The 107863-nt window shown below is 37.1% G+C and overlaps 1 protein-coding gene across 1 annotated transcript; it reads right to left on the bottom strand.

The window, feature by feature from the left end:
• Positions 1 to 244: 244 nt before the first annotated feature.
• On the bottom strand, positions 245 to 85574 carry LOC149777195 (A-kinase anchor protein 10, mitochondrial-like). Its single transcript, XM_089941897.1, has 15 exons — positions 85443 to 85574; positions 79598 to 79711; positions 61386 to 61469; positions 55918 to 56640; positions 49872 to 49970; positions 48501 to 48585; positions 43853 to 43976; positions 31950 to 32089; positions 30276 to 30420; positions 26843 to 26957; positions 22361 to 22538; positions 14362 to 14450; positions 12839 to 12870; positions 9715 to 9866; positions 245 to 8685 (listed from the first exon to the last, which is right to left on the bottom strand). The coding sequence occupies exons 1-14, from the start codon at positions 85465 to 85467 to the stop codon at positions 9753 to 9755; spliced, it is 2067 nt and encodes a 688-aa protein (XP_089798023.1). The 5' UTR covers positions 85468 to 85574; the 3' UTR covers positions 245 to 8685; positions 9715 to 9752.
• Positions 85575 to 107863: the final 22289 nt, after the last annotated feature.

The following is a 107863-nucleotide window of genomic DNA, read 5'->3' as shown; positions in this document are numbered from 1 at the left end:
TCCCTTTTCATGATTGTGCAAAATAACCCTTCAAATAATGATAAATCCTTTGTAAAGTTACTTATAAAGTTTGACCACCATACAATAAATGTTATACTGCCAACATCAAATGACATAAAGGAATGGGCAGACAGACATACAAGTTTGTATTTCCCCCAATATTTGTGATTGGTACATGCAAATAATTCTCAAACTATGTATGTTAAATTTTTATAAATATTGAAATAAAGTAATAAAATGGAACTTCTGATCAGTATTTTGTTTATTTGTCATCTATTTTGATTTTTTAAATTTGCATAACAAACTTTGCTTCAAAATGTTTCCAGCACTTTACCATAGCCAGACCAAAGTCAAGGAAAATCCTTATCTATGGATGAATGTAACAAAATATATATGTAAAATTTATAATAACACCAAAAACAGTACAAATTTCAACCAACAATCTTTTAGTTTATATGGCATGTAATATTTCCAACTACTACCTGTGTAACACAACAATAATCAACATCCAAGGCAAGAATTAATGATATTGTGCAAATTATGTCATCAATTAATCACACTATATATTTCTCGGAAATTTACAGGTTTTTTTCTCCATAAATTTGTCTTCTGGTGAGGTCAACTGGTCAACAATTTCTGCCAATATATAACATGCAAATTTATCATGATACACTGTTTTGACACAGTTAGGAGAGACTTGTGTATCATGAATAGATAGTGTCTGTTTATACACAATACAAATATTGTATATACTTCTGTATAAGTTTAATCCAACCACAAAAAGTATAGACCCTGATCTGCCATCTAAAACACTTGTACATTTTGTCTGTTCCATTGATTACTCCTAACAAATTGCCAAGACCATGATCTGCAAGAGCATTATTCAACAACAGCTGGGTCTGTGCAGTTTGCAGATGGGTCAGACTTATAAGCAAGTATATATGGTACTGGCTTATTTTGCCCGGTTCTATCCCACATACAGTTTTTTTTTAACTTCATAAGAATATTTACATGGTTTATTAAAAACAACAGATGCTTCAAAAAGATGAGTAATTACCCTTTGTTAAAAATATGACTTGAATGGTTCTTGATAAAACAAAGTGCCCACAAACACTGCAATAACTGGAATGTAACATCTCATTTGTTATCAAATTATAATCAATTAAGATGACACTCCAAATATAATTCTCTTCATGGACAATAAACAGTAATTTAAGTATATTTTGGAGGGGAAAAAAGCAACCTATTTGGTGGTTCCATAAAATCTACTATAAACAATGTAATGAGTCAAACTCAAAATATCTCCATTTATAAAATCTCTGGCTAATAACTTGTATCGTTTTAAACACTAAAATGTTCACTGTCAGTTCCAGTAACTCTTATAGTGAAACAAAGAGGTCTGCAGTCTTATCGTATTATAACACTGTGCTTTCCACAAATTTACCTAACTGATATAAACAAGTTTTCCCCAATGAGAAACTGCACACGTTTTTTTTCATGGTTAACTGTGAAATTATATTAGTGGTCACACCCTCTGTAAGGTTTATGTGCTATTTTTGGTAATTAGAGCATGTATTTTGGCCAAATGACTTCAACCGAGCAAAGCAGAAACTATAAACTGTAGTTAATTTTAACTGATAGAAGTATCTAAATTACAAAACTGTAATTAAAAATAGGTTAAAATATTGACTCAACTGCCACTTAAGACATTTTTTTTAAATTCTAAAACTTCACCAGAAATGTACAAAGTCAAAAACATTTCAACACTATTTTGAAATAAACTCTAATAAAAGTATATGACAGCACATTCACAAGTGTGTACATACTACAGAGGTCATCAATTCAAAGCATAGTGGTCTACGATGTTAACGATGAGTAACCTCAACTTTACAAATAAATATTTAGGGAGTAAATTCAAAATTAAATAAAAATGTTTTAGAATTTTTAAATTTTTAGTAAAGTTTTCAAAAAATTATAAAATTAAATTGCTTGTCTTAAAGGCAGATGATTAATTATTTATACGTTTATGTAGTTATGATAACCTAGTATGTTATCAGTGATAGTTAATTACAATGCATAGTTTTCTGCAGTGCTTGTGTAAAGTCACACAGCCAAAATACATAGCTCATAAACCTGAATGCTTTTGTTTGCTTTGGAGTCTGGCTCATACACACAAGAAACTAGCCCCAAGTTCCATGACAAACATCTTACTTCATCTTTCAAACTTTCACTGATAGGATGAAATCTTACTTCCAAAACAAGTGCTAGATTCTTTATGTGTACCTAGGATCCAAACAACTGAGGACATAGTGCTAGATTCCCAGTGTTACACTCAAGTTCCCATGGGCTGGGGACATAGTGTCCCCATCATCTAAAGATAGGGAATGCATAAAATTTCAATGGAACAAAGAAAAATATTTTATAGCACTTAATGTACAAGTAGTGGTACAAAAGACAAGTTCTGATTTGACAGTTCAGCAACTTTATTATTGTTGTCCACACTGCACTATCATCTTCTCCTTGAACAATTTAATTTTGTTATAAAGGTTTTATCAAAATACAAAAAAAACATGCTGGAACATCTTCACCTGACATGAGCTCCATTATGCAATTTTCCATTTTGGATCTTGCTTTCATTTAACTTTAATTTTCACTCATCAAATAGATATTTGTTATAATAATTCCCATGTTTTCTGAAATATTTTTTTCTTTTCAAAACCAAAACTTTATTGATTAAATGCCTAATTATGTATCTCTGCAAGTGTTTCACTCCATAAATTTAGTCTCTTGTGTCATTAATCCAGCCTCAAAATATGCTATAATAGTAGCTATTAGTGACTTTGGCCATTCCTAGAGGGAACATATACATGTTCACTAAAGAAAAATAGTAGGTGGATTTATTTTCTTTCCAAGATGAAAAAGCATGTACAGGAGTCAAGACTTGGGTGTCACATACAAAATATTGTGAAAAACTTGCAATCTTGTCTTCAAGGTGCAACAGTGATTATGGGTTTAAATTTACAGATGCACTTTGGATAATAAAAGCCAAATCAAATGAACAAAACATGATAGCAGAAACAAAAAGGATGATAAATCTTCCACCACTTGATGGAATAGTACAGTACTAGAGATTTACTGATGAAAACCGTTTGAAGTTTCACTTAAAAAATCCTTCTTTGAGATCATTTATGACACAAACAATAAGAATTATAAACTAAAATCAGCATGTTCATATGAATTATTTTGCACAAAGTTAACAAAAATATAATTTCTTAACTAAAATAATAAGTTACCCTTTTCGGAACTATTATACACACATGTAAACACATTTACACAAGTACCAGCTTTAATAAGCTGGCAAGCCAGTACAGAAGTTGTCAGTACTTCATTCGGACCTGTCGGACTTACCTGTAAAATTCCTTTCTATTGCATCAATTTTTGTTGTTTTACTAGAAATGACATATCTATTAGTAAACAAATTTGTGGATTTGGGAAATAGTCCCACTGTTTTCACAGTCGATTTACTGCCTGTAAGGTCTTTAAATGCGTGGTTTGTAACTATCACCAAATTCACAAAATATGGTATTCCATAAACAATAATAAATTCACAATAGTTGACATACGTATCATGAATCAATCTTTCAAAATTGTACAGCTTTTTCCTGTTATAATGTGGTAATCAGGGTGCAGAACTGCTGATCACCTAATATGCCAAACAGTGGTATAGCAAAAATGATCAAAATTATATTATGAAGTGTACTTGTATGTATGTATGTATGTGTGTGGGGGGGGGGTAAATACAACACCAGCACAACGTACAGTAATACTGTTAGTTCATGTCAATTAGGATTTTTTTCTTTCTCTGTATGATAGTTATACATTTAATTGATACTAATAATAATGTTTTGAGAAGTAAATCTATACTACCATGCTTCAGGTTGTTTTCTTTAAACCCATATTGTTGTACATATGATAAATCTGATCAAAGAAGTAAAAATAAAACAATGATGTAAACTCCTTATTTTCATAAATATTCTTTCCAATTAAAATTTCTATCAACAGCTGCATTTGTCATCAAGTTTAAAGTGATTTTAATTGATGAAAAAACAGAACAACCTGCAAACAAATAAAACCAATGATTAAATTCAGGTTGCACTCGAGACCAATGCACCCTGATGTTAAATGCTTACAATTATTTTTTCATTAAGACCTCACAAATACATATTTATCACTTCTGCACATATTTTGCAATTAAATCAATGATCATCTAGACAGTGCCCAGAATAATGTCAAGTCATTTTTGTCAATAAAATATTTAATCAGTTCAAAACACCAGTTAAACGTGATGAAGATCAACAGAACGATGTCACAACATGTGCAGCATTTTCTTAACAATCCTAAAACAAAGAACATCAGAAACAACAAAAATACATGGGTGTAAATCTGTTTAAAATCGAATGATGTCTGAAGAAGAAAATGCATCTGTTCGCAGTAAGTACTAATCCAAATAGAATAAGCAATATTCACTCAGAATATGTGTACTGCCTACTTTAAGTATTTCGTGACTGTCATTTGAGACTTAATCATTCTTTTTTTTTTTTTTTTACAAAGTCGATATCTTTCAGCTCCATAATCTTCAAGGGCTTTGAAGGGTTTCTGGCTTTCTAACAGCCCTTTCTTGAATGCAAATACGGCTTCAGAAACATCAGGGGGTGCTACCAGTGGGTCCTTCTCATTACTCAAATGTAGATCCTACTTCCTGTTGATTGTTGTCTGTTTTCTCTTTAATTTGCACCTTGGAAAAACTGGTAGAACCAGTAAGTAACATGCAAGTGACAAGGCATAAACTGTCTCCTTTAGCTGGTAATAAGAATAGCAAAAAATATACTTGTAGTTTTAAAGCCTGAATGTCCTTAAAATGTACTTTCTTAGTTCTGCAAATCTGAATTACATGAGCCATGCCATGGGTTCTCAAGCTTGATTACACATTATTAAATTGTACTTTTATTTCAACTATATTCCAAATGCGATTACATCCTCCTTACTGCACTCAAAATGAAATAAGCATTATATTCCATAGCATCTTTTTGATAATTGCAATTGAAAGACTTCATATTTTCCCACATTATGATTCTAAACATTCAATGACAGAACAAAAACACACTTGCAGATTTCAACACACTACTGAAATCTGATGTACTTCATGTAGAATTGGCACAGATAAATCCCGTCCATAATCACAAAATTTCATAGAATCAACAAAAATACCAAAATCTATTCATTCCAGATCAAATGGAAAAGTTGTTGCTATGTGCATTCATTCACAATATGACTCTAAATTTCAAGTAGACCAAAATGCCATTTTCTTTCAAAAGTTATGTCAAGCATGTGACTAAGTTCAAATTTATCTGGGCGGAGTTATGTGCGCATTAATAATGTTGATGTGTAATGATGAATCTGCACTTGTGCATTTATTTTGGAATACAGCATACATTCAGTTACTTTGTTTCTTGTAGTGTATTTTTGTTTATATAATTAAGCCTTAGGTGGATAAAGAAAATGAGCATATAACAAAAAGGTTACTGCATTTGTATGGGAACATATGAATTTGTTTTGTAGGAAGGATATACTGCACTCCTAAGGTTGTGCAGTATTTCCATCCACAAAAATTGTTTATATTTTCCCATACAAATGTAGTAACCTATAAATACTGCACAGTCCCAACTGCATACAATCAACATAGACCCAGATCTGTTCTGTATAAGGCTGACCCTAATCAGGTGGTGCATTATTTGCCAGGCTCCTCCTGTCCCCTTTGGCTTTCATCATTATGCAATGGGAAATCAAACCAGTACATGGGGGAAAAATGAAGCAAAATGAAAATGATGCCCCAAGACAGTGCTCTGAGTACAAACAAAGGCCAATAGATTATGAATGAAAAACAAGCACGCCATATCACATTTAAAATAAACAAAAGTAACAATGGTATGAGTCAGGAAGAATACTGTACGACAATTTCTTATTATGTTTGTGTAGTGTCATTTTTGATACCATACACATTATGACCTCATAATCTCGATGTGAACAAATGCTCATGGGATGGAATCGAAATGTATTCACTTGATAAACAATCTGCAAGCAGGCACAGTTTTTACTGTATCTTCCCCCAGACTGACTTCTCCAAGATCTATATGCAGATACGGTCTGAGCAGGCCAAGACATTATGGGTTTACAAGGTTTCTTATTTGATGAGCAGGGAGAGTTGAAGGGTTTACACTGTTCCTTATTTCATGATCAGACCAAGATTTGTGCATTATAGGTTTACACTGCTCCTTATTTGATGAGCAGGCAGAGACTAGTGCAATAAGGCTTTACACTGTTCCTTATTTGATTAGATGGCCAAGACTAGACTGCATTATGGGCTTACATTATTCCTTATTTGATGATCAGGCAGAGACTAGTACATTATGGGTTTACACTGCTCCTTACTTGATGAACAGGCCAAGACTAGTGTGGTTTACACTGTTCCTTACTTGATGAGCAGGCCAAGGATAGTGCATTATGGGTTTACACTGTTCCTTACTTGATGAGCAGGCCAAGGATAGTGCATTATGGGTTTACACTGTTCCTTACTTGATGAGTAGGCCAAGATTACTGTATTATGGGTTTACACTGTTCCTTAGTTGACGATCAGACAGAGACTAGTGCATTATGGGTTTACACTGCTCCTTACTTGATGAGCAGGCCAAGGATAGTGTGGTTTACTCTGTTCCTTACTTGATGAGTAGGCCATGATTAGTGCATTATGGGTTTACACTGTTCCTTACTCGATGAGGAAGATACATATGTAATTTTTTAACTGCTGACAAACTTCAATTAGCAAAATTTAATCATATTATGGGATGTATTTCATTTGAAAAGTTATCCCATTTTGATTACAAGCACACTGAAACAACACAATAAGGATTCAATTCACAATTATTTACTCTTGTCAAACAATAATGTGAGGCTAAGTGAACTATAGTTGATATGTTTTTAAATTACACCAGTGGATTTAAATTTTAAACTGCCAATTATGCTTCATTTTCCCAATTTAGTTTCAGATTTTACCTATCAAGCAATGTTTTACTTTGGTAAAACAAGTCATTAACGCAATGGATTTTTTTCTTATATGTATGTCTTGGACTATATTAAAGCTTTTGGAATTAAGATAAAGTTATGACCTCTCAAGGGTTTATATGTACATAATATGTACTTGAAATTACTGATATGCGCCATAAATGTTAATTTCCAAACAAATGTCATTAAAATGTTGTATAATTTGATCTTGTTACCACTTTTCTTGTCAGACTTAATCTCCCGTTAATTGTTGGTAATTTGACAATGCCAGTCAACTGTAAATTTAAATCATAGTCTATGGCCCTAACCATGACCTTTTTTGTAAATTTCTACTATTGTTTCCATTACAACCTATTTTAATTTTAGGAATTTTTTTTACAGATCCATACATTAATAACTGTGAATAGGAAACGACCATTAGTACTGTATATACTCACTTATAAAACAAACTGCAAAGATGCACATGTGCCAGTGCCAAGTGCAGTTTGTCTGGAGTAATTAGAAGAACAAACAACAGAGCTTGATCTGCAGAGGCATTATGCTATGGCAGATCAGGATCTGTGTTTGTGTTGTTAGCAGTTTGACATGACTTATAAGCGAGTAATCTTAACAGATCTGGAGTTATGCTCCGATGCAAAAAGTGTGAATCAGGATGTTTGAATGGAAAGATGGATGGATAGATGGAAAAAAGACATTAAAACACCAGGATAACATGTGTACCAAGTTTCATAGAGGTATCATTGGGTTTGAGTTCTGCCCTGGAGAGACAAAAATAAAAGTAAATATTCAAACTGAAGAATTGTGAATAGCACAAGACACATCTTTACCACTATTCTATTATGTGAACCAAGTTTAAGACACCTGGACCACTATTCTAATATCTGTACCAAGTTATAAACATATCCGGACCACTAGTCTAATATGTGTACCAAGTTTCAGACACATCTGGACCACTATTCTATTATGTGTACAAAGTTTTAGACACATCTAGACCACTATTTTATTAATGTGTAACCAGTTTCAAACACATCTGGAATCATTTTGGAATTCCTCCAGAAAAGGCAGTGTGACTGAAGGACTGACAGACAGACTAATGGAAAGACTGACAGATGGACTAATGGAAGGACTGATGGAAGGACTGACAAAAGGACTGATGGAAGGACTGACAAAAGGACTGATGGAAGGACTGACGAAAGGACTGATGGAAAAAATGACAAAAGGACTGACAGAACCCAATTCTACATCCTCCTCCAACTTCATTCAGTTGCTGATAATAAGTACATCAAATTTAGAAATAAAATTAAAATATTTTTAAATGCCATGAAAGTTTACTTTCCCATAACAATGGCAAAGCTCTGGATGACTGATTACAATGATGTACAGTCATATACAATTACGGCCTAAGTAGGTTGATGACTGATTACAATGATGTACAGTCATATACAATTACGGCCTAAGTAAGTTGCACAGTTTTTTTTCTCCTCCTCATAGACAAGATAAAAGCAATACCAGGGCAACTTGAAGGCAAAATGCTGCACTAACTTCTCTCGTGCAATAAAAGTTCTCCTGAAAAAAAAAGAATAAGCAGTTGTTTAAAAAGTTTAATAAAACCAAAAACAAAGCTAGAGATGGATCCGGAGGCTTTCTTGTAAAAATATGATTAGTTAAAGTGGACTATAGGGCTTTCCATTTCAAATGTTGCAGATAGCTGATCCATGCACATTCATAATTACGAGTCTGATAAATCATACAAAACTTATAATCATCTGTTAATAGAAACAAGAATAATGAGTCCCTTGAAGGGAATGGAGCTCTACTGGCAGAAAAAAATTTCTATGAAACCATGATAACATTATTTCTTCTTTTTACCTTCTGAATGCTGAAACCAATTCTGATATTGTTGAGAAAGTACAACATGCTAAATTTGGTAGCAAACAATTATTTTCTTATGTTTAAGTTAGCAGCATGTTCTAAATACACTTTTCATGCAGTGTTAAATTCTTTGTCATGGCCTTTGTTCTTGTACCTGAACCACAGGATAGAAGATCACTGGACTTTGTCTGAGACAATGTCAGGAAATAACTCCAAGATCTGGATAAATGTACCATACATCCATGCTTATAATTCAGGTCAAACTGCCAACAACACAGTCTGAAAGCTGGCTCATTATGCAATGGCAGATCTGGGTCTATACAGTTTTTATATTAGTTCTAAAATTTACTTACAACCAAACCCTTTCCAAGACACCGGTTGAAAAATGTGTATTCAAATATTTTTCAGTCCAACGATTCCAATTTCATGATTTCAGAAGACTTCACAAATTTATGTTTGATGTATGGACTTTTTGAGTCTTTTCAACAAGAAATGTATTCATGGGACAAGGATGTCCCACCACAGTGCCTAAAATGAGCTGAACACAAAATGTAATGAAGGTATAATGGACAGAAAGACAAACCGTGGTAACACTATATACCCTACCACTGTCACAGCTGTATATGAAAATACAAAATTAAGGTTAACATTACTACCACTAATACACTACTATTTCAAAGTTATACTCACTATTTACTATTGAGGTAAGATAATAACACTTACCATATAAATCAAGAATACATAACAAATGCCAATGTGTATCACAGCTTAGCTGAATCATTCTGGCCTTTCTTCATTGACCCTATTGCCTGAGTGACTGATGTCACATCCTTGATAATCATCTCTGCCACTTTACGTGCCATCTCTTCCTCTTCCTGTTGGAAAAAAAAAAACACTAGATCTATGCAAGGACAATAATGTGTAGACACATACATAAATACATTACAGGTACTTGTTGATATCGTTCCAGGAAAATATACTGGATCCAATCAATAATAAAATAAATCAATTATGTGTCTTCGTTAACAGATTAATATATACATTAAGCAAATCATACCTGATTAACTTTTTAAAAAAACAATAACTTTGCTGAATTTTTAATGACAATGATCAGTGTAGCATCAAAATTTAACCAGATGTAATTTTTTGTCTTCAGAAACTTCCAAAGTAACATAATTAAAAAAGTCAAATGAATCCAAACGTTTGCTAGAAGTAACAGCAGGACTGTAAACATCATATCCCTGCCCTGTAATTAATACTTCTGTATGCAGGACATGCCAGACACTGGAAACATCAAGCACTGACAGTGACTTTGTTCGTTTAACACAGAACAGGTTCCTTCCTTACTCAGAAAGCACACCATTTATGGAGCTTGCTGAAAGAAGCTGGTGCTAAACATGTGAAAAAGTAGACATCTTTTCTTTTTGAGGGGTCACTGTGACCTTGATCTCTTAGCTAACTATACTATCATCTACAGCTTATATCCATCCCATAACTGCAAGAGAACCTAAAAGTTTGGTTCCAATAAATGGTTTGTGATGACAGTTATTTTACAAATGCTTCTTCTCTTCGTGTATGTGACCTTGACCTTGGACCTTTTGAAACCAAATTTATTAAATTCCTTTCTTGCTCAAAGTGCAACAATCCACAAAGTTTGGTCAGAGTATGCAGTCCAATGTTTAATGTGCATAAACCATTTTTTCTAATGTGAGTCAATGACTTTGGCATCTGACATTTAAATACTAAAATCAATGATTTTTCTCCTCAAAAGTTTGGTACATTTCACAGGTTTTCTTCACTGGCTATTATGGTTATTTAAAAATGTTAGGTATTGTTAACAAAACTTTTCATTCCCTTTACTTTGGTATATGATTCTTGGGTGTAAATTGGGTCAGAGAGTAAATAGATTGAGAGCTCAACTTGCTCATTATCACTTCCTGGACTTCAGAGGTAAATTAAACAAAACTTACTGGTTCTTTTTTTTCTTTTCTTCATATTTTATTATAATTCATTTATTGTACTTTCAGAAGTTAGTATTATCTACTCAGGCAAAATTCATTTTAATAGCTGTTCAAGTTAGTGTACATAGAACTATTTTAAGTTCATTCCTTAAATACAAAGGAGCAGCCATTTGGTGGGCCCCAAGTAGTCGAGTGGTCTAAAGCACTCTCCATTACAGATCACTGCCATCTCACCTCTGTCTGTGTGGGTTTGAGTCTCAGATTCGGCTAATTTGGGTAAGTGAGAAAACTTGCCAGTAGCTTCTTGTGGGTCAGTGGTTCCTTCCAGGGTTTTCCCTGGTTCTTCCTCCACCATTAATACTGGCCGCCATGTATAGCCTATTGTGTGCTGAAAAATGGCATTAAACCCTAAAACAACAACAACAAAAACAACAGCAGCCATTTAGATCAGCTGTCTGCTTTTGGCCATGTGTTGTTTCATAAAAAGAAATGTCAGTCACAGGTACATGAAAGTAGTGTAGAGGTAATTCAACAATGCCTCCAATATGCTTGTCACAAATGCAAACAACTTTAGCTTATACGATTTTCATACGTAAGTAATAATTTAAGAGTGGAACCTCACCTCAAAAGCAAGCCACCCACAAAGTCAGATCAGCAATATAGGGGTCTATAACCAAAGTTATTTTGTGGAAACTATTTTTTTTATCTCTGACTCACTGTGACCGTGACATTTTATCTCTGATTCCCAAATCGAAATGTTACTTCCCTTATCCCAAGTGTAAGTCATCTATTAAGTTTGGTACACATGGTGTAGAACAAGTTATTTTGCTGAAATCAAAATGTTGTTGTTGTTGTTGTGGGCTTAATGCCATTTTCAGTGCATGTGAAGCTATACATGGTGGCCAGTATATCTTGTGAAATAAGAACCCAGGAAACCCTGGGAAGAACCATTGACCCACGTGAAGCTGATGGTAAGCCTTCTTTGTGGGATAAGCCCAGTATTTGAACCCACACAGACTAAGGTGAAATATGAGTGATCTGTAAAAGTGAAAGCCTTATACCACACACAGACCTGGGGCCTTATACCACAGAGACCCAGGGCCTTATACCACAGAGACACCCAGGGCCTTATGCTACACAGAGACCCAGGGCCTTATACCACAGAGACCCAGGGCCTTATACCACACAGAGACCCAGGGCCTTGTACTACAAAGAGACCCAGGGCCTTGTACCACACAGACACCCAGGGTATTATACCACACAGACACCCAGGGTCTTATACCACACAGACATGCAGGGCCTTATACCACAGACACCCAGGGCATTATACCACAGAGACCCAGGGCTTTATACCACACAGACACCCAGGGCCTTATACCACACAGAGACCCATGGCCTTATACCACAGAGACCCAGGGCCTTATATCCCACAGAGACCCAGGGCCCCGAAATAAAAAAGCAGCAGATGGATGAACACACCAATAGATGGACAGACAATTGGACATCATAGCATGGCATGCCCTATGTTAATGCAGGCATATAAAAACCTAATTTGAAAGGAGGCAAATACCATTTTCAGCCCTTAGCTAGAATACATGCTTTTGTCCTTAGAAAAGATGTATGATGCAGAAACCTCTCTCTTTAAACAAACATCTAACAAGAAAGGCACAATGCCTTAAATAAAAAACATGCAATACTGTCAAGCAATGAGTGAGTGTCACTGAAGTTTCTGGCAGGATGTGGAATATGTTCACTGCAGTTTGTGTCACATCACTCCCACTTCCAAAGAAATACATGTAATCGAAATAAAAAAGTTTAAAGAATGAAATATTATTAAATGTGCATTATTTTCCAATTGAATCAAAAGATACAGTATTAGCACTTACTTTTTCCTTATTTTTGCCTTTCTTAAAAAAACCTGAAATAAATAAGCAATGAAATAAAGAAAGGAAAGACTATTTCCTGTTACTAATAACTGCTAAAAATCACAACTCAAAGGAGCGGCAAAGTTTACTTTTGATGAAATTTATGCAAAGATAAAATCTCATGAATAAAATCTTCTGAGCAATATATACAAAGTTTCTTCCAAACTGCTTTGATGGCCCTTTGTTGGTTTTCCTATACAAATGCATTGTACAGCAAAAACTGTATTAACTGCAACACATCACTGTCTCTGAAGTCAATATTTCAAAAGAAGCGATTAATACATTTCAATGTCCATGCATGTGCTGAAAAAGTCTACAACATATAATAACAAGCCCAGGAATTTCTGATGTTGCTCATCTGCCAAACTTAGCAATCTCAAAAAGGCCATCAGATGCGACAGTTGTTTACTGAAATGAAGTATCTGTTGAGGAATGTTAAATTTAGTGTCCAGTCTAGTACATTTCTAAAGTTAAATGTGTCCCTGCTTTTGCCCAGAATTTAGTGTCCAGTCTAGTACATTTCTACAGTTAAATGTGTCCTTATTTTTGCCTAAAATTTAGTGTTCAGTCTTGTACATTTCTAACGTTAAATGTGTCCCTATTTTTGCCCAGAATTTAGTGTCCAGTCTAGTACATTTCTAAAGTTAGTTGCACTCATAGGATGATAAGCAACATTTCTAGGTAATCTTTCCTTTGCAGTAGGGGCCTAAAGAGTTGATTACAAAAAGGCCATCTGAATTTATTTTCTGTCGGTTTCTGGATGCTTCTTTTCATGTTTTGTCCAAACTGGAAGGTAGTTTACAAGGTGAAGCAATTCAACGGTTTTTCTAATTTATTTACATGTAGTCCTTTGGATGTCACATCACCAATTAGTTTTTATGCCTGGTTGTTATACAAGCCTCAACGCTGCACAAGACGCCAACTTAAACACAATTTTGGTTAAGCATTTCCTGAGAAACATTCCTATTAAGTCTGATCACAACAGACTTGACAGTTTTGTGGGGAAGAAATAAAAACTAGATTTTTACACCTGGTTGCTATGGAAACCACCCTGGACAAAACTTCCGTTAAACAAGTCTTTGGGAACATTCCTATAATTTTTTTAACAAAATCAGTTCAGCCATTTTGAAAAGAAATAGAAAATAGATTTTACATCTAACTACTTTGAAAACCACACAATTACTATTGTGACAACCCTTACTAAGGTAATAATGTCAGCTTTCCAATAATATTCACAGATAAATTAAAGTTTTATCACAAAGTATATACTTTTCATATAAAAGTTAACTGGAATTTTATTATTTGTTACCTAATTTTCAACCAAAATGTAGGGCAACCTTTTTTGTAAATATTTTCCCATGTTACCTTACAAATTGGAATTATATGGCAAGCATTCCCTTTATAATGTATGGATGATTACAAACCAGAAACTGGTATTTGATATAAAAATGAGTAAAACAAACCAAAAAAAATCAATGCCTTACCACTGCTTTTCTTTTTATCTAGATCTGGTCCTGGGTCAAATTCAGACATAAACTGTCCCAGTGAATCAACTTTTCCAACAGACATTAATCTGAAATTGAACAGAAATACCCACTTATTAGAAAATTATGATATTTCACATTTTTGTGTGAACTAAAAACCTGTTTCAAATACTCATTTGTGACACCAACACTTGTACAGAAATGTAACACATTAGATCCTTCTTACTGTATATATTTAATAACAAAAGCCTAGATGTGAAACAATTCATCGATACTTTAGCTGAAACGATACACATACTGACACAAGAGATGGAAAATCAATACAAAATGATACTTACCGCATGCATGTTATTTTAGTCTTTAGCAGTCATTAATAATTATTATTAGTTGCCTTGTTATTCTGTAAAATTATAATCCATGTGAAACAGCACTTTCTGTCACAGGCACTCATGTTTATTAGTAAAAACGAAAAAGAATATTATTTTAGAATACCCACTCGCCAACTCGCCATCTACAAGTTAACAGAGTGACAATCTTCATAATCTGGCCCCCACCATCATTCCATGCTAGTTATCTTTACCCAGAAGTATGATCAGCTTATACTATACATTCCAAACGTGTTCCACATGTTTAATGACGTACTTCACTCATCATTTAATGACCACTTTCATGCAAAGTTTCTACTTTGAATTCTATATTGACTCCTTTGGTCGATTTGAAAGCTATGCTACCAGTGTGTTGCACATTGAAATATGTTACACTGAAATCTCACTGGTGGTTATTACTTGTTCTTCTCCAGGTTAAAAAATAACCAACAATCGGAAATCAGCATAGCTTATTCTCTGCATGATAAAGAGGAAGTATTGGCAGAGTAACAGAGAGACTTCGCAGGAAAGTCATTAGATATGTCAAGTACTTAAGCGGAGATGCTGTCAGGGAATGCCATTGTGCAAATTGTATGAATTCACGTACTTGGAGAACAGTAAAACACAAGAACTCATGCAAATTCGTTGACAGTCCCACATATGAAAATGTGCTTGGTGAAGTATAAAATTTGTATTTAACTGTTCTTATCATGACATCTGTTTTTCAGGTAGTAACTATTCCACATCTGAGTTCTTCAAGCACGACATGAATGGTTGTGAAACTAAATTTGATTAGAACAACGTGCCTAGGAATAAAAATTATGGTTCATTACTATTTTGTTCGGCAAATACTTGCTGATGATAGTGATGATGACAATAATTTTTAAAGTTATGAAGTATATCAGATAACTGGAGCTGGGAAAGTGTTAATGGAGATACCAGTAAGTGATTTTTAGCCTGAAATGGTGTTAAATACCAGTCAGATGTACATGCTGGATGAACAAAAAATAGACGGCATGACCCTTTCAGTGGTATGTCGAAATTAAATATACAAAGGGCAGAATACTGAGCCTAATTAAAATAAAGTCAATTTAAAAGTATAATGCAATTTTCATTTTATTAATTAATCAACTTTACCCTGCAGATCATATGCTACAAAACTATATGCATGTATCCATATCAGGATTCAGATAAACTGAATAAAATAAGGGTTAAGAAAATGCAATTAAGAAGTAAAGATATTTATTTTAATACCTCTATATGCACAAGCATTGATGGACTTAATAACCTTATACAGCATTATGGAACAGATAAGAATCTGGCATAGTAGCCAGTAAAATACAGATTTAACAAAGGAAGTTTATGTTAGTGAAAAATCCTATTTTGGAGCAATGTATCTAAAAGATAATACATGTGCTCTCTGGAAAATTGCACATAACAGTCACAAAGATCAGTTTCCCAACATATTCCGGCTGACAACGCTAGTCATATGCCCCTTCGGAAAGAAGCACATAACAATACTGAAACAAAGAAAAGGAGCCAAGTATGCTCAGAATTGTTGTTGTTGTTGGTGTTTAACGCCATTTTTCAGCACAGGATAGGCTATACACGGCAGCCAGTATTAATGGTGGAGGAAGAACCTGGGAAATCCCCAGAAAGAACCACCGACCCTCGAGAAGCTACTGGCAAGCTTTCTCCCACACCCACATTGGCCGAATCCGAGACTCGAACCCACGCAGACAGAGGTGAGATGGCAGTGATCCGTAACGGAGAGCGCTTTAGACCACTCAGCCACTCGGGGCCCCCATGCTCAGAATTATTTAACAGATTAATGCTTATACAACTAGAGGTGACATCTGTCAAAGATGTTGATTTGAATAGAGCTTTAAGAAAGTGGAGCAGGAAGAAAGAGAGACAGATATTGAAGTTTAGATAAATACTGACCTATGACCATTTCTTAATCCCCTCCTTATTTCTTTGATAAAAAGGAAGGTCTCCCTTAAGATTAAATCCTGTCATAGTCTCTCCTTAAATTGTACATGGGAAATAAATTTGGAATTTATCTTTTTATGCAGAGATATTTAACCAGTTAATGAAGGTAACTCTGACCTAGATGTATGTGACCTTGACTTGCGACTAGGACATGACTGTGATCTGTGACAGTGCATATTGTCATGATATATAAATGACAATAATTTCTATGAAAAATATACTTATTGGTTCAAAAGTTATGCCCTGAACAATAATGTTCATCATTAATATACATTTCTTCACCCTGTGACCTTGAATAACTGGGCACAGCTTGGTATTCAACATACTATCTTGTCAAAATATATATATGGCTACATTTGTACTGAAATATTCTCAGTCATTAAAATCTTATACCCAATCAACGATGAATGTTATTAATTTACTAAGTAGTCATATATATATAAATATCTTCAGTTTCATTGAAATATCCTCATCATTTCAAAATCAAAAGTTAAGCAGCAACAATAATTCATGCCATTAAACTTGACCTGGAATAGGCACAACTACTGACCAGAAGAAAAACAAAAAATAACTCCAGATACTAATCACTTGGTCCCACTCAAATGAAACTCATGACAAGTAACTCAAAAACAATAATGTCTGGATTCAATGCTCTTCATGGCAAGCAACTCAAGTTCAATGCTGGTTACCTTGGCATGTGACCCAGGACCAGGTATTACAGTCTCATTACCTTGGTATGTGACCCAGGACCAGATATTACAGTCTCATTACCTTGGCATGTGACCCAGGACTAGATATTACAGTCTCATTACCTTGGCATGTGACCCAGGACCAGGCATTACAGTCTCATTAACTTGGTATGTGACCCAGGACCAGGCATTACAGTCTCATTACCTTGGCATGTGACCCAGGACTAGGCATTACAGTCTCATTACCTTGGCATGTGACACAGGACAAAGCATTACAGTCTCATTACCTTGGCATGTGACCCAGGACCAAGCATTACAGTCTCATTACCTTGGCATGTGACCCAGGACCAGGCATTACAGTCTCATTACCTTTTGCATGTGACCCAGGACTAGGCATTACAGTCTCATTACCTTGGCATGTGACACAGGACCAGGCATTACAGTCTCATTACCTTGGCATGTGACCCAGGACTAGGCATTACAGTCTCATTACCTTGGCATGTGACCCAGGACCATATATTACTTTTTCATTACCTAGGTATGTGACACAGGACCAGGCAATACAGTCTCATTACCTTAGCATGTGACCCAGGACCAGGCAATACAGTCTCATTACCTTGGCATGTGACCCAGGACCATATATTACTTTTTCATTACCTAGGTATGTGACACAGGACCAGGCAATACAGTCTCATTACCTTAGCATGTGACCCAGGACCAGGCAATACAGTCTCATTACCTTGGCATGTGACCCAGGACCAGGTAATAAAGTCCATTACCTTGGCATGTGACCCAAGACCAGACATTACATTCTCATTACCTTGGTATGTGACCCAGGACCAAGCATTACAGTCTCATTACCTTGGCATGTGACCCAGGACCAGGCATTACAGACTCATTACCTTGGTATGTGACCCAGGACCAGGCATTACAGTCTCATTACCTTGGCATGTGACACAGGACCAGGCATTACAGTCTCATTACCTTGGCATGTGACCCAGGACTAGGCATTACAGTCTCATTACCTTGGCATGTGACCCAGGACCATATATTACTTTTTCATTACCTAGGTATGTGACACAGGACCAGGCAATACAGTCTCATTACATTAGCATGTGACCCAGGACCAGGCAATACAGTCTCATTACCTTGGCATGTGACCCAGGACCATATATTACTTTTTCATTACCTAGGTATGTGACACAGGACCAGGCAATACAGTCTCATTACCTTAGCATGTGACCCAGGACCAGGCAATACAGTCTCATTACCTTGGCATGTGACCCAGGACCAGGTAATACAGTCCATTACCTTGGCATGTGACCCAAGACCAGACATTACAGTCTCATTACCTTGGTATGTGAGACAGGACCAGGCAATAGTCTCATTACCTTGGTATGTAACCCAGGACCAGGCAATACAGTCTCATTACCTTGGCATGTGACCCAGGAACAGGCAATAAAGTCTCATCACCCTGGCATGTGACCCAGGACCAGGCATTACAGTCTCATTACCTTTTCTATGTGCTGATTCGTCAATTTCTTATTCAACACAAAACAACCTAATGAGTATAATTAGTCCTAACTGATTAGGTCAGAATGCATGTTTAAAGATTTGTTAAAGAACATTTCCCTTTGCTGTTTTGAATATATACATACAAACTGGTGGTAATTTTCACTGACTAGTGATGTTTAGCTTCATGGGGATAATAACCACAAGTTTTGACCCACCTTGAGTGCTGAGCATGGGGATAAGAACGACAAGTTTTGACCCACCATGAGTGCTGAGCATGGGAATAATAACCACAAGTTTTGACCCACCTCGAGTGCTGAGCATGGGAATAATAACCACAAGTTTTGACCCACCTTGAGTGCTTATGCAAAGTTTGTGGGGATTTGGGGAATGGAATAACTTCACACTATCAACAAGTCTGGATATCTGCTGCCTGAATTACAAAAACTCCAGAAATACCTTCACTGAATCAACCAAAGAAATCCACCATTGTCAAAAACTGCTTTGAAATGATAGATGGTGAAAAATTGTGGCAGGCAGTAGACTATGCAGTTGGAGGTATGTTGCTTAAATTTGTACTGACTGATCAAGCGTAACCGGCAGTTTTCATCCGGTCAACCGTATGCAACACCATCAAGTCATCATATTTATACCTGAGCAAAGTTTCGTAAAAGTTTTAATAGATGGATTAATAAACAGACAGGCAATGTTAATCAATGATTGGATGAACAGAAAACAGGTAATATAAATGGATGGATTAATGAACATGCAGATAGACAATGTTAATGGATAGATTGATGAACACAGAGATAGACAATGTTAATGGACGGATTGATGAACACAGAGATAGACAATGTTAATGGATAGATTGCTGAACACAGAGACAGACAATGTTAATGGATGGATTGATGAACACAGAGACAGACAATGTAAATGGATGGACTGAAGAACACAGAAATAGACAATGTTAATAGACGGATTGATGAACACAGAGATAGACAATGTTAATGGATGGATTGATGAACACAGAGATAGACAGTGTTAATGGATGGACTGATGAACTGAGATAGACAATGCCTTAACATAATGTGCTTGATTTAAGATGGGTGAAAAAAGTACAGAGTGAAACTGAATGAATGGATTTAACACAATAACAATGAGATCTAATCAATATTATCTGCAGACAATGACAGAATTACAGACCAAAAAAAGGCAAAGAAATGGACAAGACTGGTGGGTGGGAGTCTATTTAAAACCAAAGAAGACAATCTATACATGCATTTGAATTTACAAAGTGTCACAAGACATGTGTCCAGTTTGCCACTTTAAGGCACGAAACTAGAAGTATTTTTAAAATTCAAAAATCTGTGTTCCACCCATCATGATTACAATTACAGTTGTCCCCTTCTTGAATGACTCCCTTGACTAGTGGCCACCTGCTTCTTATGACCATAATTCAGTGGTACTGACGAGTTTGTATTTAAAAGCACCCTTCTATGACCTCACCTCTAATGCTACCAGCTGGTATATTAGTATAAAAAATGTCAACTTTACACCTCACAAATACTGGGGTTTAGAGATGGAAATCTCACAAATATTGGTTGATTTCTAAATTCAACACAATATCAATTGTTCCAACATGCCAATAAAGTACCTAACTTTAATCCAAACAAAGAGATAAGTAATCCAATTATCATTACTGGTTTCTGTTCTGTAGGTTTTGTCACTTTAATAATTACAGGCTATTACTGCCAATGATAATTATCAAGATGACATGATACAGGCTATTACTGCCAATGATAATTATCAAGATGACATGATACAGGCTATTACTGCCAATGATAATTGTCAAGATGACATGATACAGGCTATTACTGCCAATGATAATTATCAAGATGACATGATATAGGCTATTACTGCCAATGATAATTATCAAGATGACATGATACAGGCTATTACTGCCAATGATAATAATCAAAATGACATGATACAGGCTATTACTGCCAATGATAATTGTCAAGATGACATGATACAGGCTATTACTGCCAATGATAATTGTCAAGATGACATGATATAGGCTATTACTGCCAATGATAATTATCAAGATGACATGAGCTTACCACAAAGTAGCCAGTATTGTTCAGCTCAAGTCTATATGATATCCAGTTGCCATAAAGTAAGAATGGTATGTAAGTCATCATCATATTTTTCTTTTAAATTATGAAATATACATGAATGGGTACCAGACTATAACCATTTTAAATATGTGAGAAACTCACTTCCTTTTAAAAGCACTGAGTATTTGTGTCATAGCTTGGCAGACACTAGAGTTTACCATAATATCTACAATTTAGTTTGAAAGTGGTATGGTTGCCAATGAAGGAATAGTTTGCTGTAAACAATTGCAAATTGTCATCACACATTCTCAGTTTTAAAGCGAAAAGTGAAAGCAATAGAACTAAATGAAAAGAGAGAGAGTCCTAAGATCCTTGATAAGAAATCTGACATCAGAAAGATTCAAACAGTCAAACCTATCTACAGCCACAACCAATGGGAAAAGGCCCAAGTGGACTTTGTAGACAGTTGACCTCTGAAGACAGGATCAGCTCTCAAACTTAATTCATGACAAATGCACGTACTATGCACATAATAGCATTAGTGTTATTATTAGTAGTGGTATCATTATTATTATTTTGCATGTACTATTATTAGAAGTATTAGCATGCTATCAAGATACATGTATTTAGTGTAGCTATTTAGCAAAAACAAAAATAATAACTAATTAAAAAAAAGTTCCAAACAAGATTACTGTATCCTCACCACCCACCATGATGTTAAAACACCCATTGCATACAGAATGTCATCTTATAGCCTTGACACTCTGCTCAAAGTCATGAAAAGTTAATAAGGTCTTGTAACCACCCTAAGCATCTGAATTCAAATTTGATCCTGTCTGGACAATGTCCTCCACACGCTTACAAGCTAGTTCATTCACTAAACACAAGATATTTACCTGTGCCCTTGAAAATCAGGTCAATGTCATAACAATATAATGAGGTCTTGTGACCTTCCCAAGACATTAAATATTCCATCAGGTCTGGATTGGTAAAACAAGTATTGTAAATATCTTTCAAATCATTAATCTTTTGTATTAAATCATAAACAAAAACTCATATTTTTGGTCCTGCACAGATTCTCAAATGGTGGCACTTAGTGGCAAAGTGGAATTTAGTTGTTTTTTCCCTAACATGGCCTTGTCTCGAGTTTCTGGCTTGTTATTTAACTGTTCCATTTTTATTCACTTCTCATGCATAAATGAATGTAAATATACCCCTAAGTTGTCAAATTAGACATATTTTTCTTATCAAACTGAAGCAATGAATAGCTTAGCCTCATAAAATAAATCAATATAGAGTAGGAAGAAAAGACAGGAAATTTTACCCTGGTTGTGATCTCTTCCAGAGAGAATCAGGATCAATGGAAAACTCATCATCTAGTTTATTAATGACTGTGTTGCGTAATGTGTTGGAGTTGAAGGCTAAAAGTGTGTTCCTGGAACTGACACTCTCTGCTCCTGTGCTGTGACTCCCCATGCTGTGGTCCGAGGATGATCCACTACCTACAATATTGATGTTAAATATAGTCAGAAAAATGTTGTGTACCAAAGTGGCTAACTGCTGCAACCAACCTTGCTATATAAATTAAGAAGAACTGCTTTTGATCCAATATTCCATACATATATGTATTAAAGACTTGTTTCTATAAAAATTTTGCACTCAAGCAGTACTAATATGTGTCATACGACTTATAAAAACCAATTTTTGGAAGGAAACAAATATTTCTTTCCTGATCATATAATGTTATGAATTTGTCTACAATCTCATAAATCCAGCCTTACCAAGTCAGAAATGATATCATGACTGCCTTGGCTTGGTTTAGTGACACTGGTGCTAAAAAAATGCTTGCTAAAAGGAAGCTAGATTAGAGTAGACTCCCTTCTAACACCCTATAGTCATTAATTACCTCATCATAATATTGACATGCCCTTCCAAGCCCTCCCTGCAATTTTATCCCTGTAGAAAATGTATTTCCACTCCCATAATTGTTTGCACATGCTCACAAAGTATTTTTTTCCATACAAAGAGGTAAGTAATCTGATTATCCTTACTGCTGTGTGTTCCTCAAATGTTAGGTTTTGTCACTTTAACAATTACCGGCTATTATTATTACCAATAATTATCAAAATGACAATGCAAACCACTGAGAAGCACACTATTGTTCAGCTAAAGTCAGCATGACAACCAGTAACCTGATAGTAAAATGGTAGGTTAGCCTTTGTGACTTCTTTCTCATTGGTTATAAAATGTACTCGAAAGGTTACCAGACTTTTAAAAAAAAACCAGTAAATCGATGACAAGCTTTGTAAAGACTTGGGGTGAAACAAGCAACTATTTTTCTATATCGATACTCATACCAAGAAGAGGTGAAGAATCTATACATAATGATATTTACCCATATACAAGACATTTTAATCTTCCACAGTCATGAATAGTAGTTGGGGTTTTTTTTGTATTCTTTACATTGAGAATTCATCTGAGATGCATTTATTTATGTTAGTAACAAAGGAAAATTATTGACAACACCCATTCACCTTCTACATATTAGCAAGCACAAGAAGACTGTGTGTGATTTAAGTACTTTAATGATCATTTAATAATCACTTTTGCAGCAATTTTCATTGTTGCTTAAAATCTTGTCTACTTGTTTTGAATATAAGGGCTATACTTCCAGTGTGTCATGCAGTGAAATATGTTACATTCAATTCCAAGTGGTAGTTATTGTTTGCTCAGGTCCAAATGAAAACAATAAACACCACTCAGAACTGTAGACTATTCAATGCGTGATGCACCATAAGTATTGGCAGCCAAACCCAACAGAAATATATACAAAGCAAAAGAGAAACTTTGTGCAAAGTGGCTATTAGATAATCTGTAAAGTACATCTATCGTACATGAGTAACAAGTTTAGAATGTCTCCTTTTACGTTGATTTATGTAATCAGTGACTGAACGTGCCAATGGGATAAAAGAAAATGAACACAGATTCAACAAAGGGGCAGATTAAAAAATGCAAGAGTTATAGTCACAAATGTTAATTTATAGAAATGGTGTGAGTGTTTCTAATAATTTCCTTTTTCGCTCAAAGAAATGAGTGTTTGTGCCTGCATCAGTTGTTTTGCACTGCAGGAGGTACATGTGAAATGATTTTCGTCATCTCCATTCCACACTCAAACTTGTTCTAGATAAGATTTTCATAACATTTGGAATATGAACTACTTCTGTTTTGAAGATAACACTGTAATACCTTCCAAATTTAAGTGAAAACATGAAATTGATAATAAAATGTTTCACAAGAATTCATGCAGTACAAAACAATGGGCATGGTGGCCACAATGATCCTTGCACCTGATCAAATGGAGCAGCCTAAAATGGCCTGAACAGTCGAATAAAAATCACCGACACCTAACAGATTGTCTGTTTGGAAGTATTTTGTTTAAATCTTGTCAAGGACAATAATGGCTTATGAACAGATGATAAATCTCTGTCTGTAATATGTCTAAAATAAAAAAATTAAACCAAAATATAAACACATATAAAAGGGCACCACCCTATTACTGAGAGACCTTCTAAAGATGAAATGTGTCTTGATAACATATCATATTGTAGGCTGTGTATCATGAATCATATCAATACATGGCAGAGATATATCATTTCACCCCTAGTAAACATTAAGCATCTTGCTTAGAACATATAATTACCAAGTGTCAGTGAATATATTGTTGTATACTGTCATCAGACATTCTCAGTTTAGAATGTTGTTGCTGTTGTTGTGGGGTTTAACGCCATTTCTCAGCACACGATAGGCTAAGTTTAGAATGTAGAGTGATGGCAATTCAACTAAATGAAAAGGGGAAGTGTCCTTTAAATACTACTTGGAAATCTGATAACAGACAGATTCAATTAAACATTGTTTGTAGCTAGTGGAAAAGCAGAATTGATGAACAAGGCCACTCAGTTAAAAGGCCAAATTTCTCCTCAAGAATGGGTGGCCTTATAAGAGGGGACCAATATATATGCATATATTCCAAGCCTAACCTAAATCTGAACAGAAATATGGCAGCAGAGTCTGGTAATCAGCTGTAAGATCTTGCTCATTACTGAATACCTCTGAAATCATAATGCTAATAGCAAATATTCCTAGTTTGATCAAAACTGTATCCAAAATAGGACCTTTACATCGGTACAAATGTCTGCCAACTGGCTGCAAGATTACATCATTACAATGCTTGCATCTCACTAATTACTGAACCCATCCAAGGTCTAAAAGATTTAACCCCATATTTCACATCTGATAAAAATCAGTTAAGAAATATGGTTTCCAGAAGTCAATCAGATGCAACATCGCCTCATTATTATGCACAAATCTATCTCATCATCGAACTCTGTCTGAATGATTTTAGCATAAATTCCAAGTTTGATCAAAACGGATCAGAAATTCGGCCTCTAGGGCAGTAACAAGTTCAGCCAATCAGCTGCAAGATCACTTCATCACACGCTTGGATTTCACCCATTATCAAAACTGTTTGAGATTTTAAAGTTATAAGCATATATTCCACGTCTGAGTCATAATCAGATCAGAAATACAGCACCCAGTGTGGTGAAAAGATTAAAGGTAAAGTGTTTCATATGATGGAATCTCACTTATTATCAAATTAATCTGAGATTTTAATTGAAATCAGATCAGAAATATGGCCTTCTGACTGGTAACAAGCAGTTGTTGACCGATGGATGGCACTCAATTGACAATAAACACAGCCATACCTTAACTTCTCTTAAGACTTGTAGGTAGATGAGCCGACAACATGTGAAGCACTGGATTAGATTGTAATTTCTAACAACCACCATGCAAGCAATTAAAAAATCAACTGAACCACTACATGGTGAAGTGAACAAATGAAGTGATAAATAAATATTTCTTAAAAATGAAAGAGGAGCAAGAGAAAGGAAGAAAATAAATATTCCTCAGAAACAGAAGTGGAGCAAGAGAAAGATAGAAAACACATAGAGTATGCTTCTTTGATGTGAGGTAACACCATGACATCACTCCAACAGAATTGAGAATTGGAATTTGTTGGTCTTCATAAGAAGCAAAGCATGCATTTGGGTATCGACAGAAACAATAAGTGGCAATAATTGTGCATGTCAATCCTGAAATTATCTTTCTTTTAATGTAAGCGAACAACCTTTCAGCACCACTGCTACTAATGAACCAAGATGGTTATACCATCTATCTTCTGGTTTGAAAGGGCTGGATAAGAGAGGTAGTGAATGTATTCTTAACATATTATGATTGGGTAATGAATTAGAAGAAACTGTAACTAAAGCGCTCTCCGTTACGGACCACTGCCATCTCACCTCTGTCTACGTGGGTTCAAGTCTAGGATGCGGCTAATGTGGGTATGTGAGAAAGCTTGCCAGTAGCTTCTCGTGGGTCGGTGGTTCTTTCCGGGGTTTTCCCGGGTTCTTCCTCCACCATTAATACTGGCCGCCATGTATAGCCTATCGTGCGCTGAAAAATGGCGTTAAACCCTACAACAAACAACAACAAAGAAACTGTAAAGCAAAACTATATACAACAACTTAATGTAGTAAATGATGACAGTATGATCATCACCAATGAAACATTTTACATGTACTAATGCTGTGAAACAATCACTCTTGACTAAAATGTTAAACTGAAAATGATACCCGTAAGCTTGTTTTATAACAAATATGACAAGAAGTCCATTCAAATGAGATAATAAATAGTGCTCATGTGCCATTGTGCCAAAAAAATGGAATGAAAGCAAAACAAAAATGCTCACCTGCCCTCTTACGGCACTGATGAAGTGGAAAATCTTGTGCTGTTTGGACGGAAGACACCAACTCCGATAAATACTTGTAGAATATTTCACTATGCAGATAGCGTGTAAAGTAAGTCTGGAAAATTAAATGATACATTTTTGGTGTTGAAACTAATTATACATTCACAAAGAATACCATGCCAAACACTGGAAAAATCTATAACCTACCTCTATCTTTCTCTCTCTCTCATAATATTTATCATGCATCTTAAACTGCAAAATGATATGAGAAAGCAAGTCCAACCTTCAAGCCAAATTGTATTCTAAATGCAATTTGAAGGGAAACAAAAGTTTTTAAAATACTGATGTTAAGAGATAGGTGTATTAACCATCTTCTTTGTAGATTAATGAGAAATTGATCTCTTTAAAAAAATCAGTTAAAATAGCTTATCTCAGTGACCAGTCTCACTTTAATCAAGATTTTCCGACATTTAAATCACAAAACCATCTTTTATTACATTCAATCTTTTTAACATATAAAACTTACTGTTTTGTTTGACTTGGATTTGTCAGTTTGAAACGATTCAACAGTATTAATTACTGTTTTTAAATTAATTAACATTTTCATTAACATGCAAACTTTCAACAAGTGTTGTAACAGTCCAACTCATGCATGACACTCTGGAATGAAGTCTCATTTCTAAAATCTGTAGTTGTCTAGATGCAAGCAAGAAAAAAAACTACTCTTTTGCCCCATGACCGCTCCGGTGGCCTAGTGGTTACAGCATCCGCCTCGGAAGCGGGAGGTCATGGGTTTGAACCCCAGCTGAGTCATACCAAAGACTTACAAAAATGGTACTAACAGCTGACTTGCTAGGCACTCAGCATTAAGAGATTAATGTTAGGACTGGTCGGCCTGGTGTCAGGATAATGCGACTGGGTGGGACATCATGCTACATGTCTGCGGCATGATGCCCCAGTGCTAGATATCACTATAAACTGCCACACTGCAGACATCGTAGCGATATGACTGAAAAATTGTTAAAGCTACGTTAAAAATCCTAATCACACACACACACACTTTTGCCCCATGTTATCATCCTCAAAAAAGGGACAGGATGCATCTAAGATAAGGTAAATATAGCACTTGCTTCCACCAAATCTGATTTTCTGGTGGCCTGTAGATGGCAATGTGTTCTTGAAGACAAACCAAGGTGACATCATCGAGATGAATAAACCATCAGATTAGAACTGGAGGTAATCTAAGTCACTGGACAGTACACGAGTTTCTCATCCTCCATAAAGAAACTAGAACTTTCAGGTAGAAAGTTTTATAAGAAAAATTCAAACTGGGGTGAACTTGGTGGAAAGTAAGAAGGCAGCCAACAGAGGAATCAAAGGGGGTTGGGTTATGTCATTGTCCTGACGTAATTTGATGCAAATGCACCACTTTCCCTCACCATTAAAGTTGAGGGGTTTCTAGCTGTCATGGTCTTCTCCAAAACTGAAGTGCTGTACTCATTTTCAAGTAAGGTTTTACTGTCAAAAGCCAGGTGTAAAGAAGACAGTGGTGACCGCAGCCACTAAATTAATGTGGCAGTTGTCATGATCTTCCTGGGAATGTCCTGTAGATTCCTGCCCCAGGACTTGTCTCATCAGATCTAAACTACAAGTCTGCCCCTCACATTAAAAGCTAAATTCTGAATCATGACCAATAAGAGAAGATGGGGATGCATAATTGCTCATATTCTGAACTAAATTCCAGATAAGGACCACTGAGGAAAGACATGACTGCAGAGGAAGAGGTGGTGTTCAAGTCCTTAATTAGAATGAAACTTGAAAAACATTTCTGCAGAATATCATAAAGCATGTTCATGTTAGTGTGAAGGAAGATGTGGAAGATTCAAGCAATCCAATGTTTTGGAGGAGGCCCAAGGTCTAATGCTCAACAGATGGGTGTGGAGATGGTACAGTTACCCAGGGAAGCTGATATGAAGAAATATTGATGATACTGGTTGAATGGAAATGTGAAAATATGCATCAGTCAAATCAAGGTAATTCCATATTTATAGCAACATTTCCATCTTCATTTTAAACTTTGAAGTAGCAATAAACTGGTGGAGTCAGCTCAGGTCTATAGCCAGTCTCTGCTTCTTGTTGCTTTTGGGGAACGAAAAGAGGAAGGGGAAAGGCCAGAGAGTCACGGTTATAATATCTGTTTAATAAGTCCTCAATACAACCCCCACACAAAAAGGTTCAACCCAAAGACTCACAGCACTATCAACATTTTCAACAACCCTGGCTACCTGGCATGCTGGATTCTATGCATGATTACTGCCTCCTTTATCTGGCATGCTGGTTTCCATGCATGATCTCTTCCTAGTTTATCAGGCATGCTGGTTTCCATGCATTATCTCTGCCTGCTTTATCTGACATGCTGGTTCTCATGCATGATCTCTTTCTACTTTATCAGGCATGCTGGTTTCCATGCATTATCTCTACCTGCTTTATCTGGCATGAAGGTTCTCATGCATGACCAATGCCTACTTTATCTGCTGGACAGAAAAGGACCAAGGATAGCAATTATAGCAGTGAGGAAGTTGCTACAATGTTTCTCATGTCCAGTAGATTCCAAAGGATCAATGAACTTTAGCTGCCAATCTCAAAGTGAAAGTTTAAAACTGTAAATATCTGGTACATGAGTGACCACCCATCAGAGGCAAGTGGAAGTAATATGTAAGAGTTATTTCCTTTGTCCGAATGATATACACACAGAAAGACAACGCTTTTAGTCTTTTGGGGAGGGCTAGATTATGGATGTAACAAAGTTGATTTTCTAACGCTAATGTGATTAGGTAATGTATTTAAACTGAGAATTCACCTCTGCCTATATACATGTTATGTTGTATGCCTTAAGACTCCCCCTTTTCTTTTAGAAAACTTTTTTATGTACATTTTTGCAAGATGCTATTAACTATTCAGTGTTTGGACAGCCACAAAACTATCTCCCAATAAATGTAAAATTATTGCTGTAGTGTAATTGACAGCTAATTTTATATTTATTCATTCAATTTCATTCAAAGAAAAGTTTTACAAATAAAATAAAAAGTGATGATGACATCACATCAACGGCAGTTAGAATAATTTCATGGCTTGTAAAGTAGTGAAAAGAATGTAATTTCAGATTAACACACGAGAGCTTTTGAATGTGGACATTCTATGACAACCTAAAATAATGGTCAGTAAATTTTCAAATCCATTAATGAAATGCAGTTGCTTTCATTTTCATTTATCATTATTATTCTGTCTTCTGTAACTGTCATCCCAGTTTCCTTCAAATTGCATTCATCATTGTGTATGCATTTCTTCTGCATTCTGCTTTTTGTTGTAGGTAAAATTACCCATTCATGGGTCTATACTTGAGCAAACACAGTACTATTGCAACTGGACATACCTTCTCTATCTCCCTGAGAACTATGTCCCTGGGTTTGGAAAAGCAATCTGGAAGTGGACCTGATTCCTGGCAGATGTTACTCTCCACCTCAAACCGAACTGAGTCTGGAAATCCAAGAGGCTGTGAAGCCTGCAGGGAAAAATATCTGAGAAAAAAAGAAAATTACTGTAAAAGATCCATTCTATGGTCCAGTGAAACTAGGAAATATGCCAGTCTATCTGCAAGCTTATTGGAACATATTCAACAGAAGAGAAAAGCTTCGACAATCAGGTTGCATCTTCCCTGATCCTATACACACCTGTGCAAAATAAAGGTCCAATGAGAACAACTTCAATTCAAGAAGCTTGTGTACCTTCAACAATTTTTTAGGCAAAACAATAGCCAAAAACATTACTATTTCTTCAATAATTATCTTCCTCTTCCTGTCCCCATTTTGTCCTATCCACACTATCAGTGAATTGCTGCATTCAATAAGGCCTGGCTTAGGTGGAATTATGCTATAGTAATGGCTGATAATCCCACAGTACTGTAGAGCTGTCAATGAATGGTGACACAAGCTAATAGTAGAGACAGGTTTGTTTTTGTTTTTTATTTCAATAGCACTTTTAACGCATTACTGGCTATATTATGTCATGTAAATTGAAGTTAATTACTCTCACAGGGACACAATAAGGTAGCCAACTTGGGCCAGCTTCAGCCGCTATTGAATCTGCAAGCCTTGGATTATGAATCCAATGTTCTACCAACTAAGCTGGCTTCCACAAGGCAGGCTACATGAAATGTATGCAAAATATAGTTTTACTAAGAGAAGAACATGCCAAGTGATATATGTAACCAGAGGCTAAAAGAACACTGACGCACTCCTTCACTATAATGTTCATGGGTAATGTAAGGACCCACTTGTAATGCAGAGGCAGGTTTGAATCCCGTTTTTCTTGTAGAAAATAGCAAAACAATAGGTCTATGTTCGTTGACTGTGAAAAATATTTCAATCAAAACTGGTAAATGAAACCTTGGTATACTGCTCATTATATAGTTTTAAAAAAAGCAGTTCCCAGAAATCTGAATCAACTTTATGAAATTCACAACTTTTAATAAATCATATATTTTCATCAATTTTTTTTATTTAAAAAATTCTCATTGTCATCATTGACCCTGAAATCAAAAGGTTTCTTCCTTACCCCAAGTGCAAGTTATCCACAAAGTCTGCTGTTGATGGTGGTAAACTCAAGTGATTTCGTGGAAACCATCTTCTGTCTTTTAGCAACAGTGACCTTGACCTTTAAGCTAGTCAGCCTGAAGACAATAGGTTTCTTCTTTACCCCGAGTCAAGCCATCAATAAATTTGGCAACTTTAGATGGTGAGAAACTCAAGCTATAGTGCAAACACAACTTTTCTTATTTTCTGTTAAAGTCACAACCAATTTTGACCCTGAAATCACTAAACTTCTTCTTTACCCCAAGTGCATACAACTAGCCCATTTCAATATGTTCTTTAGTCGAGTCAAGTGAATTATGTTGATATAAGTAACGCACGAAATTATCAAACCTAGCTATTTGATTTAACCAAGGGTCAACTCAGGATAACACTGTCTTCTGGGCTAGAAATGTGTAGTCAAATCAGATACAAAACAAAAACAAAAGTTTTCATAGCATAAAACAATTTTAGCTTACTTGTCATACAGCACCATTGCATCAGCTTGGGCCTGCATACCATCATACCCCGTCGTACCCTGGGCCAATAAATGCCGCTGAAAATTCTCTGCTGCCAGAAAAAACTGCAGCAAGTAACTGGCTTGTTCTTGCTCCATATGCTGAAACAAAAGCCCAAGGGAAATAGACTTAACCCAATTTCTCCAAGAACACTTTTATCTGTACCTAATAACAGATTATCATATTTACCCTTTTATCTGTGCCTAATAACATGTTATCATATTTACCCTTTTATCTGTACCTAATAACAGGTTATCATATTTACCCTTTTGTCTGTACCTAATAACAGTTTATTATATTTACCCTTTTATCTGTGCCTAATAACATGTTATCATATTTACCCTTTTATCTGTACCTAATAACAGGTTATCATATTTACCAGTGTACAAAGCTCACTCTGCTGTAAACAATAAACCCAGATATGACATGATATAATTTGCCAGCAGCTTAGGTCTGTAAATCGGACTCAGAATGAACAAAAATTCTATCTGTCAATACAGTATGTGACATCAGATCTGGGTCTATCCTACATGTCAGCACATTATGTGGTGGCAGATTTGGGTCTATGTAATACATGGTAATCCTATCTGTCAACACATTATGTGATGTTAAATATGGTCTAATCTATCTGTGTCAACACATTAGGTGAAGGCAGGTCTGGGTCTATAAACAGTTAGGAGCATGAAATAAACAAGTTACATTTGAGGGTCTGCATCATTTACTGCACGGAAACAATTACCACACAACTGCAACAATTTTGTTAGTTGCAGAGACAGTACAATCACAATGTGTGTTGTTTCTTCTGCCAGTTCAAAATGTACTGCCCTGATTCAAGTAGCAATTACATGATAACCGGTTCTTTGCAGCGATTGGTGCAGACCCTTTAAAGGATAGCAAGATTATTATGTGTAAAATGTGTACAATATCTGCTATTTACAGAAAGTTTGATAGTTAGCACTATTTTTTATGAAATTGCAAACAAGTAATTTAATTTCATGCATATAAACGTATGTACCTAAAAAATTGTATTGGTCTATCTAAAGTGGTCTATGTACAATCAGGATAAATTAGTTTTTATCATAGAAAATATATAAGTATAAAAGTTCAAAATGTTTGGAAATAAAAGAAAACTTACTTCTCTGGTATGGTAATTTAATCAGATTATCTACATGCATATTCAAATATGCCATATAAATTTCTGTTGTCTATATTAAAAACAATTTTCCAATTTTTATATAAATTTTGTACAAAAATCATTTTTTTATGTTAAATGATTTTTGTGCAAGTGTGCTAAACGGTTTTTACCAAAAAGGTATAAAAAAATCAAAAAATTTATCAAAAGATTGGAAAACTGCTTTAACTACTATTAAAAATCACATCCAGTCACCTAAATAATATGCATAAAAACATGAATAAACATTTTATTGTCTACATCAAGTACTGCCAACAACAGGACAGACAAATGTATTGTTGTACAAACTGGATAAAATCAAGATTCTCCCTCTGCAAGCAGTGAATTTTGATTTTTTCATGATGACTCAGTGCTGCCACCTACAAAGCTGTTCATGGAACCACAAGAATGACCTGCCTTATTGCAAGGGAGCCTTCAAGTGAAGAATGTTCTAACAAGGATGTATCATATTAGTACAATAAAATAAAAAATAGAAAATGTATGCTTTGAAATTACATTATAATTATTCTCTTTAGCCATGAAGTAAATGAACTAAATCTAAAGTGAAATAATTCCATTACCAATGATAAAACACAATCAATTAAATGGTATAAAGTAACCATGACCATGTTATGAGAGGGACTGGGGTATAACGAAATGCCACCATATTATTTAGCATACATTAGTAAAAAGTCTTAGATTATACAAACCCGACAGCTCCACCTTTCCACTGTGACTAGATCTTTGCTTATATTCATGATTTTCACCTAAGTCTGGCTAAAATTTTATAAAATACATATACTATCTAATGTACCCAATTTTCTTTAAACGTTAAAAAAAAATTGTCAGTTATTTCAAAACAAACTTAGCTGCCGGATAAGAGATCAAATAATATTTTGGGAGGAAAAAAAAGAACTACATGACAATCAAAACAAGCAAATATGACCATTATAATCAATAAACCTTTGCAAATCCAAGTCAACAGATGTGGTCTCTGGAGACCTATGGTTAGAGAAGTATTGTATCCAAGCAGAAACACTCTTCATATAACTATCACTTTGTCATAACAAACATTACAGTGTTACATCCAGATCTGTCAAGTGGCCATGACCTTTCAAAAAGTGGGACAATATAAGCTGTATGTCATTTACTCAAATATGAAACACCAAGACGGATCAAAGCAGAAACAAAGATGTGTGTGTGTGTGTGTGTGTGTGTGATTTCAGTCATATTGCTAAGATGTCTGCAGTGTGGCAGTTAATAGTGATGTCTAGCACTGGGGCATCATTATGCAGACACATAGCATCATGTCCCACCCAATTACATTATCCTGACACCAGGCCAACCAGTCCTAACACTAACCTCTTAAAGCTAAGCACCAAGCGTGGCAGCTGTTAGTACCATTTTTGTAAGTCTTTGGTATGACTCAGCCGGGGATTGAACCCAGAAACAAACAAAGATATATATATATATATATATATATATATATATATATATATATATATATATATATATATGTGATAGAAGTCACTTCACCAAAAGTATATCCATCCTTTTTGGATGTGTTCTAAGGTACATTACATTATTAAATATATCCTTTTGCACTACCCTATTCCTGAAGAAAAGTAAAATTTCGGAGTTAAATGGATTTCTTCCATATTACTTAATCAATTGTAATACCTTAGGAGTATGACTACTACATCCAAATCCAGCCCTCCCAAGCTAAAATTTGAGCTATAAAAGCTAAAAATTGACTGCCAACATAGGTGACAGTAATTCAGAGTGATCTCCCCTTGACAGAGGTTGGGGCCAAATCTTGCTTGTACCTGTTACAACATGACAGGAATGCATGCTTTCCTTGTCAAATGTAACTAGGGGAGGCTGTATCCATTTTATGATCAGGTAAGTCGTATCAAATAAACATATTTTACTCCAAAAATTAGCTTCTTCTTCAAATACGTTACTCAATCATATTCTCGAAAGAAAATAGGTAAGAGGTGGAGGGAATTAAATCCCCTCACCCTGGAGAGAAACTTTCTCCAGTCCTCTAAGGTATGTGACACAGCTTCTAAATCATGCAATACCTGGCTTGAGCATTGACTCCATAAGCTGAGGCACAGTTTTTGTGAGAAATAGAAGAAATAAAATTATCCCACACATAAAGCTTAAGTCATATTGTCACATCAATGAGAAGCTGTCAAAAGACTCTGGAAGGTAGCCCTCTGTACTGTGGGAATAGGTCCCACCTCTAATTGAGCTTTTTTGGATGAAAGATCTCGAAGAGAAAAACTAGAGTAAGTCTATTCGGACCTCAATCCCACAAACTGTATATTGGCTAAGTAACAGTTATGCTCAAATGCAATGCATGTTGCAACTGCCTTAAGCTCATGAGCCAAAATGCATTGAACTTGATTCTTTGTATGCAGAATGAGTAACATCCAGCATGACTGAGGTTAAGCTGAGATATTAATATTTCCCCTTTTACAAAGGTAAAAATTGCTGTGATCTCCATCTTCACACCGGCTCATTCTGTTTGGTACCAGTTCGAAGGCCCCACTAGATGAGTTTGAGATGAAGGATCCAGGCTGGAATGAGGTTTCACCACAAAATAATCACTGCCCATGAGTAAGAGTCTGTGCTTGGCAATGAAAGCAGGTATTTTCATGAGTGAGACTGACACATGAGTGAGACTGACACATCCAGTTGGAACTGTAGTTAGTTTAGACTGACCAACAAAAGTATTTTGCTGATCCTGCATGCTGTAACTAGGATGAGGTAGCAGGTCTTGTACAAGAGGTGAACCAACAATGCTCTCAATAACCAATTCAAACAGCGCCTTATCCTACCAAATCAGAACCCATGATAGATTTTACTTTGAGAATAGATCCGATGCCTTAGGCCATGACAAATCAAAATTTGCCATATGATCAGAAGGTCTTTGATTTGGCCTATATTGTCTCTTCCATGATGATGCGGCATATCTGAGATAGTGGAACAGTAACCTTTTATCATGATGGTAACCAAAGTAGAAAGTTGCCTTAAGCAGAGGAACGTGTCTTCAACCAAACTACTGTGAGGATTTCTCCACTTCCAATTATATGCTTTTAAACTGTTAGGCTTTCTCACCAAGTAATTCTCTCCATCGCATGTTTTGAAAACTGTATATTTCTGATAGCTTGTTTAATATGTTCCTAATGTTCATGTTCAACAGATCTTGGTTTGGAAGAAATTCTGGCCATTGAGGTTGTTTACATAAATTCCTTGTTCTTTCCACTGCCAGATTTATCAAGCCATTTATCCAAGAATTTTCCCACCTAAGAGAAGAAAACAGGAAGAGGCTGAACACTAATTCTCTGACCTCTGTGGAATCTTTGGAATCAGAGGTGTTGTAGGATAAGCATATGCATCCAAACCATTCCAATCCAAGGAAAAAGCCTTGACTGCCAAGGCCTGCAGATCCAGAACTCTGAGGACAAAAGTTTGGAGTTTTGCATTCCAACTTGTCACAAATAGATCCACCAATGGTTGATACTAGTGGGTACAGATATGACTGCAAACCGATGGAGGAAGCAACCAATCTGTTTTCATTAGTTGATTCTGTAGGGGCAGTGAGTCTGCTAATTCATCTGGTGCATTCAGAATATGAAAAAGCTGCCTGTGGATTTGTTACTCTTGACACTGCCTTAGAAAATCCCAAAGAAGCATGCACAGGTCTGGGGAATTGCTTCCTCCCTGACCTTCTGAGGTAATACACTACAGTGGGGTTGCTGCATAGAATGAGTATGCCCTTTTTCATAAATTAACCTGTGCCACCAATGAATGCTTTCAGTGGAACCTATATCTCTAAAATATGAACATGCAATAGATGATCCTGCTGGCCTCCTGAAATGATGTAAGATGGGCACGTAAGCCCAATGTGATTGCATCAATACAAATTGTTATCTTTGGAGGCCAGATCTGCAAGGAAATATATGACATAAGCAAGGTGAAGATCCTCCATTTGCTGGCATGGAACAATATATGATTGGAGACTGGTATTGTTTGTTTGTTCCAATGGGCAAAATTTCAGACTCCTTATGGATAACAGTATCATTTGTAATGGTCTCATAAATAGGTGACCCAGAAGAAAGAGGCCCACCACCAGAAGGCAAAGTCTCTCTCTCTCCTGAATAACATTAAAAAGCCACCTTGGTATTTTCATTTTGAACCATGGTACCCATATGAATCTATTGAATGAGCTGAGGTCTATAACTGGTGAACAATTGCCATTGACTTTTGGCACTAAGAACAGTATTTGGTAAATACCTAGTGTTCTTATTCTGTGAACAATCTCTCCTGCCCACTTCATCTCCTGCCCACTTCAATAATCTCTCCTGCCCACTTCAACAACCTCTCCTGCCCACTTCATCTGGAGATGGTTTATTTCTGGCCAAAGTACATCTTTTGGGACATTTGAATCTGAATTTGTTGTCCACATTTGTTGTCGAAAACTGTGGCCTTACAAGTGTAAAGCATCTGTCACACTGATTTCCTGTTCCTTTGATTTCTCTCCTGAAAAAATCTGTCTCTGACACTGTGCTTGAGGTATAAAAAAAAAGGTTGGCAACCTGCTTATGTACTTCCCAAACATTCCCAATAAAGAAGAGGCTGGAAGAAAATGTTGTGATCTCAACATGACTTTTTGGTGGTCTTTAAAAAGGTGAAAGTGATAAGTACTGCAATTCTTTATGCGAGCTGTAAATTAACTGTTGCTGTCAGGGCATTGGCCATGGTATGCTGCAGTACTTGCTCCATTTGTGAGACAGACCCTCATGCATGTCTGGTGGGTGTCACGGTGGGAGAGAATAAGCTGTTTTCTGTAAGGCCAACACAGAGGGTATAGTGATGACATTCTAGACTAACTGTTGTGTGCCACATTTAAGTATGTCTGGTCCATCCTTACTGAAGAGGGTTTGACATTCCCAGGCCTGCACTGTTTCTGCCTACTGCTGGGATGTCTGTATGAAACAATGAGGTGTGTGTCTAATAGAATGCTCTAATGATATTGGATAGTAATCATTGCTGTGTCTATTGACCCTAGGAGCCGGTAATTGCAGCTCTAAACAACCCAAGAAGCTGGCGACTAAACAATACTGTGGTGACAGGGTGAGGCATGTGATCAAGCTGATTCCATATCATGTGGGTGCTGAAGCACAAAACTAGCTCTCTAGTGCACAGGGTGTCTTGTGGCATTATAATGTATAGGCTGATCCATGAGATTGCTAGTGTTCTCATGTTGGGACAGCATACTTAGCAAAAAGATTCCCTCTTTTGACATTAACAGTAAGATCAACTTTGGTGTTGATCTTGTACAATCAGATTCAGATGACAAAGTCTGAGTGTGATGGAACGGTGCCATCTTATTCTCCATAAGGATATCAAGCTTGGACAGATTAGGGAAAATGTGATCCACAAAACCAGTCCCTACTTGCATCATGCAAGACAGTATCTGAGTTAGTCTGGTATGTTCTGATCTGGCTTGTATCTAGTTGGGAGAGAAGACAGGCCTTTGTATACCTGAGGTATTGTGCCAATTAGTGCCTAAAATTGCATGTCTTGTAGCCCAAGGGAATTCCAAATTTGCTTATTGACTGTTGAGTCCTCAGCTTTGTGATACTTGTCCATCATGAATTTACTGACCCAGGTGGCATCAGCACTGATGCTAATAAGATCCTCATCTTCTCCTTTCTGTTTAGATGTATTTGCCCAGCACTGTAACACACTGTCCCTACAATACATATTAGACATGTATTTCCAAGGTGGCAAGTCACAAAATAATCATCCACATACTTCAAGCATTTACACAGCTTGTATTTAGTCCTTTCCATATTCTAGACTCTGTAAAAAGACACAGCGCAGACAATATTATACAGGTGTAGCAGCCAAGTATTGTTTTATTTTTATACATTCATGCAATGGGCATTACACCATATTATCAAAAATTACATGTAAAGCAAGGGCTCAAGTGGTGCCCTATACAAATAAAGTCATTGAAGAATTGCCTTATAACTATTGAAGTGAACACTATTGACCATATACCATCTACATAAAAGTTACCTGTAAGTATCGAACATAAGCAGAATGTTATTTAAACTTACCAAGTTGAACACAACAAAACAAAGTTTTCTGCAGAGCGAAATTAACTCCATGACTTAAAATCTGTATTGCAGAAAACAAAAGTCAAGTACACCACACAGACTAGTGACTTGTACAGGTATCTACAAAAGGACACCTAACATAATAATTACAACAAAGTTTTAATTATACAACAAACAGAAAAACTTTACCTCTGATAAATACGAGCAAGAAATAGATGGAAATATGGATGTAGTATACTTCCCTGAGATGAGAAAATCCTCCAACTTGCTCAATAATTGAGTACAAGAAACTCTTGTCAGTGTGTGATGATTCTAAAGTGAGCATGCTACCTAGCTTGAGTGGAAGTAGAAACTGAAGTAAAGACTGGATTTTGGTACCAAATGGTATATCAAGGGGAGATCACTCTGCTAACTAGGTGGGCAGAAAACATTAACTTTTTTAGCTAACAAATTTCAGCCTGGGAGGGTTCAATTTGTATGGTAGTGGTTGTACTATTTGGGTATTAAGATTAGGTAACATATTTAATGAAGAAACACAGCATTATGTGATATATTTGAATGAATGGTTCAAGTATTTTTTTATATAAATTTCAAACTGTTGCTCATGCACTAGCTGCAAGTTAGTCTTCCATGAAATAATGAGGTTGACACATGACATTAATCTTTGCTTGATAATAAATACCACCACATGACTGTGATCACAAATCCAAAACATGACAGCATTTCAATGGACACTGACCAATCAAAATGAAGTCCAGTAAGTTTTGACTTCTGGGAAATGCTAGCTTTTAGCTTGGGAATTTACAAGATAAACTGCATTATTAATTAATCTTAGCACCAACTATGAATATTTCACATCACAAATGGCCCATAAGACAAAACATTTTGCACCAGGCTGTCACAAACATGAATATTTCACATCACAAATGGCCCATAAGACAAAATATTTTGCACCAGGCTGTCACAAACATGAATAAATTAAACAAAAACACACTCTAGATGTAACAGTGCATCAAGAAAAACAGGTCCCTTTTATACCAAAACAGAATTACCTGTATATAAAGCCCACCAGCTCATTATGATTACTTCCAGCTAGGAGTCTTGTTGAGACTGCAGATATTTACTGATTATAAAATGTCATCAACTATCCTCACTTTTCTAAATACAACTGTTTTACATACAATCCATCAAATTAGATAATTAATTAAATTTCATGTCAAATGGGCTTATACCAAACAAAAGTATAAATTTTTTGCAAAAAAATGTCCTGTAAGCCACATGCTGCTCATCACCTGAGAATGTCAGAAAATTAAGCATGATGTCCTAATGCCTGTCCAAATCATAAATCTCAAAAATAGGAATTAACATTTTAGATTTTAACTAGGGGAGCATAACTTTATCCCAAAATACTACTGCCATTCCACCAGTTCTCATCAACTAATAGTTTATTATGGTTCTCAAAATGATCCGTTTGGAACCAAGAGGACTAGGTGAGCCTGAGATCACTCACCTGGCTGACATATACCTCAAAGTCAAATGCCTGGGTATTGGACCAAAAATTCTGGGATTATATGATGCTTTCTGGATTTTATATTTTTTATCAAATTCAATTGCAGATCTGTATCATTTGTAAAAACTTAAAGGTTTTTTTTATCAAGGATGCTTTCTGATAAATTTTGGTTGAATTCCATTTCATATATTTGTAAGAAAAGTTACTCTTATTTATTGAAATAGTAGCCATCTGGTGATGAACTATTATCATTTATAAAACCTTGGAAGATCTTTACACAAGGATGCATTCTGAAAAGTTCAGTTAAATTCTGTTCAACAGTTTTTGTGAAGAAGTCATTTAAAGTTTCAAGTTTTGCTATTTTTGGTAAAAGTGGCCATATTTCCATGGTGGATTTGCATCACTTGTACAAACTTTAAAAGCCTTCATACCAGAATGCTTTCTGTAACATTCAGCAGTTCTCGGGAAGAAGTCATTTGAAGGTTTGACTTTTGCTAATGGTAGTTGTATCTGATGGTGGTTGAAAGTCCTTAATGCAAAGATGCTCTGCATGAAATCTGGTCAAATTCTGTTAAATTTTTGAGTCATTTAAAGGTTCTTTTTTTGGCTTATATGATAATATATCAGAATTTGTTTGCACACACTAGAAAGGCCTTCATACCATGATGCTTTCCGTGAAGCAGTTTTGAGAAAATTTTTTTTGAAGGTTTTACTATTTTCAGTAACTGTGGCCAATATTTGATAATGCATCACCATTGTGACTTGAAATGCCTTCATGCCTAAATATTTTCTAATGAATCTGATCTCCTTCTGTTCAAAGATTTTAAAAAACGTCATTTAGATTCTTTCAATTTTTAATAATGGTGACCATATCTGATGGTGGCATGGCACCATTTGTACAAAACTTAGAGACCTTCATGCCAGGATGCTGTTAACAAGCTGGTCTGTTCAGTAGTCCCCGTGAAGAAGTTGTTTAAAAGTCTTTGTTTAGTCTCATTCAATCCATGTAGTTTGGATTGATAAAATTTTGGAAGAAATGATCAAAGAGCAACAGTCCTCATCAACAGGTAATCTAATGTTATGAAACAACCTCATGCATCCTAATAAAACCTGATTCATTTACATACATGAATCACCGGAAAATATGAAAATAATGAAAAACTCTGAATGAGTTATATATATTTCAATTAGTTTTAAAGTTTTGTATTTTAACAGATCAATTAACAATTAACAACATTTGAGGAAGAAGACAAGGAGTTTTTCAACAAATTCAAAGAGCTTTCAAAGACAGAATGAAAATTTTCACAATTAAGGAGTTTTCAAGGCAACCCCTCTGATCGATGGATTTTTCAAGATTGTATGAACCATGTACATATAATAGCATAGGAGAAGCACTTATGCATAAGTAAAGGGTAAAACAGAATCATTTATACAAAATGTTTGGTCATTAACAAAATTACTGTTCTCTTATTTGTGTGAAATGAATGTCATCAGCTTTGCAAAAGTAATAGTAAATATACTTTGTTGTTGTTGTTGTTGTTGTTGTTGTAGGGTTTAATGCCATTTTTCAGCACACGATAGGCTATACATGGCGGCCAGTATTAATGGTTGAGGAAGAACCCAGGAAAACCCTGGAAAGAACCACCGACCCACGAGAAGCTACTGGCAAGCTTTCTCACATACCCACAGTGGCTGAATCCAAGACTCGAACCCACGCAGACAGGTGAGATGGCAGTGATCCCTAACAGAGAGCGCTTTAGACCACTTGGCCACTTGGGGCCCCAAATATACTTTGTACTGATGCATCCATTAAGTCAAATGTCAATCAGAAGTAGGCATGGCAAACTAGGTTGCATTATATCCTTGTCTGCCTATGAAGAACAGCTATAACATTTCAGTTATAACATTTCAGTTATAAAATTTCAGTGCATAAGCAAACCCACCCCTATTTCTGACATTTATCATCCGTTTGCATATTTTCTACACATTATTAATCATTCAAAATTTCTGGTAAAAAACTTTCTTTTGGGTAGATTTGGGTACTGTTTCCACCATGTACTTTATATCAGTCATTTATAGTGGAAATACTGTTTCCACCATGTAATTTGTATCAGTCATTTATAGTGGAAATATTGTTTCAGATGCGGAAGGTCGTGGGTTCGATCCCCAGCCAAGTCACACCAAAGGTTTACAAAATTAGTACTAACAGCTGCCTCGCTTGGCACTCAGCATTAAGAGGTTTGTGTTAGGACTGGTCAGCCTGGTGTCAGGATAATGTGACTGGGTGGGACATCATGCTACATGTCTGCAACATGATGCCCCAGTGCAAGGCATCACTATAAATTGCCACACTGCAGACATCGTAGCGATATGACTAAAAAATGGTTAAAGCTACATTAAAAATCCAAATCACACACACACACACACCATGTACTTTGTATCAGTAATTTATAAAGGAAATACTGTAGCCACCATGTACTTTGTATCAGTCATTTATAGTGGAAATACTATTTCCACCATGTACTCATTTATAGTGGAAATACTGTTTTCACCATGTGCTTTGTATCAGTCATTTATACTAGAAATACTGTTTCCACCATGTACTAGATATCAGATGTGTATAGCAAACACCATGTAAAATATAAAATGGGCTGAAAAGAGTGCTAATATCAGTCTGATTCTTTATAATGACAAGAATTAATAGGATGAAGCAGTATCCAAGCTCAACTAAATCATATATTTTTCATGATCTCAAGAAAAATGTTATCTGGAAATGGAAACAGGAGATAAACAAATGATCTGAGGAACACAATGTAACACCTGCATTTGTGCAACAATGTTTCCTCTACCCTCATGTCTGACTTGTAATGTTTCCTCTCCCCACATATCTGACTTGTGAAAAGTTCATCACAAAAGTTTAACATTGATGCTGATGCTGACTCCAGTGTAAAAGCCATACCTATGTACAGGTGAGGCAAATACTTTGATCATTAATTTTGTTGATACTATTAGTCAATTAACTAAATGCATGAATTTATCTTCTTACTTCCATAAAGTAGAAAAAGGCTGTTTCATTGTACAGGATATCAGCTAGAAAGACTCTGCCACTTGTGAGTATTTCCATCTGGTGGCGATAATGGTGTTCACTGTTCTGAAATTGCTCATAGTACCTGCCAAAAAATAAGCAAACAAGAAACAGTTAGCAGCAAAATGTCATTTATATTAAGTGCAGATGGTCAGTGCACTGACCGATTGATTGAGTGCATTTAACAGTGCATAAACACATGAAAGGTTATGTTGTGCCCGAGCAATTAGAGTTAAGTGTCTTGCCTAGAGAAAAAAAAAAAAAAGGTGGCCTGGGCAGGATTCAAAATCTGCACCTGTCTGGTAACAAATCTGACACTCAGTCCACTGCAGCTCTTGGTTACATATTGTAAGAATCAACTGAAACACTGCACATACTCCAGCTTTAAAAAAGAAGTTTATTTTACTTGTATTTCATGTGTACCCACCTGCAAATTGAGTAGACCAAAATATGCCATCACATAACATCACAGGAAATCAGGGTATACCATTTTCAATTTAACTCATAAGCCAAATGGACATATGAACTCTCACCCTGTATTCTTTGAACATTTTGCACAAGAAACTCAAACCCCAAATTAGACATCGTAATTATGCTTTATCAAGCAAAAATGGCAGTAGAGTAAAGAGAAATTTGTAAAGAAAATTCAGAAAATTCTAATTCAAATTATAGATTATTAAAGTTTTGGGACTCTTATCCTGAGCTTCTCAAAAGTTTTGGGAATGTGGAACCTGATCTGTCAAAGTATCATCTAGGAGCAGATTAATATCTACACTGTTAGCCACTGGACATGCATAATACACGGTAACAACTTTGTCTTCCATCTTCTTTTGAGGTACAATTGTCAACTGCAAACAACACAGATCTTGATCTTCTGTCAAATAATGCAATGTGCCACCAGATCTGGGTCTACATTGTTTGTTCTACTGATTACTCCTACCAAACTGCATAGACCAGATCTGCTAGTGCATTATGTGATGGCAGATCTGAGTGTGTGCAGTTTGAACCAACTTATAAGCAAACAGATATGGTAAATTCAAAGTGTGCTGCTTTAGTAACATTTTCTCCCAACAACTTCCCCAAATTATACTCTAAAATTAATGAAGTCACTGTTCAAAGTTACAATCCACATTACCTCCCTTGCCATATACCTACCTGGTTTGGAACAATATGTGACATCCTTCTAGAATGAGGTGAAAAACCATTGAAAATAATGGTTTTGTGGTTACAACTTGTCAAAAAAAATGTAATGGGTCAATCAGTTTCTTTTTGGGAAAATTCCTAAAGGTCAAGAAAATACTAATTGAGCATTTTAACAACTGTGTCCAGTTGAGAACTGTCATTAAAAGTTTTGCAAGTACTGCTTGTTCAAAAATTTAATTCCAAGCATATCTAAAGTTATCAAGTCTTCATTAAACCTTCTATATTCTGAAAAAGGATTTTGACAGATTTCAGCAATAACTTCAGCATCACCTATGCAATGAAATGATAAGAGGAAACATGGAGAGAGGAAGGACAGTTTATACTAATTAGTTTCTCAGAGAATGCCCACCTGAGCACATTAACATTAGGAAATAAACATTGCTAACTCTTAAATCCAGCCCACTCTGAAAGATGAACAAATTTTCATTTGTATACTGGATATTATTCAGCTAACGCTTGAGCAAAACAAAAGGATGCTCACATCTAAAGGAACATGTCGAAGACTTAAATTAATGTGAGTGGGTAAGTATTATTGGAGAAACTTAATTAACTATAAAATTTCCATTTTTCATTGAATACATTAATCTGATCACAATAACATTAGGAGAATAATACAGAAGAACCTGTCTTAAAAGATCACCCCTTCTGCCTCTCAAGACAGGTTGTCTCTCATTACAGGTCATAACATTATATAATAATCAATCAATCTGTGCATAGAGGACTGAGTCTCTCAAGGCAAGTGCTACCTCATGAGCATCCATCTCTAACATGGATACCCATAAAGAGAAATATGGCTGGAGTCATTATAGGATAAAACTGCTCCCCTAACACTGATGCAGTGCAACCAACAGTCATGTGCTACACAATATTAATACACAGGTAATGAGAAATTAATGGTGCTTTCATACAAAGAAAAATCCAGAGGCAAATCCTGAGAAAGCTATAAACCCACACTGATGAGGAGGTTGTGCTGTCTGGTGATCTTTTGGGCCACACCCACTGAATTCAATGTATTTAATTCCATTCCCTGCAACATTAGATCTCAAAGGTACAATCTAAAGATGTACATGCCAGTCAAAAGCTATAATAATGTCTCTAATCAAATGTTGCATTTGAATGTGTGGTTTACTACAATGTATTCTAAAAGAGTTACTGGCAAATAGTTCTGATGATTTTTTTTATCTGGTACACTTATTTTCTCTTTGTGAAATCAATGATATCAAAATGTATGTACATCTTTACCAAGACAAGATTAAGTCAATGCAATGAAAAGCACTGTACTTTTGTAATTCTGCCCAATAATTCTTTTTTGTCTAATGATACCTGTATTAGAATCAATGTTCATTCCAAAGCCTATCGCAAGTCATTTACACTATAACCTCCACTTAAACAAGTTATATATTTCCATGATGTATTGGGGGAAGTAATCTCTGCTCCAACGTTAATGAAAATAACATACAATACTTCATAAACTATGAAATATAATTTTAAACAACGAACAAATTTGGCATTTTCAAATATAAAGGATTCAAAGCTACAGAAGGTTACATGTCTTTATTAAATTAAGTTCAATATGCAGAGACTGCAATCAAACTGGCATATCGTGTCTTGCTTATTAATACTTTCAATTCGTGATGCAGCCCTACCACCTTCTTGCAAAATATAACTATGCCACTCCCTCAATAACTCATGCTGTGATAACTCGCAAACCCACTTATAATGCCGGGTCAGGCGTGGATCCCATTTTTTTAACCAGACAATACCAAAAAAATTTATCCCTATTTGTTGATCTTAAAGAAAATCATGATCAAAACTGGTAACAGAAATTCTGATATTTTCATCATCGAAAACGGAAGACAGAACCTGGAAATTTTAATCAACATTATGAAATATCAAATTTAAAAGTAAGTCATAAAATATGTTACATTTTCTTTACAAATGACATTCTTAGTCCACCATAATTAACGATCAATGAAATTTAGATCAATGAAAATGTCACTTACACCTAGTGGAGGCAGTACTTTAATATATAAATACCAATTAAATAAAAAAAATTATCAATTAAAATCTGTGCTCTAGCTCTATCTTTAAGTTTCTTTTAAGTGTAATCATCATAAAAGCAATGTGTCCTCTTGTAATTAAATGTAAAATGTGTCTATCTACCATAACAGCTATGTCTGCAAACGTTTCTCTGAGAACCTAATTAAGTGCAGACTGTGTTTTGATATTGGACTAATGGAAGCATTTGTTGTATTGTTGCACTAAATAAAAAGCAGGTCTTCTTTTCTATTATCATGTTATCTTTTGACTCAAATAAAGGAGGTGAAATAAACAAAAAAAGTTAAAAGGCATAAAATCCTACATATTTAAGAACCAGCAGTCCCAGTTGTATGTCAGGTAATTCATTTCAGCTGATCAATTGAACACTATTATAAATGTTATTGTGTATGTGATCTAATTAAACTACCTTATATCAACCTACTCTATCATAACTGTGATTAAAGATAGCAAGGCAACCAAGCGAAATGTGTTCTTCGTAAAATAAAGAGCTTAGTTTCACAGATACGGACCATTGTGGGAAAAATGAGTTTCAGAGAATTCCTGAATTCGCACATGAGATATCCTCAAGGATGATAAAAGTTTCACTGTTACTTGCAAAGAAATCACTGCATCTATATTTTACGAACCGAACAATTCAAAAATTGAGTTTCGATGTAGATGATTGTCTCTCGAATTTTTTTAATAAAAAGGAATCTTGTTTGTTAGTGTATCAACAGTTAGTCTGGTTCGCTGCTTTGTAGACTCCTTGTTTCGCAAAATACTATTCTACACCACTCTGGGAACCAGACTAGTCAACAAAACAAAAAGCTGTGATGTAATAGACAAATGTTTTCACGTACCGTGTTACTTGTTGAAAAAAGATGGAATCATGTTATCAATCTTTCAGATGTTGGACATTTTGAAGAAAATAATGCAATTTATACAGAATAATCAACAACTTCATCAGAAAGAGCACTTTATTGACAATTATTCTCGACACAATTATAAAACAAGGATTCATTTATTAAACAGATCAGTTCCCCCAACCCCGCAGTTCTCTGGCTGTCTAGCAGTTTTTTTTAGGTCCCTCAGTAACTCACACTGTCGCTTATAGTGCGGTCTATGTTTTTGGACCCCAATGTGTGCAAGTTATCAAGAGAGATGTGTATACAGATTTAAGTTGCCCTCTGTTCCCAAAATGACATTTTTCCTCCCCATATACTCATCTGAAAACAAACCAAATTTACAATTCTGTTTAATGTGCAATCTAACAACAAGACAAATCTGGCATGTTTGGCTTTGAACAAAAGCATCTTTAAGCTGCACAATTTGCATGGTGTTGTCAGATGCTGATAAAAAAACTTACCTATTCTGCATGCGTTCTAACACAAACTTCTGACAACTGACAAAGCAACATGGGTCGACTTCTCCATCTTCACGGCAGATTTTATCTGAAAAAAAAGAACATACTATCTTATTCATGAGGAATATTGTTCACCATTCAACACCTTCATTTTAATCTGAAATCAATAAATTTAAACTTGTAACATCAAAATTTTTCAAAAAGGGCAATTTATAAAACTCTGAACTATAAAGAAATATAATATCTGCAAATACCATAATAAGCACAGAGACAAACACACAAACACACAGAAACATACACACACAGACACACTTTTGGTGAAAACTAGCAAAATACTATACTTATTTGTTTTAGCATGCCCAGATTACTCACAAACTGACTGTAGCATAAGAACAGGTGTGGATCCCATTCTGGGTTATATAAAAAATAGCCCCAAATTTGGTCCCTAATGACTGAATATGAATAAAATTGCTATCAAAATTGGTAGATGAAACCTTAATATTCAAGTACACAGTGCAAGTGTTGATGCTGACTATTGTATTTGATAATGCTCAAATTCTTACAGATTTCAACTGGACTAAATATACTGACATGGTATAGTATTTCAAACCAGGCAGAAAAATTCACTGCCTGGGAGCCATGACAACCAAAACTTCATGCTGGGAAACCATTCATCCCCATGTGAAAGCCTGGTTGAGCAAACATATATAAAAAATATGTTAGAATAATAATGGAAGTTTATATTTTTTTCCCAGCAATAACATTTGATTGTTAAATTGTCCATCTTGGTACATTAGAAGGGTACCCAAATTAACTCCATCTAATTATCTAAAGAGTATGGGGATTTGTATTGGCAGGAAGCCACATTAATTGACATTATCTAATTAAGCACTTGCACTCCCTACTAGCTCCTTAGTGTGAACCCTTTAAGAAACAAAACCAGCAAATGTTCATCTTTGGTCAACACACTAACACATGTAAATGGTATTTTTCATCTTTGACATGACATAATAAGTGGCTGTGATCAAATGGTATGCTTTCCCTTTGGAAGACATCGACACAAACCATGGAGGATGTCCTATTTATTTCCATTGGACAGAGTTCCATCTACTCTATGCTGTTTAAATATATGACAAAACAGCTGTTGAATAATTATGATTACAGCTGTCTGAGACATATGCAGTAATTTACCAGGCAACCAGAAAATTGTGCTGGGCAACCCAGTTTTTCAAAGCTGATTGCAATGGCACAACTATGGTTTTTCAAACTTTTACTGCCCCTGTACCCATATATTTGCCGGATATACAATTTGGTCTTTAAATTTAAATATGCTTTAGATGAAATACTAGATTAAAATGCCCACAATGTACATACGTATTGCTTCATTTCTGAGATCATCTGTTACGTTGACTGGATCTGAAGCGTCCTGGGCCAAGTACTTGGTGAATATCGTCACTGCATCCTGTTCGATGCCTAAATGAATTAAATTGCCACATGTAGATTTCAATTGTTTTAATAAATGCAGGCACAAATGAACGAGTCACCTAATGAACACATATAGAATAAGTTTAATAAAATAACCTGAAACAAAATGTGCAGGACTATCACTAGCTGTACATTCATTCCTTACCCCAAAACAAATATTGCCAACCACAGAGTGACTGATCCCCCAATGGATTGCTGAATCCAGGCAATCTCACTTTTTGTCTTTTGACTCCTAAATTCAGCTAAGAGTTGCTCACACCTATGTGCAGTCCCTGTATGAAATTTGGTGAAAAAAGTAGCAGGAACGTGATCAGTCACAAAGAAATTAAAATCAGTTTCAGCTCCAATTAACTTTACCTCATCTTTTAACTACCATAATCATTTAAGACTATATCGCTTTAAGTTCCAAATTAGACAATATCATTTCAAGCTCCAGATCAGACTCTGTTACTTCAAGTTCCAAATTACTATCTCTTGTGTGCTGAGATAAGGACATAAGAACAGCTTACTTATCAAATAATGGCGAGAGTGATGAAGGAAACCATAATAACTTATGTCCCCTACTTTTCACAGGACGTAATGGAGTGTAGTTTGGACATTTTGTAGAGAAAGGGATAGGTAATATAGCTAATGAGGTATGGTACATGTATAGGAAGACATTACAGGTAAGAATACAGACATGAAGGAATAAATATTGTATAAAAAAATTGGTTCTTCTGGTATTCATTTAGTTCATTCACCTGAAGAATTTGATTATTTGTAAAAAAAATTATGGCATACCTTAAGAGGAATGTGTATTGTGCAAAAATTTGCAGACATAATTATTAAACCAAGTGTTTTACCATGAGCAGACACGGCTCTTCACTACCTGCAGCATGATGTGTTCTAGAACTGAAAATTTACTGGGGAAATTTCCGTAATAAGCAAAAGGAAGGGACATTTTCTGAGCACAGGAGGGGCAGATTTAATGAAGGAATAAAGGCAGGGCTTCAAAATATAATTCTAGATTTTGAAGCAATCAGTTTAGTTCTTGACACAATGTTTCTTAAATTAGCATAAATCAAAGTCATGTATCCTATAATAAGCCCTGGAGTAGTGTTTGAGTACTCAAGTGAACACTGGAGAAGTGTGCAAGTACTCAAATTTACCTGGAGTAGTGAGTACTCCAGTGTACCCTTGAGTAATGTTTGATTACTCAAATGTGTCCTGGAGTAGTGAGTACTTGTTTGTACCCTGGAGTGGTGTATGAGTACTCTAGTGAACCCTGAAGAAGTGTGCAAGTACTCAAATTTACTCTGGAGTTGTCAGTACTCCAGTGTACCCTTGAGTAATGTTTGATTACTCAAATGTGTCCTGGAGTAGTTACTACTTGTTTGTACCCTGGAGTGGTGTATGAGTACTCAAGTATAGCCTGGAGTGGTGTGAGTACTCTAGTGTATACTGGAGTAGTATATGAGTATTCCAGTGTAACCTGGGGCAGTGCATGAGTATTATAGTGTAGCCTGGAGCAGTGTCTGAGTATTCAAGTGTACCCTGGGATGGCAAGTACTCTAGTGTACCCTGATTAGTGTGTGGGTAATCTAGTGTAAACCAGAATGGTGTGACTATTCAAGTGTACCCAGGGATGGTGTGCAAGTACTCCAGTGTACCTTAGATTAGTGTGTGCATACTCTAGTCTACCATAGAGTAGTGTGTGAGTACTCTGCTGTACCCTGGAGTAGAGTGTGAGTGCTTCAGTGTACCCTGGGGTAGTGTGTAAGAATAGGTACCATTTGGACATTCTTGGGTTCTATGTTGAAGTCTGCAGAAATAATGTGATTGTCAAATGTTGAGCAGAGCTGATGATTTTGCTGCTTTAAGGAGTTTTTTACCATCTTTGCTTGAAATCAAATAAGAATTAGGGAATTCTCATGTAAAAAGGACAATATACAAGTCTGACAATCAGTGACAGTTGATATTCTGCCAAACAATGATGTAGGATGTTGAAAATCTAACTCTGCAACACTTATAATCAAACTTAAACAATGCTATAACAAATCTGTTAGAAATCTAACAATATTTAAGAGTTATTGTGCATAAACAAAAGTGATCGAGTCAGACAATCTGGGCGATAACTCCACTAAATGATGACACAGACTGTTGACAATACCCCACTAAATGATGGCACTGAATGCTGAAAACAGAACTCCACTCAATGATGGCACTGAATGCTGAAAACAGAACAAACTGAAGAATGACACATAATGCAGAGAACATAACTAACATGCTGTTTCCAAAGCCATATTAGCACTTACTTTGTAAAATATTATTATCGGACATAATTAAATATATAAATAACATGCTGTGGAAAAAATATAATTTATCTAAACTGAAAGTATTACTATGTATGTGACTATCATTTTTCATCATTTTCACTGTACATTTTCACTGGTTGGCAGTTATGGACCCCAATTACCACGTTATAACAGCAGAAAGCTGTACCCTTTTCCCCTGCAACAACTGTATACTGGAATTCTCTGCCTGAAACTGGCTGTACTACTGACAGGCATGGATCAGTTTAGGTTGTCAGTCAGAGCTTCCATCTAATGTGGATCAGTTAAGGTTGGCAGTCACCAGTTTCCAACTGACATGGATCAGTTTAGGTTGGCAGTCACCAGTTTCCAACTGACATGGATCAGTTTAGGTTGGCAGTCATTGTTTCCAACTAATGTGGATCAGTTTAGGTTGGCAGTCACCAGTTTCCATGGGGCCCCGAGTGGCCGAGTGGTCTAAAGCGCTCTCCATTACGGATCACTGTCGTCTCACCTCTGTCTGCGTGGGTTCGAGTCTTGGATTCGGCCAATGTGGGTATGTGAGAAAGCTTGCCAGTAGCTTCTCGTGGGTTGGTAGTTCTTTCTGGGATTTTCCCAGGTTCTTCCTCCACCATTAATACTGGCCGCCATGTATAGCCTATCGTGTGCTGAAAAATGGCGTTAAACCCCACAATAATAACAACCAGTTTCCAACTGACATGGATCAGTTTAGGTGGCACTCTACAGTTTCATATTTTGCATAGGAATAGAATTTTAAAGAAAAAGAACTTCCCTGGATTTCCTCACTGGTTATACTGGCTATTTAAAAAAGACCTTGTATATCTTAGGTATAATTCAAAGAACCTTTAATTCCCTTTATTTTGGTGTATGATTGATGGGTGTAATATGGGTTATAGAGTATACAGCTTGGCCTTACTCCAGATGTGCACCTTTCAAAAAAGTGCTAGCTCCACTTGATCATTTTCACTTCCTGAACTTCAGAGGTAAATTGTATAAAAAACAGCAAATAACTTTTTTCACATTTTATATTCTTTTTCTTTAAAATTCTAACCCTATGCAAAATACAAAACTGTAGAGCACCACCTTAGGTTGGCAGTCAGCAGCTTCCAACTGACATGGATCAGTTTAGGTTGGCAGTCAGCAGCTTCCAACTGATGTAGATCAGTTTAGGTTGGCAGTCAGCAGCTTCCAACTGACATGGATCAGTTTAGGCTGGCAGTCAGCAGTTTCCATTAAAACAAACTTGCTAACATTGTTGCTTTATGTTATTTTTAACCTGCATTTAATGCAATGTAAATTTTAACTTTACTGATTTTTTTCCACATTTTTCCATCAGTCATAAATACTTTTACCATTTCTACTAATATCTTATATGCTCAGATGATCAAACTACAAAAATCCCTGTAAAGGTGTACAGTTGTGTATTGAGATATATAGTAACTGTTGTGAGACAAAAGTGGTGGCCATACCAGATGTCTGAGTGACAACATTTTTACCTTGGGATGAATGGGGATATAAAATTTCATGACAATCCTCCAAGTAGTTTGTTTAGAAGGAGTAGCGATAACAAACATATGCTAACTAATGGATGGACTGATCAAGGACAAAAAGCCATCCTGTAAGTTCTTATTGCCCATAATCAGTAGAGCTAAAACTGGACAAAGGCACTCATCACTGCACGTTCCAAACCACCTCAACCCCAATATTCACCCCACCCCCAGACAGTAACCCCGGGGTCATACTAAAAAATACATCAAACATACGCTCATCTTCCTGCTATGACTGCATAAAAAGAGCTTAGTCAGAAAATATTTAATAATGTCAAAGTAATTGGAGACTTACAGATTTGACCCTTGACACCCTGAAGTCATGGAAGGATTTTAGGAACCAGAGCCACATAAGTACACATTTTGGAATTTCCTCACAGCAGTTGATAAGACATTAATAAACGGATGGGCTGAGGTTATGACAATATTTCTGATTCTTTCAAAAACATCATGGAGAAGAATAGCATGTTTACATATTGATGGCATATTCACACAAGCTTACAGACACCAAACAAGCTTACAGACATCAAACAAGCTTACAGACACCAATCAAGCTTACAGACACCAAACAACCTTACAGACACCAAACAAGCTTACAGACACAAAATAAGCTTATAGACACCAAACAAGCTTACAGACACCAATCAAGCTTACAGACACCAAACAAAGCTTACAGACACCAAACAAGCTTACAGACACAAAATAAGCTTAGACACCAAACAACCTTACAGACACCAAATAACCTTACATACACCAATCAAGCTTACAGACACCAATCAAGCCTACAGACACGAAACAAGCTTACAGACAAGAAATAAGCTTACAGACACGAAATAAGCTTACAGACACCAAACAAGCTTACAGACACCAAACAAGCTTACATACACCAAACAAGCTTACATACACCAAACAAGCTTACAGACACCAAACAACCTTACATACACCAAACAAGCTTACAGACATGAAATGAGCTTATAGACACCAAACAAGCTTACAGACACCAAACAAGCTTACAGACATGAAATAAGCTTACAGACACCAAACAACCTTACATGCACCAAACAAGCTTACAGACACCAAACAAGCTTACAGACACCAATCAAGCTTACAGACACGAAATAAGCTTAGACACCAAACAAGCTTACAGACACCAAACAAGCTTACAAACATCAAACAAGCTTACAGACACCAAACAACCTTACAGACACGAAATAAGCTTACAGACACCAAACAATCTTATATACACCAACAACCTTACATACACCAAACAACCTTACAGACACCAAACAAGCTTACAGACACCAATCAAGCTTACAGACACGAAATAAGCTTACAGACACCAAACAAGCTTACAAACATCAAACAAGCTTACAGACACCAAACAACCTTACAGACACCAATCAAGCTTACAGACATGAAATAAGCTTACAGACATCAAACAAGCTTACAGACACCAAACAAGTTTACAGACACCAAACAACCTTACAGACACCAAATAACCTTACATACACCAATCAAGCTTACAGACATGAAATAAGCTTACAGACACCAAACAACCTTACATACACCAACAACCTTACATACACCAAACAACCTTACAGACACCAAACAAGCTTACAGACACCAAACAAGCTTACAAACACCAAACAACCTTACATACACCAAACAAGCTTACAGACACCAAACAAGCTTAGACACAAAATAAGCTTACAGATACCAAACAACCTTACATACACCAAACTAGCTTAGACACCAAACAAGCTTACAGACACCAAACAAGCTCACAGATATGAAATAAGCTTACAGACACCAAACAACCTTACATACACCAAACAAGCTTACAGACACCAAACAAGCTTACAGACACCAAACAACCTTACATACACCAAACAAGCTTACAGACACCAAAGTTTTAGATTTAATACTGAGCATTCAAATTTATTGCTCAATCTCATTTAAGTTGTGAGTACTCTTCAAAACAAGATTTAACAGCTCTAATTACATTATCAAATGTTCAAAATAGATACTGAATGTCTTTTAAAAAAATTCTCAAACAGCCAGGACGTTGTTACTTACTTCTTTTCAATTTATCTGCTAATCCTCCGACAGTTTCATGTGAAGAGTTCGATGTAGGAGCAAGAGTGGATTCAGAATCTGTTTGGTTAACTATTACACAAGAACTATCCTGTTTGGGATTGGTTTGTGTATTGCACTGTGTTTCTGTGGGATAAAAAGTTTGTCCAAGCCCAGGCACTGACGATTCAGAATCATCAATCTTCTTTGATTTACACTTGTCAATTGCTCTAGAGTCACTTGCAGACTCAGCTCCTGAAGTTTCAGAATGTTCACTGTATTGCACACTTTGTGGAGTATTTCCTGAATGCGAATGTGCACCTGCATCATGACTAGCTTGAGTTTTTGATTCTGTTGCTACTATCTGACTAGATTTCTGCACATTACATTCAACACCATCCAATTTAGGAGCTGCTTCCCTGGCTTGGATAAAATTAAATCCCTGTGGAATGCTGGAATTATCAGGTTTTGCTTGGCTTTCAGACAGCTTGTGAGTAAATGAGCTTTTTCTGATTTTATTGAGAGAATGGGATCTTATTCGAGACCAGGTGGAAGCTTGAAAACTCTCTGCATCCAGCCAGAATCGTATAAGCTGTCCAGCTTTCTGTGCCTCCATGAACCGTATAAAATGAGGCAATGCATCTCTATCATGGATGATCTCTTGCAATGTTTTTGAAAGTCGTGATGCTGTCTGCAAAGGCTCATCTGTATCCTGAGAACTTATCCCTGTAAGATAAAACCAAGTGATGTCAAAATGATGTGCAAAGAGAACTGAATACAGGAATTATAAAATATTTTGCTGATAATCTATTTGGTGCTTTTCGTTTTCAATGAAATAATAATCAGATACGTAGCAAGATCCACACTGGACTCAAACTTTAAGAAAAAGTGATTTTTCTTCCCACTGAAAAAAAGCAAAGTGGTGGCAAACATATTCATTCCACTATATATATATATATATATATATATATATATATATATATATATATATATATATATATATATATGTGTGTGTCAAATAATATTAAAAAGAAAAAAAACTAATTAATCTTTAATAAAAAATGTTCAACAAAATTGTTCTTCAACTCCATTTTTACAAAACAATGGTAACCTCAAAAAGCAGATAACTAAAAAAAATCAGGAGAAAGATGTCAATGTACAAGTCCTCTCATCACACTTTTACAAGATGAAATTTTAAATAAAGTTATTTCTCTTCACAAAGAAATCGACCTAAAACCACCAAAAGTAATAATTCTCTTATAATCTAGCTGCCAATGCATGGACTCACTTCTTCAAGTTCTATTTTTGTATGTTTTGGTGCAAATCACATAAAGTACAGCTCACATAATTTTGTTTGGGCTTTGCCATTCATAACAATGGGGCATCCTAGGGGGTATCAGTGGTCCCATTCATAGCAATGGGGCATCATAGGGGGTAGTGGTGGTCCAATTCATAGCAATGGGGCATCCTAAGGGGTAGGAGTGGTCTAAGGCACTCACCTTTACAGATCACTCATATGTCACCTGCATGCGTGTGTTCAAGTCTCAGCCTGGCTAATGTGGGTATGTGAGAAACCTTGCCAGTAGCTTCCCATGGGTTGTGGTTTTTCCCAGGATCTTTCTTGGTTCTTCCTCCACCAAGTATACTGGCTGTAATGTAAAGCCTATCATGTGCTGAACAATGGTGTAAATGTTAAAAACGAAACTCAAACACAGCAGTGGGGGAGTGAAAGAATGGAGAGAATTAAGACAACATTCCTCCCCCATCCCTACACACCTGATGGAGTTGTCATGGCTTCAAGCTGAGAATATCTCTGCATACCAAGCTTTTCTGTACTGCAGAGTCTGGGTAGTTTCAATAAAGGACTCACGGTACTAATTCCACTCCAATGGTAAACATATGGAAACACTATCATATTCAAAATTCAATAACTTAAAATTTATGGGTGCTGATAATAACACCTATAATTCTTCATGCACATCTAACCTTGGTGCAAGCTTATGTGTGAGAACACCATATGACCCGTGGCACTTTGTTTACATACATGTGCATGAAACACGTGTTACTGATTCTGCACCAAATGAATCAGGTGCCACTTTCAGTATTGAGTACTCCAGATTCAAGCCTGTAAAAATGCTAAAATTACATCAGTAGAAATTTGTCAATATTTTTTTTACATTACATATAGGATAAGCTCTCAAAAGATATTTTTCCTAAAATTTTAATTTTCATTATTAACCAATTATGGACCACCAAACCTGTAAATACTCTATTATTTCTTCACCCATTTCTAGACTGGTTCACCGTTCTTCCGTATAATTAGTACCGTGTGTCCTAAAGTGCGTGTAGTTTCCTGTTTATGACCCAACCAAGCATGTCTTAAGAGTTTCCATGACAGAGAGAAAAAGAACACAAACTAGGACACAGACTAGGACACATACTAAGACACAGACTAGGACACATGCTAGGAATTAAATTGTCACTGCCCTCATTAATTAACAGATGTTTTTTGTGTTTTTATAATTTTTCCAAATAAAAATTTACGTAACATTAACACCATGCCAATGACATGTAAACTTTATTAATACAAAAAGCATCAAACTTCCAGGTGTTTTAAACTGTACTTTATCAGAAACAGAGATGCTTTCATGTTCTTTATTTCCACTGAAGTTCGTCTGATTTGTGGATTTTCAATCTATTTTAAGAACAACCGAGATATTTTGTATTATCTCTTTGACAAGAATGATAAACAAACATTAATCCCTGTAATTCAAATTAACATGTGAATGAATATAAAACATAATCACACAGGTTCCAATACTTTTTGAATGCAATTTATTTATGTAAGAATGCTTATTTTCTGACACTAAATGTACATGATCATTGTCAATTCAATAAGTGAATATGTACAGCCTGTCAACAAGGTCATCTACAATTTCTTTTGACATCTGAACACTGCATTAAAGAGGAGAAATTAAAACATTAGCCTGCATAGTTCTGGCAGTTGCTGCATAAAAATGAAAAATATTCAACAAAGTACAGTCCAGGAAATGTACAGGTCATAATGATTCAGTTCAATAATAGGCCTCTGAAGCACAACCACTTTAGCAAGAAAGTCAGAATATCTGTTATAAAAACTAACAAACATAAAAATCCCATTCAGAAATATGCAATAAAGGAAAGGTAAGTAGCCAATTACCTAGGTGAGTTGCAGTACAGAATAAAAATTTATAATGATTTCCGATGCCAGCAAAATGGTTTTAAAATCCTATTCATCCTAGAAACTGAACGCTAATCAACTATCTGGCAGAATGACTGTAAAGAGAGAAATTCCAAAGTAATGCTGAAGAATCACTGTGAATCTAACATGAAACAAATTTAAGGACATCACCATATCCATGGTCAAGGTTGCATTTGTATGTTGTTGAGTTGACTATGAAGTTTTGTGAATCAGTATAAACTCATATTGATCAATGCCAGGTGGAAGAAACACCCCATGAGCTAAACTCTGTCAGATATTGTCTGCTCACATTAAATAACCTATATTGCCCTACAACTGCCAAGTTTTGTGTGCAATTCTTCACTTTTACATTTTTAGAACTTTACTTTTAACAAACAACATACTGTACAAAAGTGCTTTGAAATGCCGACTTATATACCCTACAACTGCACATACTGTCAGGTGCAGATCTCAATAGTTTCAAAGATATGACGCCATTAGGTTTCAGCTGCACCACTTCTGTCATCTGGGACATGATTAAAATTCCAAAATTGTTTACACAATCTGCACTCATACTATTATCTCTGACCCAAGTTTCAAGTAACCAGCTGAATAATGTTGGAGTTAAGTGACATTACACATGTAAATATGTATGTACAGACTGTAAAATAAGATCTCAGCTCCTCTTCACATCCATGGGGTTAATTACTCGTCTTTTACCTGAATGAAATTACAACTGATTAAGATGTGGTTATCAAGTGTACTAATTTGTTCCAAGGCTGGTTAATAATGCATAAAACTAATGAACATTTATATCATTTTTCAAGTTGATATGATAACAGTACATAATGTTATGGCCATAATGAACAAGAGACCCAAGCAGGTCTGAGACTGCCCACCTGTAAGACATCTGCCATATAGACAAATGCAAAAAGCGTTGGCCAAGAAATCTGGGTCAGTAAGATGCTTCCTACTGAAATTGTTTCCAATGTTGTTGATTGCAAATGACATGAAAACATCTGTTTCAAGATTTCTCAAGAATTTCCATATATGATAACACATCAGTATAATTTATCCAATACTGAAATGCCCCTTTACCAGTATGCTTCATGACAAAGGTGGCCAATAATAATTCAGCAGTTTTTCAAGATAAAGTTTTTCAAAATATTTTCTGCATTAAGCAGTGAAATTGGCATCTTTGAAAAGAATCTGAAAGCCCTCTTTCCTTTCTGTCAAATTTGATCAAATTCAGTTAAGCAGTTTTGAAAAGAAGTCATTTAAATATTTATTTGTACAAGCAATGGCCGTATTAAATAACAGATCAGCATTATCTGTATAATCTGAAAGGTCTTCATGCCAGGATGCTATCAATCAAAATTGGTCAAATTCTTTATAGTGGTTTAGGAGAATCTGTTTCAAGCTTTTTCTATATTTCTTAATGGCAATCAAATTTGATGGTGATTTTAATAACACCTGATGGCATATCAGCATCATTGGTCTTCATGCCAGGATGTTTTCTAATAAGCTTCAGCAGTTTTGGATTTTAAGCAACAATGGCCATATCTGATGGCAGATTAGCAACATATGTACAAATGCAGAAGGTCTTCAAAGACACTATGCCTTGTCAAATTTTATTTAATAGTTTTGGCAATGAAGTTGTTTAAAAGTTTTTCTATTGTATGTAATGGTTCTAATATGTTTATGGTAAATATGCATCATTTGTACAAATCTAAATGGTCTTCATACCACGATTTTTCTGTCAAAACTGATAAATTCTACTCAGTGGATTTGGAGACATTTCTTAAAGGCTTTTCTTTTGTTTTTTCTTTGCAAAGAGCTTTTTTAAATTTTAAGCAACAGCTGTCATGTTTGAGGGTAGATTGGCATTATTTGTACACACTTTAAAGGTCGTCTGCTGGGATGCTTTCTGCCAAAATGTGATCAAACTATGTTGTTCAGTTTTGAAGAGTTGACTAACGGGTTTTTAATGTATTAGTAATAACAATCATATTTAACAGTGGATCAGCATAATTTATACAAATCTGAAAGCCCTTTGTGACAGTATGCTTTGTGCCAAATTTGAAAATCGGACAAGTGGTTTTTGGTAAGTGACAACAAGGTGTGCTAAGAAATGACCCAGGAAAATTCTGTTGTTTTACACAACTTCACATAAAATCAATATAACTTTGCAAATGAAACTGAATAGCTATGTTTCTTCCCTTGTCTCTCCCAGTCTCATAATAAAAATTACCTAAATCTCCTGGATCACTTTCATCAGGTGTAGACAAATTTCCTTTTCTAGCAGAACCAGCACCAAAGAAATTGTCTCCTATACCTGAAAAATTAAATTAGATGTATGTATTTATGTATGTATGTATGTATGTATGCATGTATGTATATGTGTGTGTGTGCACGCATGAGTTATCAAGACCTAACCGATACCATGACCAATGATCATGCAAATTTATTGTTATAAATCCTTGCGGGGGTAGATTGCACTTTTGAAAAAAAATGTCTAAATTTAATCATATCAATGTTACCACTGCACCAAGTCTGATGAATATTTCACAGTGTATGTGAATCAACTCCATTGAATAAAACTAAAATATTGCAGTTATCTCTAATTACTTTAGGTATTTGTGTATATCGCTGAGTAATATAAATCTCATCAGTATTTTTTATGTCTACCTCAAGAAAATATTCAAGCTGGATTTGATTTTTTGCCCAGAATTACATGTGTATCATCATACACCACTAGATTATTAATAGTCCATCAAGGTCATCTATAGTTGGGGCTTCATCAATATCGGTGATAAAATCAATAATATCATTATCATCCTTGTCCAACAATTTTGCGTTTTCATTAAAATCTTTAAGCACATTGTAGCATTGCTGATCATCTACAGATGGTGCCACTAAATATAACTTATCCCACTTGAGCCATCTCATTATAAGATTAAGCAACAATTGCATCTTACCAGACCCAGATGGACCTATGATAATTGCTCTGATAGAATTTGGTAGCAATGGATGATGCTTGACTGGCTCTTGATTTTGTGTCACAGAGAAATCAATGATATCCATGTTGTACAAATATAATAAATAATATGGATTTATACTGTGTACGATTCAGTGCATCCAGTGAATTAACAACAATAATAACAAAAACTAAAAAGCATGCACTTACAGGCAAGTGTGTGAAATGTGGTAAAATAAAATACAAATTTATATCCCTTGACAAGCCAAGGAAAACAGGTGGTGATATCACTGCTTCAATAGGAAAAATTACCAGGAGCTTCATGGGCTAAATACCCAGCAGAAAAACATCTTCCTGGATATAATTATTGTGGTCCTGGAACCCAACTTGATATCCGACTTGACGAGCGAGATCAACCAAGACATGGAGAGTTTCCAATAAATGCGATTGATCAAGCATGTCACGTTCATGATGTAGTGCATAAAAATAAGGATTTACAACAATGACATATTGCAGATGTCAAGTTGATTCACTCGTTAAATTCCATAAAAAATAAATCTCTCAGAGAAAAACATGCTAGGTTCCTAGCAAAATCAGCGATGAAAGGTAAACTTGTATTAGGGGCCAGTAATTAATCAGCCGAGAGGATATTGGAGGGGTTGAGAAGCGAGTAGTAAACTTGCTGATGCAGCAAATGTCACATGTGCTGTCACTGCAAATTGGTTAGCATGAAATGGCAAGATGGCAAATTTTTTTACCACCACCTAAACAAATTTAGTATGCACATTTTGATGTCAGCACTCCTAACTCCTAATGAAGTTCATCAAGCTGATATTTTGTTTTTACCACACGATGCTATTAAAACTGGTAGACATCAATCGCGCACATACAAATATGCGTTGACTGTCATTGATGTTGCAAGTAGGTATAAATAAGCAGAATCACCATCAACTAGAACATCAACTGAAGTTGCATCTGCTTTTGAATGAATTTAACAGTATGCGAAGGAAATAATTCAGAAAGACGAGATCTCATGAATGCATTGCAAGACTACCAAGTGTAATAGCTGCATTAAATAATGAACTTACTCTTGCTTTTTTTTAAAAACCAATTAATGCAATCATAAAAAAATATACCAATACGACATAACTACTTCTCAAAACAACCAGTACTAGGTAATGTGACTGTAAGATATTTATATGAACCTGGTAAACTTGAAGGTGGTAAAAAAAGAACAAATGATCTTTTTGGAGTGTGACAACACATACACTTTCCAGCGTGATCAGATCCACGGGTAGACCTGCAATCTACAGACTAGATTCAACTGCTCCTCAACGTGGATTTGTATGCAAACAATTACAAGTAATTCCTGTGGATACACAATTACCAGTGCATTCACTTTTGTAAACTAGTGCCTCAATGTCAGTTACATTCAAGACAAGTCAACATCACATTTTCGTGTGTGTGACCAAAACTACTATTAATTCTGTCTAATGTAAATTGTCTTGGATTAATATTTGAATATTGCCACATGACTGTGTTACAGCTTGCACAATGATTATTCTGTTGTTGTTTCAGCATCATGATAAATTCAGCATCATTATCAAAGTCACGTTTATTTTTTTCACAATGTTTATAACCAGTTAATCTTTTCTTACTAATTCATCTCCATTGCTAGCAGTATGATTATTATTTTCTGTGAAGTCTATGATAACCCACTGCAGCTGAGATATTTTTCTGACTCAAGACACTGCAAGATAAACTAAATTTGACCATTCAATACAATCATCAACAATCAAAATATTAGTATCCAAAATAGTTAATCCTTGTGAGGAATGAATCATTATAGCATATCCAAGCATCCACTGAGTTTTTTCCATTGTTAACACGCTCTCAACAACACTGTTATGAACTAAAACAATATCATTTAACACAAGATTTTGTTTCCTTGACTCTGTCAAGGACCCTGGAATTTCAACATCGATATTTTGCTGTCGAGTATCTGCTGCTCGATAACACAACGGTATGGGTAGATTTAAAAAATTTTCTTTTTGTAACTGAAATAATTGTTGTTGAAGTATATCACAAACTATATTTCTACTTGCAACTATCAAATCATCTGGTCTCAATAAATTCCAAAAATTGTTCATAGGAGTTTCTGCAATTATCTCATGCATTATTTCACATTGAATTTTACTTGGTTGTAGTATGATTAATTTCTTAAGCTCTCTTAATTCTGGATCAAGTGCTCTATGGTCATCAGTTATCTCCTCATAATAATCTACAAACTTTTATAGCCATTCATGTGGAGACAATCCAACAAATGGTAGTGGCTGACCATGATCACCACACATTATCACAGCAGTATTTTTTGTCAACAACCAGTCAAGAATTATTTGTAATGTCTCCAGTGACACTGTACATATGGAATATATTTTTCACCCATTCGTTCAGGAGTCCATGTATCTCCTTTCCATCGGAAAAAGCTGTGATAAGTATGAGATTTAACTCCTCATTCATGTGTTTCTCTGGTGAGTCTATGTGTAGGGGTTAACACAATTATATCAAGTCCACAAAATAATTCAACTGCAAGTGTTGTCTTTCCTGATCCTCCTGGTCCGTTTAAGTAAACTGTTTTATGTCTGGTGACAGGATCATATACCGATGGTGCAACATGATGGTATAAAAATATCTGATGAACTTAATCCTGACAAAATTATTTGTGATTTTGAATCATTACAACAACGAAAATTTGAAGATTGATATTCATTACCAGCAGAATACTGATTCATTAAGCTGATTCAACAATTTATGTTTCAATCTTTGGCGACAGTCAAAGATACAAAAGCTGAAGAATTTGCTTCTCTGGCATGCACGATTGAAAAAATTAGATCAGAAATATCACATGAATACGAAACATAAAAGACTGTGAATACACGTGTAAGACAACTGAAAAGGATTATGTCTGCAAGTTACTCTGTTACTAATGACTGTGAAAGTAGTAAAAATGTCACTAAAGGGGGAGTGAGAAAGTGAAAGTAGTGAAAACATCACTGATGAAAATGAAAGTTATGGCAACAGTAAGCGTTTCAGCTTTGTCTGGAGTAATGGATTGTGAAAATGAAAACAATGACAAAGTCACTAGTGACTCTGGTAACATCTAAACAGAATAATTCATTTCTGACTAGAGTAAAAAAATATTTCAAATATAATATTTATTCAGATTTATTCAGATCCAAATTTATTTTTATTCTGATAATATTTATTTTGATTCAAATTTATTTTTATTCTGATCATAATATTTATTCTGATTCAAATTTATTTTTATTCTGATCATAATATTTATTCTGATTCAGATTTATTTTAATTTTATTTTGTGAAATTATAATTATGTAATTTTCTGTTTTCAGTAGGATTTTCATTATTCTGAGTACCATTTACCCTAGCAAATGAAATCAGTCCTATAATTTATTGTTTTAAGTACCATTTACCCCAGCAAATTGATAATCAGTGAATAATATGATTTTTATTCAAATTATAATTTTATTCAGAATCAGATAATTTTTTTATGCTGATCAAATAAATACAAGAATGTGTGTAATTCAGAATTTGGTCTCTATTGCACACAATCATAATAATATGTTCTCACTGCAGCTCATTTAATTGTTCCTGCATTAACATTCTTAACATCACCGTATTCATCAATAATTTTATTAACACTAAATTTTTCTGTGTGAAAGTGTCAGTATTGTTCTGACAGCACTTTTGAGTATCTCTTTGTTGTATACAAAAACTCTCACGTGTTGATATATTATATATAATTCCCATTGATTAAATCAAGGAATAATTATTTGTAAAATGCCAACTTTGCCTCAGAAACATATTTTACAAAATCCTCCATGAACATGAAGATCTATATTCTTATATACAGATTTATATTCAAAACTACATGTCTCAAATCAAGACAGTGTCCGGTTTGGTCAGTAAGCTTGAAATGTATCCTTGATAATAAAAGATTATGACATTGCAGATAAACTGTATAATTGGGTTCTTGTACAATCAAATATCCAGGAGGAACCTGAGGCGTAAATGTATATAAAATATATCCTTGCTGGGCCTGACTGGATGTTTCAAGATCTACTTGATAGCTGCCATCAATTGCATCACATACAAGACTGCAATCCTTGATGTTATATTTACAATACAAGGTGTAATATGACTTCCTCCACCATAAGGATCATTGTTATACTTAAGTATACCTACTTGTGGTTTTATTTTTCTCCATGTGTCAATGATTTTGGGAATGTTTTCATCAATAAGATCGTTGACTGAATTATTTAGCTCGTCAGTGGCAATCCTGGTATTAAGAACATTGGTAATTGATTTTCTGTTATTTTATAGACATCTAGAAACATTTGCATAAAGCTTATGACCATTCCATCCAAATTTCTAAGTACAAAATGACCGTCACTAATCACTGTAAATATTTTGTTGTTTTACATTATTGTCATAATATTTTTGACACTAAAATATAAATTTTGTAGTTTACTGTTTACTTGCTTATGTTCAGACTTAATAACATCAGAATACGATTTAATTATTTCAATGGCAAAATATGGTTTTCTTTTTTCATCATTAGGATGATGAGTAAAGATATTTTAGTATCTTCATCAGTAACATAAAAAATCCTAGGAGATTCTGGATCAAATCTTCCATGGTTTATTTTTTTCGATATTCTGGAAGTTCTAAAAATATTTTCTTGTCTGTGGAGAAATAGACATGTTGTGCTTCTGGTGGCCTTTGATAGACAGCTGCTATCTCAGACCATCCTAACACACTTCAAATTGATGATTGATATATATCTATGGAATAATTTAGTGAATTTATTTCTATCGTGGCTGATAATGTTGGTTCATGAACAGTGATAGCTATTTTAGATTCTTTTCCCATAATAGATTTATATCTGCGCTGAAATTTATCATTGATTTGGTTGATTTCATTACCTGTGGGGGAAAACCAACAACTTGCCAATCGGAGGTTCCATCTGGTTTGTTTTATGTGCAAATACCAGTGAATTATTTGTTGCAACCCACCCAATGAATTTGATCTAATATTTGGCCAACTATGATATACTTGTAGTTGTGCTAGTGCTATTTCTTTCACTGGAATTGCAGTTGGAAAGTTAATGCTGAACTCAGGATTGGCTGAGCTTGCTGATATCGTGGTGTTTGAAGGAGTTGTATTAGCGATGATCTGTTGCAGTAATTCTTGCGATTATGACATTATTGTTAACTCCTGATTCTAAATGCAGATTTTCTAAATCAGACATAGATTCTGATACAGTCATTGCCTTGCATGTGTGTGTGTGTGATTTAGATTTTTAATGTAGCTTTAACAGTTTTCCGGTCATATTGCTATGATGTCTGCAGTGTGGCAGTTTATAGTGATGTCTAGCACTGAGGCATCATGCCAAATACATGTAGCATGATGTCCTACCCAGGCATATTATCCTGATCCCAGGCCGACTAGTCCTAACACTAACCTAATGGTGAGCGCCATGCAATGCAACTGTTAGTACATTTTTAGAAGTCTTTGTTATGACTCGGCCGGGGTTTGAACCCACGACCTCCCATATCCAGTGCAGACGCTCTAACCACTAGGCCACCAGAGCGGTCACCTAATTGTAAATCTTAATCATCTCTGTAAACTCAGTATCTGGTATTATTCCATCACTAAGGCCTGATGATATCAATGAAGATAATTTGGAGTATGCAAAGCATCGCTGTATGCAACTTTACTGTATAATCTGTTATGTATATTTTATTTAATTGATACTTGATTTAATTTAATTGTCTGTTGGTAAGTTTTAAATTTTTTTAATTTTAATTTCATTACATGTCAATGTAATATAATTTTGTTTACTAGAAAATTGATATTTTCCAAAAACTTCATTTTGACCTGAATCTTTTTATAAATGTCTAACAAAAGAATCACTTTCTAATTTTGACTTAGTTTCCAACCTTGATTCAGAAATCACTCAGACAAGTAAACAACTTTCTATTTTTATTTTATTTTTGGAGTAAAATGATTGGTTTTTATCAGGGTCATACTAGAAGTACATGATATTTTTATATGTGAACAGCCTCTATATCATGATTCTGGGTTTTCCAAAGTTGTGCAGTAGTGTTTGTGGATTTAAAAAGAACTGTAAACACATCTGCAATATAAAGGCTACAGTATACATCATCGCCTTCCATTTTTTTATTTTTCATCGGGACTCAAATTCATTGGAACTTTTCAATACATGTACTAGAACTTCTAAAATTTAATTTGTTGATTATTCTTGGATTCTTTTTGGATTTGATTCTTAAAACCATAAGTTCTTAATTTTTCATTTTCGCTGTGTTTTTCCAGGGAAATAAATTATTTGTTAAAGTTTTCAAAGCTTGTTGTTTTCACTCTATCTTTTGTTACTGTTTATTAGAGCCTAAACACGTAACATAAGAACTCATGGAATTTTGTATTTGTATGTGTAGATATTTTTCGCGATATTAAGAAAACCAGCAATTGTTGTTGCAGCTGAAACAAATTGCTATAATTACTGTTGACATCATTGTTATTGTTGATAGCAATACACCAGTTCCAGTGATAACAGTGGATGCTGAACAGGCTACACTATTAGGTCAACTACAACTACACATCTGTGATATTCTTTTTAATTTTACTGTACACTCATCAACAATATTTTTATCACTTTGGTTTGCCACTCATATACTTGATTGTATCTGTAATGTTGAACGTTGATTGGGGAGTTCATTATATTTTAAGTATGTGGTAGTTTAGCGGCTAATTCAAGACATCAAAATTAAAACAAGGGATTACCTTTTTTTTCAGGTTCCATCATGAATGTTCCCTCACTGTTTTGATCCAACATACACACAACTAATTCACATCTAGTAAACTCATTAATTGGATAACGCCATGGTACTGTGGTGGATATCGTAAATGTCGTAATACTGAGTACTGAGAACCTGTATAACCCGGTAGCCTCAGCACGATGTTTGATGGATTTATTGAGTGGTGACCATAATGATGATCCAGATGGGGGCCCCCGAGTGATGAGTGGTCTAAAGCGCTCTCCATTACGGATCACTGCCATCTCACCTGTCTGCATGGGTTCAAGTCTTGGATTCAACCAATGTGGGTATGTGAGAAAGCTTGTCAGTAGCTTCTCATGGGTCGGTGGTTCTTTCCAGGGTTCTTCCTCCGCCATTAATACTGGCCGCCATGTATAGCCTATCATGTGCTGAAAAAATGGCGTTAAACCCCACAACAACAACAACAACAACAATCTAGATCATACCATATATACTACACTGTCAGTAAAAAATTTATGTCAGCGAGCTTCATTTCCATAAATGATGGACTCCCAAAAAACCCATGAATGGTTCTGTTTATGTTTCTAAGAAAGTTTTAAAATGTTTGTACATAATTAAAATATTCAGATCTAAATGTGGTCATTTCATCATTGATTGTCATTAATGAGTTCATCATCAGAATGTTGCTATCATCAATGTATTTCTTCACTGCAGCATCATCGCTTGATTCTGGTTCTCCAAGACAAGTAATTTTATTATTACTCATATTGAGAGAACCAGTCATTGTATCACCTGAGGTTAATAAACAATCATTGATCTCAGTTCTGATCGAGTTGTCATTGCTGTCTATATATCTTTTTGTTACCACATAATCATCTGATTTTGGTTCTCTCACATTAATAATTGTATTTTTACTCATACTGAGAGCACCATACATAGTATCCCCAATTCTTCTGATACGTCCAGCAATTTCTCCCATGACTGATAGAAATGATTCCTCCGAGTTTTTACTTTTACCGTTTTTAGTAAACACCATTAATTTATCTTTGATGGCACCTGGAACCTGCAGAATAATATCTGTCAGCAGGCTATTGCTTGTCTTTATTCATCCTTGTTTATCTTGAAACACAACAACTTCATTTTGGTCCACAAATATATATATACAAGACTCTAAAGATTAGTGAGTTTATCCTTGACCTCATCAAGGGTTGCATATTTAGATAAGTCGCCTTGCTGAGTTTTACTCAGGTGAGAAGAACTTCCATAAATATCTAACATTATACTTTAAGATCTGTTTAAAACGATGGTGTATGGTTATACCATCTACTTGTATATTCGTGCACAACTTTATGAGGTGGTGTTGTTGATGACAACACAGTGTCGAGTACAGCAATTACTTCACAGCCGCATATTGGCAGATCGATTATTGTCTGTGTTGGTAATGTTGAATACTAGACAGGAGTGTTTTGAAGATCAGTGCTTTGCACTCTGCCGACACATTTTAAAAATTGTTTTGCTGGCACCAACCCATATGAATCAAAATAAATAATTCCATGTGAATCAATGACGTATTCAACCCAATGAGTACCTGGACCAGAACTCATATGGAGATTAATGATACAGGTTTCAACACAGTTTGGTTTTGGTAATTGATCATGCATAAAAACACATCTACAGTAAGTTTTTTATGCTTAATTTTTTTGCAGCATCAAGTAAATCAAAATTGGACATAGGAAGGAGACACTTTGCATCTAGTGAAGTGTCCTGGGAAGTCTCAGACCTTTTCCATACCATGAGTGGGGAGTTCCTGGTAGTCTTAGACCCTTTCGCTCTTTTCTGGAAGTTTTTATTCCATGACCTGTTGCTTTCTTTAGTTCCATCCCAGCAGCAGTTCCAACAGCACCAAGTGCAGCTGCTTTTGCAACAGCTGTGGCTTCATCAGCTATTAACGCTGGTATAGTTGCAAGAAGGGGAAATATACCACCCGTCTTGAATGCATCTTTAATGGCACCCATAGAAAGATTACCGTACATACTCACGTATAAGCCGAAATATGTAGGAAAAAAATAAGGCCTGAAAGAAGGGGGTCGGCTTATCTGCAGGCCAAGGTCCAAGTCTGACATTTTTAATGCTTTTTTCCCTCGATTTCCAGTATTTATTGTTTCTGTCAATCGCCGAAGATGAGATCAAATGCCTAATGATGCCACATGGCTCATAAGATTTGTGCTGTCGTGAAGTGAAACAAATATTTTTTTTCTAACTTAAGTGGTAGGATAATGAATGAAAAACATGTTTTAACGTACTTGATGTCTATTTGACAGATGTCCATCCACCAGAAAATGCAGCCATACATGTTATTTGATCCACGGTGGTACGTGTATTTTCCAAAAGAACCGCCATATTAGTAATCTCCAGTCAAGTATTTAACCCTCAGCTAATCAGTAATCATTAAACTCTATGGTATCGTACAAATGCACGTTAGCTTATTTCAGTGTAAATATGAAAAGAATCTACGTAAAAAAATAAAAGAATTACGATACTGAAGGTATATATGACAAACATTTTGATCGAGAGTAGAAATACATGTATGATAGTCTTAAAGGAACAATAGCGAGAGGCTCCATATGGGTTTGTTGCGCGCATGCTTAGGAAGGGTAAATAACAGGGCTATATACGAGTCAGCGTGAATAATTGTAAAACAATATAATTTGTGGGATTTCTTTGACAGGTGTTTTAGAAGTAATCGGCAGCCACAGTTTATATACTACTGTTGTTTAGTTGTTTGTAAAGCAAAGTGGTTTGTTAGCAGTAGAGTGTTGTACAATAGCTACCACATGCTTAATCTGTGGTAAATGCCTCGGGGATAATAGGTTTGTTTTGTCGCACAATGCCAATGACTTGACTAATACATGCCGACTCTCAGATGTATTGTTTAAAGAGATATGGTAGTGGATAGAATGGGTTTATTCAGGGGCTGTGAAAATGACAAAAGGCGGGCATTTAATGAGGCCGGACATCGATTTGGTCGCCAAGTGGGTAAAAAAAGCGTAGGACTCAATTCCATCAGAAATGACTGCAAAATCATTCAGAAGTGCTGTATCAACAATGCCATGGATGGAACAGAGGATGATGCTATATTTCAATCCGACAATGACGAGGAGAGTGAGAAGGAGAACGACACACTATCGGATGACCATGATGACAATGACGATGTATATGATGAAAGCACGCCCGTAACAGAAGCCGAGTTTCGTGAACTGTTTGGCGAGTCTGATACAGAGCCAGATTTTGAAGGATTGTAAAAGTGATAGAACTTTTATAATTCATGATTTTAGAATGAGGATTAATTAAATTTCCATTAAGACTTAACACTTTAGAATTGTTTTTATTTCAACATATAAATTAGCTTTCTTACTTTCATTTTATTTAATAATGTGATTTGCCTAAATAAACGTATTCAGAACTCACTTTGTGCATCTTGTGATGTACCAGTAGTCTAGAAATTATGGGTCGGCTTATACGCGGGCTATGCACTTTATAACAGTTTTACCAATTCAGTTGGGGGCGGGGGCGGCCTATATGCGAAAGGGCTTATATGCGAGTATATACAGTAAGTCTAATACTGTTTTTTTTTTTTTACTTTAGTTTTATTGAAGTGCCTGAGTTGACATTCTGACACTGATAATTTATTTTGACCATCTTCAATTTGTTCTTTTTTTAGTGATATTTTTTTTCCACAGTTCTTTGCTGATTTTGATCTGACCAGGGGTCAGAGTATCACTAACATGATGATATGACATAATATCATGAGCGATTTAATTACATGTTTTTCACTGGGGCATCAATAACTATCATTCACCCGCCAACACCTTCAAGTAGCATTGTTTTGTCTGAGAGTATAACAGCGATTGCTCTGTAACCACCAGGAATAACTCATGCTACATGAGCTCAGAAATGTATATCAACGACAGATTGAATGAGTAACACGAAATGTTCCAATGAAAAGTAACAGATTGGATACAGCATTGTAAAATCATGCTGGGATGGATATCTGCAAATCAGAATCAACATTCTGATCACGCCCCATAAATGTCATCAACCGATAAGCAAGTGCTACATGATTGTGATAAAAACTCAACAATATTTCTTCGGATGGTTCCAGATGCCCTTTCATCCTTAAAGAAACTTCACTAACTCCAGCATGTCAAATACCATTGGATTTCGTGTTTGTGTGTTTTCTCGTGCATTTTCCTGAAATGTGATAAATATATGTCACTGTGCAGAAACACCCTGCTGTGATGCTATCTGCCATGTAAATAAACCAGCAACTTCACTTGAAATACTGTCTGTTGTCATTTTCCACAATGACAATATTGATGTACCACCTTGACTCATAAAAGAGAGTAGATGTTCTTCTTCAGATATTGTTGGAGTCATTACTGGCATCCACAATGAAAGTTTTGTTGGTCTTACTATGCAAGCACCAACTGCATCAGGTCACCAGATCACATCAGTGTCGTTCTCTTTTCTAACAAGTATAACTGTATGCTTGGCTCCGAAAACAACCTTTCTGACATGTCTACTAAATCCAAATATGTGTGATAGTGGAATCACACATGAAAATTCTTCCTCATCATTTAACATTGATCTACGTGCCGCAAATCCTAAGTTGAATTCTTGATTAACATCATGAACCACTAGCCACACATCAGCATTGTTGGCATTGTTTCTTGGTCGTCTTATATCGTACTGTCTGCTTTCTGGATGATCAGTTGTATCCTTTGCAAACATCATTGACGTACCAGCTGATCTTGAATAATCACTGCTGTATCTTGCAAGGCCAAGTATTGTCCTGGCAATATATACATTTTCCAGGCATGATTCAATGGGTCTTCCAATAATCATGTATACAGCACTTTTAAATAACACCATAATACCATCGTTAACAAAACCAGGTCGATCACCAATTCTGATTCCAGTACCATCTGCTTGTAAAAGCATACCTTCTCCTTCATTGAATGCCTCAGCGGGTAAGAAATATATACTTGTATCATGAACCTGCAGTTTGATTCATCTACACTGATTTGGCTCTCGTGCATCATAAGAATAATATTGATAATCGCGCACAGATTCATCCTTGAGAACTGGTGCATCTATGTCAAATGCTGGATCAGATACATGTTTGAACATTTTATTATAGTTGCTATCATCTAACACGAAGACCACTCCTGCTATTAAACTTGCAGTTATATTTTTTTCTTTATCTGATAGTGGTACACCAGCAAACTCTGCTTGTATTTGATTTGCAGCTTGATATATTATTTTACTAAAATCTGAAGGCATAACTTTGTGCTGGGTAATTTTACTGGCTGTGGTTTTCATCATATTAATCGTGCTAGTCTATCCTTGATTGCTGAGAATGCTTTGCTGGCAACATCATCAACACCTTTATCATGAACATCAATAGCTTTCATTGATAATTATTTTGCAATCAGTATTACTTTTAAGGCTATCCTTCTAAACAGACCCTGAACAACAAAACCTAGTCCATCACTGTAGATCGCTTTGTATGTTGGTAATCGTGAATTTATCACTCTGACCATGATCGGTCCACATTGAGCATTATGTATAATCATCTTATTTTAGTCATTGTATTTAACTGCATACCCTTAATCACTGTCATAATCATCAACAATTTCATCGACCGATAAACATTAATGTCTATGATACCACCTGCAAATAATCGTTCATAAATATCAGCAGCTTCATTAATGATTTCTGGGGAATTAATTATTACCAGCTTGACTTCTGCCAATCAGAATTTCTAGTCTATCAACATCTGCAAGGATGTTATTGGGACATGGAGTAATAATACAACTTCCTCAAGAAACAAGACCACTTCCAGTTGCTCCTCCTTCCTCTCTTGTTGTTTAATCTGCTTTTTTCTTCCATGCTCTTGAGGCTCATTTCCTTTCTGCTTTTGCTTTTTCAAGTTGCTACTTCATTTTTTTTCTTTTTAGTCTCCTTTCTTGCTTTACTCATTCAATATGCTCATATACTGTATTGTTGAAGAGGTCAAAACTATTAATATAATGCTCAGATCTGATCTGCGAAGTATCAGTAGCAATGCCATATAAATCCCTGACCCAATCAGCAGCTTTTAGAGTATTAACATATTCGTGTTTCATATACATACTGCGATCACAATATCCATATGCAGCAATATTAATTACTTGGTTTGGGTCTTTGATAGCGGCATTACCTTACGGCGTAAATTTATCCATAGTGTTAATTCTGACTCTTGGCAGAGGTTGTGGTTGAACTTCAGGTTGTGGTTGATAAGGTTGCTGGGGTGGTGGCTGAGCTGCTTGAAGACAGCCAACATAATCAACAGGCAATGTCTCAAGAGCTTTTTGAGCTGCCTCAGTTGCTGTAACAATTTTTTTTTTGTTGGTTCAACAATTGGTTTAAATAACTGTTCTGTACCTTATGCAAATTCCACCTGAGACTCCTGAACATGGATATATTTCTTAATTGCCTCTAGTCACTCCCGAGCTAATCTAGCTGTGCGAGATTCCATTATTGATATAATAATGATTTAATTACTCACACACTACAGCAGCAGAGAGGGTATGACCAGAAATGAGTGTCTGACAGGTAACAACCATCTCTCTCCCTCTCTTCATGTTGTGACTTGAATTTATAGTTGTTACTTAGTTTCTTAATATCTGCACAAATATGTTATGTGTAACTAAGATGATCTTGGACTATAATGGGTCTTGAATATCAATGCATTTGATTCAGACAGACTCTTGGACTATAATGGGTCTTGAATATCAATGCATCTGATTCAGACAGACTCTTGGACAATAATGGGTCTTGAATATCAATGCATCTGATTCAGACAGACTCTTGGACTATAATGGGTCTTGAATATTAATGCATCTGATTCAGACAGACTCTTGGACTATAATGGGTCTTGAATATCAATGTATTTGATTCAGACAGACTCTTGGACTATAATGGGTCTTGAATATCAATGCATTTGATTCAGACAGACTCTTGGACTATAATGGGTCTTGAATATCAATGCATCTGATTCAGACAGACTCTTGGACTATAATGGGTCTTGAATATCAATGCATCTGATTCAGACAGACATGTTTGTGATGAGAACAATGTTTTAGCAGGACATCTTTATGAAGAATACCATGTTTTACTAAGACAATCTGATCATACATTTGTTCTGAAAACAGTGGCTGCACATAAAACTTCCCCATCCAATACACAATATTGTTTGTATTGTTTTTGGTGAAAAACTGCTTATATGTGTACTGCAAAAATATGAGAGATTTAAATGTCTTCAGCAGTCATGAACAGTTTTACATGGTTATCTGCAATGAGAGGTTCCCCCCAGTGAGGACACACAGACTCAAGTCACAGAAACTGCTATATAATTTTAAACTAAATATCACAGTAACTGTTGATTACATGGAGTAAAATTTTCAGATATTACACAAATCATGATACTGAATAATAGACAGGAATTTGATATTTAAGTTGATGCACATATGCCTTCATTTGCAACAGTAAGCTATTTCAGTCCATATGACACATACAATACTGCTTCCAAATATCGAGCAAATATTGTTTTATTTTCAGCGACTTATCGGCTCATTTGCTAACGTCACACTAACTTGAGAAATTTTGAAACAATTACCCTTTTTACAAGGGACATTATATATATATATATATATATATATATATATATATATATATATATATATATATATATATATATGATACTCAAGGGTTGAAAAACTGTTGGGAATAGAAGAAAAATACCGTTAAGTAGGTTAATCAATTCATTTAATATAATAAGCTCTTAAAGAGCTATAAATAATTAAAGCTGATGACACTTGTAATAATGTCAGTAATGATGATCACCATACAAGCTAATAGTAAGTTACCAAATGACTTAATGCAATTGATATTACTGTTTTTGCTATAAACTAAACAGTTTTTGTAAATAGGATAATTAGACTTACTTAAAAAGTGGTATATCTTTACTGAAACAAGTTTTTTCTTGTTTAACTTGCACTTTGTTAAGCTTAACACATCATTTCTATCAAAACTGCCTTACCCCAAATTGCTTACATACAGCTATGTGTTTGCCAAGGCTATAAACTTTATCTCTGATTGTACTGGCATCAATTGCTTTTCACACATCTTTTTATTTTTTAATGGCTTTAGACAGGTATCACTGGTTAAACTTCTTGAGCTATCTGAACTGATAGTGTACAAGATTTTGACTTCAAAAGTTGCAAATCCAAATTATTTCCTGTTAATTGCAAACCTTAAGATTACTTCATGGGTCATCACAAATAGTGTTAGTATGTTTCAATTAATGAATCAGTAGGAGCCAAATTAAGTTTTCAACCAAATCTATTTATTTATTTATTTATTTATTTATTTATTTATTTTGAATACTTAAGACAACAAAAGCATTATTTCTAAATTTTGTCAATAGACCAAGAGACCTGCAGCATATATAAAACATGTCATACTCTCTAATAATAATTTTCTACATCTGCAGATAGCACAGTTTAAGTTTCATTTGTATTATCTTAATATAAGATGCCGCGTTATTCAAAATGTAAGTGAATCATGCGACCAGAGCACAGTCTACACAAGCCCTGGAAGCAGACAATGGGACAATGACTAGGGGATTCTTATTATAAATATTCTGAGTGATTTTGTGTAGTGGGTAATGAATGGAAAAGAAAAATGAAAAAAAGTTAAAGTAGTAATTTTTCTTAACAACCTGCTATGGTGCTTACTGTGAATTTCGGCATGATGCTAACTCAGGATTCTGGAGTTTATACATGTGGTCTGATGCGATGAAGGCAACTATAATTTCAATTAAAAAAGCTTGTAAAAGTATTGACTCTAACCTTAATGTTCTCCAGTTTAGTTTGAGAAACTCCAGTTCCGGAGCTATGGGGGTCAATGACTTAGTTTCAATATTCACCTGAATGTCAAGACTAACTGCAAACAAGAAAGACCCTGATCTGCTATCACATAATATGCAGGCAAATCAAGGTCTCTGTTGTCTGTTCTCCTGACTGCTCTGAACAAGCTGCATGGACTCAGATCTGATGGTACATTATGTGATGGCAGTTTACAGTTTGACTTATATACAAGAATACATGCAGATATCTGAACTTGTCATAATGCAGTTTTTGCTATGCACTTGGTGGCAACAATGTTCCATACTGCCATGAGCAATATTCAGATCTGCACAATATTAAGCCCAATATATGTTGTTTAGTGTACTGATTACTCCTAACAAACTACACAGACCTAGATCTGCTGTCACATTATGCGACAACAGATCTGGGTTTGTACAGTTTGCAGTTGGACTCGACTTATAAGTGATTATAGACAGTATGCAACATTGCCATCACAAACTTTATGTGATCCTAAAATGGCAAACTTTGTGCCTTTATGGTATTCAAACAACATTTAGGGCATGAAATGATATATGTTTTCTCAGTAAAAATAATCAAGTTCATTCAAAACCACCCAACCACAAGATACAGTGGTGTACTTCGAGCATGGCATTCTTAATGAACTTGACATGACATTATGGTACATATTCCATATGTTAGAAATACTGTTTATACAAAGTAATCACTATTCTTTTAACAGTATTCATAACTATGAGCTAGGATGCAAGAAAATAAATGGTTCTTGTTCAAGTATCACTTCAATTGAAAATGACACATCCATGATACTAAGCTAAGTATCAGTAAAAGTACCAATAATTAACCATCTTTAAACGTCTTTTGTAATCAAAGTCTTTCACAGAATATTCCAACTAGAGTCATAAAGAATGAGTTAGTCATGGCTTGGATTGCTTGACTACATCTGAGTGTATAGTGTATCCAACCTGGCTCAGTGAACTAGGATCAGTGTTTTTCTACCATATATACTTGCGTATAAGCCGAAAAATTTAGGAAATATTAAATGCCTGGAAGAAAAGGGGGGCGGGGCATATAATGTCTCCTTCACCTTCACGTTTTCATTTCCAGACAATGCAAAAGCTTGATCATGCAGGATGTTTACACGGACATAGGTGGGTTAAAGCATCTGAGGTACATCCAGTAAATTTAGCCTGGTTCCCTGACCAACTCCACAATGTCAAAAACTCAGATCTGAACCAGACCCGGACAAGCCAATATGGCTGTATTTTTGTATCTTCTGCAACTGTTCTGTGAGTCAATAGTTCAAAGGTCATTTCAGCAAACCTTACAGTAGAATTACATGGATTAGCAGGGCAGAACTTCATCTTGTACTGATTAGGGAACAGAGCATATTATCAAGGATCTGCTGACCTAACAAGTAACCTATTTAAAACCAGTCCTCAGAGAGAAACAAACTAGTGACCCCAGTGTATGAACATAAGTGCACCTATATGAAAATTCACTGTAAAATAATGGAAAATTGCCAAATTGTTATCATACTGAAATACTGCATAACATCATGTTTTTAGTGAATGAATATAACCATCATCATGGGTACCAAAATAATATGGCTACCTCATACCTATGTCTCCGTTAACAGGGTCTGGAGATTTCTTGGCACTTCTGTTGGAAGGCGTTCTCTGAATTTTAGCATTTAGAGCTGCCCTCATAGGAAGAGGGGATGGTTGCTTTGCATCTGAAATATGAAATATTAAAGAAAATGTTAGAAAAATATGTTTGAAAGAACCACACAAACAGTGATATCAATATTCCTGTTGTAACAGTTAGTGCTGGAAGTTAAAATGGCTATTATGTACATGATCACAAGTCAAAATATATTGTCAAATTTATGAAAGTATCAGAATATATACTGTACAACACACAGGCTAAAATAAGCATGTGTGGCAAAGTGACACACCTCCACAACATCAATCAAACTGAGTCAGTAAGCACCTGTCAGCAAACAGCACTAACTCCCAGTACGGCCGACCAGTATTCAATACCGGATTGTCTAGAACTTTGGTAGGATATTTATCTAATTGTATACAATAACTGATAACAGCATTTTCCAGTAACATTCATGAGTAGAAAACTGGAACAATAATAAGGTCGATACTGGAATAGTTTTCATGCCCAGCATTGCCAACAATATCAATATACCGTATATACTTGCTTATAAGTTGAGTCAAACTGCAAACAACAAATATCCTGATTTACCATAGCAATGATGTACTTGCAGACTAGGGTATATGTTGTTAAGTGTACTGATTACTCCTAACAAACTACACAGACCTAGATCTGCTGTCACATTATGCAACAACAGATCTGGGTTTGTGCAGTTTGCAGTTGGACACGACTTATAAGTGAGTATATACAGCATGCAACATTGCCATCACAAACTTTATGTGATCCTAAAATGGCAAACTTTGTGCCTTTATGGTATTCAAACAACATTTAGGGCATGAAATGATTTATGTTTTCTCAGTAAAAATAATCATGTTCATTCAAAACCACCCAACCACAAGATATAGAGGTGTACTTCGAGCATGGCATTCTTAATGAACTTGACATAATACTATTAAGGTACATCTTCCATATGTTAGAAATACTGTTTATACAAAGTAATCACTATTCTTTTAGCAGTATTCATAACTATGAGCTAGGATGCAAGAAAATAAATAGTTCTTGTTCAAGTATCACTTCCATTGAATATGACACATCCATGATACTAAGCTAAGTATCAGTAAAAGTACCAATAATTAACCATCTTTAAATGTCTTTTGTAATCAAAGTCTTTCACAGAATATTCCTACTAGAGTCACAAAGAATGAGTTAGTCATGGCTTGGATTGCTTGACTACATCTGAGTGTATAGTGTATCCAACCTGGCAGAGTGAACTAGGATCAATGTTTTTCTACCGTATATAGTCGCGTAAAAGCCAAATTATTTAGGAAAAATTAAAGGCCTGAAAGAAGGGGGGGTTGGCTTATCCGCGGGCCAATGTCTAAACTTTACAGTTTTTAGGTCTTTTGTTGACTACTGTAATGGCTGTAAATCTTGGGACACGAAACAGTAATTTTTTTCTTGTCCTAAGACATAGGCATGTAAAAAAAAAAATTTTGGTAACCCGACATTTATTAAACTGTTATAAAGTGCTATGACTGATTTTGTTATTTTTTTGCAAGTGCATATTTTCTGATTTCTCCAAGAAGAAATTAAAGGTAAATACAGACTTCATAATTCACAGACTGGTTTAGTTTACATGGGAGACCAGGCTGAACTATAATATACAGTACTTATGCAGTGCAAAGTGTGCATAGCATCGCTTAAATCCTTATTTATTCCTAATCATATTAGATGCAGATTTTGTTTTATTGTTTCGACCAAATTGCATTCTTCCTAATAGAATTTCAGCTAGTCCTTAATAGCTGTTTCATTTATGCTGAATCACGTACTCATGAGTTTACTCATTTTCAATGATATAAGCGATCCTACAAATTGAGGTAGTATTTTAAAAAAGGTATGCATGTGTAATTGAACGAGGCACACAACCAGCATAATTTACATGTTCAGGAGGAGTGGTAATAGTAAAGGCTAAAATCCTCATATAGATCAACTAAGATTAACATCAATCAATTTTAGTTTTGTGTTCTGACTGAACAGACATAACTTTCCACACAATGGAAAGCTTGATGTTTCGGTGTCTCCTATGTTGATAGTCGGCGAATTTGTCTTTCATTTTGTGACAGTTAATCATTAAAACCCTGAAACTGGCTTGTGTAAGAGGGAATTTTGACCAGCAACTATACCAATACATTGATGTGTAATTGCCTTTTATGCCATAATATTAGCACGATTACCGTTAATTTTTTAAAACGGTGTGTAAGCCATACCTATGAACTTTTCAAAAGCCAAGTAGGGAGACAGAATAATAAAAAAAGAGATTGCGACCTAAAATCTGGAGGTTTTTCGTGGCATTTTTAAAGCCTTGTTTTCACTAAATATTAATCAATCTTCCTGGTCCAAAATGAGTGAAATTTGCAAAAAAGACTTGCTGTTTCTCCCTGTGATGAGCCATATTTTCCCCCAGGTCGTGCCCTAGTTTCATATTCTGGTCAGCTGTGGGCAAACTGCACAATAGCTAAAGATTAGTCTAAAATAAACAAGCAAGAAAGCTAACATGACCAATTAAAAGTTAATCCTTATCAATGCAACTATGTTGTAAAAACTACTGGTCCTCCATCGTAATTCAAAGAAATCATGTTCTACACTATTGTGTGTTATGCAAGCACCAGCAATTGATTGGCAAATAAAGGATTCCCAATTTTGCTTAACTAAAAGTATCAAAACTGCCAGCATCATGGTACCTCTTACATGTGGCAACAATTTTCCCCTCGTTGTATTTCCGACCTTATTCCCTTATTATCAACTCGTAAAGCATTTAGCATTGTTTATTATAAAACATGTATTATGAACTAGTTTTTTGATGACACATTTGCTGCGTGGTATGTATTTTCATTCCTTCTTTTAATTTAACCATGGTAATTAACATTGGTATATACGGTATAAAAATAGCAGGTGTTCACACGTGTAATTTTCTTTCGTGGGAATGGTGTTATAGCATATGGAGTTGGGGGCCCCAAGTGGCCGAGTGGTCTAAAGCACTCTCCAGTATGGATCACTGCCATCTCACCTCTGTCTGTGTGGGTTCGAGTCTATGATTTGGCAAATGTGGATATGTGAGAAAGCTTGCCAGTAGCTTCTCGTGGGTCGGTGATTCTTCCCTGGGTTTTCCCAAGTTCTTCCTCCACCATTAATACTGGCCGCCATGCATAGCCTATCATGTGCTGAAAACTGGCATTAAACCCCCACAACAACAATAACAAATGCATATGGAGTTACAGCATTCATAGTGATCACTCTTGAGATTGAAATTAATTGTGGACGATTTTTTTGTTCTAGTTTATTTTTTATTTTTGTACTGTTGTAGAATTTAAAAAATCATTAATTTATGTGAATACTGTCTGAACATAACATTCTATTTAGCGAAGAAGTGAATTCTTTCTAGTAAAGTAATTATTTTGTCACAACAATAATTCACAGGTGATACAACAGAACATGTAGGACTTTTCTTGATTAGAAGAAATGGAAATCGAAGATATAATGTAATAATTGGGAGTTCATAGCAAAGATCTTAAGATATGAAATCGGGAGGTAGGCATGGAGCAACCCAAAAAATCGGGAGGTTTTCCCCCCCTCCTGGCATGAAAGTTGAAAGGTGCGGTGTAAGGTCGCTTACATTAAAGCAAACTACAACTCAGCTTTTGCAGTATCAGCATAATTTTCGAAGCATTATTTCTGAAACTTCATTATTGTATCTTGGAAATATCATTAAAGTTTAGCGCAATGGTGCCCATGATTCGACTCCATGGGATGTGCTTAATTCAGCACGCAAATAAAACCTACAATGTACATGCATTAGTGCCATTATATAAATACATACAGTAGCCTAATTACAAGCGTTGAATCGAACTGTATTGTCATTCATTGTGTTGTCATACTGGGATTACATTTTAATGAGTTAGGTATTTACAATTTCAAAGCAAAGTAAAAACGTAATTACCAGTGCGCTGACATAAAATGTCCAATGCAATAATGCATAAACAAAAAATAATCGAGTCAGAAGGGAGAGGTAGTGTTACAGCAACTCACAACTGCTAAATTCTTGTCATCGTACAATCAGATTATACACAAATATAAATTATGCAAAAACAATAAGAAAACAGAAAATGAAATAAATTACTAAAGGATACATGTAATTTTTATTAAATATAAGTTTGCCTAAATAAACGGCTTTAGAACTTACCTCACGCATCTTGGGATGTCTCAAAGTTGTGGGTGGGCTTATATGTGGGTCATGTGCTTTTTAGTGTTTATACCGGTTCAGATTGGGGGGATGGGCTTATATGCGAACGGGCCTATATGCGAGTATATACGGTAATATTTTAGGGGATAATATGCTCATAGCTGGTTGTGCAACACTGGGTAATGAGATTGACTCAACACAATTACTGCCTCCATCTGAATTCGGACAGGTGATTCCGGCAAGTCAAGGGATGTACACTTGTATGCTGTCACTTGTTTGTTTCCAACTATAGCATTAATTACAATGATATACACCAACATCTGCATAAGCAGTCATATATATATATATATATATATATATATATATATAAACACTGTGGCAAGATTAGAGAATGTAAAACTTATCAAACATCAAGCATTACGAGCTGAACATGAGCTCTTTCTCATACTTTCTCTTGAGTGGGTGAGTACTTCGCAAACATAAGATTGTCCCAGCTACAAAAGCTAGTCCTGGGCATTAGTTAAGTGGATTTTTCCTGCATTAGTTCATCATAATCATTTAAATTATAGATGTTTTCGCCCATACAGGCATGTATGTCTGGTTAATGTCCATAAGCAGGGACTATTTAATTGATCCCGAGGGAAGGAATTAGAGCCTCATCCCCCCCCCATTTATGTGCATAAAAGGCACTATTTAATTGAGCCGTCAGGTCTTGGGTCAAGATGACTGGCTTCATAGACCCTAGCAACCTGAATGTAAGGCTATACTCGTGAGGGGATAGACCCAGCACACACTAGAGTTAACGGTAGCAATTCAGTCTGCATTAGCTGCGTTAGGTGTCAATTGGTCGCCACTATGACGTCACATCGGGACACCTAGGTTTTTATTCCCATTTTCATTAAGAGAGGAAAAAGTGCCTCTCCCTTCATGTATTTAATATGTGCTATGCACTTTTATTAATTTAATGTCAGGGGGTGGCGAGGAGGAAGGTTCGGTCAGGGAGGAGCCTGCTCACTAGTAGAATTGTCTGTCATTGCTAGTTTAGAAAAGCATGAATAACAGTCTCCAGGTGGTCTATTCACGCCAATAGTCCTACAACCTAAGACACATCACCCAATATTTTTGTTCGGGGGAAGGGTCTTACTGCCTAACTAACGGCGCTGTGTAGCGTGTTTTGATGTCCACTAACAGTGTAACGAAAGTCAAATTTTCAGGAATATCACACACAACTGGCATCACCCCATCACCCCCCAGAATACAAATATCGGGTGATGTGTCTTACATTGTAGGACTTTACCACTCGGCCACTCGGGACCCGTCTAATAATGTTTCATAGTTTTAAACTACTAAAATGAAACAATCACCATTGTGTTTATTTTAAACATAGCTTTTCAGTGGTGAATAATATCTGTCATCTTTATTAATGTAATAAAATTCGCTTGTCATGTTAACCTAGGATATGGTCGTGATTTTAAATCAAGTGCAACATAACGTCTCCGCCCCCCGTGTTGCCTTTTTTCCCATAGAATACGTGATCCTTTTAAACAGTATCATAAACTACCTGATTTCTTTCGAAATAACGGCATTGTTCACATTTCTCTTCTTTTTAATCAATGCAAACTACACCGTCATCTCTTTTACTTCGTCTGACTTTTTGGTTCCTGGAGTTGAAACTTTCGACAGGAAGATGAAAACTACATACATATGGTGTCTGACAGGTATTGTCGTCATACAAAATTATATCCGGGCAGTTTTACAATCAGCATGAATACGTGTGAATTTATTAAACACCCTAGTATAGTTTGCAGGCGGCTAATACGTTTTCCTCTGTGTGTGTGTGTGTGTGTGTGTGTGTGTGTTAATCACTCCCAAATCCTCTGACATGTGGCTTATATGGTTCCAATGCATTTAGGCTAATTTTGAGACCAATGTGTGCATTCTGTACATAAGTGTACAGTCTTCCCCATCTCCTTGTCCTCGCGTATTTAAATTTGCATGCGTCCTTTTTGTATCTTGTAGGGTTGTACAAGGGATGTGTGTCCAAAAACCTCTCTAAGATACTTACACACACACACACACACACACACACACAAACGTACAGTCGCTAGAAGATTGATCATCGTTTTATTCTTGCGCACGTTTATTGGACACTTTTAATAAATAGACGCATCGACTTTTGCTTTGGTGCCCATTCGAGGAAAGTCGGGGCTCTTTTGAAATTTTGGAACACCCTCCCCCCCCCCCCCCAATACTTGACTTGATCCAACCCTGTATAGGCCTACCAATATTCTTGTATATTGAATGCAACATGTAATGTCTGAGTAGAATCAAAGATATTGGGAGCTTGGATCTCTGCTAGGAGAGGATGGAACAATAAAAATAATCAATGTTCGATGTCCATCATTTCAATGTATGTATTCTCCTCTCTCTCTCGTTGATTTTATTTTTCTTTATGCAATATGTTTACTTTTATTGTTCATAGATAGGATGGCACAATAAATTCGAGCAGTTTTTTTTCTTCTACCTTTTATGTGACCTGTGCGACACACACACACACACACACACACACACACAGTGACCCGACGACATAGCCGACTATTATAGACAAGAAACCTGCCATCAGTCCGTAGCTTATTCCAACTTTGCTGTACTACCTCGTTATAATTTTACATATAAACTTACAGAATTTTAAATTTAAGATGATTTATGTATAAAGTAGCATTTAATTCTTGCAACAAACGCCTTTCTATGAGATTTATTTTAAATTGGAAAATAAAATTATGATAAATATTCTCCTTGCACATGGTCACCTGGAAAATTTGACCATCGTTTGTGGGACTATGCTAAATGAGACTATTGCAATGATTCAACACAGTGGGAGTAGTAAATGGGGGCACCCTAGCGACAATGGGAATTAGCATTACAAGACCCCTTGGGCAACTCTAGCGACAATGGAAAATTAACATGGAGAAAAATCGTGGGTCAGATTAGCGTCAAGGGAAATTAACATGGAGAAAAATCGTGGGTCACTCTAGCGACAAGGGGAATTTAACATGGAACTATAGTGTGGGTCTGTCTAGCGACAAGGGGAAATTAACATGGGAATAGAGTTTGGGTTTGTGTAGGGACAAGGGGAATTGAATATGGGATTTTTTTTTTAAATTTAAATTTAAATTTAAATTTAAAAAAGGGGTAGGCAATGGAAAGGCTATCTCTTTTCGAGAAATATGGCTGGCCCTGAAAAGGGCCTTTGGGTTTTCTTCTTCTTCTGCTTCTAATTTCTTCTTTTTCTCCACCAAATTCTTATTTTATCTCCAACACTCTTTCTCTTCTTCTCTTTCTTTTTCTCCTGCTCTTCTTTCTTCTTCTTCTCTTCCTCCTCTTCTTTCTTCCTCTTCTCATTTTGTTCTTCTTTTTCAATCTTGTCGTTCCATTTGCTTATTCTTATTCTTTCCTCTTCATCCTCCTTCTCCTCCTTTATCTCTTTCATGACACCACTAATCTTGTCCTTTACCTTTTTTAAGTTATTAATTTCCATCTTTACACGATGGGGACTATAGGAATAATGGTCTTCAACCAGTCTTATTAACATCTGCTCCATCATTCCTAAGTTGTCTAAAACGTCTTGTAATGTTTGTATTTTGTCCATTTGGTTAGAAGCCATCTTCTTTTTTTATTCTTTGCAGAATGGTTTGAACGACGAATACTATGGGTTCTTACACTTAAAGCGCGTACGTGAAGGAAAACATCCCCCTAAAACGTAAAATTGATCTTACCTAGATCATGACCAAACAACGCGCGAACGTGAAGGAAAACATCCCCCTACTTTTTCATTTCATATAATAAAACCCAAACTATACTTTCTCATTTCATATAATAAAAACCCAAACTATACTCTCCACATACGCTAAGAAACAATAAACAAAATCCATAATCTACTATCCACACAATCTTACGTGAGCGCTTACAAAACCCAAACTATACTCTTCACATACGCTAAGAACAATAAACAAATCCATAATAGTAGTTAAGTGGGCCACCATAGGGACAATGGGACTTAGCATTAAAAACACCCCTGGGCAACTCTAGGGACAATGGAAATTTAACCTGGAGAAAAACGCTGGGCCACTTTAGGGACAATGGGAATTTAACATAGAGTTTGGGTCTGTCTAGGGACAAGGGAAATTAACATGGGAATAGAGTTTGGGTTTGTCTAGGGACAAGGGGAATTGAATATGGGATTTATTTTTATTTTTTTTTAAAAAGTTTTTTTAAATTTAAATTTAAATTTAGAAAAGGGGTAGGCAATGGAAAGGCTATCTCTTTTCGAGAAATATGGCTGGCCCTGAAAAGGGCCTTTGGGTTTATGTTAATGTATTCATTAACATAAATGGTACCGCATTGGTCTTCTTCTTGTCCTTAGGCTACGTCTCACTGTTGGTCCGTAAATAAGCACTCTTTTCAGGCATCCTTGTCTTTCAACGTAGATCCTACGTATCCACAGGCTGGTGTTTGTCCTGTGGACAACGGCCCACTTGGATCGGACATACATGGGTATGTCCGTCCGGAACATCATGGAAGACACAAGCGTAGAAGATTGCACATCGGTCCACATCTTGAAGCGACGAGAATAGGTGAATCAATGCACTGAACTGCGCTTATTTATAGGTAGAGGCAGGATTGAAACGGATTGAGTTCATTCACCAATCCAAACACGCGTTACAAAATTCAGTCAGCCCGCATCCAATCCGAAGAGAGTAGTCTGTGACGTCAGTTGGTCTATATAGATTCGCTAGCGCTTGTGTGCAGTCAATCTATGCGACAGTGATTCTACATGACGGAAACTCAGAAAACGATCCATTGGGGTGCACCAGCAGGGGAGACTGCCCAAGGGAACCCGGACTTACTTTCAGAAGAGGTACATTGGGATTTTGTGGATTTTCTTACCTCGCAAGAATTTGTTCCGGAACCTTCGTTACCTTCTTCATTACCGCAAGTGGAGAATTTTAGACAGAGACAGAAAGAAGAATTGGAGAAATTTATGCAACGACAAAAGGAAGCGGAACAAGCTTTTCTCCTACAGCAACAGCAACAGCAACAAGAAGAGGTAAGAAAAAAACAACAGCAACAACAGCAAGAAGAAGTAGCAGCAAAGAAACAAGAGGGTGAAAATCAAACGGCTACGGTACTGTTGGACATTTTAGCGGAGTTAAGAAGTCTGAAACAAATGTATCAGACTTCTTTATCACGACCGAAGAGAATACGACCTTCCCGAACTAAACACGCCAACCCTGTGACTAAGCCTGTCGTACCACCCTTAGTGATTTCAACCCAATCATCAGAAGTAGGCCTTGGCCGTGGCAAAGGCTTAAGGCAGTTAAAGTTGATTGGTTAAACTCACTCCTACACCATAAAGAAAAAAGGCCCTTTTCAGGGCCACCCACATTTCTCGAAAAGAAATACAATTTCAATTTGCCAATAACTCAAAAATAAACCCACCCATTTTACCCTTATAGTACGTGTCTGTGTATGAGTGCGTGAGTGTAGCTTCTTATTTTAAAATCAAAACTCAAAGACACTTACCTTATATCATTCATGTATTCTTTTATCCATTTTTTTACAATCCAATTCACAATTCACCACAGAACACTTTAAAAAGTTCGTACACTTCTTCTTTTTCATTATTTAGTCTCTCTGTTTTTTGAATTTCTTCACCGTTTTTTCCTCATTTTCTTCCCTTCTTCTTTTCTTCTCCTGTTTCTTTGCCTCTTTTAAATAGAATTGTCTTCTTTCTTCCTCTTCTTCCTCTGAAGAATCCCTCTCTTCTTCCGAAGAATCCCTCTCTTCTTTTGAAGAATCCTTCTTTTCTTCTGACTCCTCTTGTTTCTTTTTTGGGCAATCTGGAGACCAATGTCCTTTTTCTTTACAATAATAACAGGTATCTTGACTTTTGTCTTTTTTAGCCCCTGTTTTTGTTCTTTTTTGACGGTCTGGACACTCTGAAGACCAATGCCCTTTCTTCTGACAGATATAGCAAGTATCTTGACTTTTATCTCGAAAGGAAGGAGAGTAGTCCGTCGGCTGGTCTGAAGAGAATTTTCTAATGACCCCTCGCAAAGCTCTGACGAAACGTTCCATCTGGGTAGTCTCTTCCATCGTTGTGCTCAGCTTGAGAGTGAAATGAATAGTGAAAGGACAAGACACACACCCTTTTTATATACGCTGGTTTGCCAAGACTATAAATTAGTCTATGGTGTTTAAACTTGAGTCATTTGACGTTTTGCACTCAAGATGAAACGATCCCATTCATTCGAGAAGAAAGAAGAAGAAGAAAGCAAGAGGCAGAAACGTGATCTATCGCCTCGTACCAGGGCTGAAATCTTGGCACAGATTCATGCCAGTGATTTTGAAGAGGACATGAGTGAACCAGAATTTGAAACCTCTAAACCAAGTTCGTCACCCTTAGTCAACCCTGAAAAATACTATTCCATTCGAGAGACGGAAAAGCGCTCCTCTAGAAAATTTAGAACCACGGCTTACACCTACACGGTGAAGTTTAAAGATTTCAAGGCCGACGTACCCTTGGAGAAAGCAGAAGGGTTCATCACCGAGATGTGGGATTCTTTGCTCACCGCACTCAAGCGACAATGTCAAGCCAAAGAAGACGATCGCTTGACACTATCCATAGATCACGACGGTTTGAAATCCCCTGTTTGGATCGAGTTTAGCAGACCTGCAGAACTAACCCCTTCCAAAATCATGGACAAGATTCAACACGTACAACAATCTAATGACCAGTTTGACATCACCGATGGTAAAGCCACACTGAAAATGGCCCACGTCTCTCTTCCTCAAGGGACAGGACGCAAAAAGATGTCATTGGTGAACGAGCTTCGCAGCATTAAGCGTAGTCTTGTCCAAATTCACAATCCTCATGACCAGATGTGTTTAGCCCGTGCCATCGTGGTGGGACGAACCTATGCCAACAAGAACGACACGACAGAATGGAAAAGAACCTGGGAGAACATTCGAAAATCGAACCGAACCAAACAACGAAACGAAGCAGAACTCCTGTTGAAACAAGCTGGCCTGTCCAAAGACACACCCTGTGGCATTCCTGAGATGCAAAAATTGCAAGATGCCCTAGCTCCACGCTACACCTTGAAAGTGCACCCTCAAGAAATGCGCGGGTCTCTGTTGTTTCGAGGCCAAGACTTTAAGGACGGAAAATACATTCATGTTTATCATCACGATGGCCATTTCGATACCATTACCAGTATTACCGAATTCCTGGGATACAGATATTACTGTGAGAAATGTGACTATGGTTATAATAATCGAGAGCAACACAAGTCTTGTGGATGGAAATGCCCAGGATGTTTGGCCTCTCCACCCTGTCTGAGCGAAGAACCAGTGCCTTGTTCGACTTGTCTGCGCACGTTTGTCAGCCCTACCTGTTACCAACAACATTTGAAAACACGAGGTTCACAGAAGAAATGTGCTTGTCAACTCCTGAGATTGTGCCCTACGTGTAGACAAGGCATACGTACCAACAATGCCAAGGCACACGTATGTCGAGGAAAGAAAAAATGTCACATTTGTCACCACATCGTGGACTTGGAACACGAATGTTACGTGCAAAAATACCAACCCCCACCAGAGGAAGAGGACGGTCACAAGAAGAAAGGCAATTTCATCTTTTTCGATCTCGAATGCATGCAAGAGACCGGCATTCACATCCCTAATTTCTGCGTGGCTCATCGAGCGTGCGAGAAGTGCATTCAAGAACCTATCTTCAGTCATTGCTCTCACTGCAGCAAGATTCCTGGAGGACGTGAAAAAATCTTTCGGGGACCAAACACGTTAGCCGATTTTGCCCAATGGGTCTTAGACCCCATCGACAAGACGTGGAGCCAAGAGGACATCGAACGTTACGGAGATTGTCATCGTCATGCCACGGTGATGGCTCACAATTTCTCCGGATACGATGGACAGTTTCTTTTGAGGTACTATACGGAACATGGCACCGAACGTCCTAAAGTGATTTTGAACGGAGCCAAAATCATTTTCATGCAAGTGGGACAAGTACAGTTTAAAGATTCGATGAGTTACTTGGCCATGCCTTTGAGCCGAATGCCTAAAACGTTTGGAATGACAGAAATGGCTAAAGGGTACTTTCCACACTTTTTCAATACGGAAGCCAATCAACATGCTGTTCTACCCCATTTGCCTGAGGCTCACTATTACGACCCCGACAACATGCTTACCGAACAACGAGAAGCTTTCTACGCTTGGTACCAAGCTCACGCCTCGGACCCTTTCGACTTTCAGGAAGAAATGTTAAAGTATTGTCGTTCCGACGTGGACATTTTACGGCGTTGCTGTGGAAAATTTCGAGAACTGTTCATGGAACACGGAGGGGTCGATCCTTTGAAAGAAGCTTGCACCATTGCCAAAGCGTGTTCCTTAGTGTACCGCCAACGATTCATGCCTGAAAACACCGTGGCTGTCATCAGTCCTCAAACGACCCACTATGTCAAGCGTCAATACTCGGTCAAAGCCCTACGTTGGTTACATTACTTGTGCGACAAGGAAGACAAATGGATTCAGCATGCCCGCAACGGAGGAGGCGAAAAGACCATCGGAACGTATTCGGTAGATGGCTGGGACTTAGAAAACCCCAAGATCGTGTACGAGTTTAACGGTTGCTTATTTCACGGATGTCCCGTCTGTTACCCTGACCGTGACACTAAAAATCAGTTTTTGCAACGAACCATGGAAGACTTGTACCAGGACACTTGTCAGCGACGCCTAAAGTTAGAACAGCAAGGATACCAAGTGGTGGAAATGTGGGAACACGAGTACGATCACCGTTTGAAAACCGATCCCGAGTTTAAACGCCTCGTGGAAAGTTACCAGTTCATGGACCCGCTGAACCCGAGGGATAGTTTGTACGGAGGAAGGACCAATGCCACCTGTTTGCTGTACCAAGCCGACGAAGAGAAAGGAGAAGAAATCAAATACTTGGACGTGTGTTCGCTGTATCCCTACGTGTGCAAATATTGTCGCTTTCCTGTAGGGCACCCGCAATTGTTGACGGAACACATCGACCTGAAAAACATTCGACAATACGAAGGCTTGATCAAGTGTAAAGTTTTGCCTCCCACGAACCTATACCATCCCGTCTTACCTCACCATTGTCAAGGCAAACTGATGTTTCCATCGTGCCGTACTTGTGCCGAAACGTGCAACCAGGACCAACCTTGCCATCACAGCCAGGAAGAACGTGCCTTGACGGGAACCTGGGTCAGCGTGGAATTGTTCAAAGCTCTGGACATGGGATACCAACTGTTAGAAGTGTACGAAATTTGCCACTTTCCCAAGACACAACAGTACCACAAGGGTGACCCTACTCAGAAAGGCATTTTCGCCGACTACGTGGATGCCTTTTTGAAACTGAAACAAGAAGCCAGCGGCTATCCTGCCTGGTGTCACACTCCCGAAGACCAAATACAATTCAAAGAGAAATACTACGAACAAGAAGGCATCTCTTTAGACCACATCGAAAAAACCGAAGGCAGGCGATCGTTTGCCAAAGTGATGTTAAATTGCTTGTGGGGTAAAATGGCACAACGACCGTGTTTACCCAAGACGGAATATTTGACAGAACCTTCCCGCTACTTCCAGATGATTCACGACAAAACCAAATACATGAAACACGTGGACGTCGTTCGAGAGAATTTGATCTTGGTCAATTACGAAGAAGATCTGGACTTTGTACAAGACGACCCTTTTGGAAATGTCATCATTGCGGCTTACGTGACAGCTCATGCTCGCTTAAAATTGTACGAAGCTTTAGAACTGTTAGAAGAACGCGTCCTGTACTTTGACACGGACAGTTGCATTTACATCCATCACCCGATTCAACAGCACCCTGACATCGAAGGAGACCGTTTAGGAGCCTGGACAGACGAGCATCCCGACGACAAGATTCTAAGTTTCGTCAGTGGTGGTCCCAAAAATTACGGCTACGAATACCGTGACAAACAAGGAGAAGTGCACACGACGTGCAAAGTGAAAGGACTGACTCTGAATCATCGTACCAGTCGAGTGGGCAACTTTGGGGTATTGAAAGAAGCCTTGCAATCGGGAGAGGATTTAAACTTTAAAGTGACCACCTATCAACCGAACAAGATTGTACGTTTACCCACTCACCACATCGTCAGTCGACCCTTGGAAAAAGTCTATCAAATTGTATACCAGAAGCGAGTGCGACTTCCCAATCACTTCACCTTACCGTACGGTCACGTTGGTATTGGTCTGTATATGAAAAGGAACCCTAGGCAAGATCGATAGTTCATTGTTCATTGAAGTAACTTACCATGTCGTTGACGAAGAAGAAACCAGATTGGTTAGGAGTCAAATGTTGGACATCACCGAGACCAGGGTTTTGAGGCTTGGACACAAGAGGTGGCCCAGTATGCACGAGAGTTATTCAAGGAAAAAAGTTACTTTTCAACCTGTGTTAGTGACGGTGCCAGAAGAACCCGTCACCCAGGACAGGACTGTCGTGGACAGGCCTGAAAGACCCTTTCGGGAGGACACTTGTGTGACCTTACCCCTACTATAGAACTGGTTAGAACTTTACCCAAAACATGTTGTACAGACACTTGTGTTTATTCCACGTTCATGGTTATCATGTGCCTTTTATTCTTGTACTTAAGCCTTTGGCTTCTATGCATTTTTGTCTTTCGTATTCATGTTTGAAACATTCAATAAACGTGTTCTGAAAAAGTATATAAACTCTTGTCTTGTTTGTTTTTTTTCGTGTCACAAGTGACATTTCTCACACCATGGCTACCTCTGCTGTCTCTGCTCCCTCTTCCTCTACTGTCAAAGTCACTTAGATCGTGCCAGTTGGGAGGCTTTGTATCTTCGCCATCCCTTTAACATGCTCATTGCTGGACCTAGCGGTTCAGGCAAAACCGAATTCGTCAAACGTTTGATCGAACATAAACATCATTTGATCGATCGACCCCCTCAACGAATCGTGTGGTGTTACAAAGAGTGGCAATCGGCGTACAGCCTCTTGCGAGAAAGTCAAGGCGATTCCATCGTGTTTGTGGAAGGCATTCCTAAAGAAGACGACGGCATCGTCTCTGACTCCCGTCTAACCCATTTGGTCATTTTCGACGACATGTTAGGAGAAGACGAAGAAGAAATTAAACTGTGGTTCACGCGCAAAGGGCATCACCGTAATGCCAGTGTCGTTTACATCACCCAAAATTTGTTTCAACAAAGTAAAGCCCATCGCACCATCAGTCTCAATGCGCATTACGTGGTCTTGTTAAAAGCCCTCGAGATAAATCGCAAGTGCAAGTCTTAGCCAAACAGTTAGGAACGCCTTGGCTGACTCAGGCGTACGACGATGCCACTCAAACTCCACACGCCTATTTACTCGTCGATTTGAAACCTACGACTCCCGAGGATTTGCGATTTCGTACCCACTTGTTTCACCACTGGTGCCAAGACGGAGGGCCTGTCCTGTACACGTCTCCGTCCTCGACTTCATTTCACTCCCCATAAAAAAATCTATAAAAACCTCAGACCCTTTTTCGTCTGTCTCACTCTCAGTGCGAACATGACGTCCCTTCAGTCGCATCTTCCCGTCAAATTGATTCTGCCTTGTATGGCATCAGTCGAGAAAAAGATCCACAAACACGAGCTCGTGTCTTAGAAGCTAGTCTCAAAGAAGTCTTACGATGGTTCACGGTGACGGCACGTCAATTACTCCAAGGAATCATTCAGATTCCTCATCAAACCAAACGCTTTTTTGATCGAAACAAAGTCGCTTTGGTCCAACTGGCCGATCCCCGCATCGACACTCAAACCAAAAAACAAATCATTTTGAAACCTGGAGGGAGCGGTACTCTAGGAGGGGTCATCATTCGCTCACTCTTAAGATGGGATCCTAATGCCCCCAAAGTTATACCCAAGACAAAAGTCCAACGAAGCCCCAAGAAGAAAAAGACCAGGTCCCCAAGGAGAACTTCTCCAGTGGCAGGACCCTCCTCTGACCAGACACCACCACCACCCCGGAAAAAGAAAAGAAGCCCCCAGAAAAAGAAAAGTCCACAGAAAACTAGTCGCAAGAGAGGCACTTCGGCCAGGACGCAACCTTACACTCGCAAACCACGACCTGCCACGGCGGTGACTGCGTCTCCGGCAGCTTCACGTTTGTCCACTTCTCCGTTAATGACACCCAGAACTGAAGAGTACTTGGAGACGTTGATCACGCCAAGAACTTCTCCGTTGATGACCCCCAAAAGAACTTCCCCAGTGGCAGGACCTTCCAATTTAGTGGCAGTGGCTGCTGCTCACAAAGTACCTTCTCCCAAAATCAAAGTTCAAGAAAGATCGGGCATGTTACAAAGTTTGCTGGATTTGTCCAAGCAAGAACTGACTCGATTTAGTCCGTTACGTACTCCTGCACGACGTGTCATGCCTGTCCTCAAACTAATACGACGTAAAGACAATCAGTGGCGACGCGTTCCAGTATAAAAAAGGCCTGTGACCAAGTCGGGTATCAGTGTTTTTTTGGTGCTCCTGAAGACTCAAAGATGTCACCCTCCAGAAAACCCCAAGGAAAGAAAAGGAAAGGACTGCCACCACGTTTAGCCAAACATGGGGACATGTTATCTGTCCTGTCCAAAGCTTCTCCACCCCTACGAAAAAAACTCATTCAAACAGCCTCCAAAGAGGTCATCGATACCGTGTGCGAATGTGTTTGTGTGTTGGTGCTTGTAAGAGCTCAGGTATGTTTGTGGGAATAGTAGATTATGGGTTTCTTTATTGTTTCTTAGCGTAGGTGAAGAGTATAGTTAGGGTTCTGTAAGCGCTCACGTACGATTGTGTGGATAGTAGATTATGGATTAGTTTATTGTTCTTAGCGTATGTGTTTGTGTGTTTGTGTTTGTGTGTTTGTGTTTGTGTTTGTACCCGCTCACGTACGATTGTGTGAATAGTAGATTATGGATTTGTTTATTGTTCTTAGCGTATGTGAAGAGTATAGTTTGGGTTTTGTAAGCGCTCACGTAAGATTGTGTGGATAGTAGATTATGGATTAGTTTATTGTTCTTAGCGTATGTGTTTGTGTGTTTGTGTTTGTGTTTGTACCCGCTCACGTACGATTGTGTGAATAGTAGATTATGAGTAGTTAAGTGGGCCACCATACGGACAATGGGACTTAGCATTAAAAACACCCCTGGGCAACTCTAGGGACAATGGAAATTTAACATGGAGAAAAACGCTGGGCCACTTTAGGGACAATGGGAATTTAACATAGAGTTTGGGTCTGTCTAGGGACAAGGGAAATTAACATGGGAATAGAGTTTGGGTTTGTCTAGGGACAAGGGGAATTGAATATGGGATTTTTTTTTTTGCTAAAAAGTTTTTTTAAATTTAAATTTAAATTTAAATTTAGAAAAGGGGTAGGCAATGGAAAGGCTATCTCTTTTCGAGAAATATGGCTGGCCCTGAAAAGGGCCTTTGGGTTTATGTTAATATTAATATTAACATAGATGGCATCTGTCACATCTTCTTCTTCTTCTTCTTAAACTCCTTCTAACTGCCGGTCCATACACAAGTACCCTCTTGAGACATCCTTGTCTTTCTATGTAAACTCTCCTCATCCATTGACTAGTATCTGTCCTATCAACAACAGTCCACTTGGACCTGACATACATGAGCATGTCCGTCCTAAACATCATGGAAGACACAAGGGTGGATGACTCAATGAGCGGGTACAAACACAAACACACAAACACAAACACACAAACACAAATACACAAACACATACGCTAAGAAACAATAAATAAATCCATAATCTACTATCCACACAATCGTACGTGAGCGGGTACAAACACAAACACACAAACACAAACACACAAACACAAACACACAAACACAAATACACAAACACATACGCTAAGAAACAATAAACAAATCCATAATCTACTATCCACACAATCGTACGTGAGCGGGTACAAACACAAACACACAAACACAAACACACAAACACAAACACACAAACACAAATACACAAACACATACGCTAAGAAACAATAAACAAATCCATAATCTACTATCCACACAATCGTACGTGAGCGGGTACAAACACAAACACACAAACACAAACACACAAACACATACGCGAAGAAACAATAAACAAATCCATAATCTACTATCCACACAATCGTACGTGAGCGGGTACAAACACAAACACACAAACACAAACACACAAACACAAACACACAAACACAAATACACAAACACATACGCTAAGAAACGATAAACAAATCCATAATCTACTATCCACACAATTGTACGTGAGCGGGTACAAACACAAACACACAAACACAAACACACAAACACAAATACACAAACACATACGCTAAGAAACAATAAACAAATCCATAATCTACTATCCACACAATCGTACGTGAGCGTGTACAAACACAAACACACAAACACAAACACACAAACACATACGCTAAGAAACAATAAACAAATCCATAATCTACTATCCACACAATCGTACGTGAGTGCGTACAAACACAAACACACAAACACAAACACACAAACACAAACACACAAACACAAATACAAAAACACATACGCTAAGAAACGATAAACAAATCCATAATCTACTATCCACACAATTGTACGTGAGCGGGTACAAACACAAACACACAAACACAAACACACAAACACATACGCTAAGAAACAATAAACAAATCCATAATCTACTATCCACACAATCGTACGTGAGCGTGTACAAACACAAACACACAAACACAAACACACAAACACATACGCTAAGAAACAATAAACAAATCCATAATCTACTATCCACACAATCGTACGTGAGTGCGTACAAACACAAACACACAAACACAAACACACAAACACAAATACAAAAACACATACGCTAAGAAACGATAAACAAATCCATAATCTACTATCCACACAATTGTACGTGAGCGGGTACAAACACAAACACACAAACACAAACACACAAACACATACGCTAAGAAACAATAAACAAATCCATAATCTACTATCCACACAATCGTACGTGAGCGTGTACAAACACAAACACACAAACACAAACACACAAACACATACGCTAAGAAACAATAAACAAATCCATAATCTACTATCCACACAATCGTACGTGAGCGTGTACAAACACAAACACACAAACACATACGCTAAGAAACAATAAACAAATCCATAATCTACTATCCACACAATCGTACGTGAGCGTGTACAAACACAAACACACAAACACAAACACACAAACACATACGCTAAGAAACAATAAACAAATCCATAATCTACTATCCACACAATCGTACGTGAGTGCGTACAAACACAAACACACAAACACAAACACACAAACACAAACACACAAACACAAATACACAAACACATACGCTAAGAAACGATAAACAAATCCATAATCTACTATCCACACAATTGTACGTGAGCGGGTACAGACACAAACACACAAACACAAACACACAAACACGAATACACAAACACATACGCTAAGAAACAATAAACAAATCCATAATCTACTATCCACACAATCGTACGTGAGCGTGTACAAACACAAACACACAAACACATACGCTAAGAAACAATAAACAAATCCATAATCTACTATCCACACAATCGTACGTGAGCGGGTACAAACACAAACACACAAACACAAACACACAAACACAAATACACAAACACATACGCTAAGAAACGATAAACAAATCCATAATCTACTATCCACACAATTGTACGTGAGCGGGTACAAACACAAACACACAAACACAAACACACAAACACAAACACACAAACACATACGCTAAGAAACAATAAACAAATCCATAATCTACTATCCACACAATCGTACGTGAGCGTGTTCAAAAACAAACACACAAACACAAACACACAAACACATACGCTAAGAAACAATAAACAAATCAATAATCTACTATCCACACAATCGTACGTGAGCGGGTACAAACACAAACACACAAACACATACGCTAAGAAACAATAAACAAATCCATATTCTACTATCCACACAATCGTACGTGAGCGGGTACAAACACAAACACACAAACACAAACACACAAACACATACGCTAAGAAACAATAAACAAATCCATAATCTACTATCCACACAATCTTACGTGAGCGGGTACAAACACAAACACACAAACACAAACACACAAACACATACCCTCACACTATCTTAAAAAAGAGTTAGTGTTTATATTCACACTCCTCTACCTACACATCGGCAAATTGATGGTTATTTCTTTTCTAAAGTATTGGGTAGCCCTGAAAAGGGCTGTTTTTTTTTTTGAACTTCATGGACACCTGGTTAATGGTGGCACCTTCCAGGCCTGGCGCCACATACACATCTTATCCCCCAGTTACTTTTTACTTTTTTGGGGGAGAGAGCAGAGGCAGGATATGTCGCTTCAGAATCCCAATTTTCGCTCTCTGGGATTCTGAAATTTATTCTTCTTCTCTTCTTTTCCTTCTCCTCCTCTTCTTTGTTTCTTCTCTCCTCCTCTTTGTATCTTCTTTCCTTTTCTTCTTCTTCTTTATATCTTCTCTCCTCCTCTTCTTTTTTTCTTCTTTCCTCCTCCTCTCTTATCCTTCCCTCCTCCACAATGGCTTCCGCGGCCAGTTCATTCAACAGGCGCCTGGCATATTCCAGATGCACATGAAGTTCCAACAGTTTAGACAGTCTCGTGTTCATTTTTGGTGTTGATCAATCAACAAGGGTAGCTAGACTGCCCAGCGAGTTTCAATTTATAGTGAAAGCGCGGACGTGAAGGAAAACATCCCCCTAAAAAAACATAAAATTGATGTTACCTACATCATGACCAAAAACAACAACGCGCGGACCTAAAAGAAACACTCACTCACTTTTTTATGCTACCCATCACTATTTTAAATTTTTTTATAAATCACTTCATTAGACTATCCACATACGCAAAGCAATCCAATCTAACTCCAAATATACACCTCAAACACCAAAAAAACATGATTTTAATCTACTATTCATACCAACTTACTTAAGCACTTACTAACACACAAACACATACCCTCACATTTTTTAAAAAAGAGTTAGTGTTTATTTTCACACTACTCTACCTACACACATTGGCAAATCGATCGTTATTTCTTTTCTAGAGTATTGGGGTAGCCCTGAAAAGGGCTGTTTTTTTGTTTGCTATGGCATTCTTTTTTTAGTTTCTAAGAATGCGATGTCCTCTGAGGATAGACTTTCTGGCGATAGGTCTGCTTCTTCGGAAAGAAAAGAAGAACTCTTTGGTGTCGATACGGCAATCGACAAAGCCTCTGTCAGGTTCAGGTTGCTGCTGCTGCTGTTGTTGTTGTTGTTGTTGCTGCTGCTGTTGCTGCTGTCTCTGAAGTCTGTACTTCTCTGTCCATTCTTCTTTCTCCCTGTTCATTTCTTCTCTGAAGAGCTCTTCTATCAGGTCTTCAGTGATTTTTAACATTCTCACATTCTCTATTTCTTCTGGCTTCGATATCAGACTGTGTCTGACCCTATGCAAATTCACGTAGGCTTCGTTGAGTTTAGCTAGTTTGGAGCACATCTTCTTAGGAGGTTGAGTCGACAATGGATGGTTAGACTGGAAACAACCCGGTTCTTAAAGTCAAAGCGCGGACGTGAAGGAAAACATCCCCCACACGGTTTTTGAGTCGCAACGTTTAGTGAGTGTCATGAGAGGGATAGTAAGAAATGAAAGAGCATCAATCCAACATTCTTATAGCTAAACAAAAGACAAATGCATTTTTTTCAAAACACATTTTTTATTCAAAAATCACTTAACACTAAACAACAACTCTAACATTTTTAACAATAATCCAACATCATAACATCAAACAATTTTTTCAAAACACAACATTTTTTTCCACAGTCTCATCACATTCCATCTTTAAAGTTTCTCCACTAGTTAAAGAGGGATAACAGTCTTCCATGGTTTCTAGTAATCTAGGATGACTTCTCTCAAACTGTTGATTTCTATGGTATTATCGAATTCTGCATACAGGATGACGTTCACCGTTTCATCAGGGTCTCGGTCTTTAAACTGAATTTCCACACGAATCTGGCCGGATTTTAAAGGGTGGAAATGTCCCTCGTCGCTGCCTTGGTCTGGAGTGAAATCGAAAGCCCACAAAGCGTAGCCTCCTGCATAATCCTCGTACGTAATGCCGTGACTGGTATTGGTTCCTAACTGTCCGGTGGCTTCGTACAAGGACAAGTACGATCTCAAGTAATTCTTCTTGGTAAAGTCAGGTTCGAAAGGTCGGGTACACAAGGTCTTGCCATCGCGACTGACTTCGATTTTGGACACGCCAAAGTGTTGAAAGTAGAAAGGATTTTTTTCGGCAGCTCCGTTGAAGGCTGTATTCTCGACGATACCAACGATCAAACGTTTGGGTAACTGTCCTTGGAACAGATGATCTTCGATCATGGATCGCTGTCCCTTGGGAATGGTGAAGGTTTTCACTTCCACGCGTTGTATGGGATACTTGGCGGTCGTTCTGCTCAACGTCTGACTGATGTCGTTTCCCACTTTAGGTAACACTTCCATACGGCGTACGTAGAGTCTGGCTTCTAGGATTTTGGTTTTGTAACCGTCACTATCAGCCATCAAATGGAAAGCGGCACTGCTACGATTCAGTCTCAGGCGGACATCCACCCCGTTCAGCAAATACTTTTCTTGCAACCACATGTCCAAATGCAAACGATCCATCAGTTCTAAACTTGTGTCGGCTCCCGTGATTCTCTTTCTTCGTTCTACAAATCCATCATTGTTGTCTTTCTTTTCATCAGTTTCCAATATTTCAAACTTGGTAGGTTCGTCAGCTTCCCATACCACACAGGCATTGAGATGAGTGTTCTTGGCATCTATTCCGTACGTCAAGAGATTTTCCAGGTAGGCACGATAAGGGTAAGTATCCATGCTGCTACTGACCAGTTTGTTATTCAAGTACAAGTCCACTCCACTGAACAAGGAATGCATGAAATTGTTGACGGGAGCTACTGCTTCATCGTCTATAGCACCTCCAGTCTTATCTAGAATTTTGACTTTCAGGTACAAGTAACTGCTATTCAGATCGATGTAATCTTCGGGCTGTCCTTTGATTTCAAACTCGATGGGAGCGGAATCGGTCAGTGAGGAGACGGGGTGAAATTCCACCCACTGGGATTCTTGCATGGTCATCATGGTAGGGGGCATGGCAAACAGATCCAGTTCCGTCTTGGAACAAGCGCAAGATTCTCGGTGCATCATTTTTTTGTCTCTTTTCTCAATAATCGAAAACGTCTAAGTCTCGAACGGTTCTTCTTTTCTTGGCCTTTCTCGCTTGAAGTCTGGTGAAAGGGTGTTTTCTTCGTCGTCTCTTTCTGCCTTGTCCTTGCTGAATGCCTGACTCGGTAGCGTGCAGGGCATTTATAGGTGTTTCTCGTTGGCCTAAAATGTCTTTGCCCGTTTGCAGCAAGACATTTTTGCCTGCCCTCATGAAGGCTTCTTTAGGGTTTTGTTTGTCGATGATGACATTTTGGAGAAATTCTTTGCCTTGCGTCAGTGTCGCATCTTTCAAGGCGTGCAATCCGCGTGTCACCATCGGTTTCAACACCGGGGCCACCGAACGAAAGGCCGATTTTAACATATCTCCTAAGCCGTGTCCTCGCTGTCGAGCAACCCCTCGGTACACTGGATACATGACTTAAGAGTCGTGAGAGAACCGTTTTCGAAAATGGAGTTTCACCGTGACTTTTCCTTTGGTGAATGGAATATTTTGTCCCAGATCTCCTTTTATAGCAATGTTGACCGTGTCCAAATACGACTTACTGACAGGCAAATAGTGAGGATGTACAAATTCGCGGTGGACGTGGTAAGTGTTTCCACCTTCCTCGTCAGCGCCCGTGGCAGAATCTACTTTGAAAGGAATGACACGCGGTAACGGTACGGAGGTGTGTCCCACCACGTTATACTCCACCACATCGGAGTACACAAACATCAAATTCAGTCCTTGGTTCAGTTCTACCGGGGCACGAAATAACTTGCTAAAAGACTCGTTGTCGTAAACGATGGGTAATTCGTTTTTCTTGATCATGGTCTTTCTCATGTCCATGTCTCCGCCCAACATGTCAAACAATTCAGGACAAAATAAAATGGACATGATTTTACTCCGTTCAAATTTCATCAAGAAGCGACGAGCTGTTTTGTGGCACTCCATGGTGACACTTTTGTTGACATGCTCCAAAGCTTTCAGAAACACGACATTAAACCTGGAGGTTATGGTGCTGACCAAATGTTGACCACTAAAATAATAGCCTGGGGGAATGAACAAGTGATAGGTGGTGTACTTTTGATTTTGTGTACGGCTTTTCTTGTCATATTTGACATTGCTATCCATCCACTGTTGCATTTGCTCGTCATGAACTTCCACATCAAAAAAATTTTGATTGGGAAGGACATTGAGGACTTGGGTCGGGTGAATCATTTCTACTAAAGCCACTTCCCAATGGGCTTCGTGATCTAACTGGATGGCTTGAGGTAATTTGGCCGTGTAACAGCACAACGTGTTCTTGGGAAACACCTCCATGGAACTGTCACTGGGTAAGGTTAAGTAAAATTGGTTTTGGTGACTCATAATTCCAGAGTTCTGTGGCTGTCCGAGGGGATATTACTGGACGTCAGAGGCGTGTCTCCGTCTAAAATGGGGTTCTGGTTGTGGTTGAAGTGGTGACTGGCACTGGCACTGGACACAAGGTTCCCGGGGTTCCCGTTCGAGGTGAATTTCAGGGAGGGATTAGGAAGCAGGTAACCGATGCAACTGCTCAATAAAATGGTCCACAATTGTTTGTCTCCTTGTTGCAAACTCAGATTGGCGATGGCTGCTCCGATGACACAATACACCACGAAGATTTGGCAGAAAAAGACGATTTGCGTTTTAGGCACACGTTCTCCACACCACACCCACAAGGGTTGTTTTTGTAAATCTTGCACAGAAGAACTAGGTGAAGGAGGAGTGGTCGACATAGCTGCGTCTGCTGTGTGAAAGGGCATGATGGTCACTTCTTTTTATAGTCGATGACTTGCGAAGCGTCGATCCAAGAATCGAAACGGGGTGGATATCCTTTCCAACGTACTTTGACTTCTTTGACACGTCGTTTGCCCACTTTACGGGTTCTGCGTTCGAGAATGCTTTCGATGTCGTACACGTCGTCTTCTTTTTTGGTGACACGTTGTAACTCGGGCAAATAAAACGTTCCTTTGAGCACTTCTCCGTTCATGTCTTCCAATTTATAGACGGCAGGATGACGGCCATGCACTCGTCCAGTGACGCGAAACAATTCGGTCGTCCAGTTAGGTAAGTAACCTTTGTCGAAAGTGCGTTTGGTTTTGCCAATGCGCACCCAATCTCCTACGGCCAACATTCCACTTTTCTCGGGGACAGCCCTCGTCGGGGACGTACCAAACAGACGCTCAAACACCAACACTTCGTTGTCGGGAGTCACGTCTTGCGGGGCACGTCCGATGCTTCGATGGTAAGATTGGTTGTACGCTTGCACCAGGTGCGGTAAGATGTCGATGTACTTCAGAGTGTGGTGATGCGTAAAATATTTCCACATGCGTTCTTTCAGAGTGCGTTGAAAACGTTCCACGATGCTGGCTTTGGTTTCGGGATTCTCGGTGGTAAAAAAATGAATGTCACGTTTCTTTAATTCTTTTTGGAAAGCTTGGTTCAGAAATTCGGTGCCTTTGTCCGTTTGCCATCGAAGAGGGTGACGACCGCTTTGTTTCAACACCCGTTGCAGGGCTCGCACTAACTCGCTGCTCGATTTGGAAGTCAATGGCACGACCCAGGCAAATTTGGAAAAGACGTCGATGACACAAAACAAATATTTGTAGCCACGATTGTAGCTGGCCAAATGAGAGACATCGGCTAAATCGGCTTGCCATTGATGATCGATGCCTTCCACTCGGGTGCGACTTCTGGCAAACTTGCGTCGAATGGGTTTGTGTAAAGTGTAGGTAGTTTGTTCTTGTAACCATCGTTGCACTTGAGGTAAACGGAGACTTTTCAGTCGCGTTTTGGCAGCACGATACAATTTTTGAACTCCTGCGTAACCTGCAAGATGGGAGGGATCGTAATAAATGCTGGCTAAGACTTTTTCCATTTTTTTGTGTTGGTTGGTGTGTTAATAAGACACCCACTCTTGGAGGATGCTACTCTTTTTCTCTTGGGGTATTTTCTTGGATTGCAATGCTTTGCGTGTGCGGCCAGCAATAGGCGTCGAAGAGGAGAAGGATGTCTGAGCGGGGGATATCGGTTCTTGTTTCACTTCTGTCTTCACTTCTGTCTTCACTTTCTTTTTCTCTTGTGAGGAAGAAGGGGTGGCCATCATCTTTTTAATCCATCCAATTCTGGAGGTAGGTGGTGTTGTTAACTTGCGTACTTTTTCTGGTGGAGTTTGAAACCCTTCCTCTTCTTCTCCTTTTTCTGTCTTGGTCACGGGTACTGGTGGTACTGGTACTGGTACTGGTACTGGTGATGGTGCTGGACTTTTCATCAAGGTCTTAAAATCTTTCAGAGTGGGTAGAGCTGTTTCGTCTAAAGCTTTCTGGTGAAACAGTTGCAGTTGTTGCAAGAGTTGACCGTACTTTTGCGATTTTTCTGTTTCGGACAAATCTTGGCGATCCATCAAGGACTGCAATTCGTGTTGTAACTGGGACATCTCGCTCAAATGGGGATTGGGAGGTAAATGCGGGGTGTGTTGTTCTTGCCACCGATGGTATTCCATCCATCGTTTGTAAGGTACTAAAGCTACTTTTCGTCCTTCCATGGGGTTGTCAGGGGTCGATTCTGAGATCTTGGAACTTCCGAGGCCTTTTTATCTTGCTCCCACCAGTCCTCCCAACATGGTTCCCAAGACTCCTTTCAGTATGGGGCCTAACAAGAGAGGTAAAATACCTCCACGTTGCACTAACATCTTCTTTTTTTGACGAATGGGAATTTTCTTTTGAACCATTTGGCGAAGAACGTCACGATGTTTGCCTAAGCATTGTTTCTGGTGTTTGGACAAAGGGATCGTGCCTTTCAAAACGTTCAAACAACATTCGCACACGGTATCGATGACCTCTTTGGAGACTGTTTGAATGAGTTTTTTTCGTAGGGGTGGAGATGCTTTGGACAGGACAGATAACATGTCCCCATGTTTGGCTAGACGTGGTGGCAGTCCTTTCCTTTTCTATCCTTGGGGTTTTCTGGAGGGTGACATCTTTGAGTCTTCAGGAGCACCAAAAAACACTGATACCCGTCTTGGTCACAGGCCTTTTTATACTGGAACGCGTCGCCACTGATTGTCTTTACGTCGTATTAGTTTGAGGACAGGCATGACACGTCGTGCAGGGGTACGTAACGGACTAAATCGAGTCAGTTCTTGCTTGGACAAATCCAGTAAACTTTGTAACATGCCCGATCTTTCTTGAACTTTGATTTTGGGAGAAGGTACTTTGTGAGCAGCAGCCACTGCCACTAAATTGGAAGGTCCTGCCACTGGGGAAGTTCTTTTGGGGGTCATCAACGGAGAAGTTCTTGGCGTGATCAACGTCTCCAAGTACTCTTCAGTTCTGGGTGTCATTAATGGAGAAGTGGACAAACGTGAAGCTGCCGGAGACGCAGTCACCGCCGTGGCAGGTCGTGGTTTGCGAGTGTAAGGTTGCGTCCTGGCCGAAGTGCCTCTCTTGCGACTAGTTTTCTGTGGACTTTTCTTTTTCTGGGGGCTTCTTTTCTTTTTCCGGGGTGGTGGTGGTGTCTGGTCAGAGGAGGGTCCTGCCACTGGAGAAGTTCTCCTTGGGGACC

The sequence above is a fragment of the Sinohyriopsis cumingii genome, chromosome 18, assembly GCF_028554795.1.
Source record: "Sinohyriopsis cumingii isolate HCF-2022 chromosome 18, ASM2855479v2, whole genome shotgun sequence".
Lineage (NCBI taxonomy): Eukaryota > Metazoa > Mollusca > Bivalvia > Unionida > Unionidae > Sinohyriopsis > Sinohyriopsis cumingii.
This window is presented reverse-complemented; position numbering and strand designations above follow the sequence as displayed.

Coding starts and splice junctions, on each gene's coding strand:
- LOC149777195 (XM_089941897.1), bottom strand. CDS start 85,467: ATGCCGTTATTTCGAAAGAAATCAG. Junction 14,451..22,360: donor TGGAAGAGATCACAACCAGG/GTAAAATTTCCT, acceptor GTTCAATTTCAG/ATTAATGTCTGTTGGAAAAG. Junction 12,871..14,361: donor AGATAAAAAGAAAAGCAGTG/GTAAGGCATTGA, acceptor TATTTATTTCAG/GTTTTTTTAAGAAAGGCAAA.